Here is a 137,379-nt window from a genome sequence, read left to right on the forward strand (position 1 = left end):
AACCACAGTTTCTCATAGCTTGACTGAAAAAACCGTCAGGATTAAATACTGCTGCTTTTCTCTCTTTGGTAGGAGACAGGCGGTCAGACTGCTGATGCTTCCAGCCCTTTCTCAGCATCAGCTCCAGGACATTGTTAAGTTTAACTGAATTGAATTTATTTAATTTATGCACTTGAATTCATCTTTGAATCACATCTGGCTAGGGCATATATAAATGCAACTTTTGCTATTGGATTAGGGCTGATTCCCATTTCACAAAAGGTAGTCAAAGGCATATGGAGTAATTCTGTCCAGTATTTCATTTTTTTCATGAGGAAGGATATCTCTTAATCATTATTACATGCAATTTATAGATATTTATATGTCATGAATACACAAAAATAGATATTTACTGCACCAGCACTGAGATAAACCTATCTTCTGCCCTGCCAACAGTTTGATCAAAGTTCAGCTTCTCATGGCAAATCGTTCCACTGCTACCAGAACAACTTACTGTAGCTTTCCTGCACTGTAACTGCAAGGAGGACTGGATAACTCCTGTTTATTTTTGAGGGTGATTCACTACAGTGCTGCACAGTTTAGGCTAGTTAGTCTGCTGAGGCTGATTACACAGCCTCAGATAATCTAATAGGGTCAATAAGACTCTGGATAGAGTCCAGAACGTGGTGATAACAGCTCACCATTACAACCACAACACAGCTTAAAAAGTCAGGGCTGGTAATATTTAACACACACACACGCATGGTTTTCTGCAAGTTGTAATCAGTTATTCTGCTTTCTGTCAGTGGAAAAGACGGTCCTGCTGAGCTCTGCAACAATTCCACTTCCTTCCTGTTCACAGTTACTATGGTAACAGTCAAGGAGAACTCTGTTATCATCAGATGGATCGGACTGCAGAAATTATTTTTATCTCCACTTCCCCATCGCTCTGCCTCATGCAGCCAGGGGACTGAGTGTCCTCGCAGGTTTCACGCTACAGCTGGGGTGTGCAGACATTTCCAAGAATGTGAGGCGAGTTAAAACAAGATAAGAAGAGAAAAAACAATCAGCAGATAAACGCTGGCAAAGAGTGTTAGTGCCTATTTAAGCTTCTGACATGCACAACAGATGATGTACACAGGTAGAAAATCTGCTCTGAGCTCTAAGTTCTAGTGGCGATGAAGAGTTTCTTAGACGTAATGTCTTAATTAGTTCATGTAATATTGGCATCAAACATTGCTCGGTAGCTGCAATGGATCTCTGTAGTTCTGTTTTTTGTGATGAATTGGAACTTAGAGTGACAATACGACAAATGATAGCTCAGATCTTATAGTTTGTAAAAATGTTATGTAAGTAAATTGACCCATTGTTAACAAATAGCATCATAAGACCAAACCCACAAAACACTGATCCCCCTTAACCCCTTAAAGCCTGAAATATAAAATGATTGCCAGAAAATGATCGTTTTACTGTTATTATTTACTATTATTTTGGGGTTTTCAGGGGAAAAAAATCACTGATGATGCAAAAGTTTCAGAAAATTCACAAAAAAACCTCCACGTATCAAATATGATACACTAGATGTTAACAGGTTAAAGTCTCTGCTGTTTGTCCAAAGCCTGATATTGCTTTGGCAAATTGTCATCCAAAACCATGTTTTACACAGCAGTCTGTGAACCACATGATTGCTTTTGTTAGCTTGTTCAATTATCACCTCATAAATGAGCATTGCAATTCATTTTAGTCTCACATCTTGCAAAAGAGGGCACATCCTGTTCTTTATAGGTCAGGGGAAGAAGACGTGAGTGAGTGAGTGAGTGAAGAAAATGACAATGATGCTCAGTAAGACCTGGAGTAATTTGAGCACATGAACTGCTTTGAACAAACACTTCGTTAATTTTAATATGATTCTAGGAATACAAATTAGAATGAAGATTCTACTAAATGTCCACTTTAGAATTCCAGTCCTGGTTTACTGGGTGACACCTGTGGTTATTTGTGGTTGCAGGGTGTGTTTTTATAAATTTCATATCCCAGTTTCTCACTGAAGTATCATGTGACTTGACTACTGGGGGCAGTAAGTAAGACCTAAGAAGCCATTCTGCTGGAAATGTGTCAGAAAAGGAGGAACTCGGGTACCCAGTGCAACATAAAAGACACTTAATTTCAACTTTTTTGCTTTGAACAGATGGATATTGTTGTAAATTGTGTTCTCTCCTGGGGTAACACTTATGACACACACAGAAAGGAGTGAAAATCTACCTGGACTCCTTTTTCATAACATTTAAGGAAATGCGTTCTTTCTAGAAATGGCAGCGCTGTTTATGGCGTAGCTGCACAAATCACTGGTGAAACATTCTCCTTTAAAAAGGCTAACAATTGAATTTGTCCATGTTTGATGTTTCCTCTAAATGTCTTTATGGTTAACAATAAAAACTATTCATGTATAGTGGCTCTTACAAATGAGTACTGTTGTGGAAGTTTTTCCACTTAAATAAAGTCTGCAGACGAGCGGTGAGCGGTAGCTAACATTCTTTTATTCCCATGCACACAACATATAAACAAGCTTGTGAAGCCCCTGCATGACCACGGGGCAGGGTCAGCAGAGTCTCACTGAGCCAAAGTCAACCTCTCAGTTAAATACCTTCTCCAGGAACAAAAGGCAGTACACAGCTGTTTCACACCTTAAGGTTCACACTCCCTTGCTACTTCCCAGAGTCCTCAAGAGACAAAAGACTGGTCCTCTGGAGTTCCTGTTTTCCCCCCAACATCTTTGCTACACCCCCTACCATTTGTCTTAAGTATGAGTGTCAGACATGTTAAAACAATGAAATAATGTGATTAATACCTTAGTGAAAGAAATTCCTCTACAATCCCACCCTTTGATTCTAAAATCAAGAATCACATTAAAACCAGAATTTCTTTCCTGACATTCTGCATATTACATCAACATTATTGTACACTTAAAGGAGTTTCACACTGTGTATCCTCACTTCACTGTTCTCCCACCACCCTTTGTTCATCTTTAATCTTCCCCACAATCTAAGCTCTCACATGCAAATGGAAACAACAATGATACAGAGGAAAGGTCTTCTCCAGAGTGTCAAAGTACTTTGCATGGCAAAGTGAAACAGCATTAGGTGGTCATTCTCTGTCACAGTCATGGCTCCTGGTGTCTGTGCCATTTACAGAGTCATAATTCCAACGCTGATCTTCCTTGCGCTGTCACTTTTGGAGCTTAGCACGCTCTCTCCATCCCTCGATTTCTGTTCCAACGCAGCTGTAGATTTAAGGCAGAGCACGTCGTACACCTTAGTTGTCTTCCTCAGCGTCAACGTCGAAACTCTTTCATTTTATTTTTAAGATTTTGCTGTTCAAAATCTCCTCGTGATAATCCTTTGGAAGCCCACTGTCGTTTGTCTGTTGTCCTGCAGATGGTCCCTGCTTCTCACTGGTCCACTTGAAGTGTTGTCTCCTAGTCACAGTTTGCATCTGCGCCTCAGTCAATCCTTCCATATCCCTCATGTCACGGTTCCTGCAATTTAAAAATGAAAACTTCCCCGGAAAAAACCCTCTTTTGTCCTATGTCAGCTTATCACCATTAGACATGCACAATAAAGTTGTGCATTGTCTCTTAAAAATTCTCAGGGCTTCTCCCCTGAAGTAGCTTCACTCCAGGCCCTGTTGTAAGAAAAAACATTAGCCAGTGGTGTGTCCTGCTGTAAATCATGTGATTAGATCATATGATTAGCCCTCTGCTGTGGAAAAAGTGATATAGATGTTAGCGCAGCGCGTCTGTATGCACACTTTCTCACAGTGACCTCTGCACTGTAAACAATACAAGGTCATGAATAACACACCGCTGGTAAATTCACAAAGACACAGAAAGTGGCAATTAAAAGGTTAAGTCAGCACGGCTCAAGAGCCCATGCAACCCAGGATGTTGCTGTCACCTTTCTGCTCCTGTAACAAAGAAACATACATATATACATCCACCCTTTGTCTCTCTGGGTGGAGGTGCAATCTTGCATATTGGTGTCAAGTCAGTCAAGTTTTTGTCAGTCCAGTCAATCCCCGTGTTTATTGCTGATAGCAGAACCTCTTGTGTCGCAATAAGTTTCTACTGCCAGCAATGACGTCAGTTCAAAAAAAGAAAAAGAAAGAATTTAGACTGGATTACCTCACTGAATCCTTTTTGCCAGGGACTTGTTTTCTGATTGTCCCAAATAAGTGGCTTTCTCCCGAGCCCATTTTAATTTGAGAAGCTCACTTGCGATTGTTCAACATGTTGTGTAGCGCTTTCGATTCCGATCTTGCAGGCCTGCTTGAAAAAGAGAAAATTGCCAAACAAAAAATCTCAGTGCACTGTTAAAAATCAAAAAATATGAAGGCCTAGTTTTAGAAGTTGTCTAAGCATACTTCCTTAGAATGATGAAAAAACAAAACTAAATGGCAGGTTCAAAGTGGTACCAAAAGAAAATGCATCAGCCACGTAAATCTCCAAAACTTTCATCCACCAGTCACACACCTCACACAACAGCAATATTCTATTAGAAAATGAGTTTTGTTTTCCCCATGTACCCAGATGTGTGTCATGATAAGACCTCCCTCACACATCAGAAACCAGAAACTCAATAATCTATTAGTCCCCACTCATCTGACCCTCCCGCAGCATTCTGTTCACCCCTGCAATGATTCAGTCATCCTTCCCCAAAAATAATACTAGTTCACTAGTCTATGTATCACTTCTTAACCCACTAAGTGAACCGGACAAGATGACGGTAACAGAAATGCATGCTTAAAATGCTATTTGGTCTTCATGAGCTTCATTGCATGTGTGTTTGTGTTAGTAGGATTAATGCATTTTTCTGTTTGTGTTATTTTTTGTGTACCTCTCCTCTTTGCGGTGCTCCAGACACTTCTCAATTCTCCACGCAAGGCAGTCGTTTTTCCTTCCCAGTTTCCTAAACCCAAATTTTATTCCCACACTACAACAGCATTCCTCCATGTTGTCCCCTTCTCCTTTGACTGTGGTCTCATCTCATCTCTCCCCCTTGCAGCAGTCCAGTGAGAGTCAGTTGTCTTTCAGCTTTGTCCTGTGTTTTCCACTGTCTCATTTTGCCATTTTTGCGCTGAAAGTGGCAAATGTCCAACTCAAGCAGTCTTTTCAAAAGTCCATTCACACAGTGAAGTTGCAGCTCCTTGGAAATGCACATCCATCCATTCAGTCATGATGATGCCATTTTTCTCCTTGCTGTCGCTGTCTTGCACAGCTGTTGCTGCTGGACCTTTTCTTCACTGCTCAGGATGCTGCTGTGAGCTCTCGAGATCCATCTCGTTGTTCTGGAACTGCATTTCTTGTCTTCAGGGAGAGATTCTTGGAGCTTGTGTTCTCAGGGTGACAAACACGTGGAAGTTAAGCTGTAAAACAATTTAGCCAAAGCTTGGCTTGAGTGTTTCTAATGGTGTTAACCTATAATTTTCTTCCGACTGCTGCACGTGGAAAATTGATCCAGGTCTGTTCTTCACCTGCAAGTGACACACTGAGACATTTTGATCATTCTTCTCATTGCTTAAAACAACACCTCTCCCCTCTCTGGTTCTGAATTCCCTTTTCTTAAAAACCCAGAGAGATTGTAGTTGTTCTACGTTGAAAAACACCAAACCCTCTTCCTATTTGCTTATTTTATCAACAATTCTGCTAAAAAAAATTTTTCGTGTGTGTCCACCCTAGGGGAGCTGGTGGCCTGCAGTACCACCTTCTCCCTCTAGTTGGAAACAACTGTTACACACATTTCTACACTCCTCTCTCTTTTTTTTTTTGTTTTTTTTGTTTTTGTTCCCCATTTCAACATTTTGTAACCCCGTTTCTCACTGTTTTTACACACACATCAACGTTTCCCACACAACCATTCTCTGCAATCTTACACACCACACATTTACTCAATTCTTACCATAGTCACGTATTGAGTTTTGTCTCTGGCCGCCTGGTGGAACGTCTGCCGATCTACTGGATCTAGATCCCATTTTACTACACGAGGCGTCCCCCGTGAGGCCCTTGCCTTCTACGGACCAAGGAACGAACACCGCCACTCCGTGCACTATAGTACACAGAGATGGATCCCGACAGTGTACCCGAGTTGCTGTCCCTGTGACGTACTTCGACCGAACACAGGTCTGGGCCGGCTTCTCCCCAACAACGTGCTCGAGCCAATGTCCTTGTGATGAGCCGTACCCAACACAAGCCTGGGGCCTCAAACCACCAGGTTTTTCCTCCCGGAGACTCGAACTCCGGGGTCGGCCAGCGTTCCCCCCCTCGGCCAGACAAAAAACTCCTCATAACTGTATACAAAGTTAGCTACAACTCACCCATCTGCAGAAGTCCCCTCAAAATCGATGATCTCGGTGGTGACTGAAACACACGGCTCCGTGACTCCTCCATTTCCTTCGCTTCAACAGCTGGTAGGACAAAGGTACCTTTTCCCTCAGGGGTGATCAGCCCGTCCACGGAACCGTTGTTCAGCGACCATACAGACCACCCTGCTCACAGCGCCATTTTGTTGTGGAAGTTTTTCCACTTAAATAAAGTCTGCAGACGAGCGGTGAGCGGTAGCTAACATTCTTTTATTCCCATGCACACAACATATAAACAAGCTTGTGAAGCCCCTGCATGACCACGGGGCAGGGTCAGCAGAGTCTCACTGAGCCAAAGTCAACCTCTCAGTTAAATACCTTCTCCAGGAACAAAAGGCAGTACACAGCTGTTTCACACCTTAAGGTTCACACTCCCTTGCTACTTCCCAGAGTCCTCAAGAGACAAAAGACTGGTCCTCTGGAGTTCCTGTTTTCCCCCCAACATCTTTGCTACACCCCCTACCATTTGTCTTAAGTATGAGTGTCAGACATGTTAAAACAATGAAATAATGTGATTAATACCTTAGTGAAAGAAATTCCTCTACAGTACAAATTCAGTTATTGTTGGACAGAAAAATGCCAAATTGTATTAAAACGGTTGCTTAACATGACTCTTGATTAAAACTACAGTTCTTACTGCATACAAATCAAGCTGTTAATTCAAATGTAGAGTCTTCTCTGAAGCTGTCTGGTTCCTGTCTGCATCAGGCAATCACTTCTAATATAACCATTTGTCATGGAGGAGCAGCTGGGGTGAAAGATGAGTGCTGAGTGCTGGGTCCAGGGCCAGCGAGGTGCTCCTGAGACAATTGGAAAATTTAAAGGAGTCGAGGTGCTAATGGTCTGTTAATCCATCTGAGGAGCCCACAGCAGCATTTCAGTCTCCGTGTATGAATGCCAGAGAGGGGGTCGTGCCTAATCACTGACGATTTGATATGTGCACACTTGTATGCTGAAAAATCAGTGGTTGCATGTAGTTTCAGATCTTGATACTACAAGAGGGGTTTAATATTAACAGGATGTAAAGGGGATTGCTTGGCGTTTCAACATGTGATTGAAGTCTGAAGTGTCCAAGAAGTCAAGCTGTCATGTTTTTAAATGATGATTTCATTTGTTGAGGGAAAAAAGCCAAACCAAACCCACATGGCCCTATGTGAAAAAGCTAAACCGATTAACTGGTTGTGCCACCCTTGGCAGCAAAACCTGCAATCAAGTGTTCGTGATAAGTGGCAATGAGGCTTTCACATCACTGTAGAGGGATTTCTAAAAATTTGTTTTAATTGAAGTGTTTTGGAGCACGAATGGCAGGTTTAAGGTCATGCCCTAGCATCTCAATCTCAATACAGTTCGGATTTTGCCTAGATCACTCCAAACTGTTTCATATTTTTTGAGTCATTCAGAGGTAGATTTTTAGATCATTCTCCTCCATAAGTCGAGGTTGCTTTACCTTCAGTTCACAAACTGATGGCCGGACATTCTCCTTCAGAATCTTCTGGCAGAATTCAGGAAGAAGCAGCAAAGCATTCCCAGACCATCATGGCACCACCATGTTTGGATGATGGTATGACGTTTTTTTTTTTTTTTTGTTTTTTTTTTATAAAATGCTTTGTTCGTTTTATGCCACATGTAAGGGGACTAAAACTTCTTTTGTCTTTTATCTCATTAGTCCACAGAATATTTTGGCAAAAGTCTTGGACGTCATCAGGGGGCTTTTTTGGGGGGTGGGGGAAGAGACCCTATGTGTTCTTTTTGGTCGGCCGTGGTTTTCAGAGACATTTGTGGCCAGTCTTTTTCTTATCGATGAATCATGAACGCTGACCTTAACTGAGACAAGTGAGTTCTTCAGGTGTTGTTCTGGGTTCTTTTGTGAACTCCTGGTTGACTCGTTGAGGCGCTCTTGGAGTAATTTGGGTAGGCCAGAAAATTTGGGAAGGTTCACTACTTTTTCTTCATTTGTGGATAATGGCTCTCACTGTGGTTCGCTGGATTCCCAAAGTCTTATAAATGACTGTGTAACCCTCTCCAGACTGACAGATGGCTTTTAGCCTACTTGATTTTGTCAGACAGGTTTTATTTTTAGGGACTTACTGATTCATCAGGTCTAGCAATAATCAGGCCTGGGTGTGGCTAGTGAAACAGCAGTCTGTTTTCCAAAACATGTGGTTAATCACAGTTAATTCATGATTTAACAAGAGTGGAAATTACGATTTCACCCAAGGTCAGGTAGGTTGGGAAAACTTTTTTTCACTCAGCTGAAATTGTCATTTTAAAAAATGTATTGTATTTACATGCTATCTTTGTCTAATATTAGAATTCGTTTTACAACCTGAAACATTTAATTGTGACAAATATTCAAAAAAACAAAAATTCACAACAATGTATAACATTGCAGTGAAAGTGAAACATTACCATAAATTACAGCCTTAGGAATTACCTGAGTTGAAAGCAGACTCAATTTCATTACAGCAGTTCTTACATGTATTTAATCATCTGTAACTTGAACAAATACACAGTCAGACATAAGTATATAGTCTATGATTTTAAAGTACAAATAATACACTTTCAGGCACTTTTGCAGACAGTTTAACCTAAGTCTAAATTTGTATGCATGCACACGTACTACATGTTTAATTGTTCTTGTAATTGCTCGCCTAAAACACTCATTTGTGTTTGCCAAGACAGAGCTTGTGGAGCCTGGACTGTGGTCACGTAGTACAGATTGGAGATCTGATCAGCAAGATTGGAGAAAGAAAGAAAGAAAGAAAGAAAGAAAGAAAGAAAGAAAGAAAGAAAGAAAGAAAGAAAGAAAGAAAGAAAGCCTGCTAATTGTTTGTAAAAGTTAAAAGAGAAGGACCTGAAAGTCTAAATGAACAAACAGCCATGTAAAGTAACAAGTTTCACCTCATTTTATCAGTAATGACTAAACATTTGAGCGGATGATGATTGTAACTAAAATATTTACCAAATAATGCAGGGGTAAAGTTAACTAGCTGCTTCCAAAAACGCATCTTAGTGTTTATAAAATTGACCATAAATGTATTTCCTATCATCTACCATTATCACTGACCTCCATTAAGCAAATACTACAGTGGCCATTTAGGCAATGCCATCAGGGGCAAACAAATAAGAACAGACTAAATGTTTGCTCACCAAGGACGGGGTCAAAGTCAAACATTCACATAGGCACAGGTGGCTGCATGCACACATACTGACATCAGATGAGCACACTTACAGGTTTACTTAGGAAGATCGTTGCTTAGGGCACTTTGATGCCAGTCTCCAAGTATTTAATCAAATTTGACTCCTCCACGCAACTTACATATGGATTTATTCCCAGTGTAACATCTATTTTGAGTTTTTTTGTTTGGTGGCAGCAGTCACTGTGTTTGCCTAATTAGTTGTGTTCAAACTTAGTTCACACATGCGCTTCGTCCGCCTTCAGCAGCTGACAGGTGGGGTGATGAAGTGTGTATTCTTCAGCTGTAAAACAAGTTGTAACCAAGTCCCACTGATGTTGAAGGGGGCATACAGCTTTCTTTGGATCACACTCATAAAGTTGGCCTTTAATTCAAGACTAAATTGGATTCATAATATGTTCTTTAATGTATATCATATAGAGTAATGCACAAAAATATTTTGTATCCATTTCTAATGAGCTTTAAAGTCTATATTTGCTAATATTTCTTTAAGTTCAACAGTCCTCCAGGTTTCATGAAGGCCATCCAAAGCTCTTCTTTAGATGCTGAGGTCCAAGCTACGAGGAGGTCAATCTATGATTGAAAGTGCTACATTTCGTGTTTTTCTATCCAGGTATTTTGTCACTGCACCATTGTCATGGTGAAAAATCACAATCTGGCAGTACTTTTCTGCATTTATAATTCCATCAATTTTGTCAAACTCCCCAACACCACTGGCTGAGATGCATTCCCAAATCATGATAGCGCCAAGACAAGCCAAGTTGTTTGGCATTATTTATAGATCAGCTGAATAAATGGCAACAAGTTATATGTTTCAGGCTGCTAGGAAGAAAGTGGCAAAGTTACAACTTAAAAAGTGGTTCTTTGGTAAGTTGTCTGTTATGTGTAGACACAACACTGGTGCATCCCTTTAGTTAGGTTCTGTGTTGACGCTTGAATGATTCATGGTGGCTTACAAAGAAAGGAATTCTCCTGAAAATAGTCAGGTACTAGTAGTGGACTGAAAATGAGAGAAAAAGCAGCCAATGTTCAAAGAAAACAATTCCTCAACACTGCTTATAAAAATGGCAAGAAAAGTCTGTTTCTCTGGAAGCAAAAATATACAGAAATGATGGGTGGCACAAGACTTTTGCACAATACTGTACAGTATGAAGCAAATCTCTGTGAGTATCTTCAACAAGTTTCGCTGAAATTCAAAATTTGATTTCTTACTTAAGAATTGTGAGCATGCTCGGATAAATTTACAAGCATGGTAATTATTTTTAATGCTGGTGATGGCAAACGTCAACATGCTTGTGTCTTTAACAAATATTAATGATTGAAAGATACTTAATTCAGTTTAATTTTATTTATATAGCAACAACAGTTGTCTCAAGGCGTATGATCCCCTATGAGCAAGTGATACAGTAGATATCTAACTATTCTTCACAGTCCCGAGGCAGACATGAATTTAACAAGTTTACCCCCTGGCATTTGGATACAATCGGATGCAATTTTTCTCACCCAAAAAGTAACTTTTCTTGGTCTGTGTCTGTAGCTGTAGTCTGAGCTGGCACAGATCAGGATGTGATAGCAAATCTGCCACATTTTCTATGATTCAAAATTTGATTGATAGTAATACTCTTGTCAGTGAGATCTATTTAGGTTGACTATGGCAGACAATGTTAGAGGGAGGAAACGTCTCAATTCGAATACTTCCATACTGTCATTGCTCTGGCTGCACAAGTCCTTTCACACAGACAAGCATAGTTACATAAGAGCAGTCATATGGTGTACTCATAGCAGTCAAGATTCTGTGTGGAAGGATTCGCATCAACTCCAGATGTTACATCTCTTTAATATGTTGTGACAATGACCAGAAAAAGTTTTGCTAAGAAGGTGCCCTGTATATACAGCCTTTATGTGGGGTCGAGGAGAGTTTTCACTGCAATATGAAAACTCATTCACATAAGTGATGAGTAAACACTGGAGCTTGGTACACAGATTTAAAAAGTACATAAGTATGTGGCGAAAACATTTGTTTCTCTGATTTCCAGGTGGTTTTAACATTTTTCCATTTTACAGGTATGCAGGCCTCAGCTGATGAAACATGAACATCTCTCACTCCTTTTTTCCTCCTTCTGCTTCCGTTCCCTCCCAAATCCCCTCTCATTGTACTCTTGAAATGGTGCGTTGCCGGAGAGACTGCTGCTCTGGTTCTTTATATAACTGCAAAGACAGCTGAGAGTGTACATTGCATCAGTACAGTACCACTCATGGTGGGAGGACTGTGCTCGCCTAAGTAGTGTAGCAGCAGCAGCAGTCATAGCAGGTATTTGAGTCGAGCACAGAAGAGTCCCATTAAAAGAAGATGGAAGCAGGGCTATTATTAAAATAGGTCTGCGCTGCAATCAGGAGAGTGTAACAACAGAGTATCACATTGGGAACATTCAAATTTTATATTAAATTTGGGCCTTTTTTATATATTCACTGAAAATGATAGCGACACTGTGATGCTTAATAATGAATACAAAAGTAGGAGTTGAGACGCCTCACACAGGCATGTCACGTGACGCTTTGAGTTGTTTAGGGCATTCTTGTCCGGGGCATGTTGGCACCTGCAGGAGAGAACGTTTGGAAATGGATCTTTCTGCTGTGACCCTTTACTCACTTTTACTCATCATGTCTGGCGAACACCTGGTGATAATCATCTGGATTCCTGAAGTCATAAATGATGGCTGATGCAGTGTCACTTTCAGCGGGGGTATTTGTGTTAACTTTTTGTTTTTTAAGGCCTGTACCACTGTTGGACTCATAGTAGAAAGCTTGAAAGTCTGCATAATCCCCAGTGCCGGAATTCTTTAATGTTCACAAACGCTGAGATTGTGAAGGTCTGCTTTACTCGTTTCTTTTTAACTCAAACGGCCAAACGAACCTGGCGCTGACCAGTTTGACCGAGGCCCAGACGCCGGGATGAGAGAGGGCATGCACTGAGTCAAAAACACGACAACGCCATGAAAGGGGAACCACGTCCGGGTCGCATAGTCGACGCTGACATACCCCAGGAGCGCCCTACAACCAACGGAGCCCGAGTTATCTGCAGCTTTTTCTGACTGCCAGTGCCAGCCTCGCTCCCGGGCTGGGTTTTCCTCTGTCAGTTCCCCACCCCCACGGTTCAGCCTTTCCGGCCGTTTGCTTAAACCCCGGGTCCTGGACTAGTTCTGCGGGGGGGGGCATGTGCGGTGGACCACTAGAGGGCTCCACTCACACCCAGTGTTGAGGAAGTGTGAGTGGAGCCCTCTAGCCCAACATCAACTGAACACAGTTGATGTTGGAGAGGAATAAAGAAGGAGTGAGAACTGAGAGCTCTGTGTCGTCCACGCTTACCTCCACAGTAGTACTCCCTGAAGCCTGTAAAATGGCTGTTATTGTGTTAAATCTGTGTACTGACCTTGACTGTATTGCCATATTTGAAATCCAAGACTACCATGGCTTGGCTGTGTGCTGTGTTTCTTTTGTTTGTTTGTTTGTTTTTACATCATTTCAACTATTATTGGTTGCTAGCTTGCCAGGCTAATACAGTGTTTGTTTTAGATAAAAAAAAATTTGACTTTGTCACTGTGACATCAACTCTTGGTTTGTAGATAACTGTTTAAAGGGATTGATTTTAGCCTTATATGACCATTCTGGGGGAGCAGGGGTTGAGCTAAAAGTGGCCACATTTGGATTAGAGGGTGGACAGCTAAGGTACCTAGCTAAAGTGGCTAACAAAGGGAATCTGTATGTTGCTGTTTTTAATACATGAACTTCAGACAATTGCAGACCACCTTGCTGGAGACGCAGATGGGAATATTTTTCAAAATTTTCCTTTCTCCCATATAGCAGAGATACGATCTGCTTTAAATACATTTACTCCTAAAAATGTGCTGCTGCATGGTTTAGCTGAGGGAGATGCCTGGATAAAGTATGCTTGAGCCAGCTAGCACACCTCACACTCACAAACTAGCAGCAGCGAGTGCATCAGATGTTATAAGTTGAACTGTTTGTGCAATTCCACATCATCTGACGTTTTACTTGTAAGCTGGAAGGTTAAAGGGCAGCAAACGTTTAATATGCGTTTTAGATTTGCCTTCTTGTAAGTTTAGAAAATGCTTCAAACAGCAGCAACATCATAGATAATGTAGGTCAAAATTATCTAATTTAAATTACCTGAGGTGATGATGACAGTCACATGGGTGGCAGTGGCTCAAAAGGCAGAATGGGGCATCAACTATCGTCTAAAATCTTTGGACATGATATATAACAGTGGATGGGTCATGGGGGTATTAAAAACCTCTCTTTCACTCAAAGCAGACACACCTTTAATCACAAATAACTTTTAACCCAAATAAAGCTTTAAATACATGAGCAACATTAAAAAGCACATAGTTGTTGTGTAGTAGAAAACTAAAACATTTCTTGTACAAGGCTGTAAACACAACACTTTGACTGTACTTGAGCACTCAAAGCACTTTATAACACCCACACACCCACTGCACTTTTTTCTATCTAACAATCACACACTTTTTCACTCCAGTGAACATATTGGAGAGCAAATGAGGTGGATTAGCTTTACAAAGCCAGAAACTGAACCGTCAAACTCTCGATTAGTAGATGACCTGCTTTACCTCCTGTGCTACAGCCTCCACTAGTTCAGAGCTTTTAACGCAGAAAAGGAAGCTTCGACACTTCCACACTGGCTTCACTTTAAACTTGCTGACTTTGGGTGTGAATGATTGGAACAATCGTTTATTGATCTATTTATTTACAGAAAATATTGAAACTGTAACCTGATCTGCACCAGAGGATTTTAGTTATAAAATATGAACTCATCAGAGACAAAACCTACCTGTTTGTTCAAATGTGTATATTTGGAAGCCATTCTGAAGTGCCTTCATTGTGAGCCATGTGAACATGTTTTCAACTCACGGGAGTGCTTCAGTAGAAAGGATAGGACAGGAAACGGCACAGAACTGCTGATTAATTCCTTTAACTGTTCAAGTTTATGATAAATTCTCAGCTTTAATTACTTCGAATCAGAGTGGGAAATATTTCCTGTTACTCAGACTATCCTGGTGATCATGTTCATGCAGGAAACCCTGTCATGGCGTTGCCAGGAAACCAGAGGGTAACCAGTCAGCAGTGTCGATCATTCGCTCCATTCTCTTCAAACATGGGCCTTAATTTCCGTTATTTCCCTTCCCTCTGTCACTGTAATATCCTGTCTGAATTACCATGAGGTGAATGGCTCACTTTGTCATTTTTTCAGTGATTTCCACTGCCATTAAAGAGCTACAGTGGAAGGAGGAAGGCGAAGCGAAGACTGTGCTGGAGGAGACGGGAGGAAAAAGAGGAAGATATTTATAGCCGGCTCAGCTCGACTCACAGTGCTGTCTTGGAGAAGCACTTTTATTGACCAACCCTTCTTCTCGCTTCCTTTTTCTCTGTCCTGCTTTCGTGTGCGCATGTGCCATTATTATATGCTGATTGAGAAGAAAAGAAAGGTTATGTGGGATCATGTGCATACACAGCTGATAAAGCAACGTAGACTATTTCTGCTTGCGGTATACAGGATTATTATGGGGACTAATATAAAAAAGCCACATAAAACACAAGAAAAACAGAAATATTGATAAGTACAATAGGTAATGTTCCTAATTACAGATATGTGGTATCTCACACTAGACCAGCGGGAGACAAACATAAGGCCTGGGGGCCAGAACTGGCCTACCCAAGACTATAATCCAGCCCACCGGAAAGCTATAGAAAATGTGAAGGAGTGCACAGTTTGTGAATTCTTAACTGCATGTAACTGTACTGTTTCATAGGTTTTATAGCTTTTCCTGTTAATAAAGACTCCCCACCCCCATTGCCCTTCATACTACATATAAGAATATAACTAACAGATAAAGAAAATCAAATGACCAGAATGTTACTGTTTTTCAGATACTAGCAAGTCCATGGTAAAAAAACAAAACAAAACAAAAAACCCTAAAAAACACACAAAAAAAACAGCAACAAAAAAACATTTAAGATCAACGTGGGCTGTATGTGGCCGATTGTGTAAAATGAGTTTGACATCCCTTCTCTAGACACTGTTCAAGTGGTTGAAGTGGCTTCAGTGTTTCTCGTCTTTCTTGTTAAACGCAGACACATTTCATTTTTACAGCACGTAAAACACACAGCGGTGTATGGAAAAGGAAGTGGCAGAGTTTCAGTTAAGCAACTGGATACGCAGCTTCTGGAAACCTCCAAAACCACCACAAAGAAACAACAAGAACAACACAAACCTGTTTGTGTGTGTACGTGTGTGTCTGTGTGTGTCTGTGTGTGTCTGCGTAATTGTGGAAGAAGATGAGTGGAAGTCTTATGCAAAGCAAAACTAAAAACAACAAACAGAAAAACAACAAACAGTTGCTGCGGTCTCGTTTTAAATCAAACATCTTGATTCAGACGAATGTGACGGAGCAGCATTTGTCATCCCAAAAGTGAAAACTGGTTGTAGTGATTGGGAAGTTTTTAACACTTTCCCTGCCAGAGTACTGTTTTGAAGCTCACTAATGAATCCCTAATCATTCAAGACAAATTGTTTTTAACACTAATGCACGATTAAAAACATTGACTGTTGAAATATTTCATCATTGGTGGTTAATAGCTGTTATAAAATGAAAAAGCAAACAAAAAACCTTTAGGTTTAAAACTCATTCATCTTGAATTCTTTGAACAGTGCTGATCTTTTAACATGAATCTTTTCCTGTTCCCTAAATTGGAAGTATTAACCACTTTTGCCTACAAAGCACGATAACATTTATTGCTTGTCACCTTTTGTGAACCAGTCATCACCCCTTGGTCATCTGACTCGACCTCAAAATCCTTAAACCCTTACTCTGTCTGTTCTCATGACAAGTTGATAAAGGCCATTCCCATGTTTTGCGTTATAAAAAAAGGAAAAATTCTTCTTTGTTCAACTGCTTTTACTTACTTTAAATATTTGATTTTACTGAGCTATTTTGGTTAATTTCTTACAGGTTGCTTTAACACAGGAATTTTGCTAATTCTGGGATAAACAAACTATTTATATCTTATTCTTTGACTATTTAGCAATACATCATGAAAAACGTCAGAAAACTTTTTGTCTTTTTCCCTTTAATTTAAAACTTTAATTTTTATATTTAATTCTATTCTTTCCTAGTTAAATTTACCCTTTATTTTAATTTTCATATTTATTTCCTATCCTATTCATAGTCTTTTATTTTAGGTCACGAGCAGTTGTCTAAGCATTTCACTGCATATTGTACTGTGTATGACTGTGTATGTGACAAATAAAATTTGAATTTGAATTTATAAGGTATCCGGTCCTACTTCCGGGCCTAAAGTAGTCTGCGTTTAATATGGCTTTTGTGTTGTTAACATGTTTAATGTTTTGTATTTTCTTCTATTTAATCTCAAAAAGCTCCCAAAACAGTCAGTGATCACTGTTGACCTCCCTCGGCTTTTATTACCGCTAATCATTTATTTAAGCTCAGTTTTTAAAACCTTAGGATGTAAGTACAACCCAGCCCATGCAGCAGTATATGAATGACTAACCTCGTATTGTGGATGGATTATCTCAGTTGTTCTCCTGGCTGAAGTTTGGTCCTTTTACAGCATCCTGCCATGCGATTACATTTGTTCGTGACCACCGAGAACACTCACGTTAACTTTTATCAAATGGAAAAAAAGTTAGCTTGTTTATATTATGCTAACATAGCTGTGTCGCTAGCGGTCACGTAGCACATCGTTATATACCAGCTAGCCAAACTTCAGTAACCCTACAAACGTTACTGCTGTTTAGTTTTCTGTCTTCATTTATGTTGGAAGTGATAACAGAGCTCTACATTTTAATTTGTTTCCAAAACTCCGCAGTCAGGACATGCTATATTGTATTTAGATAGAAGCTAGCGAGCTAACTTCCTGCTAACTTCTAACTCCGTTAAATGTCATAAATTCCGTTTTCATGGATGCCTGGATGTTAAACTCAATTGTTAAACCTGGTAAAGCAGAACACTGATCATTTTATTAAAGATGAAAGACTTTAGACAGTTTTTCAACTGTCAGTAATGCCATAGTGATCGTTTGATATATGGACCTGCAGCGGAGTTTAGGCCCAGACACGGCTAGTGACGTCAGACTTAACGACCGGATAGGGTGAAGGGCATAAGGTAAAAATCTTAATCTTCAGATTTAAACCGGTTACTAACAGTAATCAGTAATTTCTTAGTGCAAAAATAAACCAACACGTTCCGTGTAAGCGAACAATAAATAGACCTAGTTTTTCATTCACTGTAACTCACAGGTCATTTCTAATATACTTTTGATGATCAGAAATAAAGAGGAAACGTGTTAAAGAAAAAAAATATTTCAATATTTATTTGCGGTATAAACATGTCTTGTGTTGATTCAATATACTGTACAATACGTAGGGTCAATCGCATTACCTTCAGTAGACAGAAAGGTGAAACTGCCCCAGTTAACACGGCCCTTCTTTTTATACACAGACAGATTGCATCTTTTAAAAAAAACAAAAAAACCTGTTTACAGCACAATACAAAACAGCTATTCAACGTGACTTTGAAGCTGTAACACGATGCAAGATGCATTGTCAAAAAAATCCCTGAAAATTTCCTCACTGAGGTAACATTTTTAAATCATTCACTTTTTCTTTCGCTTTGTATTTCACACCTCGCTCCTCTTGTTCATTCACACCTTTCTCTCCAGAGCACAATTTCACCAAGATGTAGCTACAAGTTTAAGGACACAGAAACGGCCGTTCCCGTGATCTGGCAAATTTACAAACAGAGAAAAACACTTAATTTCTCTTTCATTGTTACAAAGACACACGCACGCACGCGAAAGAAAGAAAGAAAAAAAAAAATCACAAGAAAGCAGCTTGAAGTCAATTGTTTCTTTTTAAATAGAAAAGCTCTGTTCTGAAATATATTTCAATCCCAGGGTGCAAGTGATCAAGTCCTCTGTGTTTTTCCTATTGTATAAGGGATATGACTCCAGACAAGGAAAGTCCATTCAAGCATGGTGGTAGTATTCTCATCTCTGATGCTATACCAGGAGAGGAACTTTTGCATATAAACTCATATATATATATATAAAGTATATTCATATTGAAAGGCCACAGGAATAGCATAGAGCACATTATATCAAAACCAAGAAGGAAAAACACCTTAATCACCGTAATTATTCAAGCCAGGTTGGCGTAAGGGCCTATTGTGAAACATAACTGGCATGCTGAACCACAGCTCTGTCTGTGTGGAACAGTCTGTGTATATGTGTGTGTCTTTAAATCTGCAAGTCTTTCAGGTTTGTACTGGACACACTGGCCCTATATTTTGTACACCCCAGGAGAAATGTTACTTCAGTCCATAAGCCATAAATCGAGCTGGATCTTGTGGAATTATATAGAATAGATATAGTACAAAAAGAAGAGAATTTAAAAATGTTGAGGTCTTGGATCTACAAAACTGCAAAAAAAGGTGTTTTGATATATTGCAGAGTAACAAAGAGGACCTCGTGTGACCCGTTACGGCAAAAAAACAGCTTGTAGCCTGTTATTACCGTGCTCTTATTCCAATAACAGATAACAAACTTTTTCTTTTTCTCTCCACACAATGTTTTTTTTTTCCAAAGTGAGATACAAAGAGTATTGAACAGTCAGCATTAGAAACAAGTTAGAAAGATTATATAAGGCCAGCTAAAACCAACCCTCTTCAGATTCCCCCTCTGTGCTCGCAGAAAACCCCGTTCGTGGTTTCTGTTCAGACAAACGTCCACATCCCGACTTTGAATACTAATTTCCGCAGTTTGCTGTGAACACTGGACCTCGTGCAAAAACCGCTTGTATGAGGAGATCTCTAACTCTAACCCGACAGCGTGCTCTATCGATAGCAAACCTCAGCATCTACCACTTAGCCCTAAAGCTGGTCACATATCTCCTTGGTATTCATCTTTTCATATTCACTAGTATACGAAAAACAACCAGTTTGCAGATTGTGAGGTTTCACAACATTTCCAATTTTGTAAAATCAGACTTCTGTTCAATACATGAGCAAACTGTGAATATGACCTCCAGCTTTTTGGGGTCACTGTTTCCTAACAACAGCTGCCTCAGCATCTTTATACTGGTCCCTGTCGAGCTAAACATATCCCCTGTTACACCTGGCACAGAACACCACCTGGACTGCTTTGCTTTAGCAGGGTGTTTTTGTTTTTTTGGGAGCATACAGCTCTCTGATTACAGCTGCAAATAGCGGGTTATTTCTCTTCTTTTTTCTCAGGGATTGTAATTACGGACATTGCTATATTTGTTGTTTTCTTTGTCTGCTGATTTCCGACAGCAAGACTTTAATCTCCGCAGCGTGACCCTCTGCTAGGAACATTTTTGAGCATGAAAGCTGGAACAGAAAAGTAAACTTTGGGTGTTTCAACTTTAAGGAGCAGACTTTCTGATTAACAAGTGGTGTTCACAAGGCTCAGCTGTGCAATTATAACACGTTCGCGCACGAAGAAGACGAAGAAGAAAATGTTCTTTCATGAGGCCCAGTGTACCTAGAAGTCCAATTAGCGTGGTGTTGTTTGGAGTCTTTCTCAAAAATCACCGCGGGTTTGCTGAAGCGCTACAGATGTGGACGCTGTCTCAGAAAACGCTTTGACTACATGCTGTGCGCCGCTGCGTTCAGCAGCAACAGCAGTTAAATAAAACGGTCCTCATTATTTGTCTTTCCACCTGGTAAAGTAACGTCCAGCCTGTGGTTGAGTCTACTGTTAGAGAGCATACGGCACCACAGCATGCTCTGGTATACAAAATAATAAAGATCTGTTTAATATTCATTTGTGTTTAATATAGCTTTCATATAATAATATACCCAAGGCTTAAGGGTGAATCAACTCAGACAAAGCTTTCTTTGACAAAACGAGTGATCCCTTCTTTTTTTAGTTGTTAGAAAGACCTTTTCTCTCAATTTCCTCCAACGCTGTTAAGGGACGTGAAACTGCTGAAGTAAGTGAAGTGTAGCGGAAGCCAGTCCCAGTCAACCAGACCAGAATCCAAACACAGAGACCAAGGTAAAGCCCCCCACCCTCGGTCCTGAAACACACAAGAAGCTAACATAGGCCAACAAAACTTTGGGGTGCAGGTTATACATTTGATCTGCCCAAAAAGTACCTCAGTGACCCAGAAATATTAATACTGACTTCCTGTCCCCGATCCGTAACCTCTAACCGAGTAACCCTTTTTGGCAAAACGTGCTGGTGGAACAACTGTGTTGATGAAATCAATAACTGAGGAACTTTGACCGAAACCGACTTTTTGACCGAAACGAAACAAATGATTAAAATCTTCAGAACAGCTGACTGAAACAACTGGATGAACAGTCATATAGGGGAGGAAGAAGGAACTGGGAAATGCGCTCGAAAACAGTTGGCCAAGTGTCAAACACGCAGGAGTAATTTCTCCCATCTCCAGCCGTGAATCAATTCCTAACCCCATGCCCTACTTCCAGCCTGCTGCTTGTTTTAACCCCTATCCCTGCTCCTCTGCTCAGGGCCCAGTTTTTGCTCCCTCCCCGCTGAGCCGTGCAGCTGTCAGGACTCGTCGCAGCCTGGGACTGACCTCTCCGCTCCTCTTCTCTGAATGTCTCTTTATCTGACTGCTTCCAGCACAGGCCAACAAAGTCAATGGCTACACCACTGTGCAAACTGCATTAGGTCATAAACCTAAAGAAAAAACAAAACTTAAAGAAAAAAACCCATCTAAAAACCCATTCCACTTTAATTTTACAATCTCTTAAGCCATTATTTATATGGCTTGAGATAAATATATTTATATATATAAGGTATAGATCTGTGCGTAAATGTACATAGAAAATATACAAAAATGCATATAGACATACTGAATTTGTTAAGGACTTTTTCTGCTATGTACGTTAACATACATACAGTACAAACATACATACTGTGTTTATATTGTGTGTGTGTGAGAGAGTTAATTCCTTGGTTTTTAAAGACTCTACATTCAGTAGAGTGAGATTTCCTATGAGTAAATCCCAGCTTTTCCACTTGGCACCAGTCACCTCGGCTCGAGAGCCGAGACAAGGAGGATGCAGTCATCTTATAAATCAAGCGCTAAAGATTTTCCGTGTTCCTATCTTTGCATTAAGCTTTCTGTCCTGCTGCAATCATTTAGTTTCTCAGTCAAGTTAAACCTCCCTTGTTCTTCGTTTACAAGCTGATAAGGGAGAACGGCTTTGTTAACCCACAGCATCCTTCTCTGGGTTGAAAACCCCCCCCAAAACCCTTTAACGTGGCATCCGTGACTCCTCCTGTCACGTCAACGCTGCTCCGTGGTCAGGATCTCGGACAACGAGCCTCAAGAGGCTAAAACATTCATTAAAACTGGCTGCTCTCCTGCAGTGCAGCCACTTGCTGACATGGTAACCATACCACCATGTCCCCCACCCCAAATCCTCGTAAGTTGCAATGGGGGCGATCCACATGAAACTGAGACTCTCATTTTCATGTGGATTCTAGGGTGTCCAGTTGAAACACGTTGTGATTGGTTGGGGTGGTGAAGAAGAGCTGGTCGTGCGTCGGCGAGTTCGAGTGGTTGTCGCAGGGGCTGTTGAGACCTAGCGTCCGCTCAAAGTCAAGGAGCTGGCCCATGAAGTTGAAGTTCGGGGAAATGTTTGACTTTTTCCGCTTCACAAAGTCGTAGGCGTCATTGAGCGACAGGTTGAGCTTCTGCATCAGGTAAGCCACGGTGACGGTGACGGAGCGGCTGATCCCGGCCAGGCAGTGGACCAGTATGCCACACTTTTTGGAGCGCGCCTCGTCTGAAGAGGGAGGGAACAAGGAGATGAGAACACGAATGAGAGACATGACTACTGACCGTGTTTCATTCTCAACGCTGGGAATTAAAAAGATCAATGAATCAGAAGGAAAAGTTTTTCTCTATATATTATAACGCAGACTTTCCAAAGAACTCGTCGCCTGAGGATGAAAAGAAGGCAAAAGAGTGAAACAAGTGTACCTCAGACAGGCTTTCACTAACTGGAGAGCTGCGGGACTTGAGAAGGTTCAAATGCTCAGCTGGCACTATTTCTACTAGATCAGAAAGTAACAAAAACCTGCCTGATACTGGGTCATACTGCAGCGGAAGTGGCCCCACAGTGCTTTAATTTGCAGAGAAACTTTTGAATAACATCATGTGGTCATAGCGAGAACTTACAAACAGTAATCTGTGGCTATCATGAAAACTGAGTTACTTTCTGAGGTACTTTTAAGTCATTAAATGACCAACATTTGCAAACGAGACTGGCTATAATCATTTAACGCTGCCGTGACTTAACTTCTCGCATGTTCACCCTGTGGTTTTCCCCCGGTACTCTGATTTACTCCTACAGCCCAGACACATGCATGCTAGATTATCTGGTCGGTCTAAATGAGCTGTACATGTGAGCCTAGAACAACCAGAATGAAAAATCAGAAGTGCCTCGTTGCGATTATTATATTTTCAATCCAGAGTGACCTCTGTCGCTGACGGCACAGTGTAATTTTTCATTCTGCTTTCTAGCTCTCGACCTGTAGGAAAACCTGAACAGAAAAAGCATCTTACATTATTAACTGGTTACATCCATCCACCTATCAGTTTCGAGCCCTTGCACTCGCATCTCTACAGGCCATTAGAGTGAGAGTTAAGTGCTTCGTTCCTTCCTTTCCTTTCTTCCTCTCTCTTTCATCTCTCACTGCCAGCGTCTCTTGTTGTAGGATTGGGGTCAGTCGGCTCATGAGCTCAGGCTGCCAAGGCGATGCAAAATTAAATTTATATGTGATGTGCGCTCACTTTCCGCAACGAAGACAGGGGCAGAAATCCTTGCCCGACGAGTCAAAAAACAACTCGAGAAGCCTCAGAAGTCGAATAAGTAACTGGCAGTTCATCTGCTTTAACTGATTACGTCACTTTACTCGTTCTTTGCATGTGCAGCAACGGAAGGATTTTCATTTATGCAAGAAACTTCAAATCCATCCTCATCTGCATTCTTGCTTTCACAAAAGAAAAAGCACGTGCAAACAATAATTTTAGGCATTTAAGGACTGCAACTTTCAGCAGCGCAGTGTGAAGTCATATTGGCATCTCCTTCACCCATAATTACCCCGTTATTTACAAAAAAAGATCCGCTGTAATCCCTGCTTATTACAGCCAGCTCCATTTAACATCAGCGTGACCCAAATCTGCCACGACCTCTGGCTCTGGCATATGTCTCACTTCCTGCCACCTACAATGAATCATTACTCTAAAGGAAAACAAAAGGGGCGGGGGGTAGAGTCGGTGGTCTGGACAATCTAAAACATACATGAAAACTTTAGCACTGATTCATCGGCGAGGGAATTCACTCATTCTCTGGAAATTAAGTGAGAAGGAATGACAGGAATGATGGGAAACACTGAAAATGGGACAAGATGAGAACTCTTCTGCGTGACCTCATTCTCAAAGAATCCATTTCCATGTTTTATTCACAGAGTTGCCTTTTCATTCTACGATTTTAAATTCCTGTTTTATCAGTCACAGTGAAATGCAGGCTTAGCAAAACCACGCTAACATCCATCTTAAACTGTTTCCAAAGAAGCTATTTATATGCACGACTTATGATTAAAATCTTGGATAAATGCAGCGAGAGTTACTAATAAAGAGCAGATATTAACGGCACTAAATGGACGAGTACTTTAATAGCACTTTTGTAACTCTGTGACTCTAATTGAGCACTTAAAGCCCTGTTTTGTTTTTTTCTTGCTTTTTCACATTCATCCATTGACATACTTTCATACAGTGCTTTGTTTTTTGGCTCTAAATGCTTTCTAGTTATTATACAATCTAATATGTGGATTTTGGACTGTGATTGACAAAACATGCCTCTTAAATATGAGACCTTGGGCCCAACCAGCACACTGATTGATAATGAATTTAACTTCTTCAGATCCCTGCCCTGACCCAAAAACACATTTGTCTAAAATAACCTGAGACAACTGCACAGCATTCTCCACTCACCTATGAAAGAAATGGCCTCAGGGAAAAACTGAGAGAGGTTTTGGCTCCAGTGATCGGAGATGGGAATCTGTTTGTACTTGAAGTCCCCTTCGTGTTCAAACATGTTGGGCAGGTTGGGCGTCACGTTCAGGATGTACTTGATATTGTACTTGCTGAGCACATCCAGGTTGGCGGAGTCTTTGGCACAGCCCAGGTAAAGGTAGGGCAGGATCTGGACGGGGAACGCTGGCTGGTTGTTGGGGAGCGGACTGCCCTCCGATTCTGTGGCGCTGCCCGGCTCGCGGTCCGATTCCCCATCTGAGCAGTCCGAGCTGATGCGGAGCCCTCCGAGACCGAGGACGGAGGCTGGTGGGGAGCTGCTGGGACAGGAGCAGTCCAAATTGGTCTCGCAGTGCTCTGGGTACTCTGACTGGAACTTGTTGAAGCCACCTGGAGCATGATGAAGACAAAGGAAAAACAAGCAAAAACAAAACATGTTAGGATAAAACAAAGAAAGCAATTTCACTGGGAGGAGAGGAGGGGGGTTTAAAACTCTACCTTGTGCATAACCAAAGGCAGTTGATTACAGTTGCTGCAGATATCAGAGGCGGTATTAAATTTTGAATTGCACGTGATATTCTACGTGTGTAAAAACGCTTTTATTAGATCCACGGCATATTTTCACACACACCCGTGACAGATAAATTATAATAAGTTGGTATTTACGTCAGTTTGAGAGAGAGGGGGGAACACTGTAGACAGATGTGGCTCCATTGGGAAAAGCTGAGCCCTGCGGAGAATCAGCGGCAGAGCAGGACAGTCAGCTACAACACTACACAGCTCAGCGGACTTTTTGTGAATGGCAGCTCGAGGCTCGTGACTCCCGTCAAAGATTTCTATCATCTCGTGGTTAAATATCTCTCTGCTATGGTTATAACACCTCATTTCATCGCCTTTCAACTGTCTTTTTTTTTAAAACAACGTCGCCTTTTTTCTGTGGGATTATTCGTAGCCCGTCGTCGTGTCCTGGTTTCAGTGTTCATTCATGAAAAAAACCCGCTCGTCTTTTCCTGAAGGAGCTCAATATGGCGGGGCCGTACTTGCAGCGTTTAATTGAAAACACGCCGCATTTGAAACGGCTTCTTCTTTCCTTTTTTTTTAAAGAACTCAATCAAATTACGAGGCTTTGTTGACGCTTTTCTTTTTCCTAAATAATTTCCACGCTTTGCGAATCAATCAATCATTAAGTAAAAATAAAAGCGATCATTTTGGTCGGAAGCAGGAAACATCTGTCGAACAGCTACTTCATTCTGACACTGGATCCGATTTGTTACACACCGCCGGATTTTGTAACAGTGACACTTTATTTTAATATGCGGAACTCATTCAGTGTTGATCAACTGTGTGTGTGTGAGTGTGTGTGTGTGTGGGTGTGTGGACAGATGAGAACAGCTGGATTTATCTGAAGTGGCGCCACATTTTAACCCCCCTTCAAATCCTCCCTACAAACACTTTATCGATGCAATAATGTTTTATAAGCTACTGATAGGAGTGGCTTGTTCAAGCTTAGCTATGTGACTCCACCAGATAAAATCTGCCTTAACAGACAATCTGTTCCAGGCGTGCCACAACCCCCCAAAACACCAAATTCACTTAGTGTGGCGTTTAAGTGCAACATCCCAGGTCTGATAAATCAGTGTGATTTACACTCGCTTTCTTTCCCATTAATTGTAGTGAGTGACACTACCACAACACTCGTCCGGTTCATCTGGGATTGTCTAAGTTAATCAAATCAAATTCAAGCAATTTGCTGCAGTCCACTTTGAGAGGAAGTGTGTTAGAGTTTTATGAATTAAAAGGCACCACAACACAAACAAAACCTCTAGATTCAAAGCAATCTGATCTTACCCTCTAGATAAAAAGCCTTGCACCCGTCGTCCCGGAGCTTCTGCAGGAGCAGCCCAAGCACGGAGCTTCCCAGCCCGGACTCCTGCCGCTCCGAGGTCGCCTCGTCGTACAGCACCACCACGTCCGTCTTGCACCTCTTTACAAATTTCTCCTTGTCCTCGTTGTTGGGGATGATGGAGCGAATGGGGAGGTTCCCCTTTTTCAGCCTCCGGAGCATGAGGCCCGGGATGGCCAGGTTGATGGCCGACTCGATGTGCGAGGACTCGTACAGCTCATGGGGTCTGCAGTCCAGCAACAGCAGAGAGCTGGCCCCGGACTCCAGCTCCTCCTGCAGCCACTCCACGCTCTTACTCGACATCATCGTCATAGTCACGATCACAGAGCATCCCCACGAGTGATTAATTCTCATCAGTAAAACGTTAATCCTCCCGTCGCCTGCTGTGACATGAGAACAACACAACAGAACAGAGGAAAGGAAAGGAAAAGAAAAAAAAAGAAAAAAATCACGGCGCTAAACTTCCCTTCCCGCGGCCACCACCACCAACGCCACCGCTGCTCCTGCCGCTGTTCCTGAGGGCGCGACGCACCCAACACACACTTCCACACGCGCGCACACACATCCAACACACACGCAGCGATGCCCCTCCGGTGGGTGCAGGAAACTTGAACATGCAGAGGTTTCTTTCCCTCCTTCCTTCAGTCCGATTGAAGCGGAGGTTTGACTCCAGTCCATCGACCGTCCATTCGGTGAGCTCGCTCCAACTTTGACGCGTCCGCAGAGCGACGAAACGGCCCAAATGAGCCTCGTTACTCTCTCGGGATGTGAGAGCCGGATGAGCCGATGATGCTAAAGCCCATGCTTATTGTTATTACTGGACATGCTTGGCCCGTGGAGCGCCTCTGGTTTGTCATTTCCACTGGATGCGTTAAAGAGGCTCTGCGGGCTTGTCACTGAGGAGAGGGAGGAGCGCACAGATTTAAAGGCGCAGCGCTGCTTTAGAGTCACAGGAGCACAGTGTAGCTTCACAACATACTATCCATTCATTGATTCTCTGTAGCTTATACTCTGAATTAATAAAAAAAAGGCCGACCAAATTCTACAAATTAAAGTCCCACGTCCTCCAACGCTCGTGGACATCTATATCCTTTGAGTCTGTTAAAATCTGAGTCTTTTTTGTGTGTTTAATTTTGCTTTTTAAAAGTTCAGTTGTAAAAGCGACTTTTAAAAACACTTCCTTGTGGAACCATGAATGATGTTTTAGGGATTAAAAGTTTATTCCCGAGTCATTCCCCTTGGTTTTTGCTTTTTTCAGCCTCTACTTTCTCATCCCAAAGGGCCTTGTGTCGAGATTATTTTATAGTTTTAACACCCAGTGAAGGTTCAGCCCTTTAAGCAAACATGTGCTCAAAGTTAACTTGTAACTATTGGTGTAAGTGTTGTAAGGTATCAACTTTATTAGGGACACTTCACATTTGTAGTTGTGCTTCCTTAAACTTTAATCTTATGATGCCTGCCGTCATAGACCGGTAATAAACACAGTGCCGGATGTTCATATTTTAGAGCTTTGTAAAGATAATCTCTGTGGCAAGCCTGTATCACAGAAGTGCGGAAGATTCCTCACAGATAGTTTCTAATTATCACAGCCTCATCCAAAAGCAATACATCTAAAATACAATGTTGTGTTCAGTAAACCAGCAGAAATGTAATAAAAATGGAGTTATAAGTTGTGGCCAGTTATACCAAGTCTTTAGTTTGTTTGTGTGAAATGACGGCTCTGCGTGTACCTATAACTCAGTGATTTAGGTTCTCGGGTCCTTATCCTGTTCATTTAATAAACTGAAGGCAGATTTTAATAAATCATCAGGTGTCAAACCTATGGACCTCGTGCCCAAGCAGTAACTCTTGTCCTACCATCAGTTTTCCTTTAGTCTCCACAACACATTAACCCACTCACTCTGTGCACCTACACAGGTTTGGTTATGATATTACTGGACACAACAGAAAGTTGACTTTACTTACTAATACTGAGATTTTTTCCAGGTTGGCCTTATAGTTTCTAAGACATATCACAAAATCATATTTGACATCACAAACCAGTACCAGTGTGGTGGTTTGCCACCACAGGCCGAAGACATGTGTGTTAAGTTAACTACCTGTAAGTGTGAATAATTGTCTGCCCCCCCCCCCCCCCCAAAAAAAAAAAAAAAAAAACCCACAGAGGACATTTATATTTCAGCCAAACTCTGTTCCGAAATTAGAGCTAGGGGAAATTATAACATTAGGTATTTTAATAATGGAAAATTAAAGTGACATATGTCCCATTTGCCAACAACAATTAAAAAAATACACACATTAATTAAAGGTCATGATGCTCAAATATAGTTATAATATAATATTCTCCAGTCAAAAAAGCAGATGTCTTTAAAAATGTTTTGTTGATTGTACACATCAGGATGAGACCCTTCTGCCGCAGCATTCAAGAAGGTGGAGCTGAAAAACCCTTTCCAGCCTTTAGACCATAAACCTACAATGATTACAGCCAAATACCCACAGCTTATGGTAACAATTTCATGTTACCGATCTGAAGTTTTTTCTTTATGTTACTGATTTTTTAAATTTTGATTTAGCTCTTTTTACTGACTTAAAGCATTGTACAACTTTCAGAGGATTTTTTTTTATCTTCTGTGTTAAGCAAATTGAGTGTCACGTAACTATTAAACAAAAACTATCTGCATACACATCTGCATATCGAAGCAAAGTAGAGTACATCTGTAATGTCTAATTAGCCCAACTTCATTAAAAAGGTAATAAAAAAAAAGATTTATCATAAGATCGGAACACTGGGTTGCGTCTCACTGCATGTTTGCATCATGGGTTCAAATGGAGAAAACTGTCGGAGGAATTTAAAAACATATCTTACGTTAAGATTTCACAAAGATGGGAAAGAATACAGAGGGATGTGTGGCCACCTTCAGACCAGTGGTACTAATGAGGAGGTATAAAATGAGGATGATATCACCAATGGAAGCTGTAGAGACTATCCTCCGAAAATCACACCATGGAGAATTTGACCAATCTGGCTGTGAAAAACAGATGAGTACGAGCACAGAGGTTATTCATGGAAATCAGTTTCTGTAACCGCTCAGAGAGGGACAGTCATCGTCTGTGAATGGTCTCCAAGAAAAGAAAAATCAAAAAAATTTCTTCCTCTTTGACACAAACCCCCCAAAACTAAAGGTCGCTAAAGAACATGAATAATGGAGGCACATTCTTTGGCCTGACACTAAAACACGTAGATGGGAGTGCAACGATACACAGCTGTATGAGTTTAAAAGGTGTTGGGGAGATGGCACAGCTCTGTTGCTTTACAGCAAGTGAGTCCTGGGTTTGAATACCGGGCAAAATAACCGCTGCAGCTTTTCCTGCCATCACAAACGTGCCAGTTTAAATCCAAACGCCTTTGGATTTACCAAAACACCAACTAACAGACTGCTCCCAGTCTCCAGAGGCCTGGTACCAGTAAAACTGAAATTCACGTATAATGTAATGGACTCTTTATTGATCCTTGTGGGGAAATTCCTTTCTGCATTTAACCCAGTCACTCAGTGAAGCAGTGGTACCATGCTCAGGGGTACCGCAGGGTAGCCATTCAGTGGATTTGAATATATATATATATATATATATATATATATGTGTGTGTGTGTGTGTGTGTGTGTGTGTGTGTGTGTGTTATGCAGGGCATTCTTCCATCTCTGCCAGCTCACTGGTGTACCTGCTACACAAATCGTCACTACGTTTCACCACGAATGACCTAATAAGGCATCAGCAGGTTGTGACAGAGGCAGAGAGGGGGAAAAGAGCAGCGTTTGATTTCCTCACAGCTGCAGAGAGGAGGAGTGGGGGGATGCACCAGCTGCAGACAATGACTCTTTATCCCCCCCCAGTGACTTACACACATACGCACTCACTCACTAACAAAACACAAACACTCGCATACACACACACACAAACTTTAGGGCTCTTGTGTTTCCACTCCCTTCATGGACAACGCGGTCTGTGAGCGAGTGTGGAGCCGCACTGCGTGTGTTTTTGTTTGTCTGCAAACAGCTCGCTGATAGTAAACAAAACTATCATCATTTATTTTCATAATTATAGCACTATAATCTGAAACTGTACTCATTATGAAGCTCTAACAGAGTGTATAATTTGTTGTTGAAAGTCAACAAAATAGAAAGACAGAATGATGATCTCTTTCAGATCAGTTCATTGCAGGGCCCGCTGTGCCACAAGCACATCGGAGTCCTTTTCAATCTGTTAAAGCACAAGTTAGCACATTAAAAAGTAGACACTTTAGCAAATCTTGCATTTTGCACTTGTTTTGCTGGCTTTAAAAAACAATCTAGCAGGTTAAATCTGAAGAAATCGCCTTTGAGTTATCATGTGCCCATTCAGTTCCTGTCTGTGTAGGCTCTCAGCCATCATGGTCATGGTAGTCTTAAGCATCTGATCTGCAGGTAACTGGGCTTCTTTGTATGTTAAACTTCGATCAAAGAGGCATCTTCAGTTTTAAAAGCCGATGTGGAGTCCCAGGTATTTATGCTGTGTGCCTTTTACTTTGGAATCTGGATCTGGAAGCTGGGTGTGAGAGTCATACCTGAGTTGACTGTATTCCAGTAAAAGATGTAATGCCTGATTTCAGAGTTCTTATTGTATAAGTTCACCATTGCCACCTTGAATTGAAAAGTTGTGCCTACCGACTGAGAAGTCCACGCAAAAAGGGGCATTCTAGCTGGATTTCTGATTCCTTATTTCAGATAGAATGAGGCATTCATCCTAAGTGGGCTTGTCAACTTAGAATTGGTACTGAGAGTCACTGACCCACCCTGCCATCATGTGAGTAATTAAGGTCACACGGGTCAAAGTGTGATTGGGGGTTGAAATGCCAGGCAGGGATCTCAAGACTGCATTATAGGTGGATGATAGTTAGCGTTGGTGTAGGCCGCCACACCTGCACTAAAAGGATATAAATGTTCACATTTTAACAGAGAAGACAATGGTTTGAGAGCAGAGTTAAGGGGGCCATTTATACCCAACTGGAATGACTGTCACTGAACTGAGGTGGTACTGTACAACACCAACTATCAGCCACCCATGACAGAGTTCAGAGATTCCTTTCTTGTTGACCCAGTTTTATTAATCAGATGGAAAGTTTGATCTTCAGGTCAATCAAGCCTAACATTAGCTAACATAATGTTAGCTTATAACCAATTCAATTCAATTTTATTTATATAGTGCCAAATCACACCAACAGTCGCCTCAAGGCGCTTTATATTGTACAGTAGATCGTACAATAATATACAGAGAAAAACCCAACAATCATATGACTCCCTATGAGCAAGCACTTTGGCGACAGTGGGAAGGAAAAACTCCCTTTTCCAGCTGTTGCTGTTTAGCTGGCTTCCTGTCAGGTGTCAGAAGATGAGAGTGTCTAATAAATAAGCACATTTTCCTGTGTTAGAGCCCTGACTTCAGCTCAGGAGACGAGGCTTGCAGTGAAGAGGAAGAGGGTGACATTTTATCCAGATGCTAGTCGAGTTATCGCTTTGGTGAAGGGGATCGTTTTATATCTTGAGTCTGAAGGAGCAGACATGAATTAAAATTTGACTCCATGGCACATGAATGCCTATGAGTTCTCTTCTCCTCCGAATAGCAAAATACCTAAAATGCGATTAGGTGGAACGGCAATGTTTTTCCGTTAAATAAACTCAAAAAACAACTCACCGTAGGTTTAAAAGGAGAATACAGGACAGAGATTTACAGTGCAGCTTTGCTGGCTGCAGTAAAACAGTATAAATTCATTTAGCTGCATGTTTGAGATTTAAACAGTTAAAGTTGATCCCCTTAGTCTGGTGTGTGGGTGTTGTTCAATCATTTTAGAAATGTATGCAAACAACCATCAAAAGGTCATCACTGTTTGATTTGAATGCAACTTAAATCGCTTTTTTCCTCCATCTGATGCCTTCCCACTTCAAAACGAGTGACTCGGGGCCCGAGTTATAATTGTTTTGTAGTTTTCTTTATATTTACAACTGTGTTTAGTTTTAAGGTTTTATCTTCGGTTCATTTAAGTTTCTGTTTTTCTCCAAACCAGCGGGTTTTCCTGGTTTCAGTTTAGTTTTTACTGTTTTAAAAATGTTAAATATCAGTTTAGTATGTTTTCGTTTCAGTTTTCATTTTTGGTTTTTAATCGTAGCTTGTGGTGCATTTATCAAATGCAAGATTGAAGAAAGTTAATAACAGCCGCATAGATATCCCGTTTCCGTTGTCACACTGATGATTTCATCTGAGGTCTAGTTTTTATTTTTGCCGTTAACTAAAATCTTTTTCCCCCCACACTTAGATTTAGGTTTAGTCTTGGTTAACTGTTTTGCTCAGTGCTTGGGCTCAGAAGATGACTGAGACAGATGTAAAGGTTCAAAAACAGAATGAATTGCACAATAAGTTCATGTAGGGACTTAGATGTGTATCACAATGACAAGGCTCATTGAAGCTTAACTCATCATTGTGAAACTGCTTGCTCACGCATGCATCAACAGCCTTTAATCTGCCATACTGAAAAGTGTGGGGGCTTTCATATTCGTTACGTACACATATTTTGTGTTTCACAATACCTCTTTGTATGTCAACACCACTTTTGGAAAACTACATTCATCCATGCACTGATGCTGTGGGGGATTTAAGAAGCTTTACTATTTGAAAGCATTAAAATAAAATATGACAAAAGGTCATAGGTGCAGATATACATTTAAATAGCCAATTCAAAAACAAACAAAAAAAAACCCCAAAAGAAAGAAAAACACATATACAGTGTAATTTTATTTGCCTCTGACACAGACCTTTACTTATGGAAAACTGCTGCCAGATTGGAGAGCCCTTAATTCCATCTTAATCTATCCTCCAGAATGGTTATGCAATTTTCTGAAGCACAGTGTGCAGAGTCCTGTTTGAAAATCAGAAGTTGGCCTATCATTCAAATCATTTGACACTTCTGTGTGAAGTACGTTTTCTTTGAATGAAAAGACACATACTGAAAATATTACACAAATCCATGCAGAATCCACCCCAAAAACCCCCAAAGATGAATCTTATTCTGTGACAAATCTCAAAGAGGTGAAGTGTTATCTTAGCTGGAATTCACAGAAGAAGAAAGGAAGGCAATCTTTTGCATTTCTCACAAACTGCTCACACAGCGACTCATCTTCTATTTCTGAAAATTAAAATTCAGTTCTGTCAGAAACTGGGATCCATCTTCAATGTTTTTTTACTGGCTGTTTGCCTCAGGCTACCATTTGTCTCCAAATGACACTTCACCAGTGTCATCGTAACTTCCACCCAGAGACCTGCAGCTTTGTGTGCACAAATGTTCAAAAATTGTTTTTAATTCAATATTAAAAATGAGATAATAAACACAACAGCTGCGAAGAGAATTCAAATCACAGTTTAACGTTAATACATTTCAAAGGCAAAAAGGGCAGAGAAAATAATGCTAATTGGATATGTGAGGTTCGTTTGGGCTTTTGTAAACAAGAAAAATGTTAAAATGATCATTTTCAAAGCAGAAAATATTCTCATAAACTGGGAAATTACTCTGAACTCTATTCAGCAGCCAGAAAAGTAAGTGTAACAGCCAGAGAGATATGTTCTCAGATCTGAACTGCATTTACTTATTAAGAAAAAATGTAATTCATCCTCATTATAAAGAATTTGTAGTGCTTCCCTGATAAAATCAGCTACTCTTTTATCTTTTTCCCGAGGCTGCACACAAAACTTCTCCCTCTTTGTTCCTACAGACACTGAACACACCAACTTGGCCCTAAGACATGGGTTTTGTTTCTGTTCGAGGTCTCTTTAAGGCCGACTGTGGTTTAAACCCGCTCACCTCAGTGATGAGTGAGGTGGCCACCCCTCTCCCATGCTAGCAGTGGCATTTCCTCTGCTGTTTCCTCACCCCCCACCAAACACAGAGGTTGTCTACAGATAAAAACAGGCCTGGAAAATGTATTAAGGAGTCGTGTCTGTCTCTGATCAGTCACTCTGTACTTTGGTGCTACACAGTAATCAAATCTATACCGGCACTGTGATTGGAATAGTTAATCATTACTGGTTTATAGCTTTTAAGTTCGGTTTTCAGGAGGAAATGAAAAGCATACACAAATCAGGCAGATAGAGTTACAGTTGGATACAAAACTGACAAGACTACCTTATGTAATATTTTATGTACTGTGGAAGTGGATTGTACCCTTTGATAATAATGTGCCAGCAGCTTGATGGTAATTGCATTTCGAGCAATAAACCTATTTGTGTAAGTATACAGTTACAAAACCAGGAAGACAATTTATTTTTAGGTGCATCTACGAGAAGACAAGAACACTGATGTAGGTTAGTTTACAGAAATATCGGCTTGATGTCTTTGCAGGTTGTCGTCTTGTGTTGAGGAAAACGTCTGAGTTTGTTATGTTTCATATGTGGGAAAAAGAAACTATGAAACACTTTTCAGGGGAAAAAGTAAATAAATAAATAAGTCATTAAAAAGAATAAAAAATCTGATGCACTACATGTCCCCTTATCACTTTCATTTGTTCACAGATTTGCATGTAGCCTCTTTATGACTCTGTCACACTAGAGTAAAAATCAGGCAACAGCCTCGGTGGTTGCTCACAGATTGCACTGAATTTTTTATTTTTGCTGTCATTTTTTAAGTAGCTGCGATGACCAACTGGTCAACTGGTACGAAACCATCAACTTCTTGACAAAGAGTTTGGATTGTGAGGCGACTGCACAGGTCGTCCTGTGGGAGGCAACCTGTCTCCAAACAATTGCGGTTGGACTCGGACTGACTTCAACCACTCTGGGACAGATTGGCAAAGGTTTACAAATAGCTGCCATCTAATATACAAACACAGAGACGTTGCACTCATTTTGAATCATTCTGTGTTGATGAGCGCAACTCGTCTACAACATGTGTCTTTGCAACAGGTCAGTATTTGTGGAGGAATTTCTGAATTTTTATTTGATGTTATGTGAATTTTAGTTTAATGTGAATGTCTGCACATGTAGATGTCTGGAGACTTTTGTCAGTTTAATCCAATAAATTGCCACGTTATCACAATGGATTGCTTGGAATTGTCATTTAACCCCATTCAATTGCTAACTGACAGCAGGCTCACTTCATCTTGTTGCTGTTTTATCACTGACTTGATGCACCAAAGTTGTCTAGAAGATGGCAACTGGCTGTGAGGATTTTTTCATATGAAGACTCATCACATAATATCATCACGTTTAGTACATCTACAGCACACAGGAAGTTAATAGTGTTTAGCACCATCTCCTCATAGCAAGAAGATTTAAACTTTACTGATGCTTTTCTCTGTGAAGTTTTCATGTTGTGTCTTACTAAAGACATTTTAAGGTTGACTGGTAATTTGAAATTGGCCATGGATATGAGATAAAGGTCTTAAAGTGTATAGAATAAAGATATATCAACACATGCATTGATATGTACTACTCTAAAATGCTTTAAGCAGTCAGTAAGACTAGAAATGTTTTTACACGGCTCAAAATTACCACCTGATTCATGAAACGCGCACACCTGCCAGTTCTGTTTTAACACCACACACAATAGTGGATTAGGCTTACTGTAAACCCACAGGCTCATGCTCGCTGTCTGCACGTCTGTCACATTATCATTCTTCTAAGGAAACTGCTTACCTAGAAGTGAAGTGGAGAAAGTCATGATGGTTTTGTAAGAGAAAAGCTTGCATCACAAAGGCAAAAACAATAACAAAAAAGCAGAAGAAAGTCTGACTGAAGAAACCAAAACAATAGTGTCTGAGGAGGAAGCCAGAAAAAAGCACAGCTTTCCTAAGTGTTTCTATTTGAGTTGATGTGAAAACCAAGGCAATTAGAAAGAACAGAAAACGGAGGAACATGGAGCATGTTCCCTCGATGCAGATCTGTTGATCATGTATCCACGATGCAAATCTCTTGTTCCACCGCATCCCAAAAGTGCTTTACTGAACTGATCTGGTGATTGTGGAGGCTTTATGAGTCCGGGCAGTGAACTCATTGTGATGTTTAAAAACCATTTTGGGCCCAAAGTATGACCATTGAGAATGACCATTTCACCACTACCAGCCTGATTACGCAAGTCAGGATGGAGCCATGCTTTCATGTCAGCTATGCCGAAACCCTACCAACAGAATTAAACAAATCGAGGCTCATTAGTCAAAGTTCAAAAGTGTAAGCTTACTAACACAGTCAAGCCTATGAAGATATTTAATCATCGAAATGTGTAGTAAATGTTTGCATTCAGCTTTTGTGAATGGAGACCACTGAATTTTTTGTTTACTGCATTTTATTTGAAGTTGAAATATAAATTTATTGGACTGTATATTGACAGACATACAGCCGTTAAGCCTTTGCACAGTATGCTTTTTGCCGCAACAAATTATTTGCATAGAATTTTTGAGGAGTAGTTTTCACAGTAAGGTGAGAAATCTTGTGGGCTGACTCAAAAACTCTTCACTAGAGCTGAAGGTTTGCTTGCTTAAAAAAATGAATGGCCTACAAACCTTTCAGGAGTAAACACACATTTTGACCATCAAAGAGTTAACAGGAGAAATCTATCCGTAAACTGAGTCACCCAACCAGTCCTCAAAATCACACTGCTGCTCTCGCAGTTTGGATCAGTTCCAGAAAACACACTGGTTTTGTTCCCAGTTTGAGTATTTAATAAATCATTGAGCCAACACGACAAAAGCAACAATGAGCCTTTTTATTTTAACATTTACATCTTTTTAACCTTGTTCTCTAACCCTGCCTACTGTATCTAATCACCCTGCAGAGCAAACACACTATACCTACATAGGCAAGACTGTAAAAGCCGATGAGCGAGCGAGCGGTGACTCATTGTATGTTAACTCAGTCCACACTTCCCTGTCTCGCTCTCGTTTGCACACACACCTTCAACCTCACCCCATTATATCACTCTGACAGCTCAGAGGCAGAGCTATAAAGACAGATGGTCAAAGGTGACCAAGTGACACCCTAATGATCTGTTCCACAGTTTCACTTTTCTCCTCTCTGTTAAAGCTCAGTGTGCTCCAAGCGAAAGGAGTTGACAGAACACAAACACAAGATTCATTTGAGTAATTTTAAGAATATATAAATGATTTCATAACTAAAACTGTTATATAAATACTATTAAAAGTTAGCTTTATGGAGTTTACCTCATAATAATAAATAAATAAAATGGATCTTCAAGAAATTCATATTCACTTGAAGGGCATTCAGAAATCATAACACTGACTTTATAGCATGAAATAATGACATAAATTTGAATCACCCTTTGGCTGCTACCATCACGTCACCTAAGGTTAAACAGGTCACTGCTGTATGTCAAGATAATATTGTTAGTAGTGGAAGGGAAGCCTTTAAACAGTTCAGCTCTTTGAATGCATGAGAATAGAAGTGGGTAGAATGCAGGTTTTTTTGGAGTTTGCTTAAAGGTTTCTTATTAGTTTGTCATGAACACATAAGATAATATGTAATCTGAGCTCACGTTACAAAAGAATTTCATTTAGACTAAGTTCATCATTTTTGATGTGAGGTTTGCATTTTGAACACCTGTACCTCGTGGCAGTGTTTCTGAAAAATGCTGTGTGCAGTTTAAATATTCTTTATTAGTGTGCATATAGCCCTCGTTTGGCTTCAAAACCACCTCAATTCTTCATGGCACCAATTCAACAAGGTGCAGGATACACCCCTCGTGACTTTTGGTTCATATTGGCAAAAGTCACGAGGGGTGAATCTCTTGTTCCACTGCATCCCGAAAGTGCTTTACTGAATGGCTATCTGGTAGTTGTAGAGGCGATATGAGGGCAGTGAACTCATTGTGATGTTTAAAAATCACTTTTGGTTATGCCACTACCAGCCTGAACTGATTACGCAATTCAGGATGGAGCCATGCTCTTGTGTCAGTTATGCCAAAACCCTACCAACAGAATTAAACAAATGAAGGCTCATTAGTCCAGGAGACATTTTCTATTCTCCTATTGTCCATTTTTGGTGAACCTGTGCAAACTCTAGTCTGTTTCCTGTTCCTAGCAGACAGACGTCGCACCTGGCATGGTCTTCTGCTGCTTCCAGTGTGTACAGAGATGCTCTTCTGCATACCGCTGTTATTTGAGCTTAGCTTAGCTTAAACCTAAGCAGGTTATCTTGACCATGCCTACATATCTAAATGCCATAGTTACTACCATGTGATTGGTCGATCAGATATTTTAATTAAGGAGCAGTTGAATAGGTGTAAATACCAAAGTTAACTGGAGAGTGTAAGTTCTGAAAAGTTAGTCTAGACTATTTTCAGCTATTGTTTTTACAGTGGTGTGAAGTCATGAACACTGACCTTAACTGAGGTAAGTGAGGTCTGCAGTTTTTGGATGTTGTCCTGGGTTCCTTTGTGACCTCTTGGAAGAGTCACAGCTGCTCCTGAGGTAATTTTGGTCGGCCGGCGACTCCTGGGAAGGTTCACTGCTATTCCCTGTTTTAGCCATTTGCGCATAATGGCTCTCAGCGTGGCTGACTGGAGTCCCACAGCTTTAGAAATGTTTTTTCCAGACTGAGAGATCCTAATTACTTTATTTCTCATTTGTTCAACTCATGTTCCATCACACTAAATTGTCAAATTGTAACAACAGACTTGTAGAAAGTGTCATCTTCTTTTATTAACGCTCCTTCACTTTTATTTATTTTGACAACAAAATAATGAGTACATAAAAACCTTATTACTGCAGTATCAACTGAAAAACAATAGTGGTGAATAAGGTCATGTCTCTTGTATTCTGTCAGGGATTTAGGGGAATTTAATGTAGTGCATAATGAAACTGAAGAAAGAATTATGTACTTTGGAAGTCATCAGAAACTTTTCTGCAACGTTTCTGGTGATTGGCTTTCTTAAATTATGGGTGTGTGTCAGCACAGTCGACCTTTAGAGATTCAGGTGAGCTTAAGGTGAGGCAAGGCTTTGAGAAAGGGGTGGTGTTCTCTGACTTATCACTAGGTTTGCTTTATGGGTTGGCCCGCTGTAAAGTAGGCCATTAATTTTAAACTCAGTCTTAACACAAAGTGTAACGTGTGCAAGCTGGTTTTATTTGTGTCACCTCGGCAGTACCAATGTCTGATTTAGAGCTAACCTTTGGAGCATTTACAGGTTGTAATACATAGATGGAAGCTTTGTGTTCTAACGCTTTTCTCAAAACTGAAGCAACATGAACTACTACTGCATATATTTAGCAAATCTAAATTATAGATGTGTATAGAATGAAAATCTTTGCTGAGCGGCAGATGTGAATACATTTGTTTGCTGACATGAATCCAGATATAAACTGATGATAAGAGGGCAGCTGGAAATGCTTTTTAGATGAACTGCAGCGTCTTTTTCAGACTGCCCAAAAAGCCTGGTTGGTCAACAAAATTAAAAACCTTTCTTGTTAGTGGAAGAAGAAGAAAAAATTAACGTAGCTCCCGCCATCCCTTCAATCCCTTTGGCAATGAATGGAAAAGATGGTTTTGGAGCAAAAGCTGAGGCGTGGGCTGGAAGAGCAGAGCGCCAAACCTCAGCCACCGCCGTCAAGCACGGCTCAGTCTCAGAGGGAAAGAAGTGGGAGGCAGTGAGGGGAGTGAAAGCAGAGGTAAAGGAGGGGTGAAACAGGAAATGAGGCACAGGGGATTTTTTTTTTTTAACAGCCACGGCAGGTTTAAGGCTCTATTTGTCAAGTTACTTTGCGTGAAAAATTATTTATTGCATACTGCCCTAATTATTATCCAAGTTCCTAAGTTAATAAAAAGCACTCTAAACTCTAAAGATAAAAATGGTTTGTCAGCGTGTTATGAACTGTATCTTCATCGACTATGACAACACAATCAACATATGAAAACAAGCCTGATCAAAGTAAACTTTCAGACTTTTGTACATTTCAGAATAAACTTGTTAAGAAGCAAACTGTTCACCCAAATCTTTCAGCTGGAATCATCACAGATTTAGAGGAGACCAGTCAGTGAGGAATAAGATGGTTTTAACAACCCCAAAGCTATGAAAAGGGAGCCCATTATCCTTTTCATTATTTTCATTCATATACAGAAAGCTGCAGTGAAATGTCTCAAAATAAGAAGGGCACAGATGAGTAATCTCAAATCACTCAAAGATGTCAATACTGCTTTTGCATAGCGCTGTATGGATTGTTACAATGGTGGAAGCTTATATTAAACATGGCCACAGTTTAAATCATGTCAGCATATGTACAATCAGTGTTGGTCAAGTTACTTGAAAAAAGTAATTAGTAACTAATTACTGATCACTTCTCCAAAACAGTAATCCTGTTACTTTAGTGATTACTTATTTTAAAAGTAATTAGTTACTTAGTTACTTTTGAAAAACATGATACACAACCTGAATAGGTAATAAAGCAATAGACCTTTCAGCCCTGTTCTATTTTTCTGCATAATCCATCATATAAAATGTAATCAAATGAAAACGACTCTTTTTAAAACTTGTTTTATTAGTTTTAATCTTTTAACTTTATGCACTTTGCATCAAGCAAAAATGTCATTATATGCAACAGTCTTTGACTTGAAGAAGTTTAACATTTGAATCTATTTTCTGCATATTCCAGCATATGAAATAAAATAGTTTTTTGTGTTTACACTCACTCTTTCAAATAGATGAAAGTAGAACAAAGCAGAAAATAAATAAAGGCACTGTTGCTCTTAAATCTATTTTCACCTGTTTAGCAGGAGTGGAGCAGGCGGAGGTTTGCCCTGTGCTGCAACGGTCATGTCAGTGGGAGGATCCAGGGGTTTCTCTTTGAATTTCACATTCCCGTGGCAGTGTGCTAGGTACAGTGGGGCAAAAAAGTATTTAGTCAGCCACCGATTGTGCAAGTTCCCCCACTTAAAATGATGACAGAGGTCAGTAATTTGCACCAGAGGTACACTTCAACTGTGAGAGACAGAATGTGAAAAAAAAATCCATGAATTCACATGGTAGGATTTGTAAAGAATTTATTCGTAAATCAGGGTGGAAAATAAGTATTTGGTCACCTCAAACAAGGAAAATCCCTGGCTCTCACAGACCTGTAACGTCTTCTGTAAGAAGCTTTTCTGTCCCCCACTCGTTACCTGTATGAATGGCACCTGTTTGACCTCATCATCTGTATAAAAGACACCTGTCCACAGCCTCAACCAGTCAGACTCCTCTCGTCCAGACTCCTTTCGAAGTACACCAGGAAAAGAATTGTCGACCTGCACCAGACTGGGAAGAGTGAATCTACAATAGGCAAGCAGCTTGGTGTGAAAAAATCAACTGTGGGAGCAATCATCAGAAAATGGAAGACATACAAGACCACTGATAATCTCCCTCGATCTGGGGCTCCACGCAAGATCTCATCCCGTGGGGTCAAAATGATCATGAGAACGGTGAGCAAAGATCCCAGAACCACACGGGGGGACCTGGTGAATGACCTGCAGAGAGCTGGGACCAAAGTAACAAAGGTCACCATCAGTAACACACTACAACGGCAGGGAATCAAATCCCGCAGTGCCAGACGTGTTCCGCTGCTGAAGCCAGTGCATGTCCAGGCCCGTCTGAAGTTTGCCAGAGAGCACATGGATGATACAGCAGAGGATTGGGAGAATGTCATGTGGTCAGATGAAACCAAAGTAGAACTTTTTGGTATAAACTCAACTCGTCGTGTTTGGAGGAAGAAGAATACTGAGTTGCATCCCAAGAACACCATACCTACTGTGAAGCATGGGGGTGGAAACATCATGCTATGGGGCTGTTTTTCTGCCAAGGGGACAGGACGACTGATCCGTGTTAAGGACAGAATGAATGGGGCCAAGTATCGTGAGATTTTGAGCCAAAACCTCCTTCCATCAGTGAGAACTTTGAAGATGAAACGAGGCTGGGTCTTCCAACATGACAATGATCCAAAACACACCGCCCGGGCAACAAAGGAGTGGCTCCGTAAGAAGCATTTGAAAGTCCTGGAGTGGCCTAGCCAGTCTCCAGACCTCAACCCCATAGAAAATCTGTGGCGGGAGTTGAAAGTCCGTGTTGCTCGGCGACAGCCCCAAAACATCACTGCTCTTGAGAAGATCTGCATGGAGGAATGGGCCAAAATACCAGCTACTGTGTGTGCAAACCTGGTAAAGACCTATAGTAAACGTTTGACCTCTGTTATTGCCAACAAAGGTTATGTTACAAAGTATTGAGTTGTATTTTTGTTATTGACCAAATACTTATTTTCCACCCTGATTTACGAATAAATTCTTTACAAATCCTACCATGTGAATTCATGGATTTTTTTTTCACATTCTGTCTCTCACAGTTGAAGTGTACCTCTGGTGCAAATTACTGACCTCTGTCATCATTTTAAGTGGGGGAACTTGCACAATCGGTGGCTGACTAAATACTTTTTTGCCCCACTGTACTTGCTAGGACGTTTAGGGTTTTTTTTCGGTGTAAAAAGAAGTTTTCTTCCCAGGCAGTGTACAGCAGACACTAATGTTTTTGTCACTTTTTACGGAATCAAACTCAAAGTGAGGTCAGTACTTCCACGCTTTAAACGCTCCACAGTCATACTCTCTCCCGCACTCTATGTATTATCCATTGTTAATCTGCACATGTCTGTTATGTGACGTAATGCGTCATTGCTCAAAAGTTGCAACCACTGTTTGCTAGGAAAACGTGTATTCCTCAACTTACCGGCAGTGGTTCCTTGATGTTTTCTGCCGTTGCTGGGTGAAATCATTGCATGAAAGCTGAAAAGCACCAAAAGCCTCCTAGCAATGTCTTCGATTGCTAACAGACTGTCATGGCTGGAACTGGAAGTTACTAGGTTTAGCAAGGGATAACCTTTCTTTAAACAAAGGTCAAGCTAGGTGTGGATAACTTTTTTCGCTTATTAAATAAAATCATAATTTGAAAACTGCATTTCATAATTATTCGGCTTATCTTTGAATAATATTAAATTAGTTTGATGAACTGAAACATGCAATAACAAATTAGCATAGGGGGATAATACGTTTTCACAGCACTATATGTCTGCAGGAATTGTTAGAGAACAAAGCAATCACAAGGAAGTTTTTGCCAACCAGTTGGGGAAATACACATTTTTCCATAGTGATAGGTGGTTGCCAGGGAGTCACTGATTGTCTGTAGACCTGAATGACTTTGACTTGAGCAATCATTTTCCCAGCAATTGCCATCAGCCTCCAGAGACTACCTGATTATACCAATTGGGGAATGCACGTTTGTTTCCCTATTGCTGGCTAGTTGTGAGATGGTTGCAGACCACTGCGTCACAGCTTGAGTGACTCCAGCCTTTTTCACGCTTTCGTACATTGTCACCATGGTTGTTACATGTCTAAAACGGCAGACAAGTTAACATCACACAGTTAGTGGTCATGTGTACAGAAGCCCTGCCCATCTGCTGTTCAAACCTCGTCTTTCAAACCAAACTAGAGAAAGCTGGCTTAGAGAAGTGATCTAAAACGGTTAAGTAAGGCTTAGTTTGAAACAGGTAGCAAAGGGGGGAAATCACCTCTCTTGGAAGAGAAACTTTCCCAAACTGTAGATCTGTGCTGTGTATTCCCCTAAAAAACAGAAGTATAATGTTTTGGTTTTTTAAATAAAGGCCAGCAATACATAGAATAAGTGATGTTTCTGAAACTAGCAGAGTGCTGAACAAATTTATTAGACGACCAACCAATGTAAGGTTTAGCCACAGCCACTTTGGTACTTAAAAAAAGTTTTTTTATGTTTCTGTAATGGTTAATCCACAACTATTACAAGCTCCAAAATTAAAAGTATATTTTGAATGTTGAAACATAATTACTGCTGTTATCCATAAACTTCCAAAGTTACAGTTTTACAAAAAAGAAAATTACAGTGGAACCCCGGGTTACAAAGACCCCATTTAACGAAAAATTCAAGTTACGAAGGCACTATTTTTGCCCGTGGTACAACAAAATGCCAGTGTAACGAAATCCATTTGCGAAATGCATTTCGCTGTTCCACGTGAAAGACGTATTGTTGTTGCAGTGCGCTATTTTGTGTTCATTCATAACGGGCCCGGCATAAGGCATAAATATGAGTTTAAAAAAATGTTAAAATATCATTGCACAGTGTACGTACGTACATTAATTAACGTAAATGTAAATTTTAGTTTTAATGTTATGTACATGTACATAACATTAAAACTAATGTGCATGTACATAGGTACATTAAAACTAATGTACCTATGTATGTATGCATGCATACATACATAGGTATGTATGCATGCCTATGTATGCTTTCTTCAGCCTCCACCAAGAACTTCGACTTCAGCCAGCATCGCCTCGCTCAAAAGGTGATGGAAAACGGTGCTTCGACTTACTTAAAATTCTGACTTACGAAAGACCCTCTGGAACTAATTAATTTTGTAAGTCGGGGTTCCACTGTATTATTTTTCTTTTTATCAAGAAGCAAAATTACAGTTATTTACTTGTATTCCCGAACAGAGTGTTTGAATGTTGTGCTTGATTAATTTCCAAATCCCCAGAGAAGTCCAGTGTGCCGGCTCAAATCTTAGGCAATAGAAATGTAAATTTTGTTCTTTTTTTCCAGAATTAAAAAAACAACATGATTTTCAGCTTTAAACTGATCTTTGAAGTATTTTTCTTTGTTTTAAGTGGCTTAAGAAAATATCATAAATAAAATAAAAATACATTTCCTAAGCGCTGTAAGTAATCCCAATAAAAAAAAAGAAATAAAAGTATATGGTATAAAAACAGTGGAAACTTTAACCTCCAAAACACATCCAGTCTTAAAATAAGTCAAATGTGGTTAGCATCTCTGCTCTTTGCTCTTGAAGCTTATTTAAGTGTATTAACGGTTTATGATGTCAGTGAGAGTGGTCTTACTTTCGGTCGAGGGGTTCTGTCTCAGCTTTAAACACTGTGGTAACCCATTTATCAGAAAAGGACTGATCACTGATTCAATCGCTGCTTCAAAGTGGGGCATAATTAGGTTGCAGTCAAATTACAGGCATTTTACACTGTCTGACATACTACACAACCCCTTTGATGTAATATTTTTGTAGATTTTCTTTTTTTTTTTAGCAATCCAGGTTAGAAAGAAATAAAGAAAGCTTTGTTATTAGGTTATACATCTTTGGAAAATATCAACTGCTTTTTTAAGGTTTCTTTTATAAATTAGAAACTGTAATTAATGTTTGTTTTTACCAAGCATTTAGATATTATTCTGTGAACCCCCTGCATGTGTCTCACTGGGCTGGTAAAAATGTACAGTGCACCTAATTCCCTGGAAACTTTTGCACATTACACAACCTATAGTTTCCAAAATGCTGGGCTCTTCTGTGTTATTTTACTTCCTCACATCTGTTCTGAGTATTTTAGATCCTCAGACAACCTCTCTTTTATTTCCTGGAACTACAAACCTCCAGTTCCCCATCAGCTCATTAAGCAGTGACCACTACGTTGGGGAAATTACTATTTCAATGTTTTGGATACATGCAACATCTTGTAGTTCTAAGAATACCAAATGGTTTTAGATAGTTTGCATAATTTGTGTGGCGGGAAATTCTCCACCTGCTCCAAGAGGGCAGAAACATTTGGCAGTCTGAGCCCATTGGTTATCATTTCTACATCATAAAACTGTCGGAATATAACGTGATGTTTGAGGAAAAAGAAAGCCTCGAGGAACAGGACAATGTAAAGACGTGACACGCTGAACTAGTAAAGCACTAAAACACACACTGACACATACACACAAAGAGCGGCGGCAACCACAGCACACCAGGAAAAACATATCCAGATGTTCTCCTCATAGGCTCACCAACCCCCTCCTACACACACACACACACACACACACACACACACTTGTGGCCACACATGGGCTACATATTACAGCGCCCTGCTCTTCAACTGTTCTTTCCTCACTCATGCACATAGACACACATCTAAACAGCTACACTTGGAAGGACCAGGATGGATTCCCTCTGGCTTGTTACAACATTATCTATTACAACTGAATTGCTACATCTAATTGTAGGTGAGGATGTTTTGCTTCAGGTACTGTAAAAATCTTGAGAAAAAGCCTCAAGAGTTATTTGGGTTTCTCTTACCCTGGAAAAGGAATTTTGCTTCTCTTCTCAAACGTTAGAAGTTCACATGACCTCAATGCTCAACAAATTGAGTGGTGTCACCCGAAAGAGTGAAAGGCTTTAAGGTGCAGAAAACCAACCATTAATAACTTGAACTGATAAAACGAAAAGGAGGCAAAGCTGAAATCAAAGAATGCCTGATGAGAAAACAGTTTTCTGTCCACTAATTAACCGAACTACTAATTTGAACTTTAAAACAAAATCACCCAGACAGCCTAAAGAGGGTCTGATTTAAAGAGGGGGCCGGACTTCCTCACTCTTGAGGTCAACAGCTAAACTGAGTCCTCACAAAGACGGCTGAACAGAAGTGTATACACACACACACACACACACACACACACACACACACACACACACACACACACACACACACACACACACGCACGAAGCATAGCAGTTATTGAACCCACTCTTTTAGCCCCTCCTCTCTCGCACTGGTGCTCCTGGCAGGCTGTCTGGTTGAGGCCCATAGTAAAGGGAGTTGTTTTCTCTGGCTGGAGTGTCTCTCTGAGAGTGCATATGTCTGAGCATGTGTGTGCGTGCATATATGTGTGTGTCCCCGGGCCCCAGACAGGAAGGAAGAGAGTGGGCCCGGCATTGCAGCTCCAGAATTCCGGTTTTGTTTTTCTTCTTTTTCCATTAGTGCAGAGCCCGAGCCGGGTCTTAAAGAAACAGGCATTAATATTTTCCCTTCTCAATGGCACAGCCATGAGTCCTCCACAACGACCTCGAGATGACTCATTACTGTATATAATCGTATTTCCAGTTTGTTGAATTAAAAAAAACCCCAAAACACACACACACACACACACACACACACACACACACACACGCACACACAAAACCATGGATCTGTTCTTTGAAAAATCACAGTGTGCGTCTAAGCGCAGCCTCGGGCACATTTTCAATGAAGCATCTAAAAATAAAAATACTGATCCAGCATCAGCGCTCAGATTACGTAAATTACTCCGGGGGGGGGGGGGAACCAAAGAATTTTGGACACAAGCGGGGAAGGAGCATTCACCCCCATTCTTTTAAAAAAATTAATCATCGCTCAAACTGTGGCAAAGAACGGGTTGAAAATTACTCGCCATGAGCAATGGATGACACCGCTCACAGCTCATGATCCTCACATTTCTGCTCAGCACAATAAAAACAGGGAAGTCATGACTTCTCTGGCAATAACTTTAGCTCACCTGACGAGAAAATGACCAGTCTCTTAGTAATAGCCTGTTACATTTTTTTTCTACAAAGCTATAAAAATGCTACTCATTATAACAAAAAGGGAACCAGAAATATTTCATCACCTAACTTTGGCTTTCACACCACACTTGAGAAGTGAAAACATTTATTAAAAGTCTGTTTTCAGTGTATAAAAGTTTTATTGACAGAACAAAAAGAACCAATGTAAAAAGCAGCATTACTTTAACATAAAATATGAGGGCATCATTTTATAGTCATCATGAAAATCAACAACCTGTTATCTTTCAGTACTTGTTGGAGGCACTAAAGAATGGTCATTTCAGTAAAAAAACAAAACCAAACTATCACCAGATGCATCGTGAAATTAAAATAGAAATAGTAATAAAAATGGCCTCAAGCTTGTCAGCTGGAAACATTCTCTCACCTTAAACTAAATAAAGGCACTGTGGGGCCTCTGTAAACGTTACCAGAGAACAAACGTCTTGAGTAACTGTCTTAACGCAACAGGATCATTGAGCCATATCCTTCCTTTCAAAAATGACAAATATGACTGATGGTTACACAAATATGCACTTTTCAGTGAAAAAAACCCAGTGGCTAATGGCCTCCTGCACAATACAGACTGGGTAAAAACATACACACTGTGCACAAGTGTCAACACCTGTACAGGCAGCCATTACGCTCAATCGCACACAGTGTCTCACAGCGGTAAAGTGGGGTCTTTTTGTCAGCAGGAAAGCGACTGCATGCTCAGCACTGCTGTACTGAAACTTTTCTAATATTCAACTCCTTCACTTCTCATATCTCTTTTCAACACAGCCAGACACAGTACATCAGCAGGACGGCTCAGTGTGCATTTAAGGTTCAGTCCTCGCTTTCAGTGTGATCAAATGGCAACGGTGTATGGTGTTGATGCAACCACACTTCCCCCCTCCAACACCACAGATCAATGTGTCTCTGGTACCGCTAACTTTAAGCCTCTTCGCTTCTCTGGAGATGTAGACCGATTTCCATTTGGTTCTCCAAACACTCCTTGAGCTTATCCTCCGTCAGCGTCAGCCGCTGCTCCAAGATCGAAACCGTCTGGAGGAAGAAGAGAAGACAGGAGAGGATAGGAACAAGACAAAGAAAGGAGGAAGGAGATGTATAAGAGAGAAAGAGCATGTCAGAGAGGGCTGCACAGCATCAGCCTGACAGTAATGACTATATAATGGTTGTGTTTGTGTGTGTTTGAGACAGATGTTGGGCGAGCAAAACAATCCAGCTGATTATCGAAGCAAAATCTGCTGCACGAACTGAAAACACTACAGTCTCTGTGTCTGGCACGCACTCTCTCTTGTTCTCTCTCTCACACGGTTGCATAAACACACTTACTCACACAGAGAGTACAAGAAACTAGCTTTCCGATTCAGGACGGGAATGTGTGGGCAGTGAGATCACAGTGCGACATACTTTTCTTTTGACCACCCTCCAACAGTGGCAGTAATTGTGGCGTATTTGTTCCCGTACATTCGAGCGCAGTGTCATCCGAGCCCATTTATGAGAGGGGCCACCAGGTGTAATTTCCAGAGGTGTCACCATTAAAATGAAGACACTGCTCAGCATGGATGCGATGATCATGATAACGTCTGAGGTTTTGTGTTAATGTGAGAACTCACATTACACATTACGAACTTCATATCGGCTTCTGATATTAATGATGAAACGCTTAATTCTACTTTAGTTTTTATATGACAAAAAAACCCAACTTCCAACAGCAGTCAGTAACAGCCTCAAAACTGTAATTCCAAAAAACCAACAAAAAATATGGATAAAAGACCCTCGGGGGAGTTATGAAACAGCAAGTCTGCTCGTCTACATGATCAGGCAAGAGTGAAACAACAAAATATTCGAAGGAAACCGGCATTTTTACCTCATCAGTGGCCACTGATGTTACTGAACCTGTTCTAAAAATTCTCAAGTGTAACATAGCTGCATGCACCAAAGAGGGGTCCAAGTGATTCAGCAGGGCTCAGTCGCCATGGCAACTTAATCTGGTCATGTTAAAAGCGTGACTTTGTGGACTGAAAGAACAAACATGTTTTTGCTTATTGTAGCACCTCCCAGTGGTCAAATTACTTCTTTTTTTTTGGTATAATCAAATTATTTGGTTTGGTGTCAAAATAAATGACACAGTTGCTAAGATATGACCTCATTTCCTGTTTGGCAGCATTGCCGGAAAGAAGTTCAATCAGCTGTAAAATCGATTTGATCATCTAAAATCCACCTGAAAACTTGGCTGAGGAGTAAGGATGACAAATTTGGAAACCCTGTGGGTACACAGGCAGCTTTTCTAAAGTACAGACACACGGTCAGGGTACAACAAACAAGCTTAAAGCAGCAACATTGCCTGGAGAGATCTGACTGTACTCAATACAGAACTGAAAGAAACAAAAGATCAATAGCTGATGTCTTTGCTGTTCTCTCTCTCTCTCTCTCTGTGTGTGTGTGTGTGTGTGTGTGTGTGTGTGTGTGTGTGTGTGTGTGTGTGTGTGTGATTTTTCTGTGCACTGTTGACTTTTCTTCATAGCTTCGCAAAATATATGTGAGGTCACTTTTACATTTCTAAAATTGTTTGTTCAGATATACGTAAGTGTATTGCAATACATGTGTACTTTTATAACAATGTACAGTACAATTATGATACATTCACTTAATTTCTACATTAATATCTGCAGGGCTTAAACTTAACTCTGACCAAACTCAGCACAAAAGCCTGCTCCATGTTTGTGCATCTCCAAGAAGGAAAAGAATTAAATACAGAATTGGGTGAAAACATGATTCCACATACGTGGGAAATGCTGGATAACTCAGTATTTTGTCATGGTTTTAGCTTTTCCTAGAGACTGCCAGATAGCTAGACCTGTGTAGTCATACAGAAGGTTCTCAAATGTACTAAAAGACAAAACCTAGTTAGCTCTTACACACACCTAACATACACCTTACACAACCCTACTAGATACAGGAAGGCTTTGAATCCTGGTTATTACAGTAATGCAACTGGATGAACTTTTCACCCACTATGCTTTATCTCAATGACTTTCTGAGCTAAAATGGATTATGTATGAAGGAGAGTTCAAACACAGGTGGAGCACAGAGTGCGGCTCGCTGCGCTAATGCTACAACAAAATGTCCAAGAACAGTGCACCCATTTCTCTAACCAGTGGTAAAGCAGCCATACACAGTGTTTTTTTATCTTCCCCTACAAGCATAAAAACCTTGTTACAGAACTGTAATAAATGTCATTTAATGGATAATTAAACACAGGTCTTTTTTAAAGGCAAAAAGTCTCAGGAATCGAAAGAATAAGAGATAAACTACCTTCAAAATCATGTGGCAACGTGGCCTTACCCAATCTCCAGTTTACTCTGGCATTCAAGTGCCTTTCATTCATTCAAATCAGCTGTGAATGCACTGAAAACATATATATTTTTTGTTTTAAAGTCTAGATTTGTTTAATTCTTTTCAGTCTCTCTTTGCGGTTTGCCAAGCACTGTGAATGTCCTCTATGTTGGAAAAGCGCTACACAGACAAACAGCACTTGGCTTGTAATTCAAACTATGAGGTGTAATAAACAAGGATATGAGTCTAAATATGATTCATTGAGATCTCCTTGGCTGTTTGCTTATTTTACAAAAGAAAAGACGATGAAAAAAAAAGCAGGCAGAGCACCTTTTCTACTCCAACTGTCTTATAGAAAGTAAGCAACAAAAGACATCTGAGCTAAATGCTACAACATAGCTCCTTTTTTCAAATCACGAAAAAAATGACAGTAATTCTGAATGAGTCTTCTGTAAACAGTTAAGTGGCAATCCTGCATCTCTTACATAACTGTTTTACTGAGCTAATGTTGCCTGGTGACAAACATAATCACAGCGACTAAGCAAATTTGGATGGAAGGGCTTGGCAACAGAATTTGGTTGAGGGCAGAAACAATCAAACAGCAAACACAACATCCCCAGACAGATTAGGCGCTCTAGGTTTGGGCCAGTAAGAGCATGTAAGTATGTCAGCATGTCTCGACCTGTAATTGTACGGTATGCTGTGCTTTGTGCCAGTGAGGGCAATTTTGAAATTACTAAAAAGCAGCACAGAGATGAGTCACTCACAATATTTAGCAAAATGTAACCAGCAGTGGATGAGATGTGACACGCACATGGATAAATGAACAGGCACAATTAAAGACATAAGCAAAGATTTAACACACTACTGTACAAAACTCTTGAGCTTCCCCTTGTTTTTCATATTTTGCTTCTAAAGAGATGGACTTATATTCTTTTTAAAGTGGTCTTGAGCAACAGTTCTCCAAGTTTTTTGGCTCAGGCTTTCCAAAGTTTTTTCTTTTAACTTTGAATGGTTTTTCACTCATTTTCAGTCCAGTTCATGGACTTGACCATTTTTAGAGGAATGTTGTTTTTTGTTTGTGTTTTAAGACACTAAACACTGACCGATGAATCATTCAAGCATAAAACGGCACCCAATGTAAGGGATGAACCAGTGTTGCGTCTACACATAGACAGGGAACCAGTTTGGTTCAGAACCAAAGGCACTTTTTGTTACTAGCAGCCTGTTGCAAAAACACAGAATTTGTTCCATTGGGGGAAAAGGGAAAAAAGGACTGAGGTATGCCAAGTCAATAGAGCTCAGGAGAGAGTTAAAACAGTGAGCGTCTCACGCTTTCTTTAAAACACAGTGGAGGCTCTGTCATGTCTTGGGGCTGCATTTGAGCCAGTGTTGCTGGGGATGTTTTTCAGAATTGATGGAATTGTGAAAGCAGAAGAAAAAGTACAGCCAGATATTGAGCCACCATGAGATATCATCTGGAAACACCTTGGCAGTGGCCTTATTTCTCAGCATGACAATGACCACACTGTCAATGCCTGGATAGAAAAATACACAATGACACACTATCAGTCATGGATTGGCCTCCCCCAGAGTTACTGAAGCAGTGTGGGATCATGTTGACAGAGAACAGAAGAAAAGGCAGCCAACATCCAAAGAAGAGCTCTGAATGTCCTTCAAGAAGCCTGGAGAGCTATTCCCGAAGTGTACATAAAGAAATAACCAGAAAGTTCACATATGTCGATAAATTGCTTCATCTATTTCCTATACAGAGAAATGAGGGATGGCTCAAGACCAGTTTTGGGAAGGTTACTTTTAAAATGTATTCCACTACAGATTACATGCCAAAAAATATATTTTGTAACGTATTCCATTACGTTATTCAATGAGAGTAACATATTCTGAATACTCTGGCCTTGAGGCGACTTTTGTTGTGATTTGGTGCTATATAAATAAAATTGAATTGAATTGAATTCTGGATTACAATATTTTATCAAGCTTTTTACAACTACATGAATGTACTATTGCTGTGTGATTTATTACTATTACTGAAGGTTACTCGCCATACCAATACCAACTAGATTTTTAAATCTTAATATAAAATGAGTAACAGTAGGGTGGACATTAGGTAAGGCTGCACTTTTAGCAGCGCTCTCGTGTAGAAAACTATTCTGCACGTATATAAAAACAGTAAATGGACGTCTGGCTAATATGTCAGGTCCCGTGTCGGGCTCGTAGCTGAAAACTAGCTTTACTTTGTTGTCTGGATCACCTTTGCCCGCGAGAGACAGAGAGAGGCTTTGAAAGGCTGCTCCAATGGAACTTATTGTTTCAGAGAAAAACACGAAAAAAGTGTACAGTCGAGTCTTAATAGCTTACTTACAACTGGGCTACACTGCCTTCATATTAAATAATTTTTTGAACAATAATTTTTAAAAACATTTCGTCACGTCATTATGCGGGCTGCAAGTAGGGGTGACATAGGCCATGAGATTGAGACACGGGCTTTAGAGCCTCTTAATGCGTGTTTTGTTTGGGTTTCCACCGGTGTGGAATTACCAGAAATAGAGAGGGCAAAGCCTGATATATGAAACAGGGAAAAATTGCAGTGAAATCAATTTATTTCAACAAAGTTACTGTATTCTGAACACCACCTTTTTAAACGGTAACTGTAACAGAATACAGCTACTCCTATTTTGTATTTTAAATACGTAACGCTGGTACATGTACTACGTTACTCCTCAACACTGCTCAAGACTTTTGCACACAGTCTTTCACTCTATCATTTGCTACAATCACAATATTGCTTAAAAATATGTAACTGAATGACATGTGTTGCTGGATAAGAAAACATTTTTTAAAATTCATCACCTGTCTTTTCAGCCTTATCATCGTAAGACCTAGATGATGTAGGATAAAGAAAGAATGTGAGCGAGTGAGAACAAGAGAGACTCGAGATGACTGCAGATGACTTAATCTACTTCATTTTGGCATGTGGAGAACAGGTGTTTAAGTGGTTGAGCAAATACCTGTGAAACCAAAACACTAACTCCATTTTCATGCTACAGTGTGACGAGTGGAAAGTATTTCATGCAGGCTCCCCACATCTATGTGGATGTTAAATAAAGAGCTGAAGTCATGGTGCATTGTCCAGACTAGTCCCAGTCCCGCTAACTATGGTAGCTCATTACAAACTCGTCCAAGCAGTCCTCCTTTATGAACAACCTGAACACGTTAGTGGGGTTTACCATCCAAACTTTAAGTTTAAACTGTGTCCACGATAGAAACTCAGAGGCACTCTTTTTTTTTTTGTCAATTTTTTGACAAATCTTTTATATTTTTAGAGGTTCAGTCCTGCAATTAATGCAGATGTTTGAGCTGACTTGCTCTTTAACTTGCCTCTGAACCTCGCCTCTTTTATGGTGCTTCCTAAAGCCCACTATAAAAGAGAAATAATAAATAAGCACCAATGCGAGGCTGTTTTTTTTTTAAAAAGGCTGTGCAGGTTTTCCCAGTTCTAAAACAACTCAAAACTTTGTCTTTCTATTATGAACCAAACGACTTAAGCTCAGAGAAGTTCCTACACGTTACAGAACTCCCATTTTAATCTCATCACTCCTCTGCTGACTCCACAGAGCCACAATATGAATAAACAAAAACATGTTGATGCAGGAACTGACAAAGACTATTAAAACGCTTAGTCTCTGATAGTCTAAGATACACATCACGAGGCACTGAGTTCAACACTGAGTGGGCGAGTAATGTTCTCTTTTGGGTAGTCAAACTAGATAAAATCTCCTGCTATTTCATGCGTCGTGTGAGATGTTGCATTTCCGCTTTCTCTCCTTCCGTCAACCTGCCTCCCCTTTCCAGATCAATACTACCCTAACCCGATATGGCTCCCTGTTTCTCAGCCAAGCCAGCTATTGGTGTCTCTCTGTGTGTGATTTTTGCACGTGTCCCCAGGCAGCGGCAACATAATACAGGCATATAGTTTTCATGTGGAGTGGAAACCAAATCTTTATGCTCCTAAAAATAGAAAGAGCTGTTTTTCTTTCCTTTCCAGAACACATTATGTTCTCCAGTGCCCTGAGCATTACTGGGGTCTTTTACAAAGTCTTTCAGGTTTGTTATGACCTGTGCTAGAAGAGTCTGAAAGTCAAAAGAAGACAAACTAGTGCTGGTTCGAGGTGGAAAAGTTGATTCTTTCCTCTAAATGAGGTTATTAAATACACCACGACCACATGAAAAGAACCGGAAAAACATACATTAAAGTAGAAACTACAAAGTTTAAAGAAAGGAACAATAGCCCACAAAAGCTAAATGATGGGGATAAAAAGAAAATCAAATCACACTAATAATCAGCAGGTGTGGGGTGTGTATACATATCCTCATCTAAACCATTTTGTTGGCAGAAAGCCACCAAATAGCCCACCAGGTAAGACTAATGTTTGTAAGACAGCATAAAGCTCAAAGAGTAGGCAAAGGATTTTTTGTTTAAGAGACATGGCAAACTTTAACTCTATGTAAAAAGCAGGAGGACATGAGACTTTAAACATCTGTCTGTAAATCATGTTATGAGACATGTGTTTTGCTACTTATTATCACTAAATGAAAGGATTAATTTGGCTGTAGGTCAGGTGGTAGTGTGGGTCATCTACTAATTGGAGGTTGGTGGTTCGACGCCTGGCTGCTCCAGTCTTGGAGAATGCAAAACACTGAACTCAAAGTTTTTCTGAGATGCGTTCATTGGGGTGTGAATGTTAGATAGAAAGCACTTAGGCACAGAAAAAAATTACCTGAATGGATGTGCATGAGGCATGCTGTATAAAGCGCTCTGAGTGCTCCAGTAGAGGAGAAAAGTGCTACATAAGAAACAGCCCATTCACACTGACCTGCAGAATCCTGAATTACATTCAGTGACATATAATTCACAGTTTCTTTGAAAAAATAAAATAAAATAAAATAAAAATCATCATCCATCCATTTTCTTCTGCTTATCCAGTTCAGAGTCATGGCAGAAGTGGAGCTGGAGCCTATCTCAGTTGTCTGAGGGCGAGAGGCGTGGTACATCTATATATATGAAACTACAGCCTAACTATTCTACATGTCCATCAACTGCTAGTTGTTTTTAATCCTAACACGCATTTGGTCCCTATAAGCAAAGTATGACTTCTTGACTTATGGTCAAAAATGTGTTATGTGAGTCTTAGGGCCCTTGATCTTTTAACTTAAAATTCAAAAAAGTTCATCTCTGAGTATAAGTCTACATTCCTGCCAAAACTTCTTCCACCAAAGAAGATCCCGCCAGGTGTTCCTGACAGGACTGAAATAGATGAAGAGATGAAGGGATGAAAGGACAACCCCAAAGCATATTGCCTTCGGACATGCGTGTTGACGGCCCCTAACCATCTCTCAGAGTAAACTGATGGCTTAACATGAACTTTTTTTTTTAAATGTAGGAGTCCAGAATCTAAGGGATAAGGTTCAGAGTAATACAACATATGCTAATACTTTTAACATTTTTTTAGGCAAAGAGTCAGCTAAAAAAATAAAATAGTATATTTAAGATTTTAACAAATACAAGTTTATTAATACAACACTAAACTTCTGGTACCAAAAAGCAAATACTGGCCCGTATACTGACACAATCATGTTGTTAACAGATTGGAAAACATGAATACAGCCATTCCTTATCCCAAACCCAGTTTAACCTTTACAAGTGTACATCTGTTCTCTCTTAAAACCAGTTTAAATTCATTTGATTATTTCCCTGTGATACTCGAGGTAGTAAATTGAGCCTGTCATGAGCAGCTCTCAGCGACATGGCATCATTTTCATCTTACAAATCAGATTTCTTCAAGTTCCTCATTATCAAAAATACTGGAAAGAATTTAAATTCCCCAGAGAGAGAAAAATAAAGGTTTCCTTAGAGAACAGCGGTTTATGTTCGAGAGACCATTCTTCACAGCAACTGATTAAAAATATTGTAAGAAAGTGCTCTCAGGGAATTTACAGTCCATTAACATGTTCCTTTCACATTCTCCTAATATTACTTAGAGCTTCAGTTTAGCGTCTTTAACATCAATTCTTTGGTCATGGCCATGTGGCCATAAATGTACAAATACAAAAACAAAGAAAATGTAAAAAGAAATAGAATAAGGTTAGTTAAAGAAGAGTAAAAACTAAAACTGAGACTGTCAATAGATTTTAACCATCTCATATCGGTTTCTGGACATGCATTATTTTTCTGTTCCTGAACATGATCTCTCTCCAGTCTCATATGAACACATTCATGTTCACAAACACACAATATTTTTTTTTTCTTTTCTTACTTACTTAAAAAAGTCCATATGTTCCATGTGTTGGAGGGCGGGCGGGGGTTGGTGGTGCAGTGAATCATTTTTGCTACTCACACCAGAGGCCCAAGTACAACTCAGACATGTCACTGATTTTCAGAAATCATTTGTATTATTTTTTAATATGTTATTAAATCACAACAAATCACACGGAAAGATTTGGTTAGTGCAAACAACTTAGATTTAGAAAAAGCTCATCGTTTGGTCTAAAGTACTTCTTCTTTTAAAGCTCTGTTTTCTTGGTTGCCATAGCGATGCACTGTCTGGACAACAAACCTCCCACAGATACAAACTATACTTACTTCCTTACATTACTTAGAAATTTGTGCCGACTGTCAGGAAAAATAAAAACAGTAGAATTCACTTCCATAAACACAAACAAACAGACTGACTATGTCATATTTTGCTATGAGGCTGAACTCGATGGACAAACACGTAGAATAAGCAGAGAAAGAAAAATGTCATACAAAGAAGAGAACAGTTAACATGATAGCCATGAAATAATGTATCCTAATGCAAAGCCAGTGTATTAAAAAAAAATCTTCCTGGAGACACAAGAAAAGGGCTGTTATAGGCTGTTTCCAAATAAATTTAATTGTCAAATATCTGAAAGCCGACTGCAGGGTTTAATTGACATTTTCATACTGATCTTTTTCTTTATCCATTTCATCTGTCTAATTACTTGTTATTTAGACTGTCTGATTTTAAAAGGAGATGGAAAATATGGCACATTATATGTAAATGTGACCTGATTTCAGCACAGATAAAAATTTAAAAAATAAATTAAGAGCGAAGAGAGGAGAGAGAAAGCGTTATGGCAGCTGAGAAATGGGAGGGGGCAGACCAGAGAAAAGCAGCTAACACAGCAGACTCTGAGCCTTTGGAAGATTCAGTTTAATGTTGAATTATTCATCATCTTTCCTCCCGGTCTCCTCAAGTATTAGAGTTACAAAGAAATGTAATGGTGAAAAACAGTGCTCGAAAAAAGATTTATAAAGGAGTAGGACTATAGTGCCGAAATAAGTAATGCTGCCTTGTCAGTCGAATCTCCAGAGGATGGGCGGCAGTAGCTAAATTACACTTTGAACTAGCTAAGAAAGTAATACGAGCACCTTAGATTGTTTCAGGTCACATCTCTTTTCAATGACCAACGACTGAGCCTGCCTCAGACTTACTTTTTGTCCGGCTGCATTTAACATTGCATGTGCGCAGAGTCAAAGTTAAAAAAAGATATTGGTACAAGTGCTAACCCTCAGACTTCTAGTAGATACATGTATGGTCTTAATTTCACATTGCCACCCGCCTGGCAACGTGACAATACCCCATCAGGCATTTACAGATGAATGAATTCAAGCTTTTAACATCAGCCTCAACAATACTCTGAGTTAGGGCTGTGTGATATGACCAAAATCTCATATCCTGATATAAGAATTCTATTGTCCCGATAACAATATATATCACAAAAATGTAACATTTTCTGTAAATTCTGTGAATCTCAGGCAGCTCGTCTCGCGGGAAGTGTTTCCAGCTGCGCGTCATGTAGCTGGAGTCGAGTGTTTTAACCAATGCATGAAATTTTTAGACATAAGTTGTAACGGCCGCCATTTTCTTTGTGAGTATTTATTACACAGCGTGCTGCGGAGAAAAGCCTGTTCTAACGTTTGAGTCTAAGGTTTATTTTTTAGCAACTGGCGGCTCTCATCCGTAAATAATCTGCTCTTTCACGTGATTCAGTTTATTTTGAAAAGTCTCAACAGGATCTTGAGCTTTATTGTGAAAGGTTTATGTGGAACATAAACAAGCGGAAACGCGATGCTGTTACCGTGGTTGTTGCTAACCACAACGCATAAAAACAGGCGCTTGTCCATCCGTAGTGTGGTTATATAAAATAGAAGAGAAAGAGAGAACTTTAAGAAATTAATATAGCCTCTACAGTGACCATCAAAACGGTGAAAAAATATTGCCCTAAACAGTTTATTTTGCGACACAACGAAACAAACGATATCGTAAAATGAAACGATAGATGTTTTTATATCGTCATCCGATATATATCGTTATATCGTACAGCCCTACTCTGAGTGTGACTTTGTGTGAATATAGAAGGAAAACTTACATAAGTACTATAATTGAGTGCAAGAGTACAAGTTTGCAGCCCTGTGGAAAAACTAATACACCCTTACTGCTTCCATAGGAATTCAGAGGGTAAGTAGCAGCCAGGTGCTTCTAATCAAATTCACTTGATTAACATCATCAAGGAAGTGTGAGCACCTCTATAAAAGCTGAAGTCTGGCTAGTTTGCATTAACGTGTATGTTAACATAATGCTAGGGCTGCACGATTTTGCATAAAATGAGAATCACGATTTTTTTGCTTAGAATTAAGATCACGATTCTCTCACGATTTTCTTTTCCAGTATAAATATTTATTGCGCTTATTAACTGCACATCAACTTTGTAACAGTTGAGACTGAACATAAAAACAATAAACAAACATAAAAACAACAAATGTCTCACATTTTGTCATTGCCGCAAAATGTTGTACTGCTTGAAATTCTGTCTCCACCATTGCTCGACACTGCGTGTATAGAGCAGCAATAGAAAAATAGTTGCGGGACAGCACTGTGTAGCGTCTAGGGTGTTGATCACTTTCCTAAATCCCTCGTTTTGCACAGTGTTGATGGGAGCCATATCTTTGGTCAGGTGATGAGTAATAGCCTCCGTAATTTCTTTGTGCCTGCGGGAGTTCGACGGGTATAGGGAAGCGCTGTATAAGGTTCCCGTTATTGATGTTTGGGTGGTTGACCGGGACGGATTTTCTCCAGTCACTTTCTCGTCATCCCTGACGTGCTCTCCGTTGTTTTTTCCCTGCCAATTTTAGCAGCCAGCTTCTGTATCACGTGGTATAAGGCTCCGCCCTTGTCATTTGTTGAGCAGGAAGAGTGAGTGCTTGTTTTCATGCAGATTACGTCCCGGATCAAAATGCGGTACAATCGTCGTCGTCTTTTTTTTTTTTTTTAAATCGTTGTCATTTGGAAATAAGATCGCACATAAGTATGAATCGAGATCGCGATTTTCTAACGATTAATTGTGCAGCCCTACATAATGCTATCCCAAGGTCAGACAGTGCATTGCCCCTCTTAGCATGTTAAATGTTAAAGTTTGTGACAGTACAATTTGTGCAGGACAAAGCCTTTTCTCTCTAAAAAGAACATGGCAGCATGGCTTTGCTTTGCGTAGCTGCATCTGAACAGAAGACGAGAGTTGTGGAACAACGTCCTTTAGATGGACGAGATCGGAGTAGAGATGTTTGATTGTGTTGCGGGCCACATTTTTAGTAAACACCTCACATCATTTATTTGGTAAAACAGCTAAAAAAAAAAGAGAGCAGAAATTACAGGGTATTTAGCAGTGGTTGGTATATACCACATGACCACAATGTCCATGATTTTACTGCTGGCCATCCAGACCTTGTTACATAATATACTGCCCTATTTTCTCCTTTTCGCAGTCACTGCCTATAAATTTATAACAAATCAGAGGCTTAATATGGTGTGAAGAGAATGACTCTGTTCTGGAAATAATTGTAACTATTTGGGAAGGCCATTTTTTCCCAGTAACACCCAGAAAAAAGTAAGAAAAAGCTTACAGAAACCAAGATGCATTTCCTCTAACAATATCTAGTCCTAGAAATGACATCGCTCATGTTTCCACTAACCAAGAATGAAACAAATTTTCAAGAGAGCCGAATAGCAAACCAGATGCAGATGGTCCATCTGGTATCGGGGCTGGGGTACAGTAGGCTTGAAAGAAAAAGGCTGGCACCACCCCCTGGGAGGGGTCAGCTAGCTGCCTGGCAGTTCCTGCCCAATATTAAATGCTCCCACATGGTGAATTACAGTTTGAAGCTCAAGAAAGGAGAGGCGAAAGAGCCAGCGCGAACCCTTTGACAGAAACACACGGATACAAGGAGTGTTTCTGTGTCTCTGCAAGGCTATTAAGTATTTACACTTACTATTCGAGAGTAAGACAGTAAGTGGTGCTAGCACGCATATATGAATGATGTATTTTCCTCAGAGTGCACAAGCTCGGAGCTGAAACACTGCATCGAGTACAGAGAAAGACCAAACATCTTTCTGCTGTCTCAGCTCCATCTCATTCAACTCTTTACATCTACGTCCTCTCGGTGCCCTATTTCTTCTCTGCTGCCTCTTCCTCATTATTTTAGTCTCCTTTTTTTTCAACCACATGACAAGTTGTTTCTCTCACCTGCTGTCTTTGTACCTTGAACAATTTAATTCTGTTTAAATACTTTAAAACTCTTTTTTGTGCCACAGGCAGAAAGAAAGTTTCTTGTTTCTGTATTTTTTGTCTTGCTGTGTTGTGTTTCTATCAAATTAAACAGAGCTACAGGCATTTCATTTAATACTGTTTAAATTCGCCTGCAAAAAGTTTCAAGTGAAAATTATAGATAAAGATTTTTGCAGAGCCTCAAATTGTTTCTGACATTTATTCCCCGTGGCCTTTCAGTGTCCATCACTAATCGCATTTATGTAGTTAAAAAAAAAAAGACAACAAAAAAGGGACATATAATGATAACAAACAGAGCTTGCGGAGTTTAAATTGGTTACTTCTTTTTTTCAGCTCTTCCTTAGTGATCTATTTTTAGTCCTCCAGGCTCCGGTCTGGCCTTCACCAGATACAGAAAAACCTATGGTGTCTAAAGGGTAAATGGACAGGTTCTTGTATATTGCTTTTCTACTCTATTTTACTCTTTATAAAAAATGTCTCATACACCCACTCACACAAATATTCATACAAGCACTTTCTTCTACGTCTAAGTGCTTTCTATGTAACGTACACACACACACACACACACACACACACACACACACACCGATCATCGCATCAGGAGCAGCTCGGGTATCAGTATTGTGCTCAAGATACTGTACTTTGGCAAGCAGACCGGAGCACCCAGGAATCAAAGGGAAGCCAGGAATTGCATATGATCATCTTAGTCAATGACAATATAACCCTTGTATATAAAAAAAGGGTTTATATATAGAGGAAATTGATGGCAATGACCAAATGAATATAAAGGACAGATTTCACAAACAAACCAAAGCTTACTCACATCACAGAGACACAGTTTTTCTCAGCTGCCAGACTTTAGCCATACAGCAAGTTTCTTTTTTTAAGCTTTTGCTTTGGAGGATGTTAAGTACAATCACATTTTGGAGCCCAATCTTAAACAGCTAATGCACAGATCCCCAGTCTCGGTACATCTCACCTTCTGTAGAGAATACAGTGGGGCAAAAAAGTATTTAGTCAGCCACCGATTGTGCAAGTTCCCCCACTTAAAATGATGACAGAGGTCAGTAATTTGCACCAGAGGTACACTTCAACTGTGAGAGACAGAATGTGAAAAAAAAATCCATGAATTCACATGGTAGGATTTGTAAAGAATTTATTCGTAAATCAGGGTGGAAAATAAGTATTTGGTCACCTCAAACAAGGAAAATCCCTGGCTCTCACAGACCTGTAACGTCTTCTGTAAGAAGCTTTTCTGTCCCCCACTCGTTACCTGTATGAATGGCACCTGTTTGACCTCATCATCTGTATAAAAGACACCTGTCCACAGCCTCAACCAGTCAGACTCCAAACTCCGCCATGGCCAAGACCAAAGAGCTTTCGAAGGACACCGGGAAAAGAATTGTAGACCTGCACCAGACTGGGAAGAGTGAATCTACAATAGGCAAGCAGCTTGGTGTGAAAAAATCAACTGTGGGAGCAATCATCAGAAAATGGAAGACATACAAGATCACTGATAATCTCCCTCGATCTGGGGCTCCATGCAAGATCTCATCCCGTGGGGTCAAAATGATCATGAGAACGGTGAGAAAAGATCCCAGAACCACACGGGGGGACCTGGTGAATGACCTGCAGAGAGCTGGGACCAAAGTAACAAAGGTCACCATCAGTAACACACTACAACAGCAGGGAATCAAATCCCGCAGTGCCAGACGTGTTCCGCTGCTGAAGCCAGTGCATGTCCAGGCCCGTCTGAAGTTTGCCAGAGAGCACATGGATGATACAGCAGAGGATTGGGAGAATGTCATGTGGTCAGATGAAACCAAAGTAGAACTTTTTGGTATAAACTCAACTCGTCGTGTTTGGAGGAAGAAGAATACTGAGTTGCATCCCAAGAACACCATACCTACTGTGAAGCATGGGGGTGGAAACATCATGCTATGGGGCTGTTTTTCCTGCCAAGGGGACAGGACGACTGATCCGTGTTAAGGACAGAATGAATGGGGCCAAGTATCGTGAGATTTGAGCCAAAACCTCCTTCCATCAGTGAGAAACTTTGAAGATGAAACGAGGCTGGGTCTTCCAACATGACAATGATCCAAAACACACCGCCCGGGCAACAAAGGAGTGGCTCCGTAAGAAGCATTTGAAAGTCCTGGAGTGGCCTAGCCAGTCTCCAGACCTCAACCCCATAGAAAATCTGTGGCGGGACTTGAAAGTCCGTGTTGCTCAGCGACAGCCCCAAAACATCACTGCTCTTGAGAAGATCTGCATGGAGGAATGGGCCAAAATACCAGCTACTGTGTGTGCAAACCTGGTAAAGACCTATAGTAAACGTTTGACCTCTGTTATTGCCAACAAAGGTTATGTTACAAAGTATTGAGTTGTATTTTTGTTATTGACCAAATACTTATTTTCCACCCTGATTTACGAATAAATTCTTTACAAATCCTACCATGTGAATTCATGGATTTTTTTTTTCACATTCTGTCTCTCACAGTTGAAGTGTACCTCTGGTGCAAATTACTGACCTCTGTCATCATTTTAAGTGGGGGAACTTGCACAATCGGTGGCTGACTAAATACTTTTTTGCCCCACTGTAACTGCTAAAATACTGAAATATAACGATAAATGTGAGGAATAAAACTAAACATAACTGCACAGCATTAGACACTGTGAGGTTGTGGTGGGTTTTTTATGCTTATGGGCGACCATGGCTCAGGGGGTTGGGAATCACATCTGTAACCAGAAGGTCGCCGGTTCGATCCCTGGGCTCTCTGTCCTGGTCGTTGTGTCCTTGGGCAAGACACTTTACCCTACCGCCTACTGGTGTTGGCCAGAGGGGCCGATGGCGCGATATGGCAGCCTCGCTTCTGTCAGTCTGCCCCAGGGTAGCTGTGGCTACAACTGTAGCTTGCCTCCACCAGTGTATGAATGTGAGAGTGAATGAATAGTGGTATTGTAAAGCGCTTTGGGTGCCTTGAAAAGCGCTATATAAATCCAATCCATTATTATTATTATTATTATTCTTTAATGTCTCTGTACTGCAGGCTGTAAAGTGAATGATGCTTTTGTTCTGAAGAGTGTGAGTAGGAGGCACAAAGCACAGGACTACTTCTGCTTACCTGAGTAAGAATATCCAGTTGGCCTATAATGTGTTCCAGGGTGTTGGCTAGACCAGGTGGGGCCCCTCCATCTGAAGCATGGGACTGTGCTTGACCCTGGGGTGAATGCTGTGGTAAACTCTGTGTTTGTGTCTGATGGGCGGTGGAGGAACTGATGCTGTGGCTTCCATTGGCATGGGAATGAGATGCTCTGCTCTGGATGCCAATCTGTCTGTAGCTCTGAGTGTGGGCAGCAGTTTGAGAGTCCTGCCTTTTAAAATGCTGAGCTGGATCAGAGGTCTGGAAACAAAGAGGACAGTGAGAGTGAGAGTTGTTAGAAACTTTGATATCTTGGATGTGTCCCTGTTGGGAAAGGGAGAATCTTTTCTGTTGTAGATTGTGCAATCTTTTAAAAAAGTTTAATATTACTTAGTGAAAACAAAATTGCTGCTCTGGTTGGCAGAAAAAAGTTTTAAATTAGAGACAATTGATGAATCGCCTACATAAAGTGGCAACAGCGGTAATATTAAATATTACATTTCCTGACAAAAATATATCAACAAATATTTATATCAATGGAGGCTGAGGTTTTTCTCATGCATATCTACAGTAAAAGGGACCTCCCACAAAAAAACACCACCTCATCTATACCTTTATGAAAACTGTTCTTGAGCTGACATGAAGGCTACATGAAGTTTGGACGTCTATACCCATTGACTCTGCAGAAAGTTGGTGACCTCCGCGCACTATGCACCTCAGCATCCGCTGACCCCACTGCTGTTGTTCGCAATAGCTTCCACTCTGTTGTAATACTAGGGTATTTCAAGATGGGACTTGTCGCATAAGTGGCATTCTATCACGATGCCACGCTGGAATTCACTGATCGCCTAAGAGCGACCCATTCATTCACAAATGTTTGTAGAAGCAGTCTGCATGACTAGGTGCTTGATTGTATACAGCTGTGGCCATGGAAGCGATTGAAACCACTGAATTCAATGATTTGGATGTATCTGTGAATACCTTTGGCAACATAGTGTAATTAAATAAACAAACAAACACCCAATGACTAGTCCTCTCATCGTCCCCCTAGTTGACTGGCAAAATCTTTGGTCAAGGGCAGACTTAGAACTCATTTGGAGCTTAAAGAGCTTAAACATTACAGTCTGAATGGAAACCAGTGTTGACTCACTGCTTCACACACACACGCACACACACATGTGCACACATACACACACATGCCCACACACACAAAAGCTAAGTCTGTCGGCCTGCGTTGTGATTAATTCAATGAGGCACAAACACATGAAGCTCGGTGACCACATCTCTCCATCACCATGTCTACATGACTAAATTTGTCCACACATGTATACGTTTCTTTATATTTCTGTCTGCCTTTGCAGACCTCTGACTGATTGCGTACACGTGTGTGTGTCTGTGTTTACGTATATATTGTGTCACCTGTCCTCCATCCCAGTGAGAGAGACAAAAAGTGTTTACCTCATCACACATGCAGACTGAAGCCTATTCACATTCAGCTCAAAACGTCAAACTGTGTTGTTCCTAAATGAGTGGAGCTGTCAGCGATTGCTTGGCTCATCACATCTGCCACAGACGTAGCTTATAAGTACAGCCAGAATAAAACGAGCATGGGTTCCCTGCAGTCGTGTACAAAGAGTCCAGGAGATGATCCTTGAGTGAGTATGACACATGGACCTGTCTGTCCATGAGTCATGCTCACAATATCAGAAACATCACGCAAAGTTACTGTTGAAAAATTGGCAGTGAGAGAAACTGTATAAAGTCAGTAAAATATGATAACAGGCAGGCCCACAGATAGTGCGCCGTGAGATAAAACAATATGTAGAAGCTGTTACAGGCTGAGATTTTAAATTGCAGAAGAGGAACTTCATCAACAATATTAACAGTTAATTGTAGCTTGTTTATACACAGGATATTTGTTTTAGTCATTTTTAAAATGACTTAGCGCCTGTTGATCATATAGTTTGATAAATTTGCACTTTTTCCAGCTTGTTTCACCACCTGATGGGATTCACCAACCTTTTTCGATAAAGCTGCCGCCATGTAGCCGCGGCTTTCTGAACTGTTCAGTGTGTGGGCAGAGAGCAGAGCAGCAGCACATTCGGTGGACCAATAAAAAAAAACAGACAGAAGCATGAATGAGCTGCAAATGTGTCTTTTTGATTAATCGCTAATCTTGATAGATGGGTGTAGTAGATTAAGTGCATTCCAGGGTTTATAGCCTATCTGTCCTTCCACAGGCTGTATGGAAGTATCACTGTATTTGCATAAGTTTTAAAGCTTATGTATGCATGTGGGTGGCAATGCTATTGCTAAAACTATAAATCAGTCTGCTAACTCAACATGCTCTTCATCTAACGAGAAGTCGGGGAAAACCCCGTTACTCGCAAATGTACATGCAAGTACATGTAAATGTGCGCATAAACATGGTAACCATCCTCCTAATGAATCACCTGGAGTGGAAAAAACCAACGGTGGAAAATTTCCTGAGGCCAAATTAAACTGTTAGTCTGACACAGCCAACCATCAATATACCTCACAAGCTGCATAGAAAAAAAATACACACACCTCTCTCTCGCTCATATTTTTATATATATATACACACACATACATATATACATATATATGTATGTGTGTGTGTGTATATATATATCTATATATATATATATCTATATATATATATATATATATATACATACATACATATATACATATATATATGTATGTGTGTGTATATATACATATATATATGTATGTGTGTGTATATATATATACATACATATATATATATATATACATACATACATACATATATATACATACATACATACATATATACATATATATATATATGTATATATATAGATATATATGTATATAGATATATGTATATATATAGATATATGTATATATATCTATATATATATATATATATACACATACATACACATATATATATATACACATACATACATATATATACACATACATACATATATATACACATACATACATATATATACACACATACATACATATATTTTATTTAACTATTTAATATTATTTAACTCTCAGTAACATGTCTAAATAGTCTATTTTACCATTGCAATGCCTTGGTTTTTTTTTTAACCTGCCACTCCAAGACGTCTCTGGATCGCTTTACAAGTGCTTCAACTTCAGCTGCTGCGCGTTTGACAAAATAAGTGAGCAAAGGTGCTAATTTGTGCTAAATGGCGACCCATAAAATGTTTCCCCCTTTGGCACAATGTTTATATCAAAATCACAGTCTACAAAAGTACAATTTTCCTCATTTGCAAGACCTGTGACTTTGACTATGACCTAATCAAACACACCTTAAGTTGAATATATATTATTAACTTTTGTTCATTTTGTTAGCTATCCCTGCTGCCACTGGGTAATAAGCAGGTTGCAACCCGAACAAGTCGGCAGTCCATCTCAGAGGTAACACACAGAGACAAGCAAAATTCACACTCACGGCCAATTTAGAATCACCAATTCATCTAACAAGCAACGTCTGTGGCCTGGGGGGAGGAAACCTGTGTAGGCACCGTGCCTGCACCAGTTTAGAGCTCGACACCTACTTGCTGTGAGGCGACAGTCCTAACCACTGTACAGCCACACCGCAACTGATTAAATTTAACTGGCTGAAGCATGATAGTCGTTATAATTTTGCGAGCTGGCGAAACAATGAAAGGAAATTGTTTCGTGGAAGGAAAAGCACAGACGTAAACAATCGAAATCAGCGATGGCTGCATTTCCTTTAGCCGATTCATTGTTATGGTCTTGTTATTGTACATGATAAAATATATCATTATTATTGCCAGTGACACCTGCTGTATCTATAATATTTAAGCATTTGCTATTAAAAAAGTCATGTATAAAAACATGAATTACTGCTGATCTTTATATGGTCCATAGAGAATAAGAGGAGTGGCAAGTACTTTTGAACAGAAATGATAGAGGTAAGCGGTGCATTTATACTTATTTCAGGTACCTTATCAGTTATGACGTGTCCATGACAGACAGGTCAAGGGGTATAAAGTTGATAGAAGCTACTTTTAGCCATAAAATATAATGGTTATAAGCTCATTACCTTAAAAGCGGTCGGTCCTGTCAGTCTAATGCTAAAGTTAGCTCAAACAGCTACAGTGTCAGCAGCAGCATTGTGGGTCACCAGTTTAATGTCAAAACACTTTCAGGCACAACTTATCTTTTCTTATAATAGATCTTTACTATGTTGTTCGTGATAGTAATAAACCTGTATCCAAGTATGCCACTAGTGTGATATCAATAAACTTCATTTAAATCATTTGTAAAAGACTCATATTACACTCAGATATTTGATTCATATCACACTCAAACAGAAATGTAGAGAACAAACTGGAAAATTGGTTTTAAACTGCAAAATGCTGCCACTCCTTAACAAATCTATGAGTTTCCACAGTCTAGTTAGGGATCCTTTCTATTCTCACTTTAAATTAATCACAGTCATTCAGGCAATGATTCTCTTTTACACTAGTCCTAGCGCAGATGGCACAGCTGGTGATAATGGCTCTTGTTGCTCTGCCATTGCATACAGTGTAAAGCATCAGCATCATCTCCTCACTGATCAAATAAGAGGCTGGTAGGTGTGTGGGTGTCACAAGATAACCGTAACACGTAGACAAACATTTTCACCAGCTGCTGATATCTCAGTTAATTAGAGGGAAGCGAACCTTTTACGAGAAACTGCTAGTGATGCTTTTTGATGAATGAAGCCTGAAGTTACTCGGCCTCGATTGTGCCTCTCGACTCCACTGCAGGCTCAAAAGGGGAGGCTGTTTCTCACTCTCATTTTTTATCTGTCCTTGACTGGCTCTCTCATCCTTTTCTTTTATTTTACTGTTTTTTTCTGCTCTCTCCCCCCCCCCCCCCCCCCCCCCCCAGCTCTCCAAAAGGTGTCTCTTAATGCCTCTCAAATTTTCTCTTTTCAATATAATCTTGCTTGTTTTCTTCTCCAGTGTGTGCGACTTGTCTCGTTCTCTCCCGTGCTTGTCCTGCTTTGCCACTTTCTGTACCTTCCAGCTCTTCCTCTCCCTGCTCTTCCTCGCTGATGCTCTCTCGCTCCACTAGACCATTAGGTTCTCTTTAACTCCACTTCTATGCTGTCTTCGACAGTCCTTTGTCACACCCTCCTGCCTTTCTTTTTAGCTCCTGATGTCAAATGTATTCAGCTCACACTGTTGGAACAATATCACCGGCCTTATCTTAAAGATTCACACACATAAATGCAAACAGAGCCGTGCATCTGAAACATCTGTGATTGATGGGGGTTTATCTGCACTACAAAGTAAAGGTGATTCAGCGATAATGGTAATAGAATGATCGAGGAAATTAAAGTTCAGCTAGTGCAGTCTCTGAACACCCATCCCACACACATACACACACACACACTTTCCACTCCACGTCCTAAAGCTGAGCCACACAGTGTAGTGGTATGTGTTGGGCTGTGAAGGAAAGCCTGCTGTGAGTTTGCAGCTCGTCTGTCTGCACACGTGAGCACGAGAGAGACCCAGATGTGAAGCTAGAGACAGAAAGTGGGGGAAGGGGTGGAGGGTAGATAGAAGGATTAAGGCGGATGTGATCAGAGAGCGCTGATCTGCCTGTCAGCAATAGATGTTACTGGCACGCGCACGCATGCACACACACACACACACACACACACACACACACACACACACACACACACATGTTAATGCATCTATGGCCACACCACAAACCAACAGCAAATTAAGATTTGCTTAGCTGTGTTGAGCAGAGACAACCTGAAGCACACACACTTTCAGTCTTTAGCCAGAGAGACCTCATCTTGCAGCTGGCTTACTGTGTTTAACAAATAGGCCTACATGTTTCTGGTACAGTTCCCATCACTGGCAAATTATCACGAAGCTTCACATTCCAAGTATGTTAAAGGATAAGCGTATCAAATTGGCTTCTCATGAAATCCCTGTGAATTTGATTCTGAGAGAGCAATGGGTATGGGTGGCCTTTGCCCCTGTGTGAATAAACAGAGCATTACTGTCTCATTAGTCACTTTCTTCCTGGTGCGATGAATTTCTGCCAAAGACATTATTGTGTAATAGCGGATGATCAGCAGAGGAAGAAGGGTGGATTTAACACCTGTTTGTCATTAGATGATTTAAACACAACCATCTCATAATTATCTCATCAGTATTATCCAGGTCAGGTTAGAGTCCCTTTTCAAAATAGAAGATGTAGTTGGTCGCCAATTTATGAAGTGTAACTAGCTTCGTTTACACAATTTTGTCCATCCATTCTATCAATGAGTGTATGGAAAATTAAAATAAATCAAAAATAACAGTACACAAATTACAAAAAGTTCCGTCAACTTCAAGTAGCTTTAGCCAGGGATACTTAAAATGTGTGCAAAATACCATAAAAAAAACTTAATTGTGCTAATAGCCCACAAAAAAATATTGTGGCCAAAATATAAGCAAACTAGATATTAGGGCTGCCACAAACGATTATTTTGATAGTTGACTAGTCACAATAATTTTTGCATTAGTTGACTAATCAGATCATGCATCCATTGGACGTAAAACATACAGCTTATTGCACCAGCATGCATCTGCTCTTATATAACTATCATTAGCTTACAGCTTTAAGTGTTTTAAGGTATGTGCTAACTAAAAATAAAGACAAGATGATAGTTTATTAAATTTTAATTAAATTTGCAGATTGTTTCGGTGAAGTTTAATAAACTCCTTGCTATCTAAAATATAACAGGACACTGGAGTATATTCTCGAGCATCTCACACTTCTGATAATAAGTTGTCGGCTTGACGTTTATTCATCTGTGTAAAAACTATAACTTTAATCTCAGCCAAACCGATTTACTCAGGAACAAATAAAATACTGAAAAAAGCAAAACAATAACATTTTTAAGTTATCTAAGTGACTTATGTATGTTTAACCTGAGTAGCGAAAGACAGCGGTGGGTTTGAAAACGATTTGCCGGGAGTCCGGTGTTCTCACCGGCTCTAGTGAGCCTTGAACCCCAGCTCGCTATCGAGCTGGTGGGTAACAGACGTCTCCGAAAACATTGGAGCGCTTTTGAAAAAATGTGGTGTCTTGATAAACTGAGCAGATATTTGAGGTTTACACAGTTACATTCTCGCCTTAAAATATGTTAAACGTTTATTTTGTGACCCAGAAAGAATAATAAGAGTAATATTAAAACTAACTAGCTGCCGCCATTATTGGAAACTGAACAAGGCCGCGCTATGAATTCTGGGTTAGGTTGGGCCACGAAGTATATACCCGACCCATCCATCAAATCTGGGGAAATGAAGGGCGCATTTGTCGGAGTCTTCGAATTTGGACAGTCTTTGTCGTGTCGCTGCAACATAATCGGCCTACAAATGCGGGCACAGGAGGATGCGGTTCCTGAATTTGGAAACATCTACGATATCGGGCACAGCTTCTTCTTCTTCGGGGTTTAACGGCAGCTGGCATCCTTGTACATGCAGCGCTGCCATCTTCTGTTTCACTCCGTTATTACACTCTTAAATCCTACTACTTATTCCTGCGTCTTTTGGGATCTTACAAAGCTTCAAACGACACGTTGACTATTAAATTAGTCGTCGACGATTTTGATAGTCGACGTAATCGTGACTAGTCGACTAATCGTGGCAGCCCTACTAGATATTCATTTGAAATGCTTAAATGTCTAAAGGGCATCACACAGGGAGCATGTTGTGAAAAAGTGATGATGAGCATGGGTAACACAGCATCATTATATCTTAGAAACTATGATCCTCATAAATGTGGTATGTATTGTCAACATATAGAAAGTATTGTAAAAAAAAAAAAAGATTTAATATATCATGTGGCGCCCTGTTTAGGACTGATCTGAAAGTGATAATAACACCACAGAGCTATTTAAAATGGTTTCTTTTGTTTATTTTGAAAAACTTGATATTTGAAACTTGAGGGTTATTACTAACATTAACACTAAACAACGAATTTTACGTGACAATTAAATGAAAATGATTACAATAATTTTAGTAGAATACTAGTAAATTAATATGGGTTAAAACTGGGCAAATAACAAAAGCCCGAACTTTGCGGTTGTTTATGTGTGTGTGTGTGTTTGGTAAATGGTAAATGGTCTGTATTTGTATAGCGCTTTACACAGTGTGTAAGTAACTACTGCAGATTACGTGAGCTGCCTTGGGGGAAATTTGTGTTCTCTGAGTGCTTCTTGTTAACTATGTTACAAAGGTATGTTCCTCTCATACCTTTGGAGTCATGGGTTAATATACTTCGATGACTACTCTTTTTGACATATGCTGTAGCACAGTGATGCATGCTTCTACATTCGACTCTATATTCTAATGATATACAGGTTTTTGATATTAACTGTAAACGGGCTCACATTTTCTTCATTTTTTTTAATTAGCCTGCAGTAGGATGTTTGGGCAGCAGTGTTCTGCAACATCTGTGGTTTCTCCTTTCAGTCAAACAGCATCCTGTTTACTATATTTTGTTTCTCTGTACATAAGTCAATTTATAAAAGCACTTTTCCCATATTAGAGCATTTCTATGGTTCCTCAATCCCTTTAAACTCATAAAGCCTTTGAATACCCTTTCTAAGAGATACAAACTATCAAATTCAGGCGAGCAGTTGACATTTCTCTCTCCTCCGCTTCCTCTCAGGCGACACGTGTTTGAGACTTGTGGCAGTATAAGAGAGATAAAAGGGCTTGTATTAATAATAAATTATGAACAGCTAAATTATACATGAAAAGGAAAATCTAGGAAGCTTGCAATTCCAGGTGCAGCTCCCAGCATTACTTAAACTGTAACAGTTGGTAACTGGCAGGATCTATTACTGTTGTGTTTAATGACTTGAAGTGCAAATCTGTAAAGAGATGCTAAATAACAGGTCTCCATGTGAGGGCGACATGTTTAATTCATGTCAGAAAAAGGTCAAACTCCACGTGTCTCTATTACTTCCATCAGTCAAATCAGACTTGTAGTCTAATCATTACAACCAGAATGATTGTGAAAAACCTAATGAACCTCAGATGGATTTATTCATTCATTTATTTATTTATCTTGGTGTTCAGCTCAGCTATAGAGTAATTTGCATATATTGATTGTCAAAGTAATACCTGCCATCTCTATCAGGATTATGTAATCTGGGGATACACTGTACACAGTTTCTAATGGAAAAACAAACAAAAAAAGAAAGGGAAACAAACCAGAAAAAAGGAACAAAACTGTATATTATGCTATATTTTCACTTTTAACTTTCATCCTATACACAAAAGCCACACAAGTAGATTTAGAAATTAAGTTTAAAAATCTGTGTCTCAGTATCACAGGTATGTGACACAGCCGTACAATGATATCACAATATTTCAAGGAAACGTGTGATAATGAAATTTATGGTGATATAGAAAATATTGAAGAACATTTTATCTGTGATTGAAGCTTGCAGGCAGCGGCATTTATTAGTGCAAACAAGATGAAGGGCATTTTCAATTCATCTTTTCCAATGAGCTACTGTCACTGACGACAGACTACTTAATTCAAAGTGTGAATATATCGCCAGCAGTAGCAACAACAGCAGCAGCAGCAAAGGCAGTGACACAGCAGAAGTCACGTGTAAGCATAAAAGTAGCCTTGGTAGCATTTTCCATGAAAATTTTAAGTAAACGCACAACACGACTGCTTAACACTTTGGTTATTGCTGTTGTTAAACGGTCATAAAACTGAAATTCAAAAACATTATCTACCTTTGTTTTTTCACTAGCTGTCTAAAGCCCTGCCTTTTCACCATGTAACCACATCAGAAATGTCCTTCCTGTCGTGTGGACTGCAATTAGCAAGAGCTCCACCAATGAGTCATTTGTTTACTTCTTGGTTGCACAAAAGTACCAACTACTAGTTATCTCATCCTTGCGTGTCTTCATGTCTTGGTTTTACTTGATGGTGTGTTTTTACCTCAAGTGGAAAAAACAGTTTTGTAGTTTCCACCTTCAGCAGGAACGATTTTTTCCCCATATTTTTGCAAAACATTGTGCTTCGTTAAATAGTTCCCATTTTACTAAATCGTCAGGAGGCTGACAAGCAACTCTCTCTGTCAGACATGTTTGGGCATGTGCCGTTGTTGCATGTGCTTGGGAAAGTAAACAATGGTTTTGCCATATCATTGATATTACAAATATCATATAATCATGTAAAAATGTAGAATCATACTATTGTGGACAACCCTATTTGGTAAGCATACTTATGTAGTACGCACTGAAAAGGACATCCATCTTAACTGCCCATTCAATCTCGGATTGTCCAATTGTGCACCTTCAAACACATTAGCAAGTTTTTTTATGCTATATTTATGTGCAAATACTTTCAACAAAGACTAGTGCTATATTCTCAGAGCCAGCTGTTAAAATGTTTGATGTGCTTTCATCGGACGATATCTCAAAGCTGGCGCCAAACTAAAACACAACATGTTAAAGGAGTCTCCAGCTAAACTACTATAAGGCATGTTATCTAAAAACAGCTTGTTTCATATTTCTATATGTTTGGTCTAATAATAACTTCACACATTCAGCTACTGCTTCACTGGAGATCTAGGATTAAGAAAAAAAGGATAAATTACAAATACTAGCTTTTTACATCCTTTTAAATCTATTATTATAAATTTTTATACTGAAAAGGGCAGCAGGTAGCACATACTCCAAATACATTTACTAGATTTAGAGATCGCAGTGCATCTTCTGTTGACCAAGTTGTTTTTATTTATTGTGGAAACAGTGGGAACTTCAAGTCCATGCAGACCAAGATGTTTAAATGAGATTAAAACTGTGGTCTCCTTTTCATATTTGTTGTCATTTTATCTATTTTCAATGTTCTGATACTGAAATTACTAGTAATTTATGTTTTCGTATGACTCAGAGGAATCCTTATGAAATTATTTTGCTGGGAGTGAGTCGATACAGACATTTTTCTTTTTAAATGAGAACAAGACCTGGATACAGATCCCTCATTTATTTGTTTTTGTTTTAACAGATGATTGGAGGTTGATGAAACGGGATCAAAAACCTCTTGTGGATGATTCGGGATAAACTGACAAGGCAACAATCAAACAGTCTGACAAAGCTCTCTGGGTGGCTCTCAAAATTTTAGATTTAGAATCTGGATTTTCCAAAACATAAAAAACAAATTTGTCAAACACAATACAAATATAAGGATCATTAATTTCACATGTAACCTATGAATCCATGTGTTTTTTTAAAGAAGAGAAAGAGCCAGCGCAAACATCACAACTGAACCACAGCTGGTTCTTAATCAAGCAGATGTGAAGAGCTGCTTTTCCATTAGTGCTCAAACTTCAGACAGCTGTATTTGAAAAATCATATTTCCCCGTGAAAGGGTTCAGTGGGGTTAAACAAGAACAGGAGTTCTCAGAAGAAGAGAATACATTTCGTACATTGCACTAATCATTTCTCTCTACATGATCCAGCTGCCCATTTTCTAATCACCCTTTTAGGCACATCTGTAATAACGGCTGTCAAGTGGAAGAGCTATTAAATCCATTTACAATCCTGTTCTCACAGCACAGAAAGAAAAGGCAGACAGAAGAAAAAGCAGCCGTGAAAGTTCTACAAATGGCATTAAGAAAGCAGGTGCTTTTTTTAAAGGACACTGAGAGCAAACTACTTAAACTAGGCGTCTAAGAAAAATGTTAGTAATAATCACCTTCACATAGATGATGCTTGATAAATACTCACTTCTAGCTGAAGCTGATCAATGGAGCTTTTAAGTAAATATCGTCTTTGTTAAAGATTACAGATGTGGATGAAGATAAACAGAAATGCTATGAATTTTATAAGAATGATGGTTTTATAATAGGTTGAACTGGATGAGTTTCACTGCTGGACTGATGTCGGCTATGTATGTGACTTAAGAAGAAGACTTAAGAATAACACTATAATGCTAGTTGCTCAAAGTGTGACAAGGATATCCTACCTTTCCTACCTTAATTAGTGGGCATAAATGGATGAACAGACACATTTATATATAACAACCTCCGTTGGCCAAAGTGCTGTACAGGTTATACAAAATATACACTGAAAACAATGAAAACAAGTAAACAAGACTGTGTTTGCATAAGAAAAGACAGGACACTAGGATAATAGGGTTTTTAAAGTGATTTAAAAAGACTGGGCAACTCTTATGTAAAAAAGGTAAGTTGTTCCGAAGATTTGGAGGTGCCACTGAAAAATTTATGAAACGTGTGTCTGGCTTTCTTTTTTGTTTTTACTTCCTTTTTTTAAAAAAAAAACAAAAAACATTTTCATAGTTTTTTTAAGCTCACTTGATGATCAATCTTTGCTTACAGGAACAATGCCGTAATAAACATCAGCAAACTTCCTTTTGTTGTTGTTTTTAAATAAATAAAATAAGTATAAACAAATAAATACAGACATATGGAATCTTCCGTTTTAGCAGTTGTCTGGAGAAAAAAACAAACAGATCGCCAGTGCATGGGCCCAGCAGGGGGTCATCTTAGGCACAGCAGGCTGTTGAGATTGGTCGGATAGACTGCTGGAAACCCCGATGAGTGAGATGACATGCTGGGGACATTGTGTTTATGTATTATTTTTTTTCTCTAATGGAAATTGTAAACAGCACTTAACAGTTAATTTTCATTTTTTCACCTTTGTTTACTATGAAGTTTGCCAGTCTGGATTTTCGAGTTTAAAGGTAAGGCAGCTTCACTGTGGGTGGATCCAAGCTCATAGCAGACCAATCAGTGTCAGTCTCAGAGAGAGAAAGAGAGGAAAGACCTAGGCCGTGCCCTTGTTGATGTAAGTAACACTATAGAAGTCAAAAGGCTTGAAATCAAACCTGTCCCAGGAGTTTCCCAGACGACCGGTGACACCAGTCTCCTTTGTGTGCATCCATGACACATTGAGCCTTTTTAATATTTAAACATCTCTAATGGCAGCTCTGCTGTTTGTTTCTCATTTATCCTTGGCTCACACTCCTTTCAGTCACTTCCAAGTTTTTGCTCTAGCCAAACTTAGTAGGACAAAAGTCACATTTCTCTGCAGTTGATCGTTTTAATATTGCCTTCCTCCTATGGTTTTAATCCAGTCCTCAACAAGTCATTTTTGACCCCCTCCCACTGTCACAGCCATAACTGCCTTGCGTTTCAGAAAACTCCCTGGTGCTCTTTTAATTCATACCCCATCTGGAGCTATGTGTAGGTATTCAAAAGTAAACCGTTTCATTATCTCCTTGTTCTGCATTTTGTCAACTCTGTGTATATTTTGGCTTTTGTGTGAAAATGAAGGAATCCAATATGTTTCAACCACTCTGATAAAAAAAAAAAACGTCAGATAAGTTCATGAAATGGTTGTTGTAATGTCAGCTGCTAACGGGTATTCCCTCCAGTGGGTACGCTACGATGATATTGTAAAGGTTTTTATGTTTTAAAGTGGTAAAGTAAACTTTTTATACAACTTCAGCAGTTGGTCACTAACATTTACGTTAATAATAAATTTTAGACTGAGTAAAAATTGCTGATCACCAGTTTATTTGTGTTAACTGTTTTTGCTTTTTAATAATACATCAGTGTGAGGAGTTCAGTTGTTATGGAAACGATAGGCTGGTAATCGCACCCCAAAGGAGTGTTTTCCAAACACTTTTTAAAACTGTAGAATCATCAGTTTTTATTTAAGTTGCAGCTAGCTGCAGCTTAGCAGTACATCAGCTGTACTTTCTCCTCAGATAGAAACATCAGACAGACAGGGTGTGGTGGAATAGGAGTGAGTAGAGGCTCCGAATGAAAAACAAGGAACTGTGTTCTACCAAATTACTCCCGTGAAATTGGAGAAGGCTCTCCTACAAAATGGACTTAAGAGTCAGTAAGGCTGTTTTTTCAAACAATCTAAATGACATTGATTGGCTGTCAGAATACTATCCAAACCTTCTTAGTTGTCAAATTAAATCAAAACAGCAACAGCATAGTGCAGTGTGCTAATGGAAGCAAACTCTTTGTTAATGAGTTATAAAAAGTCACACTATAGGTCATGAGAACAGAAACATAACCACAAACACACTTAAAATCTCTTCAAAGATCACTATGCACAACACAATATTATCACTGACGGACTCTTTTCAGTTCCAAGAATTTGTTGTGATCGACTAGATTTTTAAAACTCACCTGCGGTATCATGCAGTTTATTTTATTTTATTTTTTCCTCCATTTCAATAGGAAAAAGAATATCCTCCATATCAAAGTGTAGATGGTGAATAAGCAGGCATTTCCTGCCCTGCATGTGGGATATGAATGTGGCTTTGGGCCAAACCTAAGAACTTCAAAGGAAGGGAGGAAATAAGCTGAGAGGCATCTGTGCACATGTTTGTGTCTTTTCATATTTATTTTTCAGACAGCCAGCACACATGCATGAAATACATGTGCACACATATGTTTCAATTAGTGCATTTTGTATAGGATTTGTGGTAGACATATTTAGTTATATACATTTGTATTGGCATACCCTAACAACCAAATTATAAAACTACCCTTTAACAACATAAAATCTTGCTGGCTAGAGCAGTTGCTAGAGGCTGGTTAGCAACTGTCTGGCAAACACCAGTCACTAGTAGGGTCATGCAGGCCTACATACTGGTGATCACTACCAGATTAAAGCGATCACCTGTGTTTTTATATGGAACATAATGACATGTTTGCTACTGCATTGCTCAGAAACTACCTGTGTCACAACATGGAAATGGAGACTATTTGACTTCAGTGCAAAAGCAGAACCTTTTGAAACAGGATCAAATGTTAAGTTCAGAGCAACGGGCCCCAGCAGAGCTAAAGATGGATTATAAATAGGGGTAGGGGGGTGGTGGGGGGATTGCATTCATTTAAATATATAAATATAAATATAAAATAAAATATAAATAAATGCAAGGAGAAGGTGCTGTATTCTGGACTACTGGAGACCATGGACCATTACGTTACTGCAACTCACAATCCTATACTGACCTCTGCACATCTATGATACCCCACTACACCCCAGAATGCAAAGCATATGTGACTACCCAAAGGTGTTTAGCTCAAACTTGCGATGTACACCTGGAACTCGGTCAGATTGAGGTTGAATGATGTTCACACCATAAAAAAACTCTAGACTAGACTAGACTGGGACAACCTCCTCTAAATAGTGAATGGTGAAATTTCCCATGGTGAAATTGTTTTGTTTCACACCTGAGTGCAATTACTGCATTCATATTTACACAAATGAATTGAACCAAGGAGAAGAATGAACCAGAGTTCAATATAAACAAAATACTGCAAGTGTGAAAATACCGTAACCGAACACGAAACAATGTGCTTGGAAGCATATGTTTCTGACTTAGTTCTTTATTCTCATTGCTAAACACAACACTAATCACTGCACTGTCACACAGTCACAAAGTGCAACCCGATGGGCAAGTGCTAAGGGGAGACACCGCATAGGGTTTAAAATGCCCTTAGCAGTTGAATCCTGGGTTTGACCCCACTGACTGGACCTCGACCTCTGTTGCCTATCATTTGACAGTTTCTGGCTATATTTGTTCAGCTTCTGAATAAAGGCAAAAACCAAAACAGCCATCTTGTTGGGTTCCATGTTCCTTTTTGTTTGGACTTACCTTGCTACGTAACACAGATGTATGCGAATTAAGGGGGAAGTGAGTTGTGGAAGTAGCCGTTGGTGTCTGTGAACTGGAAGCAGTTTTATGTTGCAGTCTGACGCCATCACTGAACTCAACACAGTCAAAGTTGCTCTTCCACACCATTACCTGTGAACCAGATATAAATGTATTAAATAACAATACTCCATTAAAGTTAGTAATGAAGAATGTTAGAATACTCTACCATCACCTGTTCATCAGAGCCTCCAGAGGAAAAGTACTCCCCTGTTCTAGAGAAGGCCACACAGGTGACTGGACCCTGGCGTGAGGTAAAAAGCAAAAAAGGTGGAAAATGAATCTCACAATACAGTAAAGTCATATCTGTCTGACAATGAAAGTAGTCCTAAAACTATCAGCTATGAACTGTTTGCTTAAGTTGAAAGAATCAATACATTTGGAGAGAATGTTTTCTAAAAACCTCAACAAATGCAGCTGAACAAACTGGCCCCATCTGTGCTAAAGATCACAATATTGGTTAAAATGATTTGCCAATTAAAAGTCTCCATGTCTAGCAACTACTTTAAAGGCTGCCTAATTGATAAAGTCACTATTTTCATGCACAAATAACAAAAATAAGCAACATTTTATAAATTCAATAGGCCAAATGATTTCATTTATCATTAGTTTAATCACTAATAAGTAAACAGTAATGTCTGCATAGATTAAAAGCTCCATGTGAGAATGGTGCTGTCTTACTGTAGCATTCATTCATTCTCAAACCTTACATATAGTAACTTAGAATGATATGACTAACATTATTTATCTCCTGCCAAGTAGCTCAGCTGCAGCGAAAATGTAGGTGCAAGTGTAAACATGGGCAGGGAGTAAACACAATACAATTTAATACGATACAGAATACAGTAATATACCCTAAAGGCACTTGCTGGTAAAAATGTATTTAAGATTCAATACAAAACAAAAGGTGGGAACATTTTTTTTATTTTGTTTGAGGCTTGTGTTTAAGCAGTTCGACTAAAACAAAACTGTACCCACAACAGAAGCTCTTGAATGTGTGTGTGTGTGTGTGTGTGTGTGTGTGTGTGTGTGTGTGTGTGTGTGTGTGTGTGTGTGTGTGTGTGTGTGTGTGTGTGCGTGCGTGCGTGTTTGGAGGAGGATGTGGGTGTGTGGGGCTGCAGCAGAGCAATCAATAACAAAAAGCAGAAACTCAGGTGGAGTGAGGTCACGCATGGCCAAAAAGGATCACCTGAAGGATGTCAGGACTTTGGCATCCTTTGTGTGTGTGCATGTAGCTGGAAATAAAATTCAGAAATTATGTTTCCTCTTTGTTTATTCTTTTTTTTCCCACCTCATAATGCAGAATGGGGTCAACGATCTCAGCCTGAGCCCCGTGAATGCGTTCAAAGAGGGGATGAAGCAAAGAACAAACAAGTGCTGGAAAAGAAACGGACAGGGAGTCTGCTGAGAAGAAAAAAGGAGCTGTGTCATGTGGCTGGCACCCAGACAGGCTGGTTTGGGTGAGGAATGGTTTCCCAGAAGCACCTGAGAGAAGCAGACAGTGTCACTATAGCAACGCGACGGCCTGACAGACAGCATGTTCTGTCTGTGCTCTGACTAATGCCTGCTGCCAGGCTGGCACTTGCCATGGCCAGACACATGCACGCACACATGCACACATGCACACACGCACTCACAAACACAGCCTGACAAAGCAATGAACCTTACTTGTACATTTTATGTACCGATAAATGAACACGGATAGCACAAAGCAGACAAGACCCATATGGTGCCCTTTATAAAGGCATGACTAACACGAACAATAACATACTGCTACTGCTTTTATTTTGTAAGCTATTTTTCCCCTCTAAATTGTCCCCTTTAAGCACAGTCATAAAGAACTTTATGAAACAGTTTTTTTATGCTTGTGTACAGGCTTGTGTACAGAACTTTACACAAGCCTGTACACAAGCATAAAAAAACTGTTTCTTAGACCCTCTTAATTATGCAGTCTTGTAACATGTGTACAAGACATTCTTTGTATAAATTTAAATGAAAAACCACAAAGAGGAAGCTCAAATGAGCTTCCTCCGAAGGGTGGCTGGCCTCTCCCTTAGAGATAGGGTGAGAAGTTCGGCCATCTGGGAGGGGCTCAGAGTAGAGCCGCTGCTGCTCCACATCGAAAGGAGCCAGTTGAGGTGGTTCGGGCATCTGACAAGGATGCCTCCTGGGCGCCTCCTAGGTGAGGTGTTCCGGGCATGTCCCACCGGGAGGAGGCCCCAGGGCAGACCCAGGACACGCTGGAGAGATTATATCTCTCGGCTGGCCTGGGAAGGCCTTGGTGTTCCCCCGGATAAGCTGGAGGAGGTGGCTGGGGAGAGGGAGGTCTGGGCCTCTCTGCTTAGGCTGCTGCCCCCGCGACCCGGCCTCGGATAAAGCGGATGAAGATGGATGGATGGAACCACAAAGTGCACAAAGCTGTGCACTGTAACAACCATAATTAATGTTTACATGTCAAATTCACAAATGGGGAACAAATATGAGAAGTGTATCATCAAATATGTGGTCTTTTGGCATGAAAATATGCATTTTGTGTAGTTCCATATCCAAAAGTTAGTCATTTTGATACACATTACATACTGACAGAATGTATTCAAAAAACGTCTATAAAAAAATTCAGCCTTCCTAATGATCCTGCAATAACCGCTGAATTTGCATTTGTCCAACCACTTTCCTGCCCGCCTTCTCTGAGCCAACGAGCTTCTGTTCCTTCTATGTTCTTTAAATCTCAGTGTTTGTCTGTCATTCTGTCTTTCAGACTCCCATTCGTGCAACCAGCCTCCTACCCATATCCACATCACTCCGGTCATTTAAAGAGCTTCAACAAGGCTCCATCTCCATCATCACCAGCGTCTAGACTCAAGGTGGGGGTCCTGTCCTAGTTTCTGTTATTTCATCAAAATCGAATTACCATTACTCAAATGACGTATCTCAAGAAATCATTATTAATTATTTCAATTGAACTGTCTTTACTGATCTACCATTAGTAACAGTAACATACAAACATGAAGATGCGTGTTTGAATGTCAGCTTGCAAAGAAATACAGATTACCTCCTAACATTTGGGGAAAAAGACATGTTTGTTCTCTAAACCTTCCTATAACTGCTGTGGTCCCAGGGTGATGGTCCGGAAAAGTGATGAACACTTCTTCAGAAAGGTGTTCCCCATATTCACACTTCAGCCCAAACATTAAAACTACTGACACTTTGATAACAACGATCACCTCATTAGACTATCATGTTCTATTCAAAAACTTTGCCTATTGGCATTCACATGGATTTTATTTACATGTACAAACCAGCTATATATTACTGCTTTTGTTGGTGCACCTTAAAAATGATAAAAGAAGCAAAGACACTTATCTTCATGCCAGTGCACTGTCAGATTATATGATTGACAGCCACCTGTCAAGTCTCCTTCTGTGCCATCTAATAACACTTTCCGTCTTAGTTATCATGGGTTTACTGAAAGCACAATAAAGAAACAGTTACAGGTAAAAAATAATTTATTTAACATGTTACTGCTACTGATTAGCACACAATGGAAAAGAAAAACCCTCAAAAACAACGATAAAACAGCAGTGTGCTCTGAGTATGGTAATACTAAAAGTAGTGCAAAGGACTACTTCCTACAAAAAGATTTAATGACTATATATGATTGTAGATCAATGCATTTATTGACTGTAATTTACTGATGAATGGGGTTCTATCTCTACCGGCTCTCGGGATCTGACTACATATGTGCTGTCTAGTGAAAGTTTGCCAGTAAACATGACTCTCAGTCTCCTGTGTCAAATTTCCCATTACACATTCAAAACGTTGGTTTGGCTGTAAACTAAGGTTGATGACACAAACCAATTAGGTAAACTGCAGGAATGTCTTAAACTCCATAAAGACCTGGATGACCTCTAATTTCCCGCTTGCAAATTCAGATAACACTGAGGTTATTTTACTCGGTCACACACTAACACTGTGAGGAATCTTTGAACAGGATATGTCCTTCAACGTGCATATTAAATAAATATGTAGGACTGCTTTCTGGGATTTGTGCAATCTCTATATTTACATCTTGTCTCAGAGTGTTGCCCAAAAAAACCCTACTTTATGCATTTATTACTACCAGGCTGGACTATTGTAATTCATTATTATCAGGCTGCCCCAAAAACTCCCTGAAAAGCCTTCAGTTAATCCAAAATATGTCAGCAACAGGGACTGGAAAGAGAGACCAGATTTCTCCTGTATTGGCTTTGCTGCATTGGCTCCCTTGTATAAGAGAATTTCATTTAAAATCATTCTGACATACAAGGTCTACAATAACTTGGCTTCATCTTCTCTTATAAACCACATAGTACCACATCACACCACCAAAGCACTTTGCTCTCAGAGTGCAGGCTAACTAGTGCTTCCCTGGGTATTTAAAAGTCGAATGGGCAGCAGATTCTGGAGACAGAAAGTCTTTCTACTTTTAGATGAAAACTTCCCTTTTTGACAAAGAATATAGTTAGTGCTGATCAGGTAATCCTGAATCCTCCCTTAGCTATACTGCAATAGATCTTTTTTTGCTTCACTCACTTTTTTTGACTTTGTTTTGACTTGTTTATGCACCATTCAAGATTTAATCACTGGCTCTCTTCCACAGAGTATGTATATATTTTTCCCGTTTCCCTTCTCTCACCCCCAACTGGTCATAGCAAATAGCTGCTCCTCCCTGAGCCTGGTACTGCCAGAGTGTTTTTTCCTGTTAAAAGGGAGTTTTTCCTTCTCACTGTCGCCAAGTACTTGTTCACAGGGGATCGTCTCACTCGCCTCATTTCACTGTATTATTGTACAGTCCTTACCTTACAATACAAAGTGTGTTGAGGTGACTTTTGTTTTGATATCAAGCTATGTAACTACAACTGGACTGAATTAACTGGTTTGTGTCTTTGTTATCAAGTCAGTTTGGGTGCCAATCGGCGCAACCTTTGAGTCTAAGAGTGTTAAACAGCTGTTCAAAAACTATAAAAGGTTTGAATACACTGTCATGCAGCTGAGTTATTTTATTTTCTGAATTCACTTCTCACACAACATGAAGTCCCACAGTGTACTCCGTTTCAAAGAGATTAAGGATGACAAGCAACTCATCTTGTTCATGATGTCTTTAAAACCAAAATTATCTCAAGCACTTAGTTAAAGAATTACTTTCTGAGAAGTTTTGGAACATGTTGTGAAAGTAAGTTGTCAGCGAGTGAAGCAGAGAGACAAATTAACCTAAATTAACACAATTCAAACCAATCAGGTAATGTCCTCCCGAGGCTGGGTAAACAACACATTCGTCAGCTCCAGCATCAAAACACTTGTTTTCACGTATGGTAAATGCACACAGGCCTACACAAATACACAGCACAAACCTTTACACCCACACTGAACAGATGGGGGTCTCTCCCATCTCCAGCTATGCGATTGGAGAGACAATTAGCACTCTTAGTCTCCTAGCACCAACAGATTGGTGGTGTCACCGCGGAGCCAAAAAGAACAACAACACAAACTGAGACACAATATAAGAGATGACAAATTTGGAGGCGTAAAGAGAGAAAATGAAAGTTATTTATTCTTGACAGAAAGGAGAGTCTTGGCAAGTGCCTGGAAAGAAACACAGATGAAACAGAGAAGACAGCAGAGGAGACGTAGCAGAGACATAGATAAACAGATGGACCACATGTGGTACTGGCAAGCTGCCGATTTCCACAACTAGCCAGCTACCCGGTCCATCGGCTGTTCAAACAAACCGATACAGTCAGTGAGCCGTCCGGCCAGGTGGCCCTGCCAACCCAAATGTGAGTAAATCAGATGTGAGACAAAGGGGGAAAAAATGTGACAAAAACATGGCAAAGAAAGAGTTGTACCGTGGTCTGAGAGGAACAACGGGACAAAATCAGAGAAGGAAGAGAAGAAAAGGAGAACTAGATCCAGAAGAACGGAGGCAGTAACACAGTAGCGTTTCCTTCCAGCAACCCTGGGATGAGTCACGATGAGTGGGCTGCCCGTTCACCAGGCAACTACTAAAATACCCCATATACAAAAAAAAGGCAACGTACTCACATACACTCACAGACGTACACAAAAGAGATGTCAAACACTCTCACACATAAATGTTCGCACCAAACTCTCAATACATGCGGAAAACCAAAGCAAACAACAGAAGTGACCCGTCGTGATAATGAGAAGGTAAACAGAACAGCAAAGCCCGCCGGACATCTAAACAATATTTATGTGTCACATGTATGTGTGTCTACCTGGTGACCGTGCAGTGTATACAGCAGCTTGCCCTCTACGAGGTCCAGGACTTTCATTGTGGAATCGCTGGACGCAGTGATTAGGAAATTACCAGCTGGGTGGAAAGACAAACTGTTCACCACACCGCTGTGAACTGGAACCACACACACACACACACAAACACACACACACACACACACAAAAGAAGAAAAAAAAAACACACAGAGTTTAAAACAGGCTTAAAAAAACTAAACCTTTTGTTACTGTAATTAAAATTGAAATAATAAGACAAAAAGTAACTGGAACATTCATTAAATAGTTTATTACCTATTTAACATTTTTGTATCATAAACAAGCAAGAATAATTAAAGATTTTTATGATTGAAATCATGACAATGATAATGTGTGGTCTATAAGACATGCCGTAACAGTGAAAAAAACCCATGGAGTAAATCTATAGAAGGGATATGAATCCTTTCCCAACTTTCAAAGTCTTTATACATCTTTTAAAACATAAAAATAATCAGATTAATAACAATCAGAATGATACATTCTGACTCGAATAGGTTTTTTTCCACATCACATTGTTTTCCACATTTGACACTTTGCAAACATTAAATATGGAAATGTACACACATATATATATATATATATATATATACACACACAGGGGTGCACATAAGTGGTCTGCAGGTGCGCATTCGCTGTCGAAATAAAAGACACGCACCAGATAAGAAGTTGCAACGCGCGTTTGTGTACATTAGATTTTGTGGAGGAGGACAGACATTTGTTTAGAACTCTTAAAGATGTCGAAGAAGCTCCTTTAAGTAATTACTTTGGTGTACCTCCACCTCCAAAGAAATGTCAGAAGGAGTCCGAAACGCAATAGAAGCGTGTATTCTTGGAAAAGTGGTTGCAGGAGGTGAGCTGGCTTCAAACAAATGATGAACGCACAGAGATGTGGTGCAGAATATGCCATGAAAATCCCACTCTAGCGGCCAAAAACAGTGCCTTTTATATGTACGCAAACACGCGTTGCAACTTCTTATCTGGTGCGCGTCTGTTAAATTGACAGCGAATACGTATACGTACACGTACACACACACACGCACACGCACACGTCATAAATAAGCCCATGGAATATGTTAAAATTCATTCTCTGTAATTCTACTTCAAAAGTGAGCAAATTTGACTGTTAGGTCGGTGTTTTTGCTACTTTACATCTGTCATGATGAATGTGTCAGAATCACAGACAGCAAGAAAAAGAAGAAGAGAAAGAAAAGGCTTGCGTGCAGTACTGATAAAGAGGATCAGTGCTGACTGATGTTCAGCAAAAAAAAATAAAAATAATATAATAATATAACCCCAAGCGTGCACCATCGTTCCTATTCATCTGGCCTTCTCTGCTCTAATGGGCATGTTGGTGGCAAGTGGATGGATGACTGGTTCTTGTCAGATCAAATCTTTGGGCCTGAGTAGCTAACACTATACAGGACTATTCCAGGAAGTAGACTGGTCACTGAGAAGGCAAGGTGATCTCACCAAATGTCAATACACCAGCAAATGAAAACGTTAAATTATTCAATATTACTTCAACAACCTTGAATACAGAGCCATTAAATATTTGGCATTTATGCTTAAAAATTGCTTTTATGATTATGACAACTTAATTGTTTATTTATTCTCTTCAAATAATGTAAATGAGCAATATTTACTAGTTTACTTGGACTCTGATGCATTTATGAGATTTAAATTATATATGCATTATAAAGAAGAACAGGTGATACCTTTTAGTGACCAGCTGCTGTCCAAATAATAAATAAATAAATGACTGAACAGATTAAGATACATCACAACTGCCAGATACAAAATACAATGAGATTACATGCCTGCTCATACTTAATCCTTCATATTTTATACGTTTATTGATTCGTTTTTTCTTGTTATAGCTTCACAGGAAGTCACATGCTCAGTTAATGAAATAATATATTTATTTTTGGCATTTTTTGCCTTTATTATACAGCAACAGTCAGAGGGAGAGAGAGAAAGAGAGGATGACAATTGCAGTAGGGACTCAGCTCGCACTCAACAGATGAGCTACAGGAGCACCCCCCCCCCCCCCGCCCCCTCCCCGATTCAGATGTTTTAAAGCAACACAAGCACTGCTTTGAGCTGTGAGAATGAGAAATTCTTGCTTAAAGGCACTTTTACCTCAAATGACTAAATTAGCTGCCATTGAAGTGTAGTGCTGCTGTACATCACACTGCTGCAAATCCTGCTCAACTGAGAACGGCTTAACACCAGCTTTTTATTACCACACACTAATACTTCAAGTTGCCTTAAGAACAAAGAACTAATCGTGACCTCCCAAGACTTAAACAATCCCGCCATACATGAATCAGCAGCTGACAAATTAGCAAGCAATAGGTCCCTCTCCTGGCTTACAGAGGCTACAACACACTTGCAGGTATCCTGATACCACAAGCTGGGAAAAGATGCTGAATAGCTACCAAAGAGCACAGAGCAGTGGGTGTTTGTATAGTATGGCTCTGCCTCATGGAAACAAACCAGTTCAATAAATTACCAAATAATGTGCACAGATGGTTAACATAAATATACCAATGTGCCACTGCCACTTGCTATGTTACTGCTATTGATTTTGGCTTATTCATACAAACCCCTAAACAATTTTTAATTAAAGGTTTTCTAATCAGGACCAAAAACTATTCATTAATCATTTGATGTCTAAAAACATCATTCAGTCCCATGTGTGTCTAACACTAGCCACTCCCCATTTTTACACTTTAAGTTAGCAAAATTAGAAAATAACTCCAGTATGAAAAGTAGGGCCAGAAAAAAATTACAGAGGAGGAGGAGAAGCTTCTATCTTCATACCAAATCTCCTCAGACAGATGTAATTATCCATTATTAGACCTAACAACTGAAATCCATTTAAGAGAGGCAATTAGAGCAACCAGCCTGAACGCAAGACTGATAAAAAGTCATCAACATTAAGTTTAATGAATATGCAAAAGATCAATAACATTCCTTGCCATTAATATAAATTTGCCTGTGTGTGATTTCAGTAATTTCTCTTTAACATAATGATTCAAAGGTACTTTGGCTGTACTGCAATTTCTGAGAGCAGATGTCTAAACTTTGGCCAAAAGTACCATACATTAAAACAAACAAAAACTGTGGCTTTTGTTGTTTCTATGGGACTGACTCAGCATATGATAAACTGGTGTTTCAGAATAAAGCTCTATATAAGGCATCAGGAGTGACTAAAGCATTCAGTGATTCTTTAAATATTTAAGTATGTCTTTACAATTGATGTGGTTGTGACTAATTAATGAAAATAACTGTGTTGCTACGAAGCTAAAAAATGTCACATTTGAGTGTAAACTCTGGTTTCACTCCTTAAAAAGACCAGAAAGAACGATTACGGTTTTAAATATTATCGATGTGTCTTTACCTTGGTAGTGCTGTAGCATCTTATGCGATCTGATGTCCCACACCTTGACAGAGTTGTCAGTACTAGCTGCAGCAATACATGTTCCACTGGGATGAAAGTCCACATAGTTTGCGTAACTTTTGAGAAGAGAAAAAAAAACAAAGTAAGGCAAAGTAAAGGAGAAACAGTGATTTAAAAGATTTAAAATCCTGGAATAACCCAGAAGGTCAATTCAAACAACACAAAAGCTTTAGTCTAGGGCTGGGTATCGTCACTGATTTCTAGAATCGATTCAATTCCGATTCACAGGGTCCCGAATCGATTCGATCCACGATTCGATTTAATTTGATTTAATTCGATTTAATTCGATTCGATTCACTTTGATTTGAATCTGGGAAATTTTGACAGTCAGAAATATTATAATTCAGATCAGTACATTTACATATTTTTGTATCTATAAAAAGGAAGCTGACACACCAAGACTTTATCAAAGGTGTGAGCATCACAGCAGAGGCCTTTGTGTCAAAGTAGCTGAGGATAAAACACAGAAAAACATGAAGGTGATTTTCCTGTTCTGGGATTTTATAAAAATTTTCTGCAGCAGATCAAAAACGAAAGAAAACCATTAATCAACACATGAACATTACCTCTGAAGTTACAGCGGTTTTATTAGAGACAAGGCAGAGCGTTTTGCATTTTGCATAATTTTAAAAAGTTTACATTTGTTCGGTATTGAACGGCAGAAATTAGGTTTTATTTTCGGAAGTATATAAAGCGAAAAAAAAAACCGTCGGCCGACAGCGCTGTAAACAACGGTAGACTTGTGCGTAACAAGCAAGCGAATAATGCAGAAAACAGTACAGAGAGAGAGAGAGGGAGAGAGAGCGCGCGAGAGAGCGAGCATGCGAGAGAGAGCTGTGCATCGTGGTCGAAGCAAAACAATAAAAGTCAGAGTGAATTCATGACGTTGTTTATGTGAAGCCTAGTTTGGATCTTCTTTTGCTGCTGGTTCGGTCAATATTGTTTGGAGAGAGATAAAACTAACAGCTTTAGAATCAGCGCATAAAGGGCGTGAACACAAAGCGCGGACCGCCGACAGATCAGAATCAGCGCGCTGTCGGCTTTCAGCCCCGGCTGTGAGAAAGGCAACATCTCACTGATTCTGATCCGCGGTTGGGCTGTGTGTTTAAGTCTTTGTGCAGAATCCATGTTCCTGCTCTCATTTACTGTCTTAGCTGTTTGGTGGTTGTTGAAATTTTGTGAGATTTCACCAGAGATTCTGGCATTTGGGCAAAATAAATTTATATTAAAAAATCGATTCAGGATTTTAATGAATCGATTTTACGTTATCCAAGCCAGAATCGATTTTAATCGATAAATCGATTATAAAAACCCACCCCTACTTTAGTCATTGGTGGAAAGGGTTAAAGATTTAAGGTTTTTAGTGAGAGATTTAACTATTTTAAAACACTTTAAGACACATGAAGCCTTTTGTGAAATTTCTTATTCTAAATGTTGGGAACTTAAAAAAAATATACAGCTTTCTCTGGACCCTTCCCCCCCAATTTCATTTTTTTATCTTATGCAGTGGCATACAGCACCAAAATAAATTAAGCTGTGATTGGAATGTCTCCATTTCTGTTCACCTTGAACCTTGAACTGCTCCGACTTTCAGTACAACTGTGGGTCATGGCACCTATAGAAATATTCTGATAATTGATTCTCTGAGGAGCACTAGCAGATGATTTTGTTGAGAGGTCGACAAAAAAAACGATAGATGGTGGTTGTCCTGAGTCTATCCTGGGACAGGATGTTGTTGCTAATCCTGACCACCCTCTGCATCACTTCCTACAGGCAGGCATAAAGTTTATTCTCTAACAGACTCTGTTGCCACAAGGATACAGGAAGTCTTTTATACGTCATGCCATCATCCTCTATAACAATGCTTTTTGCTTGGAAGAGAGGCATTTTACATTAATGGTATTATTATCTCTAGTGTTTCAGCTGCTGTAAGAAACGATATGGGATAAAGTATAGCTCATCTTATTATCATCTCAACACCATAAGCTAAAACTACAGAAAAGAAAGGAGCTCAGTATGTCAGACTCTAAATAAAACACAATAAAGGTAAAAAGAAGTAAGAAGAAAGACGTAAAACAGCATATTAAATGTATCAAAGACTCACACAGCCAATGTCTCATTAAAGTGTTTCAGTATAACAGACTGCACAATGTACAAGGGAATAGGGCACATGTGTAATGGCTGAGCAGGTGTTCAGTGCCTTCGTCATAAACATTTGAACATGATAACAAATGGTTAGGGAATTGATTGTCAGATTTTTTTCCAGCATTTACTGCCATTGCATCAGTACACTTGTAAGGATTTTTTCTAACCTTACCAGAACACCAGCAGAAAACTGACAAAAATAAATAAATACTCCTAGCTCCTCCTATTCATCATTCAGGTGCTCGCAAATGCTCACCCAGCATGTTCATAGAAAGAATGAATGCACTCTCTGCTGTTTTTGTCCCACAGCTTTATGGTCTTATCATCACTGGATGACACAATCAAGCGATCGTCTGGAGAAAACCTGCAATAATAATATAAAATAAATGTAAATGATTAATGCTCAATCTGTATAAAATATGTTCAAAAATGCATGGTGTAATGGAAAAGGTCAGATATACACCAGGCATCAGGAATAAAATTATGACCACCTGCCTAATACAATATAATACATTTTTTTTATATAGCACGTTTAAAACCAGGGGGTACATCAAAGTGCTTCACAGTAAGGAATAAACAGTAAATTATCACACTGAACTATAAGTCATTAAAACAAGCTAAAATAGAGAACAAACAAAAGCACAAGTAAGTAGAGATAGAGAGAAATCATGATTATCCAGAGAAATGAGTAGCGAGCAATTAATGAGCGGTGAGAATTAGTGAATTGGAAAAGCCAGGTCGAATAGGTACGTTTTCAAGCTGACCAGATGATCGTAAAGAACAGTTGGGAGTATAGAGACTGAGGAGGTCGGTGAGATAGTCAGGCCGGGCAAGGTTGTTTAGGCATTTGAAAGTAAGCAGCACAACTTTAAAATTAATACAAAATTTAATAGGCAGCCAATGTAAGTCAGAGAGCACTGGAGCAATGGAGGCAAAAACTTTCTAGTTCTGGTTAGGAGACGAGCCGCAGCATTCTGAACATCTGTTATCACTGAAGGTGAATGAGTTGGAGTCCAGAGTAGAGAGAGTTACAATAATCTAATCTGGAGGTCACAAAGGCATGGATACGTTTTTCAAGGTCTTTGTACGGTATTAAACGTTTGACATTAGACATGTGGCGCAACTAGAAGAAGCCAGATTTAACCACAGAGGAAACCTGTTTATCCAGCTTAAATGAACTATCCAGGCAAACACCTAGATTACTTACAGTATCTGTAAGAAAGCAAACAAAGGGACCAAATCGGGCAGCTAGCTGATCTCGTGGAGTGGGTCTATCAAACACCATAATCTCAGTTTTCTTTTCATTTAAAATGAGAGAATTGGCAGACAGCCACTCTGCGACCTGTTTCAAGCAGTCAGACAAACGATTCAATGAAGCTGGCAGGTCAAAAGAGAATTGGAAATAGATTTAATAATGTGTTGGTCCCCCCTTTTGCTGCCAAAACAGGCCAGGCCTATTGAGCCATGTACTCCACCACACCTTTGAAGGTGTGCTATGGTATCTGGCACCAATATGTTAGCAACAGATCCTTTAATTCTTGTAAGATGCGAGGTTAGGCCATTTATGGGACTTATTTGTCCAGCACATCCACCAGATATTGGATTGGATTGGGATCTGGGGAACATGAAACTTCCTTTTTTTGGACTATTATTGTTAGATACTGACCAGGAACAGCCCAAAAAAGATGCATTTTGGAAATGATCAGTGTAATTCTCTTTATCTGTCAAAGGTCATAATGTGATGCCTGAAGTGTAAATCTATCAAAATGTCCTAATATGATGCATTGTATCGTGTTAAATGTGTGTCTCATACTTGGCACAGCGGACCCAGTTGATGTGCTGGTTGAGAGAGAAGAGGAACTTTTGCCTGTGGGTTGTCCACACTTTAATTGTCTTGTCATCAGAGGCCGTGACCAGAGTCTGTCCATCACCAGAAAAGTTAACACTGCGCACAGTGGCAGTGTGAGCCCTGAATACTGTAGACTCAGCCTTCCTGTATGGACACAAGACATTACTTAAGTTAAAAACAAACAAGCAAAACCCAAAAGGTGTTCAGCAATGTGTGCCTTCTTCCATGCTGGCAGAAGGAGACAAACAACATTCAGTAGTTGCTGCTCTTTATGAGTCACCATCATTGTCCTCTGTAGTAAATCTGTGGTGGAATAAAGAACAGAAAAGACAGAAAGATTTTACTTTAACACCTACATGCTTGGCACCCAAAGACGTACAGTCTTGTCTCTGGAGGCAGAGGCCACCAGATGGCCTGATGGGGAAAAGTGGACGGAAAGGACGGCGTCTTTGTGTCCATCAAAACGATACGCTCGCATCTGAGGTTTCATGTTCCAGATCATCACACAGGAATCCATGGAGCCTGTGGCTAGGAGAGGATGAAGCACAGGTGTGAGTGAGAACATCATGTATTTCCAAAAAGGAAAAGACAAAGGCAACAGCAAACAGGTACATCTAAAGGCAAACAGATCGTTACCGATTTGTTTCATGTTGCAGCTGAAGTCCACACTTGTTACGGTGTCCCTGTGACCCTTAAAATGTCTTTCTAGGGTTGGATCAGACTATGGGAGCAAACAGAGAGTCATGTCAAAATGTTAAAATGTCATCATGACTACAAAAGCTACAATAATAAGCAATAAGTTAGACATCTGGGAAACAGAAAATTTGGTACTATTTACTAAGAGCTTATCACTGAAGAAGTGCTATTTCTTCCTCATCACGACTATGTGGGTGTATGATGTGAATAAAACTGGCCTGGAAACATGAGCAAAGAATCCCATAGTTATGATTTGTAGCTAAAATAATGAGGTCCTCTGATTTTGCGCAGTTATTCTTTTTTACTCTCTTAAGTCTGTGGGAAAATAACACAGAGTAAGTTTCTAACTCTCCATAAAATCACTAACAGCATCCCAACTACACACGTTAGGTTTAGAATACACGAGGCATGGGTTCACTCAATTAATGCTCTTTCAGCTTTTGAAGAAAGATTAATAAAAATACACTGTTTTGGTTTTAGGCTCCTAGAACAGGTTCACGGTTACGACTTAGTATGACACGTGAATGGAAACAAGTCTGTGTTTATGTTAGTAGTAACACTTGTGCTGCTAGTCAAAATGTTTACTGTGAAAGGCACCCACTGTGTCTCATTGCAAAACCCATGGCCGATAATATGTTACCATGGCTGCCTCTGCTATTCTGGGAAAGTTTTCAACAAGATTTTACAAGAAACAGCTGTCGACAAATATGTACACAAAAGCATGCAAACCGGTGTTACATCACATTCTGAGGCTCAGCATATTAAGTGACCGAATTGATGCATTTTGGGGTCATTGAGGTCATTGAAACGTCATGCTAGCCCTCCTCACCTCAACCTTCATCTTCTGAACGGAAGTCACCGCTCTAATACGTGAAAATGTGCATAAACATGCTTATTTATTCCAGATATCATTGTGGTTACTTATTATCATCATTAGCATTTCAAGGCAGTTAATAACGAGCCAGCCAAACAAGAACAGCTGGTTACAACCTAACATTATACCAGCTAGTGTTAGGCTTGAGTGTCTTAAAAATTACAGTTTCCCTTTGATAAACAGTTTGATTACATTCTCATAGTTTAATCACTATCTCAGTCTAACAATGTTCAATCCATTTCAAAGAACGTTTCACTAATACCAGCAAGATCCTTGTGAGAAATACACTAACTTGTATATCAGCTAGATAAAAACAAAAATTATATGTAACAATTTTGTACAGAAATGCAACTAAAACTATATTCTGTAAGTGGTAAAGGCAAATTACCACTCAAGATATAAATAAAATACTGTATAAACCTTTTATATACTGTAAAAGGTCCTCCACGGACTATAAGACTGTTTTTTTTTTTTCAGTGTAGTAGTGAACTGTGTAGTCTGAGCGCAGTACAGCCGCGTACTGGCGCTGTTTCACAGTGTAATTGTTCACAGACTCCAAAAGCCGATTAAACTTAAGAGAAATCGAGCAATAAAGTCAATTCTTCGTCAAGAGTTAATTAAAAAGTATTAATATGAAGGGGTGTTTATGTCTTCGACGAACGGGCTTTTGTAAACAATGCATGAAAGACAGAAACAACTCGGTCCATTAGGACAAATTTAACTCTGAGTTAAACCTGTAAGGGTGTAGTTCCAAATTCGTGACACAACCGCGTTTTCACCACACACGTTTATTATAGCTCAGGAATAATTCTGGCAATATTATAATTGGTGAAAATTAATTATTCACTAATGACAAACAATTTTATAAAGGTGAAGCTTTGGGTTTTCATAATGTTGGACGGCATTCGTTCCTGGAAGTGGTGCCTGCGAGGCTTAACTCAGGGGGTTTGTCGCTATATACGAACATCACGGTAGGCGGTTACCAAGGAGACGTTTAGCCGTTAGTTTAGCTAGCCGCTAAGCTAGCCGTTAACATCGGAGAGACAAAACAGGACTTTCTGTGCCACATTTTCTGGTCAAAGTGAATCAGTGTGGCATGGCAGAGCTGCACATTATAGGGCAGATCATTGGTGCAAGTGGTTTCCCGGAAAAGACTTTGTTTTGCAAATGGGGAATTCATACGGGAGAAGCATGGCGGCTTTTATCCGGGCTGAAGGAGGGTCAGACCCAGGTGGATAGCCCCCAAATCGGAGACATAGCGTACTGGAGCCACCCGATCGATCTGCACTACGCGACCAAAGGGCTGCAAGGCTGGCCGAAGATTCACCTAGAGGTGTGGCATCAGGATTCTTTCGGACGGTGCCAACTCTATGGTTATGGTTTCTGCCACGTCCCTTCTAGTCCGGGACATCACCGAATAAGCTGTGGGACCTGGAGGCCCGTGGGCTCCTGGCAAGAACGGCTGGCGCAAATGTTCGTCGGCGGAGGTCCCCAGCTCCTCAGCCCTGACCTGATCTACAGCGGGGCGGACAGATACAGACTGCACACCGAAGCCATGGGGACTGTGGAGCTGGAGCTGGGCATCATCACGAGACACTTTGACAAATATGGTGTCGAGTGTTGAGATTTTGGAATGGAAGAAAGACAGAAAGTAATAAGTTATAGATCATATTTGAGTCACTTGCTTTTAGTAGAATTCTGTACTATTTTTTTCTAAACTGCACTATTTTTTTTTTTTTACAAACGTCTACATGTAAATAAAGAAAATATTCTCTTACTGAAGTTTGTTTCTTGATGATTTGTATTTTTTAATAGAAAACTGGCTCTTATTAGCGATATTCCCTGCAATCATGCCTCATTTAATGCTGTTTTCTTAAATGCATCTTTATATTATATTATGTAAACCCACATTTACTTTTTATTTGGGATTTTATATGGGAAGTTGTACGGCTAACAGGATTGTTACTTGAATTAAGTTAAATGTCATTAATAACCTGCTACAAATTAGGAGTGGGGGCAAATACTGATACTGAAATCTATCATTTTGGTTCCACATGTGATCCATTCACTGGCAGCAAATATTGTTTATCAAAAGATGTCGGAGTTCCCTGCTAGTCTGGCACACCTCACTACTTTTTAAGAAAATTATAAAGTGAGTTATCTTACTTCATATTAACAATAACAACCTCACAAGGAAAGAAATGGAAAGACTTTTAAAGAGTATATTTTTCCCTTCAGTTACCAGATACTGTGGTGTATGGTGCATGACTGCATTGCACAGAATATATATTGTCATAGTGTCTTACGAGTTACTCTTGGAGTTCATCAAAGAGAGGTTTTGACCATCCTTTCTTGGAAATGAGGTTTAGCTTATGCAAACTTAAAATAAGCTTGTTTTCTTCTTTGTTTGTCACTGGTTACAAGCATCTCTGAATGCACAACTTGTTGAGCCTTGAAGCACATAGGCATACTCAGATCTTAATCGAAAAGAGCACCTTTGGGATGTGGTGGAGCACGAGATTCTCATCATGGATGTGCAGCCGAAAAGTCTGCAACAACTGCCTGAATGTCAATGATCATGTCAATATGGACCAAAACCTCAGAGGAATGTTTCCAGCTTCACATAAAGAATTAAGGCAGGTCTCAAGGCAAAAAGGCTGCTCAACCCAGCACTTGCGAGGTGCACCTAATAAAGTGGACGGTGAGTGTATGGTGGCATAAATGACTCTATCGTTTTTTCTTTTCCTCATAACTTCAATATACTGTAATTACCGTACACAGAATATCAGATTGTTGGCATATTAATTGCTTGTTAGTCACTTTGTCGGCAAAATGATGCATTTAATCTGCAAAGGCAATTTTGATCATGACAAATGAGTGAAACGATACCATTAAACTTTCACAAATGTATAATTTACATAACATATGTGGCTGTCATGACTGCACATGGCGGTTGTTACATTAGTATAAATGTATATATTACATTGACCACTCAGCAGACTGAGTAATGAGCCACTTTGCTACGACTTCACATATATTTAATCCAGACTAAGAGTAAAATTACCCTGATTTATAATCTGCTCTCGCTCTAAATAAAGCTAAAACAAGCTGCAAAAAGAAAGGGGTCCATATCAAATAAAATAAAAATATAATGTATTGCAATAAATCTACAGATATATCAACCTTTAACTCTTAACCACATTGTGGAAACTACAAATAAGAAACGAACTTCATCTCAGTGGTTCAAGCAGCAAGTTAAACTCACCAGCGCAGATGTCATTTTTGTTGATATCGGAGGCGAAATCCTGATGGAAGCGACTTGTTTACGTTCGTAGCCGCCCAAGCTAAATTTTACCGTGCTTTCCTCCGTTATTAGGACGAATGGGTACGAGATATCGCCTCTTTAGCTCGGTGTCCGGCTAACGCTAGCTAACAGTTAGCTCTTAGTTGCTGACAACAACAAAGTTCAGTTTACGCGCCGCGATTGGGCGCTGAGCAGCTGGTCGCCGCTCTTAAAGGGGCAGTCATCCCTTTAGCAAAGTTTCTGTCGAAACTGTCATTTTACTATAAACGTCAAAGTTTTTAAACGATATGAAATATAGTCAAATAAAATCCACACAGGTTTTACTAAATCATTCATGTGATGCTGTTCCATTAGGATACGTTACGCGGTAAATTCAATATCAGGCCGTTTGTAGTAACTAATAATTGCCACCAGGTGTCAGCAGAGGTACACTAGACAGAGTTGTAAATCAGCTTTATGCAGCTAAGTACACGAAGGCCTGTAACCAAGGCCTAACGTGGGTTTTGCTGTCGCCAGCTTGTGCATATAAAGTCTTAAAATATAATCCATTTTCACCCAAGAATGAGATATGTGAAGGCTGATGAAAAATAACTGCATTTTACTTTGGGACTGATCAGGCTAAACATGAGCCACTCTACCTGACCCAAACACAGTATTTTGGCCCTTTTGACTGAGCCTGCCACAGGTCACATTATGACAAGTAGGAAAGGTGTCGGTGTTCCTGATAGCTATGACAATGGTGCTGTCTTTTACAGGTTTCCCAGGTACACACTACTACACTCGTGGTAATGTGGTACGTCAGAATGTCTCCTGTGAAAAACACTTGTCACATTCAGTGTGCAGTTTTTTCATTGTGAAGATTTTGAAAACACACGTACAGAAAATGTAGAAAAAGATCATCTCGGAAGTATTTAACAGAAATAATGACTATGGATATAACTAATGAATTTAAATGTGACCAGTGACCTGGAGTCTGTGGGAATTGCCAATGAGACGTGGTAAGCCACTCAAGGCCTGTGTCACCTAACATTTGATGGTCAAAATCAGCTAATAATAGTGAGTAAACCTGCTCTGTGAATTACAGCTACTGACGTACAGCAAACCTGTCACCATAACAAAGATTAGAGATACATTCCCGAGAACAGGTCAGATCATGATGTCATTTTAGCAAAAGTAATACGGGAAGTTAAACATTCAAATAACAGTAAGCACAGGGATGCAAATATTTAGAATGGAGTGATGGAGTAAAAATCCAACACATAAACTAAAACCGAAGGATAATTAATTTAAGAGTTATTCTTCTCTGCTCACCTATTCAATGTGTACATAAACTCGTTTTTCAACTAAATCCCCACCCATGGTCTTTTTCAACCATAAGGTTGGTCACCTTGTAGCCAGTCATTTATACCACAAATACCAGTAATGCAATAACAAATATCACCACATAGTCATTCAGCATTACCAGCTATAATTATGTTATTGTCGCATTACTTTTAGATTATGAGGTCATGTTTCTTTTTTCCCTATTCTTTAAAGCAAACTCACGGCAAGGCAGTGCAATCTGCTGCACACTCTAGAGACACTTGTTTAAAAATTGTAATAAAATGATTTATCTATCCACACTTCTTTCCAGAACTTGCTAAAATAGTTCAAATGTAAGGTATCTCGTGAAGCTGCAGCAGGGTTACTGTAAGAGAGAGGGGGCCAGCACTCAAAAAATGAGAAACTACGAGAGATGTGAAGCAGCGACAAGCAAAGATGGTGGTAGAAGTACAAGAAAATCCAGGAAGCAGGGAAAAAAGAATTTAATCAACTTATTTTGGGGTAATGTCAGCAAAAATATAAAAATCTTTACAAGTTGTGACTATATATGTTTACATATATGTATATTTTAGACAGTGAGCATTGAAATTATTTTTTAAAAATGCTTTCATCTTTTCTGCTTATTTAATTTGGCAGAGTTTTACACCCAATATCCTTCCTGATGGAACACAGAAAGAAGTTACACTGATCACTGAAATTAAAGTAAAATGACTACAGCAGACTACAGTAGAAGCCGGCACTGGTTTCTATCAGTTTCAAGGCTTTAATTCGTTTAATTCAATCAACAAAGAACAGTTTGTCTTTGCCGCTGCCTTCATACATTTAGTTACAGCAAACTAAACAAAGACACACCCACAGGTTTACTGTCTGTAGATAAGTACTTACAGTAATACTACACTACACTTTAACAATGCATTGTTGAGCTAAAGCATTTTCATGCAATGTAATTCATCGCTGTTAATAGCTTATAAATCAGTTAATAACTTATAAATCAGTGCTGTTCCCATATAATACATATGGGAACAGCACTGATTACATCACCTTGTAAAATCCTAAAGATTCCAGTAGGTGATGACTTTGATGAGAAGGAAGGAGGAAGAGAAACAGAAAAACAATCTGAAATTCTTCTCACTGCAGCTAGACACTTAAACTCAGCACAGTTTACTTGCTCCTGCGTGATACAGAGAATCATGCAGCACGTTTACAGGGCAGTAAATTTTCATACGTCTATCTGAAAACTGAGCATCTTATCAGTGTATGTGTGTTCTGTTTAAGGGTAGTAGGATGTAGCTGCAATGAATAATCAGAGCTTTGTCTACAGAAACAGTTTCCTTTTCAGTGCAGCGGGACGATGTTTTTCATGGTGTGTTTTATCTCATGGGGTTCTTGACTCCTGTTTCGAATGGGCCTTTTTGTCAAACACAGAGCCTTTTGATGCGCAGTGAGAGAGGAAGCTGTGGCGACCGTAGCATGGGGCAACAGCTGGCTTAACACAGGCAAAGTTTCAACAGGTCCAGCGCTTTACATTTGCACACCGTGTGTTATGTGTTACACAACTGAGAGACATGTGGCCTTAGACTTCAAAATGACCTTCAAAGTTCACCTTTGCGCCAGAGCTCATCTGGATAGGCTGGCAATTTCACAGCTATTCAGATATTTTATTTCTAAAGATTTATTTATTTTAAAATTATTATTTGTTTTAACTATGGGTTGATTTTTCAGTGCATGAAATAATTTGATTCAATTAGCTGTTAAACTTTAAGTTGGGGCATGGGCTTATGTACCCTGCAAATATAAAACCCATATATCCTTAACTCGGCTAATTATGAACTCTCAGTCTGTAGCAGTCTTGTTGACAGAGTCTATAATTTGTATATTAATGAATGTTAACAAATGTATTAACATTTTGAAATAATTTGTATTTTAAATATCGTAAAGGCAGTTAAAGTCATCAAAACCACTCTAACTAAAATTACAGTATGACAGCATAGACGGATGTATTATTTTCTTAACTGAAGTTCCTCTTTTCTTGGTATTCTATTCATCAAAAATGATCATAGACATTATCATATCATATTTCCTGGAAACTGAGATGTGATGGTGTTCATTTTTCTACCAGTAACAGTCCTTTCAACACACATGTATATGTCTCACAGCTGTTTATCATGTCGATAGGTGACAGCATATTAGGTGAAGCATGTGGTCAAAGGTGTCATAAAACGCACTATGAACCTCGTAGGTTATGGAAACTGGCTTCTTTTGGAAAAAAGCCCCAGATCTATCATGTCTGACAGCTCTTTTAAAACATATGGTATTTCCAAACAATGCATTGCTTGCAGCAGCCAAGCATTCCTCAACATAATTTCTCATTAGGTGTTTAAAGGCATGCATTAAGCCTGAAAGCCTAACATCCGAGAAGAGAAAATTTTGCTTCTTTGTTTTTTAGCTTTTGGGCAACCACAACAATGTAAGACTAGTTGGCTGGTTTATTTATAGTCACCAAACTGAAACAACGATAAACCTCGTGAATGAGGAAATGTGAAGACTGGTAAATCCACTCAACTTTTTACGATTGCTACACTGGTCTGCACCATTGTGCTGGTGTCTGTCACAACATGGTTTGACTCACCAGTGAAATGCAAAACAGAAACTGCAATTAAAAAAAATAAACATTCTCTCTAGACATAAAGTAGATAAGATAAAGACTGTAAGTCATTAACGGTGGTTGGAGGGTCAAAATCTCTCTTTAAAAATGATCATTTAAAACAGACTTTTTTAGTTTGAGTGCTGTGTACTTTATATATAAGGCTGCAGATTGCTTGATACCTTTGCTTGGACTGAGAGAATTGATTTCCCTAAATGCAATGAAGCTGATTGTGTCATTATGCCATGCTTTGGAGTTGCTGCCAACAGTGTTCAGGGTTTATTCAGAGCAGAGGACATTCGACCACTCTCTGTCTTATTATATGCTGTGCAGTTACACCTGTGCCGTGAGTGCTGTCAGCAGCAAACCTCTAGTGCAGTGATCTAAACGGTGTTTCCATGTTTTTGTATTTGACTTCAGAGGAGCAAGTTTAGTATATGAGCTCTGAGAATCTTCTGTGACCAACACAACCACACTGGCTGACTTATTACAAATGCTGGTTGAAGAATGGGAACCCATCCCACAGCAGTGTGTGTTACCAAGCTGGTGACCAGCATGACGGGTGGTCTTATACTATTGGCCTTAACATGCTGTTGACGCCCCCGTTTCTTAAATGAATAAAGTGTTAAATTGACAATATGTCCTATTTCTTCAGACTTCAATCATCCAATCCAATAAACGACACCAAACAGGAATCAGTAGGAGAATATGCTGTTTGGCAAGATTTGGCAAGTTTTTCATGGCCACAACCCAGATGCTCAAGTCTGCTGCTCGACCCACAAATGCAGTTTTCTGGCACCATTTAAAGGGAGATAAACAGATTTTCCAATAGTATAAGATTTATTGCCAGGAAGTGTCGTTACAACAAAGAAACAATCAACCAAAGACACATTTCCTTGCTGTCTCTGTTATGTTTGTTTAAATTAATAAGGAAATGTCCACAATTTGTATTCACACATGTGGTACGATGCAGCCTTAGACATTTGTCAATTTATTTTAAAAAGACTACTGTGTAAAACATACTGGTTTGTATACATTTTATTTATTCTATTTATTCTATTTTTTTATTTTATTTTAAAATGATCAAAAACTGTGTATAAAATAAATCTGACAGGAGAACCGTTGATTTAATAGTGCTATCTCGCCTCAGCATTAACAGACAGATAGCAGCTGTATGTGGCATCCATACAATTAGATTACAATTAGATTCAATATCATCCTAAGTGAGCAGGTTCAAAGGTTCACAGTAAAAAAAAAAAAAAAGATTGTGAATGTAGAAAGTGAACGATTTGATAGCTCATGTTGTCATTTTTATCTCTGTGTTAAAGCTATATTTCATTTTGCAAGTACTAAAGCTTTTCCTCTTTTGTGTAGATTCTACTTGCAGAGGACTTTGAACTCAAACAATCACAATGCTTTTTAGGAGAGATTCTATAATAAGTAATTCTTTTGAATGACAAAGTGTCTTCTGAGAAGTTTAGCAGGAAGAATAGCCTCGCCTTTGTGATGGCTTAAAAGAATTCAGGAAATTCACTCGATTATTTTCCCAACTGACTTCCTTGTTGTTTCATGCTTGTTAACCCTCTTGAGGCAGGCGTTGCCGATTTGCAACAGTTAAAAACTAACAACCTGATTACCCCACGTACATGTTTTATGAGGGTTTTTTTTACTCAGAAGTACCACTGCAGGACTTGGTTGTGCATTAGCGACAAAAAGTTTAATTTGAGCCTGAGAGGGTTAAACCGGACAGTGCCAAATGAGTGACAGTAATGAGGATTATTGTCCAGACAGATGCAACACCCTAATAGATCATTCAGGAAATGATTCACAGTGGCACAAATTAAAAAAATAAAAACATGGGTTGAGGCTCAGGGTCTTTTTTAAAAATTTACCTGCATAGTATAGCAGCTAGTTGGTGGCATGGAGAAGCACACACAGGGTGTGGAACAAAGTCAAGCCAGGAAGTTGCCGCCTTTTCATGAAAGCCTAACATCCGAGAAAAGAAAATTTTGCTTCTTTGTTTATTAGCTTTTGGGCAACCACAACAATGTAAGACTAGTTGGCTGGTTTATTTATAGCAAACCAACCTGAAACAACGATAAACCTCGTGAATGAGGAAATGTGAAGACTGGTAAATCCACTCAACTTTTTACGATTGCTACACTGGTCTGCACCATTGTGCTGGTGTCTGTCACAACATGGTTTGACTCACCAGTGAAATGCAAAACAGAAACTGCAATTTAAAAAAAAAATTCTCTCTAGACATAAAGTAGATAAGATAAAGACTGTAAGTATTTAACGGTGGTTGGAGGGTAAAAATCTCTCTTTAAAAATGATCATTTAAAACAGGCTTTTTTAGTTTGAGTGCTGTGTACTTTATATATAAGGCTGCAGATTGCTTGCTACCTTTGCTTGGACTGAGAGAATCGATTGCCCTAAAGGCAATGAAGCTGATTGTGTCATTATGCCATGCTTTGGAGTTGCTGCCAACAGTGTTCAGGGTTTATTCAGAGCAGAGGACATTCGACCACTCTCTGTCTTATTATATGCTGTGCAGTTACACCTGTGCCGTGAGTGCTGTCAGCAGCAAACCTCTAGTGCAGTGATCTAAACGGTGTTTCCATGTTTTTGTATTTGACTTCAGAGCAGCAAGTTTAGTATATGAGCTCTGAGAATCTTCTGTGACCAACACAACCACACTGGCTGACTTATTACAAATGCTGGTTGAAGAATGGGAACCCATCCCACAGCAGTGTGTGTTACCAAGCTGGTGATAGCTAGTATAAGATTTATTGCCAGGAAGTGTCGTTACAACAAAGAAACAATCAACCAAAGACACATTTCCTTGCTGTCTCTGTTATGTTTGTTTAAATTAATAAGGAAATGTCCACAATTTGTATTCACACATGTGGTACGATGCAGCTTTAGACATTTGTCAATTTATTTTAAAAAGACTACTGTGTAAAAACATACTGGTTTGTATACATTTTATTTATTCTATTTATTCTATTTTATTTTATTTTATTTTTTAAAATGATCAAAAACTGTGTATAAAATAAATCTGACAGGAGAACCGTTGATTTAATAGTGCTATCTCGCCTCAGCATTAACAGACAGATAGCAGCTGTATGTGGCATCCATACAATTAGATTACAATTAGATTCAATATCATCCTAAGTGAGCAGGTTCAAAGGTTCACAGTAAAAAAAAAAAAGATTGTGAATGTAGAAAGTGAACGATTTGATAGCTCATGTTGTCATTTTTATCTCTGTGTTAAAGCTATATTTCATTTTGCAAGTACTAAAGCTTTTCCTCTTTTGTGCAGATTCTACTTGCAGAGGACTTTGAACTCAAACAATCACAATGCTTTTTAGGAGAGATTCTATAATAAGTAATTCTTTTGAATGACAAAGTGTCTTCTGAGAAGTTTAGCAGGAAGAATAGCCTCGCCTTTGTGATGGCTTAAAAGAATTCAGGAAATTCACTCGATTATTTTCCCAACTGACTTCCTTGTTGTTTCATGCTTGTTAAACCGGACAGTGCCAAATGAGTGACAGTAATGAGGATTACTGTCCACACAGATGCAACACCCTAATAGACCATTCAGGAAATGATTCACAGTGGCACAAATTAAAAAAATAAAAACATGGGTTGAGGCTCAGGGTCTTTTTTAAAAAAATTACCTGCATAGTATAGCAGCTAGTTGGTGGCATGGAGAAGCACACACAGGGTGTGGAACAAAGTCAAGTCAGGAAGTTGCCGCCTTTTCATCCACAGTGTTATCAGACAACTCACAGCACAGTTAAACCACATAGAGTTTAGTGTTCAGGACACTTTGACAGTCTGCTGAAAATACCTTTTTTTGATCTTAAAATCAAACGAATGCACACAGGTTAGTAAACACATGCTGTTGTCCAAGGTTATGAGGGATTTAGCTACATGACAGATTTGTGTAATGGGAGCTTCTTATCAGCAGTCAGACGACTGACTTCAGCCAAGAATCTCCTGCTGTGGCTGTTATCCGTTCATCAGCCCCCGGTGTCACGCACAAGCATACACTCTATACTCTGAATATAACAATGCTCTGTCCATGCAAACATGCAATCAAACACACAAACACACAATCCTTTGTGTGTGTGCAGCAGATTTAAACATGGATAGAGACCGTCCCCATATAAGAAGGCCAGCTGCTCTTCATTTATTGAGTAAACTGTGTGCCTCATGTTTGTCAAACACACATTTTTCATTGTTTTTTTTTTTTTTCATAATTAAGGTTGCAACTTGTTTCGATATTTACACTACTGCACTTTTTTGCTCCCCATAAATTAGTGTGGGAATGCAAAACGAGGATGTCTGAGAAAAAAAGCTCTGGAGAAAAGGCTACAGGGTTCCAGCGAAGCCTGTAATGTAGAGAGTCACAGTGACTGATGATATATAACCTTTATACATCCTTGTTCCTGTGCAGCCAAAGGCTAAGTCTGATACAGGTGAAGGTTGCAACACTTATGTGTGTGTGTGTTTTTTATGGGCAAGTGGGTGTGAGTGCGTGTGTTTGTATATCTGAGTTACATGTTTTGATGTGTTATCACTGTTTTGTCTAAGATGGCCTCTAATCTGCCTGTGGAGGTGCTTCTGACCAAGGACAGTAAACGTAAAAAGGCAAAGAGGAATATCCAGCTGTTGAGCATGAACTCTGTCCCATCTAGATCAGTCCTCATGAGGGAAACCATCCCTTTGCTACTCATTTACAGTGAGGTCACTGTTACCATTTAACCCTTTACATACCAGCATGAATTTCCACAGAATGTATAAATAAGGTTTCCATGGGTTTTCATCTGCTGTGTAGCAAGACCAGACATGCGTGTTGTAACTTTTTGTGACTCAAAGTTGCCCACCCATGTCAACTAAAGGAGTCAGCAACAGTATAATCAACTTTACCGTGGAAACCCCACAACAGTTACGTTACTTGTCTGACGGCATTTCTTTCTCTAAATATTCCTCTCAACTCTTCACCCCTTGAAAGCATACTTGGAGGTCCTTTTAAAAACTGCTTATGGCACAAAATAACTGGGTGTGCCTCAGAAGGTAGCCGGGGCGATCTCTTCTTATGCAGCTACCCTTGGAAAGACTGTGTCAAAACACGTCTCTCTCTCTATATAAATAGAGACAAAACGTGTCATTAAGGGTTGCATTAATAAGCACGAAACAAGATTTAAACATCAAAATAAACCTCCAAAGAATTTAAATTTTTGTTGGAAGATGCCTCAGATTTCGTTTCATTGGTCAAACGCATGGAAGGAGTTGAAGCAAATCACAAGGAGGTCATTCATAAGTGTGACTTAGTGATTATTATAAAATATTAATAATGTTTTTAATAAATGTAGTCAGCTCAGGTCAGTAATGCTTCTCAAAATGTAATTTGTAATGTTTTAGTTTTTCTTGCTAGACTGAGTCATGTGATGTTAGAAGTTTTTAGTGCTGAGTCTATGGATCAAACCTGTAGTCACTGGACATCAATTATTGTAATCAATATAAATGTAATGTCTTTAAGTCCCAGTAAAGTTTAAATGACATATGTGAGTTATATAATGCAGGATTGCGCCACAAAAATTGTTTTATGGGAACTCAATCAGTCAAAAAAGCAAATCAAAGTATAAACTGTCAATTCTCGGGTTTACGTACAGCATGGCTGAACAGCCTTCCACACTTTGTAGCACAGCAAATGCATTAACATTTGTAACATTGCACATCTCCCTTTATCTGAATCTTCAAAGCATCTTTTTACATGCATATAATAGCATTAAGTCCATACGGACACGTGCACTCATGCCCTTGTAGATGAAACAGTGAGGTGGTCACATGGTAACATTCCAGGAGGCCCAAGGATGTACGGTTATCTTGACCCCGATGGGAACATTAAGGCAGATAAAGCAGAGTGAAAACCAGCCAAAACATGAGCTTTGCTTGAACAGCATATCATTTTTTATTAAACATTAGAGCACTATTTTGTTTTTTGGGTTTTTTTGCTTTTACAGTGACAATCAGCCTCTTTGAGCAGCATGACGTCTGATATGCTTCCAATAAAGCAGCTTTTATCTATTCTTATTCAGTGAATCCAGGAAAAATGTGCTCATGTTACATTTCAAGAAAGACTAATCTTGACAGATGACAGACACTGCAGTCATAATAAAGGACGCATTGTTTTCAAAATCCACCTGCAATAAGAGTCACTGCCCGAAAACCAGAGCATCATTCAAAGCTTTGAAATTGAATCCCATTGTAATTATTCTAATCAACTTAATACTGTAGCAGACAGCCACACAAGGACATGGAGGTGGATAGTTTATTGAGAAACTGCATGATTTTGCTTGTTTGTCTAAAACACAGTCATTGTCCTTCAGCTCTCAGTGCTTTCTGTAGCAGAGAGAGACGCTGGCGTTCATTCAGTTGTTGAGGTCATCATGGAGCTAACCACTTTTGCTCTTCTGAGAAATGATAGCAAACTGCCTTTTAATTCAATTTTGTCTCTTCAACAGCCAGAGCATTATACGCTTTAAAGCCTACTTGATAGCTATTTTGTTTCCCTTAACCCTCAGTGGCCACATTTGGGCATCAGCACAATTATACGAATGGTATCGGCTGTGATTTTAAAAAAACACAAACCCACAAGACTTAAACTTTAAACTTTCTAAATAATTTCAACAATTTCAACTTACCAAAATATAGCAGAAGAAGATAAAGCTACCTAATAAATACAAATCTATGTATTAGTATATTATAGAACAAAGAAAATATATTATATTAGATATGTGTGTGAGAGAAAAAAAAGGTTATTTTAGTCCTGCTTCAAATAAGCATCACACCATTTCCAAAACAACAACAATAAAGCAGGTATAACAAGAGAGGACACGTCTGACTGTGACTGGCCTACTGGCTAATGGTTTGTAAATGAGATCTTATTGGAAAAGAGCATGTGGTTTCATACCACAATTAATCCTCGATTTTGAAACATGGTATATCCTGGTCCTCTGCCATTCTGTGAGTTTTTTTTTTTTTTAATTAATCCCTCCACTGGTTCAGTGCAAGTAACTAGAATTGTACACAGGAAGCTACCACACCTACAAAAACTAGTAAACATTTTATTCAGTTTAAACAGTTTCTGTTTTAAGCACAAATAAACTTCAGTCGAATTCAGTCTCGGTATATGTTCACTGAATGTATTTAGCTTAAAATCTCAAGTCAACACAAAAGAAATTTGTTTCTAAGTATCTGTCTGGTTTCTCATTCTGGGGTTTCCAAAGTGGAGTTACAAGCAGATGGAATGAATCACTGAATGTGAGAAGTGTGTGACCCCTTCTTAACTCCCAGTGTTAGCCTGCCCTGGGTTTCACTGCTCCTGCTTTTGTCTGCTGTCTGAGAGTCTGGCAGCCATGCATGAGTCAGTAGCCATGGAAATACAGCACAGTTTTGAATTGCAGTAAACCTTCTGACAAAAAACTAAATGTTTGTCCTTTAAACGAGGCACTGGATCCAAAATATAAACAGTGACTTATACGTGTACACCTAAGTTAAACAAACTGAAAAAAAAAAAACCATGAAACTGTGACTAAGAAGACCTCTACACTAATCATGGATCAAAAGAAATGCTAAACAACCCCATGAAGGGGGAAGATTTTGTTTGTACACATTGTTGTTTAGAGATGCTGTTGAGTGTAGAAGAAATGCACAGCAGTGGAAAATCGATATCGGTTCATGCACTGTATGTGTGTGGACAAATAAAAGGAAAACATACAGAAATGACTGAAGACACATCTACAGTTTATGTGTGTGTGTTTTTATGGGGAAGTGGGTGTGAGTGCGTGTGTTTGTATGTCTGAGTCACATGGTGTTACATGGTTGATGGAACAAAAAAATAGTTAAAGGGTCAAACAGTCAGTACATGCTGTGTTATAAAAAAAACCCTCAGGTGGGTTCCTCCAGGAAGTTCAGTAAGAGTAGGATGAACAATATTCCTGTGTTCCTGAACCTTATCATGATTTAGCCTTGTATTGTTAAAATATGTTACACTTATTATTTAACAAATGATCACTTAGTAAACCAGTATTTCCTCCTACGGTAGAGAAATGCAGTCCTGTGAAAAATGAAGCCACCCTTACTGCTTCCATAGGTAAGCAGCCTCAGGTGAACTTGATAACTTATTATTAGCTATCGTAAGCAAGTCTTTTGGTAGTGCGCTGGTCTGGAGTATTCAGGTCTGTGCAAACACAATGTCACAATCTTCTCAGGACAGGTGGACAACCCACAAGTCTTAACCTAAGGTTAGATTGTGCGTTGCGCCTACCGGCCTCAGTTAGCAAGTAATGATTTAAACATTAAAGCTTATTACAGTACAAGTAGAAAAAGACTGAACAAGCACAGCATGTTTGGAAAGGTGTTCAAGAGAAAGCCTTGTCTCTCTAAAAAGAACATGACAGCACGGCTTAGGTTTAACCTCCTAACACCCGAACTCTTCCACAGAATGCATTTTTAATTTATCTTTGAATGCAAAAACAAAGAATTACCAGACTCTTTTTTTTTTTAACTAAATTTTCGTTTCTAAGAAAAATGAGAGCCACAAATGAGGATATTCGTTTAAAATTTCAATAGAACAGTAACAGTATAATTTCCTCGTAAGTGGATATCAGGCCCATGTAGAGCAAAATTGAGTATTTCGGTTTGAATAACCCAAAATGTGATGTCCACATATGTGGACGCCAGGTCCTAGGAGGCTAAAAAAGTCGCATCTAAACAAATCACAAAACTTCTGGAACAATAACTGTTGGACAGACGAGACCAAAGTGGCGATGACTGATCATGGTGCACAGCAAACACAGAAGGCCATCAGCACAAACACTTCAAATACTTCATACATACTACTAAGCATGGTGGTGGTTGGATGATGATTTGAGCTTGCTTTGCAGTCACTGAGTCAACCACGAGTCATTACCATGAGTCAAATGTGAGACCATCAGGGTGATTGTTAAAGCTTGGCTGCAACTGGGTCGTGCAACGGGACAATGATCCCAAGCATAGCTGCCAATTTACATGAGAATAGGTAAGAAGAAGAAAAAACACAATGCTGCAAGTCAAAGTCCAGATCTCAGTCTGACTCAAATGTTGTGGCAAGACCTTACGAAATATGTCTGTTAATAAATAGCCATAAACCTCAATTAACTAAAGCAATACTGTAAAAAAGGGTTTGTCCAAAATTCCTCCTCAATGATGTGTGAGATTGATAAACTCGTTCAGAAAATGGTAACGTCAAGACATGCTAATGAATCATGTTTCATGCTGCTTCTGTATTTCAGATTAGTTAGTTAAAAGAAATAATTAAGATATGGTGTAATGTGTCGTCTTGTTGTATTTAATTAATTTTAAAATCTGGGGAACACCAGGTTATATCCATGCCTATATATATAAATTATTTAAATTAAAAGAGAGCACATTCTCTTATTTATTGTAGTACAAGGGTTACTATGTCTTGCCACAATGTATCCTTATATATCACATTTTCTCCACTATTTACTATGTGTGCATAAGATAATGATAGACATATGCAATAAACGACTACTTACTCAGCTAAAATGTCCTTCAAACACCTTCTATTCTCCATACACATTATTAGATAGATATATATATAGTACTTTGTAGTCTATGATTTTTTTTAAATATTTTGATATATTTGACATATTTTTTCATCTAAAACCAGTTAGCTCTTACTGCCTCAGCTAATGGCCTTTTGATTTTGTGATGATTTTTTTTGCGCCACTGTAGGTTCACAGATGTGAAGAAGAGTTCGAACACTTTCACATAAAATTTTTTTTGATAGGTATAGCACTGCACCTCCCCGAGGTCTGGAAGACTTCTTGCTCAGTACATACAGGTTTTGGTTTTTGTAACTTTCCATCATCTCTTTTCCGAATTGTAACAAAAAGTCAGTTCAAAAGTGGAAGTGAGCCATTTGTGTAAAGCAGTGACGTAATAGTAAAAGTAGTGGTTCCCACTTCCATTTTCAGTGTATCTCTGGTTTTGATGAGACAGCTATGTTAGAAAAGCTATTATAATTGACCTTTTCAAGACTGAGATTAAACCTTCATATCCTGATTTTTATCAGAATCTGTTAGAAAAATATGACAATAAATACGTTTTCCTGTTTGTGCCTGTGTCGGTCACATTGCCTGTTTTGATGCATAGTCCGAAGCTTATGTGGACCCATAGAAAACAGGTATGTGTGCCAATTTTGAGTGTATCATTGTCATTGTGACCTCCTTTATTCTGCGAATCTAGGTCTTACAGCTTTATCTATGTCATCTCCATGTGAATCCATGGGATAGTAGGTTAGTAGGTTCTCTACACATGGTAAGATTTCACCAGATAGAGAAAGAGGAAAAAAATTATTGTGGTTTTAAGTCACTAAATAGATATTTCTAAGAGCGATTATAAAAACAGGACTTCATCTATAATATATCTGATTGCTCATAAGAAGGCTCGCACATTCAAACCAACACGCCTAAAGCAGCGTACACATAACCAACAACAAAATCAGTGCATTATTATACTGCAGTATCTGATAAAACTAATGAAGTACCAAATGTCTTGCTCGTTACAAAGTGTCATGACAGGATTGTGTGCTATGGTAAAGCAAAACATTTTATAGGAAAACAAATTATAGGACAACTGAGATAAGGCAGAAGATGACAGAAATTGGTTATGACGTTGATGTTAATATTAAAGCAGTTAAATATGGTTTGTTTAAAGAAAAAATGGGTGAAGACAAAAAGAGACTCTTTTGGTTGATAATGTGTGTAATAAACACCCATATTTGGAAAACCCGTGCCAAAGGACTGATAGAACAAAAGATAATAAGTAGTGATGTGGTGAGTAAACATATCACTACAGATCTACGGAGAAGGAGAACAATGGACCTGAAACTTGGAAAAGTTTTCCCTTGGGATGTATTGAAATTGTAAGTTTAAGTGTTTAGTTGACTCAGATGCTTGACTTTCCTCCTTTGTTTTCCTTTTTTTTCTTAATGTATGGTATATGATCAAGATATTGTATACGTAATTGTATGTGTATGTAAATTTAATATGTAATTTTGTATACTTTAAATAAAGTGTTTAAAAAAAAGTAAAGAACAAAAAAAACAAAACTGCAACAAGACATTTTTCAGTGTTCCACTTTTCTCACAAGCACAAGTGACATAAGTGGATCAAATTATCAGCAACAGTTTAAAAAAAAAAAAAAAAAAAAAAAAAAAAGAAAATCAAAATCCTGGCATCTGCCAAGCTTGTCCAATTAATGTGACCCATTTTTGTAGCTTTATTCAGTAATCATTTTACCCATCAGTAAAAAACCCATGTGACTGAGCATGATATCACGGTGTCATCTGAGCCACATTTAATCAGTTTATACAACAGCCCAATGAAGAAATTAACTTAACAGTGGCCTTGAATCCTAGAGCAGAAAAAAACTGAGTGCATCCCACTCATTTCTTGCCACTCCTCATGTCTCTGTAAACACTTTCAAAAACCAAACACACACAGAGATTCTTTCCCGTATTTTATTTGCAGTATATAGACCATCTGAACATAGATAATTTTAAATATGTGTAGGACAAATTATTAAAGATAATTAATACATTCTATGATAGTGACAGAGGAATGGGGCTTAAGCGTGGACGCGCTGTCTTCAGACTGCAGTGGGTGATTAGTGTTATGCGCAGGCTGAGATGAGGTGGCTGAGCCCATTGAAGTAAGACTTCTCTCGCTCGCTCATCACCTCGAAGTGCAGTGGCTGCTGGCAGAAGGTGCACTCTGCTGACGAGTGGGGCTTAAGCTCCAGGCCCACCTCCTTCCATGTTTGCTCCAGCCTCTCTGAAAGGGGAAAACAGATAAAGAGAGGTCAGTTTTACTTCAATGATAAAAAAAGTACAGTTAGTTACAGGTTGGATGAAGTTACTCATGTAATGTAACTTTTGCATAAACAGCTACACAGTTCAGTTCGATCAAATAAAGACATAAATTCTGTTTAACTTGTTGTAGCCTTCTTATACACTATCAAGCATTTCAAGTGAAACGTGTTACTTTGTCAGCTTACCAACAAAGTATTTCATCATCTCAGGGGTGTGGTGAGGAGTTGGGGCAATGCGCAGCAGCTCATCTCCCCTGGCAACGGTGGGATAGTTGATGGCCTGCACATAGATGTTATGGCGACGCATCATGATGTCACACACCTCCGTGTTTTTCTCAGCATTCGAAACCTAATTATACCAAAGAGACACACGCGCCATGAGAATCGAGCCGTTGTGACTTGATCTGCTTTTCAAGTTCCACACAATCAATTCAATCGTAGATTACCCGGACAGGGATGATGTGGCTGGGGCAGTGCACAACAGGCAACCCAGAGTCCATCAGCATCTGCCGGAGGAGCTTGACGTTGCGCTGGTGTTTAAGTCTCAGTGAGCGCCCTTCTTCCCCTTTAAGGATCTGGATCGATTCCCGGGCTCCGGCTAGAAGCATCGGAGGCAGAGAGGTGGTGAAGATAAAACCAGCAGCGTAGGAACGCACTGTGTCCACCAGGGCGGCGGTACTCGCAATGTAGCCACCCACACAGCCAAAGGCCTTCCCTAGAAAAGAACATAATGCTGATTATTACAACTCCTCTCGTTCAACATTAAGGAGCCAGTGGTCTTAAAATAAATAAATAAAAAAAAATTACAGCCATTGTAATCTCAAACTAGAACCGCCTGAAATGTCAGCTGTGCAGGAGCTGTAGTGCTCTTGAGTTGGAAATAATTGTCCCCTCAGTCTGACAGTGACACGCAATCTGAGTAATTCAATAGGAGCACAACAAGAGGCTGTAGTCTCCTAGCAACAACAGAGCCGAACAGAGCTGCTCCAGATTCTTTTCAGCCCTCTGGTATATTGGATGACACGGCTGAGGCCTGATCCTCAGTCTAATTCAAACAATCAAGCTAGACAAGTCGCACTAACCAGTGGCAGTTATTTTGGTTCGGAAAAAAAAAAAAAAAAAAAAAAAAATGAAACAGTACAGCAACAGCAATCTCTACTTTTTTTTTTTTTTTAAGTAGAGATTGTGCACTTACCTAGAGTTCCCGAGATGATATCCATCTTGTCCATGACGCCATCCCTGTCGCCAATGCCCCCTCCTCTGGAGCCGTAGAGGCCCACAGCGTGAACCTCGTCAACGAAGGTGATGGCGCCAAACTCGTGGGCCACGTCGCACATTTCCTCCAGCGGACACACGGCACCTGTGTTACAGAAAGAAAGTCACACAAACCTGGTCAGACTTGTTTTTTGCTTCTTAAAGAGCACTTCATGACTTAGTTTGAATGAATTATTGATTTTGCAAGAACAGTAATATTTTCCAGGACACATGCAGTAAGAGAAAGTTTAAAAAAAGAAAAAAGAAATATTAACATTTATCCAACAGCAGTGAAGCAGTAATTAGAAACTGACCATCCATGGAATGGACGGTCTCAAAAGCCACGATCTTTGGTTTTGTGGGATCTCCTTTCTCCAGGAGCTCTCGAAGATGGGCCACATCATTGTGGCGGAAAATGAATTTCTTAGCGCCGCTGTTCCTGATACCTTGAATCATTGAGGCGTGGTTACCTGCGTCAGAGTAGATTTCACAACCTAAAAGTGTTCAGAGGAGAGGAAACCGTCAATGAGACCAAACACGCTTACAGGAGGTTCGAATTACTGTTAAATACACCAAGTTTTTCCTTCTGCATACCAGGCAGCATCTTCGCAAGGGTGAAGAGGGTGGAGTCATTGGCAACAAAGCAGGAGGTGAACAGCAGCGCCGCATCCTTCTTGTGAAGGTCAGCCAGCTCTTGTTCTAGCTCCACGTGGAATTTACTGGTCCCAGAGATATTCCTGGTACCTCCTGCCCCCGAACCATGTTTTTGTAAAGTATCCCTAGAAAGAGACAAACAGTTGCTCATTAAAATGCTGCAGACTTGTATGCAAGATCCAACAAGCTCAAACAAGCTGAGGGGGCGGGGGGGAGGAGAAGAAAAACAACACCATCATCGTGACACATGAGGTTTAGGTGTGATCCATGTCCAACTCAACACCCACACAAATAATGGCCAGTATCGCCCAAGGGTGCCAGGTTGCATCATGTAATTATGCTCTGAGCTGGTTTCTCTCTGAACTTAGCTCTCACAGAGGGACAAAAGGTAAAAAGCAATCAGGGAAGGTAGACAGGCCGTACACATCAACACACCTTGACCCATGAAACTGGATTAACTACTCAGTTACTCACATGATGGACTGCACGACTCGAGGGTGTCGACTCATGCCCAGGTAGTCGTTGCTGCACCAAACCGACACGTCACGCTTTTCTTGTAAAGAGCTTGTGAAGTCGTCAGCCATCGGGAACTCAGTGGCCCGACGATTCACGGTCTTAAACACGCGGTACGTGTGATCGTTCTTCTTCTCTTCGATCTTCTTCTCAAAAAACGCATCGTACTGGAAGCGGGCCGCTGGAAAAGAAAAGGAAGGTAAAAGTTGCTTAATGTGGCTTAGTGTTGCTACAGTACTGCAACCGATGGAGTAACTTTAATGTGAGGAAAGACTACACCCGTGTGCAAAAACACCAAAACATACTCGCAAATAAAAAAGAAGATTGTCATAGTAAGGTAGACAGTAGCTAGGTTAATCACAGGCTTGCAGGACAGTGTGTTTAAACTATCAAAATAAAACCTACTTCTTCCTGGTAAGTTGTCTTGAAGCAGGTGGCTGACTTTCTTAGGTCGCTGTTTCAGGAGGGTTTTCATTAATGTGGTTTCTCCTTCAGCAGTGCTGGCCAAGTTTGGCTGCTTTAGTTGGTCAGCAGGCACTTCTGTCAGGACAAAAACAAATTGCTATTAAATATTGTACAAAACTATGGAAAACTGATTTAGTTCTCAAAGAAAAACAACAACAAAAAAAACCTCACCTTTCTTCACAGTGCGGACTTCCTGTACATCCTCTTGGAACTCTATGCCAACCTGACGGACTACACCACTGTTCTTCTGGCTCATCTCAGCAGCCAGGAAAGGGCATTTGGAGGCCATCATCTGTCCTGGAGGTGGCATAGGGTGGCCAGCTGGCAGCTTGGACTCCACCTCCTTTTTGGGGGCTGCAAAGGGACAAAAGTTTTAAATTTCACTTTTACCAGTAATTCTATCATTACATGATTTATCTGACTAAATATAATACAGCTGTAGTGTTGATTAGAATAGTCAGTATGACCACCATCTTTATCACCCTCACCGGCAGACACGGTGTTCTCAGGCTTCTGGTAGGAGGATGAGGAGGAACAGAGGGCACGTGCCATTGAAGGGGCCATAGGTTTTGCAGCCAGCTCCATCATGATGGGACATCGCTGGGCGTACGTCACCAGCGTCTTTTTGGACTGCTGGAGAAAGGCCTGGGGCATGCGAGCCAAGAAAGGACAGCGGCGCACTATTACATCCATAATCAGCAGCGGTGATGACGATGATTGTCTTGAGTTCTAAAGGAGAAAGAGAAAACTTATGTGAAACATGTCCTGCAGACAGTGAAGATAATGTTTTTTGTCCCATAAAAGAAAGGAAAGAAGGCTTTTCAGAAGAAAAAGCCTGTCTGTTGCAAAAACCTGTTTAACAACATAGGTCAAGGAAGTGAGAAAATGCCGTTTATGGTCAAACACTCCTACATGGTTCAGCTAAATCTAGATTTTGAAAAACAAAAACAAGTGAGAATGACATCTGATTACCTGAGACTTTCAAAGGCAGGTGAGATGAGTTCACTGAGCCACTGATATAATAGGTCAAAGCTGAAAGACTCGTACGAGCCCACATGTTTGGCTACACTCACAATAGTCAAGTGTTGCTTTAAGAAGCCTGCAGTGTTTGCTCATAGCTGGGTCGTAACCTTTCCCCAACAGAAACCAGTTCCCAGGTAGGACACCCACACCTGAACTTTGCTCCCTATGAAGTTCCAGAGAAATCTAACAGTGACTAATGTGGTACATCGAAGCTGCTCTTTCCCTTATATAAACACCAGATAGAGATCAGTATGTACATAACATAAAAGTAATGCCAATGTAATTCCTAGAGTTCCAAACAAAGAAAAGAAAAGCTAGTCTTTGTTTCTGTGTTTATTTCTATGCATTTAATAATGTTTCCCACATTATTTGTTGAGCACTTCTAAAACTTATTTAAAGTGCTACTGACGAAAGATAACAATAATAGTAATGATAATAATAATAATAATAAATTATATTATTGTTGTTATTATTAATAATGAAACTTCTGTCTTCTGTCTGATTAAATACCCCTGCTTATACCCGAGTTGTCCTACAGTCCTTACTTTGAACTCATGGGCGTCTCCGGGCTACACTAAAAACAGTAGCGCTCTACCTAAACAACGCTACTTTAGGATAATTATGGACATGATTTATGTTTATTCATAAGGTCTACCCATCTCTACTCAACCGGTGTTACAATAAAAATTGATTTATTAAAACCTCAACACTTTAAATAAATTCACTGGTTTAACAGGTATTTTCCTGTTTTGACTCACCATTTTTGCGCAAAAGTTGCGTAAAAGTCATACCTTATGTATCTCCGATGGTAATAAATTTCGCGATGAGATCGTTCTGAGACATAAAAAGTGTAAGCCAGGCTTTCCTATCGTTAGCCGGGCCCATCGTGATCCTTGCCGGTTGACTGATCTTAGCAGGACGGCTAACATTAGCTAAGAGGCTACTAGAAATAGGGGTGATGATCGCGATTAGGTCAAATAAGAACACCTACCTCTTAAAACTTCACAGCTTCCGGTGTAATCCTCGTCGTGTTATAGTGACAATAAGCGATCTTAGGTGCTGCTCAGAGAAATAAAAGAAAACACGGCTTGTTGTTAACAGAAGCAGAGAAAATCGATGCTTCGTTATCCTGCACTGAGGACGAACGGAGAGGACGAGGGCGAGACAGTTCTTATAAAGCAATGCCCAGACGAAGTATCGCGAGATCTTAATTCTGACGTTCTGCGTCATCAAACACTCTCGCCTATCTGGCAGCGTACCCAGCAAGGTTTTGTTAAGGACACTGAGTGGAAAAGATTTGGTCCTTACAAACAAGGTGGTGGTTTCCTTTACATGAATTCATAGATTTAATCACCAAACTTCCAACAAAACTATAAAAGCGATTTAGATGCCATTTATTTTGGTTTTGTACTTTTACGTAGGTGTCATGGAAAAGCATTTTGGTAAAAGCATTCTGGTTTTACCTCTAACAAGATGCTGTCAGAATTTTTTATTTTAATTTATATTTCTATATATTTGTATTTGTCATCTTATTTGGTTGTAAGAAATACGAGAGCAGTACCTCATCTGTTGCAGTACCACTCCTTGTCAGACGCCACATCCATAAATGTAAGCTCTCAAAAGAAAAGCCACGCTTCCTTTTTTTTTTCATGAAGGAAATGGAACTTTATGTGGCCCAATTTATTCTATTCTTCCCATAAGAAAAAGATATTGATATCTGTGATTTTTAATGTCTCTCATAACTCTTTCACCTCATTGTTTTGTTCCGTTATGATTTAATTGATTTCCTTGCTATTATTTTTGTGTTATGCTTTTTTTGTAAAAGGGAAAAATAACATGCCCAACAAGGCTCAGGGGCCCAAAGGTGTTAGATGGGGCTAAGGGACCTTGCAGAGTAAAAGGATTCCTTTTTTCTCATGCTCATAAAAGACCCACAAGAGCTTCAGAAAGAAAGCAGCTCATGGAAAAGAGCCGTTGTAACTGAAACGTGGGAGTATTTCTCCACTTGGCTTTTCTAAAGAATATTTGGGTCTATACCACAGCTGATGTGATGCCTGAAACTATGGCTGAAAATGTTTTATGTTTGCTTCTCTTGTAGTAACAGCCTATCACTTAATCTGGAGTTTGGAGGGGTTTAATTCAATTATCATTCTGCTTCTTTTGTTGCTTTACTTTTTTTGTTTATCTTTTGATTTTTGCAATGGCACACCCAAAGCTACAGCAAAATCTGTGGCTGATAAATGTGGGCTACACACAAATTAATCTCAGATGATATAAGAGACGCTCACATGAGTTGTTGGATGATGTTTTAAAAGTTGTATGATGAAGGCCCTGAAGGTACATTAAGATTCTTTTGTGACATTTATCATGAGTTTTGTGAGTTGTCAGCTCTTTGTCATGTGTTTCCTTATTTTGTTGCAGTGGCTTGAACTGAAAGTATTTATGTGGCTTTCAGTACAAACGTAAATGAAAATATGTGTCCATGAGCATGAGTCAGTACATTTTTTTGAATCTTTAATGAAATGCCATGAGATCAGGTTGGTGTGCTGGGGGAAGAGGGAGCCGTAGGGTTTCCGGTGCTTCATATTACCTGCAAAGCCCTACTAGAAGCATGAGAGCTATATTTATATATATTCAGTTGGACCTTAGTTGGGCAGTGATTTTGAAGAATTACTTAAATTTACTTTAATTGTAATTGTAATTAAGGGATAAATACTGCCCGCACATAATTATGGGTCAAAATGTATTAAAAATGCTTAAAAACTTGACTGATTTTGCAAAAAAGTAAGATTTAGAAAAGCTTTAACCCCATTGGAAGTCACCATCTTTATGAAATCTACCACAAATTTTAATTCACGATTCTTTGATTGCCATGTCTCCCTTTTATATTTACTCCGATCTTTGTAGTATTTATTCTGTTTGTAGCCGTTAAAAATAACTTACAGTCATTGTGTTTAATCACCTTTTACCTCCATCTAAGATAACGATTTGCAGAGACTTTGTAATTTAACAACAGCTCTCTAAACTACAACTTTGTGTGTATTTGAATTGTTACAATGATGCAAAACACTCAAACTGAACTCAGATTACGTCTCGAAAGACTTGTTCATCTACTCTAGAGGTTTTTGCTGCATGTGATGTCTGGGTTTAAAGAGTGACACTAAACTTGGATTGGTGCCTAAATGGATTTTAGATTGTCTTGTAATCTTTGCAGGTGCTCTTGCATGCGTGTGGGTGAAAGGTTGTTGACGAAGCCTATGGTGCCAAACCAAGGCTAAACTCAGTAAACACATCACACATTGTTACCATTTTATTAGGTACAGCTGTTTAAAATAAATCCATTTTAATGCAACTGAATGCTTCATTGTTTAAACAGTTCTTATGTAATATTTTGCAGTGTATATATCTGAGCTATTCTTTCTCATACACTGTAAGTGAAAACCTCAGAACCTCAGTTTAACATAGTATTTCAGCACCAAATACTGGCAAAGAAAGAGTGATCAAAAAGGCTTAAATGAGCTTTATTTTTTACAGGAACTGTAATTCCCATTGTTTATAATCACCTATTGTGGCTGTGCTGACTACAAGTGTATGTGGAGAAAAAAACCACTTTACTCAGAACAACAATCATAGCACTGCAAAAAGAATTTCAAATTTCTTACTCCAAAGAATTTATACTTGTCTCTGCCCTCTGGATCTGTGAGGTTTTTCATCTTCACTTCAGATTTATGGTTGCGGTGTTTTGCTGCCCTCTGCTGATCTATTTTGACTTTAGCAGTGTTTCCTAAAGTTTTACCCTCATACCTGTACTTATGTCAAACTGTCTTATTTAAATGTACCAAAACAGTTACTTAAACTCGCCTTCTCTGGGAATAACCGATAAAATGAATGCCATCCATCCATGCAAATCAGTACAGTTCAAAGCTTTTATTTGTACCAACATTTACAATGACACTGAGCAGTCTGCGCTCTGAGCCAGGCAGTAAACATGAAATCTCAGTCATCCATTTTTTCCTCAGGTGTTCTTTACAAACACTGGATGATTGTCCCAGCTGACTGCAGGTTCACTAATGCAACATAAAAATGCCATGCCCCCAATGTTTAACATTTAAGATTCACATTTATTTTCAAAGCAAAAACATCAGAAAGTTATGTGATGTTGTTAACACAAGCACAATATTACAATGTGAAACACGTATTCTTTGTTATGAAATAACTTTGAATTTGAAAATCACAATAAGAATAATAGGATCAGTGATTAATAAAACTCTGTGTGCATATACCTACGTGTTTTCTGACTGATGTAAGCCAGAAATACATAAGAAGTAGAAACAGAAAATTATTGAAAGTTGCAGATGAGTATTAAATGGGTATGTGGCGTGGGTGTGGTCTCTGGCCAGCTGCAGAGGAGGGGTGACACAGTGAGCTCCCGGGCGGCGCAGGGGCGGGGTTGACAGGTGTGCTGGGTTCCGACCTTGATTGTGTGTTTTCTTATGTTGACAGTGACAGTCGGAGGGGGGCGGACGTGACAGCTGCAGAGAGCGGGAGTGGCTGCAAATAAACCCACGTCTCTGAATAAAGCGTTGTGCTATCAAAACAATCGCCCAGCGTGTATTTATCGGGTCGAACGCTACACTGGTGCCGAAACCCTGGCGCGATGTCCGGTCCCCTGCCGGCTCCCCCTGCTCCCCCGGTGGCGGCGCCGCCCGCCCAGCCGCTGCAGATCTTGGGCCAGATGATGTTGGACATGGCGGCGATGGCGGCTCGTCAGGCGGCCGCACAGGACCAGCAATTGGCGTTGCTTCGCCTACAGTCGGAGCAGCAGGCCGCGGCTCTGGGGCAGCTGCTGGGGAATGCGGCCGCGCCGGCGTCCGCTCCTCCTCTGTCGGTGACGCTGCACCGGATGAGGGATGGGGAGGACCCGCTGGTCTTCATCGAGGCTTTCCAGGCCACGGCGGTGGCCTGTCGCTGGCCGGAGGAGGAATGGGCCGCCCGGCTGCTGCCGCTTCTGTCTGGCGAGGCCCAGACGGCGGCGCTGGGCCTGCCCCCCGGCTCGCGGGGGGTGTTTGAGGATGTGTGCCGGGCGGTGCTGGATCGGTTGGGTCTCTCCCCGGAGGATTACCGCCGTCAATTCCGGGCCAGCAGGATGACGGGAGGGGAGCGGCCGTTCGCATGGGCTCGACAGCTGGAGGATGCGGCGGCGAGGTGGTTGCGACCGGGCCCCTCGGCTGGGGAGGCCCGGATGCTAAACATGATCGTCCTCGAGCAGTTCGTGGGGGGCCTGCCCGAGGCAACGGCTCGTTGGGTCCGCTGCCACCGCCCGGCGGATTTGACGGCGGCGGTTACGCTGGCGGAGGACCATCTGGCGGCCAACCCGGCACCCAGCCGCGAGGAGCCGCGGCGGAGCGCCCGTGTTCCGCCGCCCAGGCCTCCGGCGGCGGCGTCACAGCGGAGGAACGGCGGCCCTGCGGGAACGGAGCAGGCAGCGGGGTGGAGCCCCAGGAACCCGTTCCGGCCGCTGCTTCCCGCCGGAACCCCCGCGGCCGCCGAGGTTGCCCCGGAGCCACGGGGAGCCGCACAGACGCTGGGGCCGGACTGCTGGAAGTGTGGGCGGCCGGGGCACCTGCGCCGAGAATGTCCGCTCATGGAGGTGGGGCAGGTGTTCCGTGTTGCCGGCGCTCCAGCCCCCGCCCCCGGTCCGGGAGGGACGTACCGCGTGCCGGTAAGGTGTCAAGGGGGTATTCGCCATGCTTTGATGGACACGGGCTGCACGCAGACCCTGGTCCACCAAAGTTTGGTTCGCCCCGGGGCATTGTTGGAGGCTAACTGGGTGGAGGTTCAATGTGTGCACGGGGATATTCACAAGTACCCGGTAGTGTCACTGCTGCTGAAATTCAGGGGCAAAACGCATAGAGTGAAGGCGGCGGTTAGCCCGCGCCTGTCGCATCCCCTTATTTTGGGTACGAATTGGCTGGGGTTCCACAGCTTACTGGGGCAGTACGCGGGGATGCGATCGCGGTCTGTCAATTTATGTAACGTTTGCGCGGCGCTCAGCGGTGACGCGGGGTCGACCGACACCGACTCTGGGGGGGAGGAGGTGGCGGGGACTTCCACGGAAGCCCCGCTGCCTCCCGTTGTGCACCCCACGGAAGATTTTCCACTAGAGCAGTCTCGGGACGACACCCTACGCTCAGCCTATGACCAAGTGATAGATATTGATGGTCGCTTGGTGCACCCTGACGCTGCGCGAACTTACCCTCATTTCCTATTGCGGAACGATCGGCTTTATCGAGTGAGCCGCGACACTCACACTGAGGAGATTCGCACACAGTTGTTGGTGCCGCAAAGCCGCCGGGAAACGGTTTTCCAGGCGGCTCATTCGAACCCCATGGCAGGGCATTTGGGTGGTGAGAAAACACACAATCAAGGTCGGAACCCAGCACACCTGTCAACCCCGCCCCTGCGCCGCCCCGGGAGCTCACTGTGTCACCCCTCCTCTGCAGCTGGCCAGAGACCACACCCACGCCACAGGGTATTAAAACGCCGTTTTAGACCGAGTTTTAATCTGGTTGTAAACTATGGCACTAGGTGGAAGCAGTGGACTGGACTCCACTACAGTTCACCTGAATGCAGGTAATGTAAACTGCATTCTTTATTTGTGGACCTGACAACTCTCAGGGTGATTAGAGCTCAACTAACAGGTTAATAATAAAAAAAAAAAACACCCAGCACGGTTTATCCTTCAACCTTGGGTCCTCTACCAGAGGCCTGGGAGCTTGAGGGTCCTGCGCAGTATCTTAGCTGTTCCCAGGACTGCGCTCTTCTGGACAGAGGTCTCCGATGTTATTCCCGGGATCTGCTGGAGCCACTCGCCTAGCTTGGGAGTCACCGCACCTAGTGCTCCGATTACCACGGGGACCACCGATACCTTCACCCTCCACATCCTCTCGAGCTCTTCTCTGAGCCCTTGGTATTTCTCAGCTTCTCGTGTTCCTTCTTCCTGATATTGCTGTCATTCGGAACCGCTACATCGATCACTACGGCCGTGTTCTTCTGTTTGTATATATATATATATATATAAATATATATATAAATATAAATAAAATCATTTTCAGTATGTTTGTTCTCATGTTTAGTTCACTTTCTGTTTCCAGTTGGTTCTGCCTACAGTTCACAGCCGATACCTTACGGCCATGTTGAATTCCCCCATGCACTACCGGCGTACCCCCTCTGAAAACTCTGGACCAGCAGCAGCCTGATGCACCACCTGCTAGCACAGCCTTCCAACCTCAGACTGCACCACCACCCTAGGCTGGATAGTGCACATATAAGTGCCTCAATCAGCGTTTGTGAACTCGGCTGAATTGGAAGTATGTACTTCGAATCAAGATCTAGACTAACTTGGTTTGTGTATTTGTAGGAATGTTATGGTGCATTTTAATAGTTTCTAAGTAAAAGTATTAAAATGAGTTTTTTACTGTACTGTGTAAGTTCATGGGAACAAAATGAAAGTGTGTGAGTTTTATCACTGGAGGATTTATGCTGGAAAGTCAACCACTCATAGTTTAAAAAAAAATCAAAATCAACTTAATTAACATCTACAATATTGTTTTTATAATAATACAAGTATGTTGCACACATTAAATAGAAGAAACCATTGTGCCTTCCAGGCAAAAGCATGTGCGTAATTTACATTGCCTCCAAATATATTTTTCTGCTTTCTAACTGTAAATAACTGTCATCATGAATGCTGTTGACTCAAATGATCCACAATGGTTTGGGGTGCTTTTTAAAAAAAAATAAAATAAAATTCTGCCATTGAACCTTATTTTTGACGCTTTCACAACAGGAACTCTTTTATCTTTGATGTTGTTTTAACTTATTAAATGTTATACAAGTGGACTTTTGTTTATGGGTTGTTTCATTTGTAATTTTGTGTAAAAAGAGGGAAAAAAAGGAAAATGACTTGAAAAATCATTAGCACAAAATAGCTCGGTCACGCTTCTTACTGAGAAAAAGTGTTTGCAGGTAGTCATTTATAAGAATGCCTTTATTTTGCATAGATTTTTCTTTTACAATTTCAGATCAAACACCATCAGACAGCACACCATGCACATTCTCTAAAATGTTTTCATGTATCACTTATTCACCCAAGGTACTGTAGAATATCCCCAAGACTGTTAGGCTACAGTACAACATCTGTTAAATCTGTGTTCAGTAACATCACAGAAACACAAACAGAAACTGGTGATCACACACTCACCACCCATTTTTGAACAGACTTGGCAAGGTGCTGCATTCCTCTGAGACTTTGGCCCATATTGACACAATAGCGTCACACAGTTGCTACAAATTCATCCCAAAGGTCTTCTGTTGGGTGGAGATCTGGTGACTGTGGAGACCATTTAAATACACTGAACTCCAGGATCATTCTTGTCTTTATATGTGGACTATGCAGATGAATAGAGCTGCCACAGCCACTAGAGGACCCCCAAACTGCATGTTCAACCTCAATATATTTCAGGAGTTTGAAAATGACCTGTCTTTATTTGTAGCTGGCTCTATAGCCACGTCATGTGTTTAGTGAAGCACTTCTATGACAAAAAATTAAATTTAGGTTAAAAAAAAAATCAAGCTTCAATGATACAGAGACTGTCAAATTGAATTAAATAATAAATTAACCACAGGTGGTCAACTGACATGATATTTTTACATGTAACACGACTTCCAAGGCAGTGCACACAAGTACAGGGGAAAAAAAGGTTCAAAGCATTTCATGAGTGTGCAATAATTTGACAGATGGCAAAGAGATGATATCCACAGACATTAGAGATGCGTTGTTTGCAGTTTTCTTTGATGATTCCATTTTACTTTTCAACTATATGAGCAAAAATCTGCTTTTTTATGCAAAATATCCAGAAATGGTGGTCTCATGTTTAATTTCTCAAAATACCCAAGATAGAGCCATTGAAATCAAAATCAAAGTATAGAAGCAAGTTATTCTGGAGTTCCTTCTTCTTCTTCTTCACTCAAATTACATACTCCCAACTGAGCCAAATTTGAAAATGTTGCAGCATTTTTCTGTCTGATTGATACACTAAGAATCCAGCCTATATGGCAGAACAAATTCCTGGTTGTTTGCCGAGCTGGCGAGGAAGTCTGAGCTGTCAGTTAGAGCATTGGACTGCGGCTGGGCTGGAGGCTTTGAAGGGCACTCTGGCTGGCTGGAAGATTGGTTGATTGGTTGCACAGAGGATAGGTGGGACCAACTGGAAAAAGAGAAGTTGGTATGAGATTGAAAATGTCGTAAGATCTGTAATGTAAGATTCAATATTATCTAGCAGCAATGTCCACTCTAGTGTCTGATTACAGTTACTCAGAAGAGCAGAAAATGCAAAATAACTCTGCAGACCTTTGATGTCATTTACTCAAGGTTGGTGTGCAGTGCATTTCTGCAAGAACTCTGTGTAAGCCTTGCAGCATTCAACAAACTGATTGCTTAGAATAATAATAAATCATTAAAAAACATATTTTAGATCGATCGATCAATAGATAGATCAATAGAACGATAGATCGATAGATAGTGTTCAAATCCACACTCACTTGCATCCTGATACGATGGTGGTGGTGTAAATGGCTGTTCATGGCTGAGTGGTGTGGTCATGGGCACAGCTTGATTGCCAGGCATAGCTGGGTAACCAGGGTGCCCTGGTACTGGCTGGTAGGGCACTCTCTGATAGGACTGAGGGGGTACTGGGTACTGAGAGTACTGCTGTGGATACTGCTGAGGTATGGCGGTGACCAAGGTGTGGGTAGCAGCAGCCACCTCAGCTGTAAGCAAACAAATAACAACACATGAGAAATGTGGTACTTCTAAGTTATTTATAGCTTGGGTTGTTTTATGTGAATTGAATAATACAGCTATGATCTGAATTATTCAGGTGTGAGGGGAAAAATTGCTTCCATAAACATTCTTCAACACTCACAGAAATAAAGATGATGAAAGACTGTTTAAAATTCTACTAATTTTATATCCTGTTTATGTTTCAAAATCTGTTTATATCCAGTTCTTCTTGTACACATTAGGAGTTAAATGCATGGAACAAAGGTCAAGGAAACAGAAATCTCAGCTTTTGTTCTGACTATGAATGCAGGCCTCAGATTAATAAATTATAAATGATTAATGTAAACATATGCAACTCATGTCAGGTTAAATCTTCATAATATAATAATATCAGACATACACAGCAAATACATGCTAGCTTTACCATGTTTGGCAGCGTCAAAGATTGAAAAATCTGGGGAAAAAGCCGCTGTGATGGGACAAAATTATCTCAAAAGAAATTCCGCTATTCTTTCTTTTTGTATCCACTAGGACACAAATATATGGAAAATCAACAAACATAAAGGAAATCCAGTTGTTTAATGTCAAAAAGACAACAGCATTATTTAGGAAAAGGCACTCACATATCAAGTGTTATGCACTTAATGAGACAAATGATACCACTTCTCCCACTGGAGTAAATAACATGTATTGAAGGATGAACAAAAGTATTTAAAAAGGCCTGGGAATCTTTTTGGACTTCCTAAAAAACTTGGAAGTGAAAGAGATAACTTATGGATAGATATTTAATGACCCGGCAGTATTTACTTTGTTATATGTTCTAAACCAACTTAGAACCTTCTTTTGATTCCCACCACTCTCTGAAACACAAACTCAGGGTAATCAGGACCCTGCAACACCGGGCAGAAAAGATTCCCTCTGAGCCAAAAGGGAAAGTAAAGAAACACATGGGTACAGAACGCTCTTAAAACATGTGGTTATAACAACAGAAATAATCACATTACAAACAGAACAACACTGTCATTCCTTATGTAGCAGGTTTATCAGAGAAACTACAAGCATGACATCCCAGTGCACTTCAAATCAAGCCTCAGACAAAAACAGATTGATCCCAAGGGCAAGACTCCAAAACACAAGCTAAACAACATAGTGTATGCTGTGCAGTGCAGCGAGGAGTGCTCAGAGCTCTACACTGGAGAAACCAAACAGCCACTGCATAAATGCATGGCACAAAATAAAAGAGACACCTCAACAGTACAAGACTCTGCATCTAAAGGTCAAAGGTCACTCTTTTGAGGATGCCAGTGTTGACATGATGCACAGAGAAGACAGATGGTTTGAAAGATGAGTGAAAGAGGCCATCTACGTCCGCTGTGAATGACCATCTTTGAACAGAGTGGGTGGCTTACAAAGCCAAACTTTGCCACCCGCAATGCAGTTTTGACATCCCTTCTACACGCTTCAACCCTGACATCTTGCATCAGGTGACCTCAGTAAACCACATAACAGGGTGAGGTTTGGTCTCATAGTGCTTTCACCCGAAACCGGTGATAATGACGGAAACCTTTTTTACACCTTTGCTCATGTGATGATGCACATGATTAATAGTGGGTCAACAACCGTCCTGAGGGGCACCCCCACCAGAGTTACCTGCTCCACCTTTTGGTTTTAGAACTGAAGAATCCTCTTGGATGAGAGCGGAAACGTCTTCACAAAACAGTTTGGAAAACTTTCTTTCCAAGCCCCTTGGACTACTGTGACCAGGATGACTGAGATCCTGCACAAACAAACGTGTTTTTGTCTTTATGATTATGTAGTTTTGAAGTATGTAGACTGGTATAGGATTGCATATTTTAATTTAAAGCCGATTGTTTGATTAATAGAAAGAAAAATATGTTAGTTAACATGGAATATCAGTTCCTGATGGTTACAGACAAAACAAACCCATTTGAATTTTCACAATCTAAATAAGCTCTCTAAAACATAAATTAAGAATTTATCCTTTATATATTCACATCAAATAGGCTCTTTAGACCTTATGAATTAATCTACAGTTCAAAATGTATTGTATACTCTTATTAGGAGGGAATTCATATTATGAAGACATACAATAAGAACATCATGTAAGTGTTAAGTGTATAGAAACACTAGGGATTCTTTATTATCATACTCAAAATATGAATTCATCTGTGTTTAAGTACAGTGAAAATGAAAGCATGAACCAAGAAAACAAAACTGGTGGGAAAAGAGGTTGTTTTCAACACAACATCAGTCATCACAACCACTTCCTGTAAATAACATTTGTCTGGTATTGCCTAGTTAAGAAAGATAAGAGTTTCAAGGTTACAAATATATTAATGTATGAGGCAAACATTTAGAAAAGCTCATAACAAAGAAGAATTCATCACATTTTGTTATGTTCTAAAGCTGTGAGGATTTTTAAATAGCCTTGTTTGCTGATGGACTTCTACACATAAATATCGACTAAGATCAACTCTTATGTGTTATCTTAAAGAATGAACAGCAAAAGTTTAACAGCGGGGCAGAAGAAACAAGATGCTCAAGACAAACTGGAACGTCTGCTGCTCAGAGGCAGAGCTGTTCATCCTTTGCACTAACCACAATTCATTTGCAGGAGCATTAAGAAAGAAACAGCAGAAACCACAACTAAGCATAGCACACAGTATGTTCACACCTGTCATTTTTATTTATATTCTGGGAAAAATAAATAAAGCTCACTATGGAGGGTTTATAGTGAGTGCAGCATCAATGCTAGTTCAGTGGGTATTTTAATAAACCAAAGTGAAAATGTTCTATCGTTTTGTCGCTGTCAGTGGAAATACTGAAGTCAACATTGGTTCCAATTTTCCCACACAGTCTCTGGCAATTTACTTCCTAAAAATCAGCCACAAATCACAAATTTCCATTTCTTTTCTTTTTTTAAAACTAATTTCATCTAATGTTAGTTCACATCTGAATTTTATTCAGAATTTTTCAGAATTTGAGAGAAAATAGTGAATTTTTCAGGGTGACTTTCAGTAATTACTGAGTGTGGTGAATACAGGATGAACAGATATAAACGGTTTCCATATTTCCTATAGGTATGAAATAAGTGTATGATGAACTGAATTATTGGTTGTGGTATTTTCATGACATTTAACAGAAGAAGGGGAAAAAATAGACATGCACAACAAACAACTGCTGCACCCACACAGCTGTTTTGAAGCACCATAACAGGTCACTGAAAAAGCAAAGGTTTACCCAAAAAAGAACCTTAATGTCAAATGAAGAGCTTCACAGCTCAGAAAAGTTAGCAAATCCTCTGTATGTATGTTATTACCCTCTGTATGATGCTGTGATTTTGACACGTTAGATCAGTTTGTGCTCTGTGTCTCAGTTCTTGTGTTTCTTGTCAGAGCAAACCTCTGCAGTAATGAAAGTCATGTGGTGGGTGGGCCAACAGACTTCAAAGGTAGCGTTTCAACCATGTTCTCATGCAGGTGACCTACAAATGTGCAACAGCACGTTGCTCAACATCTTCACCTGGGTACAAGCTGTCAATAACTATTAATAATCGGAGTGATGTGGGTCAGGGTGAGCTTGTTCTCAGAGTTTGCAGAGATACTTCATCTGTTCGAGTGTGACTGATATTTCAGTTTTGTGTATATTTTATCATGCAGACAGGATGTAAAATCCAGTATCTCCTTTATTTTTCAGTGTTTGACACGTTTTTTCTGACATGGTGCTATTCACATTCAAGGGAACTGGGCTGCCATTTTTATACAACTAGAACTGGTTTCTTTACTACTTGTCACTTGTTGTGCTTAAATACTGTTCTTTAACATAAAATTGAGTGACTCCTTACATGTTTCAGATCATAACTGACGTGGTTTGAAATAGTTCTCGACTCAGCCCGGTCCTGAATTATATGATCAGATTTCCTGAAGGAAAATTTGAGGGACTCAACCTTACAGAAGGTTGGGGGTTTGGAAAGACCCCAAGTTGCTCTCTGATGCAACTGAGTGCGATGGTTCATGCGTACACTGGCATGCATACCTTTGTTTTTATGACAGCGCAGACTTGTTCGCAGAGACTTTACATCATAATGCTCAATGCATCTCCAGCCATCCATGTTAACATCCACAGCAGAGCGTAATCAATGCTTAACAAATTCCCTACCACACATACACGTCCACACAAAAGAAAGTATCAGCTGTTGGCCATGGAGTACTTACAGTTTGGATTGGCAGCGCTCCTGCACAGACAGCTGCAGGTGAAGAAACAGCACCAGAAGACAATGCCGAGTATAATGTAGAGTAAGTTAAAGTCATTCATGACAGCAATAACAGGGAGAAGTGGAAGTGTATGATGGAAGTTCAACCTGAAAAGAAAACAAAGAAATTATTGTGCAAAACATTAAACAGAAGAAGAAATTGTTACATTGAAAAGAGTCATATTTTAACCAGCTAACAGTTTGTATAGGGGTGGTGTCAGTGTGTGCTCCTTCCTCAGTCCAGTACTGCATGATCTTCTGACAAGATCTGCTCACTTTTCATTTTAACTCCTACAAGATACCTTTAAATATTACTGGGAAAGGCACTCCCCCCCCTCCCCCCCTCCCCCCCTGACTTTTATGGAGGCCCCCTTTAGTGGCCTGGAGAATAACAGTGTGCAATTTTCAGTACTTCCAAGCACAATGAAATGACAATAGTTGAAACAGCACAACCTGCACTAGATAGAGGTTGCTACATGCAAACAAAAAACTAAATTCAATGTATTTTAAGTCATGTCAAGGCCAGGAGGAACCCTATTAATCCTCTACAGCAGGCATGTAGAGACACATAGTTTAGGAAAGTTAGCGATGATGTGGGAAACAATCGAACAAACAACAACAACAACAACAAAAAAAAAAACCCAACGACAACAAAAACAACAACTGTGACTCAAGCTTTAGGTGGACTTCAGGTTTCACGTCCTGTTTCTCAACACCAATCGGAGTTTACAACACACATGCACACACATACCTCTCTGTTCCTGTAATTGCACATAGAGAAAAAATGGAAAAGGGAACCATTTAAAAGAGAAATGATTTACCTTACACGACTGTCTTAAGGGTGATTTATTATCGATTGCAGGATAAATTAGAAAAATGAACAAAGTTGCTATTTATTATTCTTGTTCGACTTGACAAAGTGCTTCTCGTTAAAAAAAAAAAAATATATATATATATACTTAACGGACAGGAGATGGAAATATCATATAAAAGAATTAGTCATTAGTTATGACAATTCACTGCTCAGCGTTGGCTTTAAGAGGTTGCTGATTAAACTTGAGTTCCGTTTCAGAGGCTGCGGTTCTGAGCGCTGCTGAACTGCACGTAAAATAGGGTGGAACACAACAAGGTGATCAAACTTACCGGATACACAAGGGGACAGGATCACACACAGAGCCAACAATGACAGTTTTAGGGAAGTCTGATCAGGAACTACTGCTGCAAAGATCTTCTAAATGTGCCACCTAGTTCATGTCCCAACCCACTTTTTTCATTCACAGACTATTTATATTCATGATCTATAAGTACGACTTTATACACGGTCTTTACTTATGAACAACAATGAGGTCACTGGGGACCGGACGTCGGTATTTATTTCATTTTATCTTTAATATAACAATAATAATAATTACAATTATTACTGAAAACAAGACAGTAAGAATTGGTAGGCTACTAATCGATTACTTTCTTGGCTTTTATTTTGAAAATACTCTTCAGCGCGGTTTGCGGAACCGCACCGGAGCGACTGGGCCACTTTTATTTTAGGTGAGGAAAGAAAGAAAGAAAGAAAGAAAGAAAGAAAGAAAGAAAGAAAGAAAGAAATCATAGTAAGCTTAACAGGTCGATTAAATTTTCACTTTAAGGATATTCCACGAAAGAAAGTCAAGACAAAGACAAAATGAGTTGTCACAGCCGATTTATTAGTGCAAAGCTCTCTGGGTTGACCAAAGAGCCTCAGGGTAAATTCTCAAAAATGCTAAACGTGAGCGGAAAATTTTAAACCAACTGAGATACTTTACCTTAACAAACAAAAACAAGTGTTATTGTTCCCACTGATGCAGCTTTACTGTCCCAGCATTTCTACCTTTAGCCACTAAAATACATGAACCAAGTTACTCTGCAGTTTCTCATCTTCATTCTAATTCTGCCATTTGTGCCTAATATGTTGGATCATTTATGTGTCTGGTTGTGGCACTGTGACTATTAAGTCTCGGGTAGAACAAACTCAGGGTCGTATGCAGAGCTGGTTAGGAAGTCGGTGCTATCCAGTAGACCGTTGTACTCATGCACAATACACTCTGAAGGGTACAGTGGATCGCTGGGGATGAACACAGTCTGGCTGGAAGGCATCAGGTGGAGTGTACCAACTGGAAAAAGAAAGAGAACTTAGCGTGAGACCACTGTCACACTAAAAATAAATTTAATAGCAAGAATATGTAAAATATTACACAGCAGCAATTTGAACCTTAGCATTAGATGACAAATATTCTGAAGAGAAAGAAACTACAATATTGTGTCTTAATCTGCAAACTTAATATTGTTGTTACTGTAGGCCAGTGTGCTTTTGTCCAATTCTAAATCTTTGTTCAATAATTTGCAGATCTATTTGAGAATGCACCACTCTTAAAGTAACAAATTAGCTTCAATATCAGAAAGTTATGCATTCATTTTAAGAGTTATTATCTTTAATTTAAAGAAAAGTTGTCCTAATTTAGATTCAGTCAAATTCAAAAACATGTTGAATTTTGCTCTAATTTGTGTCATATTTCTTTTTCATAATTTCTGTGTCTCTGGCGTTTGGCAGGACACTGATTACACTGCGTTGCACCCAAGTTTCTCTGCTCTGCAGTGAGTCAACAGACTGAACACAACACAGTTTATAATTTGGAGTTTCTGGATGCCTGTAGAAAAACTGGAAGCAATATTTCACTTACCCATACTAATATATTTTGGACACACTAACTTGTTTCCTCATACGATGGTGGTGGTTTTTGTGGGAATGGTGATGTGGTCATGAGCTCAGCTGCGTCACCAGGCTCTGCTGTTGTTGGCTGGTAGGCTCTCTGGTGGGAATGAGAGGTGTGAGTAGCGGTAGCCACCTCAGCTGTAAGCATACAAGTAACAAGAGATAAGAAATGTTACAGCTTTGGTCGTTGTATATGAAATGAAGGAGTACAGCTTTAAGTATCACCTGTTAGTGGTGATGGAGTACTTACACTCTTCTTCATTGGCAGCGATCTTGCACAAGTAGCTGCAGAAGCTGATAAAGAATGACAAGATACCAACGATAAAGACGTAGTACATTTCACTCATGGCAGCAGTGGTAGCAGGAAATGGATGTGTAGGAACAGTGTTCAGTCTGAAAAGGCAACAAAGAAATAATTATCTAATGCAAAAACAAAGCTGAAGAAAATGTTGGGATTTATTGTTCACCAAATCAAATTGAGGCGAAGCATAGCAGCCAGAGTATGATTAAAAACCAGTAAGACCAGAGAATACACAAAAATTCAGCAGTCATATTTAAATCAAGTAACAGTTTATATAGGGGTGTGCGTAATCCCTTAGGCAGTTCTGACAGCATCTGCTCAATGTCCCAATTGTTGAAGTCCTTTGCTGTACTCCTTTTGTTCTGATCTTCACCTGCCTCGCTGACTGTAGCATAGTTTTTCTCACTTTCGATTTTGACTCCTACAAGATACCTTTAAATGTTCTCGAAATTTCAGATTATTTCAGATAAAATAATAAGCAGTTGTTTAATTCAGATCAGAGCAGATGCACGTTGGCTTTATTGAGTTGTTAATTAAGCTCGAGTTTTGTTTCAGAGGCTGTGGTTCTGGGTGCTGTTCAGCTGTACAGGATGTATAGAAAAGGGTGACTGAAACAAACTAATGTTAGAGAGTTAATGGAAGGTTTTTGGTTTTTTAAGCA

At 39.9% G+C, this 137,379-nt stretch overlaps 5 protein-coding genes across 7 annotated transcripts; 1 reads left to right on the plus strand and 4 right to left on the minus strand.

The window, feature by feature from the left end:
• Positions 1 to 17,990: 17,990 nt before the first annotated feature.
• Positions 17,991 to 27,639, minus strand: dusp7 (dual specificity phosphatase 7). The gene is made up of 3 exons (XM_085158585.1): positions 26,590 to 27,639; positions 24,703 to 25,131; positions 17,991 to 22,489 (listed from the first exon to the last, which is right to left on the minus strand). The coding sequence occupies exons 1-3, from the start codon at positions 26,996 to 26,998 to the stop codon at positions 22,173 to 22,175; spliced, it is 1,155 nt and encodes a 384-aa protein (XP_085014711.1). The 5' UTR covers positions 26,999 to 27,639; the 3' UTR covers positions 17,991 to 22,172.
• Positions 27,640 to 44,970: 17,331 nt separating this feature from the next.
• On the minus strand, positions 44,971 to 100,076 carry poc1a (POC1 centriolar protein A). 2 transcript variants are annotated; one of them, XM_085158578.1, is made up of 11 exons: positions 99,688 to 100,076; positions 95,489 to 95,573; positions 95,209 to 95,380; positions 94,817 to 94,996; positions 93,260 to 93,367; positions 90,799 to 90,914; positions 87,344 to 87,477; positions 81,244 to 81,312; positions 81,012 to 81,161; positions 65,250 to 65,528; positions 44,971 to 49,161 (listed from the first exon to the last, which is right to left on the minus strand). In XM_085158578.1, exons 1-11 carry the CDS (start codon positions 99,700 to 99,702, stop codon positions 49,051 to 49,053), a joined length of 1,419 nt encoding a protein of 472 aa, XP_085014704.1. In that variant the 5' UTR covers positions 99,703 to 100,076; the 3' UTR covers positions 44,971 to 49,050. The 2 variants fall into 2 exon arrangements, with proteins under 2 accessions (XP_085014704.1, XP_085014705.1); XM_085158579.1 differs by lacking the exon at positions 99,688 to 100,076 and adding an exon at positions 97,750 to 97,864.
• b9d2 (B9 domain containing 2) lies at positions 97,421 to 98,046 on the plus strand. Its single transcript, XM_085158592.1, has one exon. It carries the CDS (start codon positions 97,519 to 97,521, stop codon positions 98,044 to 98,046), a length of 528 nt encoding a protein of 175 aa, XP_085014718.1. The 5' UTR covers positions 97,421 to 97,518.
• Positions 100,077 to 115,281: 15,205 nt separating the features above from the next.
• On the minus strand, positions 115,282 to 120,714 carry alas1 (aminolevulinate, delta-, synthase 1). Its single transcript, XM_085158566.1, has 11 exons — positions 120,546 to 120,714; positions 119,020 to 119,260; positions 118,703 to 118,885; positions 118,472 to 118,606; positions 118,028 to 118,247; positions 117,494 to 117,678; positions 117,214 to 117,393; positions 116,841 to 117,005; positions 116,092 to 116,360; positions 115,832 to 115,994; positions 115,282 to 115,608 (listed from the first exon to the last, which is right to left on the minus strand). Exons 2-11 carry the CDS (start codon positions 119,222 to 119,224, stop codon positions 115,448 to 115,450), a joined length of 1,866 nt encoding a protein of 621 aa, XP_085014692.1. The 5' UTR covers positions 119,225 to 119,260; positions 120,546 to 120,714; the 3' UTR covers positions 115,282 to 115,447.
• A 7,541-nt stretch (positions 120,715 to 128,255) lies between these two features.
• On the minus strand, positions 128,256 to 134,919 carry LOC146518402 (uncharacterized). Of its 2 annotated transcripts, XM_085158598.1 has the most exons (4): positions 134,815 to 134,919; positions 133,634 to 133,779; positions 129,158 to 129,385; positions 128,256 to 128,823 (listed from the first exon to the last, which is right to left on the minus strand). In XM_085158598.1, the coding sequence occupies exons 2-4, from the start codon at positions 133,731 to 133,733 to the stop codon at positions 128,726 to 128,728; spliced, it is 426 nt and encodes a 141-aa protein (XP_085014724.1). In that variant the 5' UTR covers positions 133,734 to 133,779; positions 134,815 to 134,919; the 3' UTR covers positions 128,256 to 128,725. The 2 variants fall into 2 exon arrangements, with proteins under 2 accessions (XP_085014724.1, XP_085014725.1); XM_085158599.1 differs by lacking the exon at positions 134,815 to 134,919 and having other exon boundaries at positions 133,634 to 134,007.
• Between the last annotated feature and the right edge of the window lie 2,460 nt (positions 134,920 to 137,379).

Source organism: Neolamprologus multifasciatus, chromosome 5, assembly GCF_963576455.1.
Source record: "Neolamprologus multifasciatus chromosome 5, fNeoMul1.2, whole genome shotgun sequence".
Lineage (NCBI taxonomy): Eukaryota > Metazoa > Chordata > Actinopteri > Cichliformes > Cichlidae > Neolamprologus > Neolamprologus multifasciatus.

Bases quoted from the DNA above. Each gene is read 5' to 3' on its own strand.
- b9d2 (XM_085158592.1), top strand. From the start codon at position 97,519: ATGGCAGAGCTGCACATTATAGGGCAGATCATTGGTGCAAGTGGTTTC.
- LOC146518402 (XM_085158598.1), bottom strand. From the start codon at position 133,733: ATGAATGACTTTAACTTACTCTACATTATACTCGGCATTGTCTTCTGG. The intron at 129,386-133,633 runs GTAAGTACTCCA...GTTTGCTTACAG, and splicing joins GAGCGCTGCCAATCCAAACT to CTGAGGTGGCTGCTGCTACC. The intron at 128,824-129,157 runs GTGAGTGTGGAT...CTCTTTTTCCAG, and splicing joins ACCATCGTATCAGGATGCAA to TTGGTCCCACCTATCCTCTG.
- poc1a (XM_085158578.1), bottom strand. The intron at 93,368-94,816 runs GTATGAGACACA...TTATTATTGCAG, and splicing joins AACTGGGTCCGCTGTGCCAA to GTTTTCTCCAGACGATCGCT. The intron at 65,529-81,011 runs GTAAGTCCAAAC...CTTTGTTTCCAG, and splicing joins CATCTGTGTTACGTAGCAAG to ACCTCTGATCCAGCTCAGCA.
- dusp7 (XM_085158585.1), bottom strand. From the start codon at position 26,998: ATGAGAATTAATCACTCGTGGGGATGCTCTGTGATCGTGACTATGACG. The intron at 25,132-26,589 runs GTAAGATCAGAT...ATCATGCTCCAG, and splicing joins CAAGGCTTTTTATCTAGAGG to GTGGCTTCAACAAGTTCCAG. The intron at 22,490-24,702 runs GTGAGTGGAGAA...CTCCCTCTTCAG, and splicing joins TGAGGCCATTTCTTTCATAG to ACGAGGCGCGCTCCAAAAAG.
- alas1 (XM_085158566.1), bottom strand. From the start codon at position 119,224: ATGGATGTAATAGTGCGCCGCTGTCCTTTCTTGGCTCGCATGCCCCAG. The intron at 117,006-117,213 runs GTCAGTTTCTAA...TCTGTAACACAG, and splicing joins GACCGTCCATTCCATGGATG to GTGCCGTGTGTCCGCTGGAG. The intron at 115,995-116,091 runs GTAATCTACGAT...TGGTATAATTAG, and splicing joins GCCACATCATCCCTGTCCGG to GTTTCGAATGCTGAGAAAAA.